General features: G+C 40.7%; 1 long non-coding RNA gene across 1 annotated transcript; it reads right to left on the bottom strand.

Annotated features, from left to right (window-relative positions):
- Positions 1-9,644: 9,644 nt before the first annotated feature.
- On the bottom strand, positions 9,645-103,068 carry LOC142827779 (uncharacterized). Its single transcript, XR_012902531.1, has 4 exons — positions 102,593-103,068; positions 17,700-17,885; positions 14,479-14,595; positions 9,645-13,111 (listed from the first exon to the last, which is right to left on the bottom strand). It is a non-coding gene; the product is annotated as an uncharacterized LOC142827779 (long non-coding RNA).
- Between the last annotated feature and the right edge of the window lie 41,111 nt (positions 103,069-144,179).

Below are 144,179 nucleotides of genomic sequence, written 5' to 3' on the forward strand. Positions count from 1 at the left end.
CATTTAAAAATGGTGGCGCCCGGCAACATGCAAATGAAGCCTGGGAAATTCAAATCCCGGGCTTCATTTGCAACTCCGGTTGCCTACATTACCACCCTAGTTTGAACGAGGGTGGTAGTGTAGACATATGAGTGAACTGTAGTTATACAACCACACCCAGGATTTCTTTCTCATTCCAGTGTGAACTGTATTTACATAACAACTGTTGAATACTTAGAAGATCTAAGCAAACTGCATGAACATAACCACACCCAAGATTCCTTTCCCATTCTAGCTGGCTGTAATGGAAGCATTGATTCAGACCCTACTTATACTGAAAAGCAGAAGAGTTCTTCAGTTGGGAAAATTTCTGTTCCATTCCACTGTGGTTCTCATCTGTAGGCTCTTTTATTTGTTTTCTTTTCTTTATATTTTAGTCAAAATAGATAATAAATTTTATTTTTGATTTATTATTTAATCCTGTGGCAAGTACTGAGACCTGTAGAGAAGTATTCCTTTAAATAAAATTAATAAATATTTGATTTAAATACAGCAGTCACATTCTCTAGCCTGAGAATCCTTTACAGCAGGGGTTTTCAAACTCTGGGTCATGGCTCGTAAGGGCAAACTGCTAGCTGGCCGAGAGATGCTTAGTTTATCTTCACCTCTGCAGGTATGGCAATCACAAGCTCCCATTGGCCGTGGATCACCATTCCCAGCCAATGGAAGCTGCAGGAAATGGTGTTCTTCTCATGTAGCTGCTCTTAAATGGCATTTTTGTAGTTAAAATGAACCTGTTTTCCTTACAAATTACCTATTTTTAATAATTCCAGGTATTTATTATGTGTCATGTTTTTGCAACATTAAATTCAAGCATAGCTGAGGTGGGAGAGGGTACAAGCTTTTGTAGTCAGGTTTGAATCTATGCTACCATGGATCAGCTATTGGTTAATTTTGTGCAGACTGTCTCTACTTGCTGCATCTCACAGTTTGGGCACAACAGGAGGTGACACTGTTAACTGTTACTCTTTTCACTTACTTTTTTCCCCCAGCTGAACATAAACATATTATTACACACTTACACTACACTATACTTAGAGTTCATTTTTAACTATCTATTATCTAGGAGACTAGAGCTTTGCTGAAATACCTGAAATGAACCTGGAAGAACTGTACTGCCTACTACATTTTACATGGGAGTAGATTATCTTAGATCTATAATGGAATTTATTTCTAATGCTAATTTCTCTCATTTGGTAAAATTGAAGCTGAACAAAAGGAAAAGCCTTCATCTAACATTTCCATGTTGACAATACTTAGAAAAATTTTCCACAGTAGTTGACTGTAAGTTTTGCAGTAGGTGGGAATCCAGTAGAGGTGGATATTTGCTACCAGAACCATCAAGGAACAGTATCAGAAAAAATAATACAGCTGTATAACACTATTTTACCTTTTTAAGTTGTTTGTAGGTAATTAAACTGTTTTCTGTGTCTTGCACTTTTATACTTCTAATAATTGTCTATATGAACAGACAGCAGGATTTTGTTCTGAGAATTGTTTTCTTATCTAAAGACTCTAGTGTCTTAATCACAGTCTAATTAGCTGAATTATGGTCATGTAATCAAACAGTTCTCCATTTAGACATAAGAAACATATTACAGAGTTTACTTTTAAGAAGCTGACATTTACTAACAATTACCACATAACTGAGAATATCACAAATTTCCCCTAGGTGGAGAGGAACTTTTGTGTCTTCAATCACTATATGATAACAATTGGCAAATGTTGATTATTCAGTGGCTTCCACTGTACTGCATTTTTTCTGTTTATCATCAAGGACATTTCCATTTACAAATGACACTATATATTAACATTGGTTCCTTCTTACAGTGCAAGGTATTCTATGTAACACTTGACTCCAATCAGCAAGTATATTGGTATATGCACTAAATTATTCTCCCATGTAAGTCCACTGAAGCAAAAGGAGTTATATCATGGATGAATTAACTCCATATTGCTGAGGTGATTCTGTATAGGTATTAGATTATAATTAGGTGACAGGAAAACTCCTAGGTATGTATATCTTTCATTTGTTTAGGTGAATATATTTGGAATCTTCTCCTCATGAAAGTCAGAGGCTAATGGTACAGGTAAGAGCCAACTTGGTTTAATGGGGCAGTTTATGAACTAATTTCTTCACATACTTCTGTTTTGCCAATATACTTCAGTTCTGACCTATTATGGCCTGAAAAATGGATGTTCAGTTCATTATCTAGTGTAGGTATTTACTTCTGCAAGCAGGGTCCGAATCAATGCTTCCATTACAGCCAGCTGGAATGGGAAAGGAATCCTGGGTGAAGTTATGTAAATACACTTCAATTAGGTTGCTCAGGCCTGCTAGATGTTCAACTGTTAGGGTATGTCTACACTACCCTCCTAATTCGAACTAGGAGGGTAATGTAGGCATACCGCACTTGCAAATGAAGCCCGGGATTTGAATTTTAAATCCTTTAAAGTAAAAGCTTTGTTATCCAGCATGTTAAGGAAATGCAGGATGCTGGTTAGTCAAACATTCTAGTTAACTAAGAATTAACCAAAATAAATGCAGGAGAGGATGAGAACTCCAGCTGGGGATGTAGGCTAGAGTTCCCTCTAATCTGTGTGCTTGCACACACGCAAAGAAAAAATTTCCACCCCAACCACCTCCTATGCAGAGCTGTGCAGCCATGAGACAGGTGGCAGGAGGCTGCTGCAGTAGCCAGGCTGGAGGAGCCACAAACCGCGTGCCATGTGTGTGTGTAATTTTGTTAGTAACTTGTGAGTGCCACAGTAGTACACATCAGAACAAGCTCACATGACATCAATATTAGTGCACAAGACAAAATTATTCCGGTCACTGATGGATAATCTTAGAGGAAACACTGATGCAGGCTCTGAGGTAGGTCTAAGGATGAGGGGGTTGGGATGTACAAAGGGGCTCCAGGATGGGGGCTTGGATATGGGAGGGGTTTTGGGGTACTTGATCCAGTTCCCAGACAATGGGAGCTGTGGACACACCACTTGGGGTAAGATGCAGTAGTGTTCCTCCACGTACGAGCAGCAGGGACATGTTGCCACTTCCAGAGAGCCACCCAGATCCAGGTAGGGAGCCTGCTGGCCATGTATCAACCAGTCTATAAACCAACCTCTTCAAGATCAGAAAGGCTGGTTTGTAGAGCTTTCCAGTTGGTGAATTGTCAGATAAAACAGTTTTTACTGTACTTCCACAATCAGGCCAAGTCAACACTGGTGGGGGGGAAAGGTCAGCTTAAGCTGAGCTAGGTGCTGTCTCCACAGAGGGAGGATGAAGGAGAAACGCTCCCATCAACTTCTCTTATTCCTCGCGACAACAGAGTGACGGGGGCACCCTCAGGGTTCAATGTAGCAGGTCTTTACTAGGTCCCACTAGGTCCCTTTGAATGTGAACTGCTACCTCAGTGCTCCACGTGGATTGCTGTAGCTTACGAGAGATGCATATTCCAGGTGTCATGCTGAACTTCTGAAAATGAATCATAATAAACTACTCAGTCAGAGTTATGCACTTTAAAAATATCTCTAGAAACATCCCCACTTCCCATGGATACAGTGGTTCTCAAACAGTGGGTTCATACAGGCCACAACCAGGGTTCCATCTAAGCTTCCCTGCAGCACAGCTTCACAGGTCATTAATCAGCCCCACTCAATCATTCAGATCCCTGCAGGGAGCCCTGAGCCTCTGACTGGGCGGGGCTGATTAATAGCCTGTGAAGCTGTGCTGCCATGCAGATTAGAGGGAACCCCAACTGCAATCCCTGTTTAATGGAATCACTGGGGCAGGGTCTGGGGCCCAGGGCTGAAACCCAATTCCCTCCAGCCGGGGCCAAACCAAAGTCCTAGTCCTACAGTCCAGGACCACAGCCGAAGCATAAGGACCTCAGCCCTGGGTGGCAAGACTCACATTAGCTCTTGGGCTTTGGCATCTCCTCATGGAGCAGTAAGTTCAGGCCTTGGCTTTGGCTTTCCCCCGGGGGGCCGTAGCACTCAGGAGGCCTCAGGCTTTGGTTCCCCTTCCTGGGGTTTGTAGTAACTTTTGTTCACAGAAGGAGGTCACAGTACAATGAAATTTGAGAACCCTTAGATTAGAATATCAGAGCTAGGGCCAAGGGCGCCATTTTAGGCACATAGGGGGAGCAGCAGCCGTGTGCTCCAGGACGCAGCTTGCTTTTCATCCCATTCCCTGAACACTAAGGGAGGGGAAAGTGCTTGTATTCCGTGCATTCATCTCACATCTGACTGGTGAAGGGGAGCTCACCAGCCGGGTGTGAGAGGAATGCATAGATTGCAAGCCCTTTCCCCTCACTCCCTTAGCATCCAGGAAACGGGATGAAAAGTAAGCGGCATCCTGGAGCACATGGCTGTTGCCCTTCCTATGTGCCCGAAATGGCACTCTTGGCTAGGGCACCTCCTTTCAGATCAGCCCGTATGAGGAAAGTAATGGGCTGGGGACAGTTCATTGGTGTGTAGGTGAATCACAGGAGTGGGTATCAGGCCAGAAGCACACTGCTATGTGGTAGGTGATGGCTGGGAAGAATAGAATGAGTCTGAGTCATTTCATCCTGGAGTAGAGGACCCTGAAGCTGGGAGGGTTGGTGCTGTTTGTTGTAAGGGGTCCTGCCCATGCTCAGGAAGCATCTGCAGTAGAATGTCTCTGATTATGTATGATAATGAATATAATATTTCTGAGTACTGTCCTGAAGTCAGGTGGGCTTTTAATTCTTGCAGAGCTTTAGCTAATATCGGGTCTTCTCTGCTTTTCTGTCTCCAGAAATCTTCAAATCCTCTGAAGCACTTGTACAGGCATCATGTGTGCATTCCTTTTGCTAAGGAAATTACTTGTTCAGTCTCATAAACCCCTCACAGCTCTATTGCCATTTTTATCCCCAGAGTTACACGCCCACCAGAAAATAGCAACAACAGACAACATGCAGGATTTAGTATTAAAAGAGTTGTGAAAGATCCCTGCTGTAGACAACATATTGCAGGAGATGTGACAACAGTACGACAATACATAATTCATCATTCAGCAGTGTAGCCATGTTGCTCTCCGAGAATAGTGCCAGTATGAAAAAAAGACAAAAAACAAAACAAAACAAAAAAGCTAGATTAATAGCATAAAAATTATAGTTATACATAGGCTCGTCATGCTGTGTAAATTGCTGAGACTTGCTCATTGGCGATTGCCTGTCAGATAATGGAATTCAGAAATAATATTAGGGGTGGGATGAAAATTCTATGGCCAATTTAGTCACTCAAGCAAGACCAGAAATCTCCTAGTTAAGGCTGCAGTGGGAGATAACTTGCCACAAGATGAGCTGATTGGAACTCTGCTAAGTATATGCTTCGGTGACTTCTGAAACTGGCAAATGCTGTGCATGCATTCATAGGGAATACAAGGCACTTGCCGAACATCAGAGATTTTTGGAATTTTTGGATTGCTCTCTTCCCTCACTTTTTCAAAGGTAGCTCTGGGAATCTGTGTTAAATGCCTAAAAGCCATGCACTTTGTTGTGGCATAAAGAGGAGCAGGACACGACTGATTCAAGACAGCCAGATGGCATCGTTCTCTCGCTGACTGCAGAGTTCAAAAAGTGTGAAATCTTCACCAATAAAAAGTAAAACCAGTCTGTGCTAGAAACCTTGGTACATTTTATATATAAAATCATGATTTCTAAAAGGTTTAATTGTAGAAAAGAGTTCTAACTAGCAGGGTGAGCAGACTAGCACACCTCTCTTTTTAACTGAATGATCAGGCAGCTCAAACTGAGTCTGCTCAGGCTTCTGTACAGCCTCCTCTGTTATCCAGTGAAAGAGACAACAAAGAAGCCACCTCAAGAGCTCAAGCCAGTTCTGTCTCTGATAGCACCTCCAAGTAGAGGTTTTCTCAGGGCTGGGCCTAAGCTTTAAAGTTCCAGACCAGGTCTGATCAGCCATACTGTTTAAAAATTGTGCAGGTCTGGGATTTAATTATATGCCATCTCTGCATCCACTCTGAAAAGGATTCACATAGGTATGAGACCAACCTCCCTGAAATGGAATAACTCTGCCATAACTACTTCACTTTGCTATAACTACCTCCTGAGAAATTCCTTTGTTTTTCTTTAATTATATCTGGTATTTTTTATACACAACTTAGTTTTGTTTCTTCCCTGGTGCAAAAGGTACATTGAAGTGTAGAGAGGCAGCGGGTTTGGGACAAAACTGAAGAAATAGCTTACAAAAAAGCCTCTTTCCATTTTTAAGAATTTCTTCAGATATAGTCAGGTTCATTGTCTGTGAATATGATGGAAAACAAATGTATTGGCCCAGTGCAGATGATGAACATACAGACTAGGTAACAATTAAATACCTCTTAAGCCTTATTAATGGGACCCTGGCTTTCTGCATCATCCATACTGCTGTAAATCAGATAATGCAAAGTGTGCCAATATATAGCACGGTGTGTATATACAGTACATAGTGACTATAATAAAACAGTTTGGCTACGTTTAGACTGGCATGATTTTCCGGAAATGCTTTTAACGGAAAAGTTTTCCATTAAAAGCATTTTCGGAAAAGAGCATCTAGATTGGCAGGACGCTTTTCCACAAAAGCACTTTTTGCTGAAAAGCGTCCATGGCGAATCTAGATGCGCTTTTGCGCAAAAAAGCCCCGATTGCCATTTTTGCGATCGGGGCTTTTTTGCGCAAAACAAATCTCAGCTGTCTACACTGACCCTTTTGCGCAAAAGTTTTGCGCAAAAGGGACTTTTGCCCGAACAGGAGCAGCATATTATTTCCGCATAAAGCACTGATTTCTTACAGTAGGAAGTCAGTGCTTTTGCAGAAATTCAAGCGGCCAGTGTAGACAGCTGGAAAGTTTTTCCGGAAAAGCGGCTGATTTTCTGGAAAAACTGGCCAGTCTAGACACAGCCTTTGTATATACACAATACAAGCAATCTTAATAATTTCTATTCTCTTCCTTACCTTTCTCCTCTGTATCTTTTTGGGATGTGTTTAGTTGCATTTGTTCATTTTTAAATGAATTTTGTTCAGGAAATTAAGGGCAAAATCAGATAAATATACATTTAAATCTGGAAGACCAAATTCACTTATCTTTAAGTAAAAGCAGTTCAGCTGCCCCAAAATAATGCAGTCAGTGTGCATAGCTGGTTGGTACATTCAGTTTACTACCTTATTTCCATCTGCCAAAACCTACCTGGAATTCAGGTGGAACATTTGCTCCCTGATGTAGAGATGAGCTTTGAGCTAATCCCCCTGCCATCCCCTTAACATTTTTGGGGGGAAATAAAAGAGGGGTGGGGAAGTGTTACAGTGTATGTTAGATCATGCTGAGTTAGTCTGAATTATGCATGAAGTGAATTGCCATCAAAAGAAATATGCCAGATAGTGTTTTCTTCATGTTAATGACCCCTGCAATGGATTAAAATGGAATATTTTATCCAGAGCCACAAGCTCTACACAATGGAGAAAGAATCAAATTTGTTTTCATTAGGTGCTTTTCACATTCAAGTTATTGCTAAGTGCCTCAGAGTTACTGAAGGAAGAATAGTACCCTACTTCAGCAACCATTGTAGATCTGCACAATTCCTCATGGATTGAAGTCGTATGGCTACTATGAACAAGATTCAGAACAGGTTGCATTCACAAGGGCTGCACTGAGATCTAGGTGAGTGTAGAACCAAAACTTTCAGACAGGCTCTTCTTACAGTGCCTTCCTCCCAACTCTAAGGGCTGGATGGTCCCCTGCCTCCTTTTCTGAGGCCATGATACAGAAAAGAATTTCTATTCAGGATGTGTTGAAGAGTAATTGAACTTAATAGGACTTTCATGATGAAAATTAAGTATTTTTCTGAATGGAAGCCTGAGTCTTCAAAAGGGTGAAAATGTCTATTCCTTCCATAGCTGATCTTTGGAATGCCACTCCTTGTTTCCCCCAGTTCTTATAGGGGAGGGGAGGATACACTCCCTTCTCTCCCCTCCCCTGCACTCCAAACAGTACATAAAGAGCAGCAGAGGCTGGGAGACAGACACCATCTTATTACTAATGGCATTTGCATTCTGCAGCAAGAGGGGTACCCCATAATTCTAAGCTTTCAGGCGCTTACATGTCATTTATGGATCTGCAACAGCCACCAGAGATAATGGCGTGTCTCTCCTACTGCATGTTGCAATAATTAATTTCTGGAGTTTTCCTGGTTAAGCAGCTCTGTTATTATCATTTGGTATGTCTACACTGCAAAGTTAATTCAGAATTACAGTTGTTATTCCAAATTAACTTCCATAGCATCTACACAAGCAAACCGCTATTTTGAATTAAATTTGAAATAGTGGGGCACTTAATTCAAGTTTGGTAAACCTCATTCTACGAGGAGTAACGCCAAACCTGACCAGGGCACGGAGGAGGAGGAGGAGGACAATGGCCAGGAGTCCCAGGAGCCTGGAGGGAGTGTGCCGCACACCCCGGAACCCAGAGCTGTGCCAGCAAGCCTGTCTCCTGTGTCAGCTGACGCTGGGAGGCCTTGACGTGTGAGTGCCATCATTGTCCCCTTAGGCGGGGTGGGGGGATGGGAGGAAGAGGGAGCCCAGGGACTGCACATGTGGGCCTTGCTGACCACGGATCACACAGGAACCTATGCATGTGCCGTGCCAGCCGGGGCTTATGGCCCCAGCTACCTGCCACACAGGGGCCCTGGCCTCTTACCCCACACGCATGTCTGTATGAAGGCACATGACATGCTCCTGACCCCAGGGAGAGACACTGCTCAATGCCCTCCCTTCAGAAGCCCCCTCTATGCAGAGGCAGGGCACATCTCCCCTTCCCCCCTCTCCTCCACACACCCACACTATATACAGCACAAGGGCATGGGTGCAGTCCCGGGCCAGCTCACACTCCCAGGGATAGCAGGACATGATGGTGCAGAGACCTGATGTCCTCGCCTTGCAGAGGGGGGCTGGGTTTCACCCACTGTATCCCCAGGGATAGCAGAGCATGTCTCTGGTTTCTCCACAGCTGCACCAGCTACGAGTGCAGGGCACACCACCCCGCCCAGGACAGCCTCCCATACCTGGGCCAGCAGGATGACCCACCACATGCTAGGCAGGTCCGCTGTCAGGAGCGCTGGGTGGAGGAAGACCTGCAGCTGTGGCGGGAGGGCTTGCAGGAGCTGCTTGCCCAGGGCTGTGCCATACGGGATCACCTGCAGACCCTGGTGCACAGATTGGTGCCTGCTGCCACTCCAGCCCCTGTGGCTGCCCCAGCTATCACTCTTCCTCCCACTCCTGCTCCTCTTCCCACTTTTTCCTCCCCTCCCACCTCCTGCTCTACCTGCCATACCTGCTCCCCCCCCGGGGACACTGACGGCCCCGCACATGCAGTGTTGCGAGACAGGAGGGCCAGCAAGACCCCCAACCCTGAGCTTCTCCTCCCCCTTCCTCCCCTTGCTTCCCTCTTCCAGGTCCCTCCTCCCAGGTGCCCCCTCCCCTCTCCCACTCTCTCTCTTCCCCTCTCCCGCCTTCTTTCCCAAGTCTCACCAGGGTTTCATTCCCCTCCCCCACAGTTTTGTGAAATAAACACAGTTTGCATTTATGAAAATACATTTATTTTATTTGACATTAGGAAGGGGGGGCTAGGGAGGGGTAAGTGGCAGGATGTGAGGGAGGAATGAGGCACAAATGCCTGGTGGGGCAGACCAGGGAGGCTCTGAATGCTCCTCAGGGAGGACTCTCTCCTACAGGGCTTCCTGGATACTGTCAGCCCCCAGATGGATGTCCTGGATGGTAGCCTGCAGCAGCTGCAGCCAGGCTAATGGCAACGCGTCCATGAAATGCCCCAGAGTGCCCAGGTCTATGTTGCAGAGTGCTATAGTGTCTCAAAGGAGGGCAACCAAAACACTCCGAGACACAAATGCTTTGCTGTCCCGCAGCAAGGCAGGCAAGCAAGCAAGGACACCTGAGAACCAGCTGGCCGGTGTGTGTGTGTGTCCCTTTAAGCCCAAGCCTCAGATAGCCTCGGGCAACAGCCACACACAGACACTCCTGACCTGATGCCCTGCCTGACCTGGTTCCGGCCAGCCTTAAATCCGATTCAGTGTCCACTCTACGTAGACGCGGTAGTTCGAATTAGCAAAATGCTAATTCGAACCGAATTTTGTGTGTAGACACGTTAATCTGAATTATCTTAATTCGGATTAACTAACTCGAATTAAGATAACTCAAATTAATGCTGTCATGTAGACATACCCATCATTATTTATTATTTAGCAGACTCTAGAGGCCTCGACTGAAGTCAAGGCCCCAGTGTCTAAAAACAGAGCAAGAACTATCCCTGTTCTGAAATACTTAGTATCTAGATGGAAGGGGAAACAGACTCTCAAAGAAACGAAGTGATCTCTTCAAGATCACACGTCAGATCAGTCTCCTGAGTCCTGTCCTGTGACCTATCCCAGGGACTACACTCGACTTGGTTATATGGTGTTACCCATGTCAACTAATTTGAGAGCTGCTGACAGAAGGATTAGTTTGATCCTTCTGATGCATGTGGTACACAGGACCTCCAGCAGAAATTGGATTTACTGAGAAGAATGTAGGCTTAGAGAGATAAAGACTCTACCTGACAGCTCTTTGAAGATCTCCAGGGGATGAAGCAGCTACCTGGCACCACTGTGAACACCCAATCAAAAAATCATGGGACTGCCAGACTTGTTTTATTATTGCCTAGAAATCTACCAGGGACAAATCAAAAGGAACATGCTTTATTGCTTCTCCTGAAGGTAGTGCTTCTCTGACAGTGCACTTGCTTCACAATATTGCATCCTGCTGCTTGTATTTGATGAGAGTCCAATTTGGCTCTGAGATCAGTAAGCGAAACCTATGGTTGCAGGCATAGGACTCCTACCATCAGAGTAATCCTGGCATGAGGATCTGATACCAGATTATAGGATGAACCTCTCAAATCCGGAACTCTGTGGTCTGGCAACATCCGTAGTCTAGAAGGAAGTACCATGGATGTTGCTGGACAAGAGAGTCATGTAGGCAAGAAGCATGAGTCAGTTGGGAACCCCGCAGGTGCTGGGGAGCCTCAGCTGGGCTGGCAGGGGCTGGTGCTGCTGTGGGTGGAGAGTCCAGCCCGGGGCTTCCCCTGGCTAGGGAGCCCCTGCATGGCTGAAAAGAATCCCCAGTCCTGGCTGGGAAACCAGGCAGTGGCTGAGCCAGCAGTGGGTGAGTGGAGTTCTCCGCTGGGAATCCTGGTGGAAGCAGGGCCAGTGGCTGGCAGGGGGATTCCCAGGGAGACTGAGGCCAGAGGGATCCCCAGGCTAACCCAGAACCCCAGTGGCAGTGGGAATCCCTGGCCCAGCCAGGAACCCCAGCAGAGAGAGGCTGGTGGGGGTTGAGTGGGAATCCCAGCTCTCCGAGTCTGATCCTGGGAGCCCCAGCAGGGGGCCAGCAGTGGGGAGGGAAGGCCAGGCTCCAGGGACACCCACAGCCCAGAGAAAAATCTTGACCTCCCCATGTCCAGCAAACTGTGGTTTGCTACCACACAAGTCCCCAGGATGCCAGACCAAGGAGGTCCAACCTGTAGAAGTGTTTGATACAAACCTTATGCAGGTGGGGGGAACTGATTCATCATATAGAAGAATCAGGCCTGTAACCATTTCCAAGGGGAAGACATTATCTTCAGGAACTCAATATTCTCTAATGGGTACAAAACTTTTACCACAGTTTAACTGTGGCACCCTGTGTGACTGTAAGTACCTAGGGAGCTAATAATTCCTCTCTATCTTAACTTCGTCCAGCTTTTTGTCTGTTAATCCCTAGGTAACATAACCACATTCATCGTGGAGATTTTCACTGGGCAGAAGACATGCAAAGGTTAGTGCTACACCACAGTGGGACAGGAACAGAACAGATTGCCACTTGCTTGATGATAGCTTGGTATGGGAACAAGATGGACACTGTGAGTGAGAGATAGACACTAAGGAGTAGTTGTGTCCAATTGGTCTGTAACCTGGTGTATCTTTTTGAAGCTGTAAGCACCTGTCTGACTATGCTCACACATAGTTGCCAGTATGTGAGTTACTCCCAGCTTTATCTGTGTGAGTTGTAGCCTACCAGACTCACATTGGCTTTTTTTATTGTAGTGTGACCTCCAAGAAATCCCAGTCCCAGCTTTTGCCCTCAAAATGTATATCTTCTACTACCCAGTCTACACTCTAGCTTAGATACAACAATAAAACAAGTTCATTAACTACAAAGATACTGATTTCAAGTGAGCATAAGTAATGAGGCAGAAAAGTTAGAATTGGTTACAGGAAAAATAAAAATAAGAGACTTGTGTCTCACTTAAGAAATTTGGGGAAATCCAAAGCAAACACTCTGACTATGTGTTTTAGCAATTTTACTGGCTGAATTTATTCAGTTAGGATCCTCTCCCCATCCAATCTGATATCTTTTATTCTTCAGCTATTGTGAATGCTGTGGCCAGAGAGGAAGGTAAGAATCCTTTTTGAGGGTCTGGCCTTCCATTTTGTAGTCTTCTCCCTTCTTTGAGCAACATCACTCACAGAGAACATGATGACAATCAGAATGTGTGGATGAGAACTTAATGTAGTTTCTTTTCTAAGAAGTAGATTGTTTTTAACTCATCACCAAGTAACTGATTTGGCCATTCCCTAGACTTGGAATATTTCTTAGAAACACCATACAAAAGAATCTTATAACATTACATGCAATATTAGCACACATATATTATCAGGACAATATTGACCTGCAAAATATGAATTTTCAAATGATACCTCACAAAGCATAGTTTATACAAAGATCATTATAACAGTGTGAAAGCGGTAAATGCAAGTGTACATCCTATCACAGATATTTGCAGTGAGACAGAGTGGTGAACGAAAGAACAGTCCATGCAGAAAAATGTCAGGCCTCTTCAATGAGTTGTCTCTTTTGTGGCCAGAAGTCCCACTGGCAACACAGAGGAGGAGCTTGTTCAGAACATAAAAATGACCACACTGGGTCAGACCAATTGTCCATCCATCCTAGTATCCTGTCTTCTGACAGTGGCCGGGTGCCGCCAGAGGGAATGAACAGAACAGGTAATCATCAAGTGATCCCTCCCCCATCACCCATTCCCAGCTTCTGACAAACAGAGGCTAGAGATATCATTCCTACCCATCCTTGCTAATAGCCACTGATGGACCTATCCTCCATGAATTTATCTAGCTCTTTTTTGAGTCCTGTTAAAGTCCAAGTCTTCACAACATCCTCTGGCAAGGAGTTCTACAGGTTGACTGTGCATTACATGAAGAAGTACTTCCTTTTATTTGTTTTAAACCTGCAACCTATTATTCAGCTGCAGTTGGATATAGGGGGAACATGTGGCAGCCTTAAGACTGTTAACAGAAGCTTGTCAGCTCCCTATAGTATTAAATCAGTCAATCATCCTTCCAAAACTCAAGAGACTCCACAGACCTGGGCTGCATGCATTGCAAAGTGTGTAGGGGGACCACAAACAACCCATGGCTTTTACATGTGGTCCCAGTAACCAACATTCAGCCCTAGTGCTCCTTTTGAAGGCTAACTCTGAAATTAATAATGCTGGAAACATAAATGAAGAGTGGGGAAAAGTACTGATATTGGGCTCTGTAGAGTCCAAAAACTATTTCTGTCAGTGGATCTATGAGCAGTTCCAACAGTGATCTGCATTTGACATCTGTAACGTAACTAATTTTTCAAATGTCCTGGAACATATCAGTTGTACACATATCCCTCTCTGTGCACCTGCACAGGATATGGGCACAAATCAAGGACAGGAATTCTTTCTCTTCCCTGAATACGCAGGTGTGGGCAATGACAAATGTCAGCTCTACATTTCCAGAAGTATTTCATGATGCACACATATTCAGACAGTCTGCCCTCTGCCAGATGTCTGAAATAATTTCCTTGCTGACAGAGGCATGGTAAGTACATTTAGTGCGCAGAGCTGATGGAGGATTACTCTATAGCCCTCTCAAAAATGTATAAACCATTTATTCTTTTATATCTTACAAAATGTGGCCATGAACCAGCTTGTACTGGATGGTGAGGATGGGACTTCTATTGAACCTAAATATGATGGAGGGAAAAGATATACATTTCACTTCTGAGATGTCAGATGCATAATGAACAGAAAGACAATGATTAGTGACTCAGAACTGTGCAGGTGAGTTCTCTTCAGTTGTTTATGGCACAGTGTAAACATGAACTTTACTCACTCACCAAAGTAAAGTGAGCACCATGGTGAGGCTACATTGGGTTAAAAAAAACAAATAGATTCCCACAAAACACCCTAAAACATAGGCCAACAAAGGTGAGCCATGGCAAATTAGCAATTATAAGACACACTCAAACAGACAAAAGGACACTCTTGTATTATTCTCACCTGATTCCATGTAATTGCTTTTAAGATTTGGCGTTTTGCTTTGGTCTAATCCCTCAAAACAGAAACATTAACCTATGTTGCTTGCTGACTAAGCAATCTCATGTGCACATGAGAGCCCTGAACGAGAGATGTAAAAATAGATGTATTTTATATTATAAATCAAAGTATGGTTAGATATAATTTTGAACAATTGGTGAATATTTCTCATTGCATTTGTATTTTTGTTAATCACAGAATCATAGCTAGTCCCATGCCCTCATGACAGGACCAAGCACCCCCTAGCTCATCTCCAGATGGAGATTCCACAAACTCCCTGGGCAAGTTTTTCCAGTGTTTAACTACCCTGACAGTTAGGAATTTTTCCTAATGTCCAACCTAAACCTCCCTTGTTGCAATTTAAGCCCATTGCTTCTTGTCCTATCATCAGAGGCCAAAGAGAACAATTTTTGTCTCTCCTCCTTGTAACTTGTAACTCCCTTTTAGATACTTGAAAACAGCTTTCATGTCCCCTTTCAGTCTTCCCTCATAGATCATGTTTTCTAGATCTCTAATAATAAATATGTCAAAATGTAAGTATAGGAATGGAAATGGCCCCTTTAAAAATAAGATGGACTGGATATTACAAGAGGGCTATGAGCAGAATGTGTTGTGTTGGAGAGATCTGCCTGAATGACTACAGCTCCAAATTAGGGAAAACCCAGCCTATAAGAAGCTCCCTAAAATGATCAGGACATTAGCAATACTTCAGGACAGCAAAGCACCATCATTCAGGATATAAAGACAGCAAAATGGTGATGTGATGCCAATGTCTTAACCCAGGGTTTTCCCACAAAACGTTTTTCATGCAGGTGGTGATAACTGCACCTGTGCTAAGGATGGGTTTGCTCCCAAAGAGTGGGGAGGGAGGATTCTGGAATGTATGCCTGTTTCCCATTATGACAAAAACATTGTCTTAGAACCATAGGCAAGCTAAAAGACTACACTTGGCTGAGCTTTCTGACTGCCCGTTTTAAGAAAAGATTTTACTTTGATCCTGAGATATATCCAGAGCTATTCATGTTTAGTCCCCTGTTTGCCTGTATGATTTGAACTGGAGGATGAAGGTGAAGACCCCAATGAAAACGTGATTGTAGCAAAGGCAGGAACACATATACTAGCTTTAAGTTAGCTAGTGTGGGTAACAATGATTGTGAGGACACAGCAACACTGACTTTAATATGAGCCAGATGCCCCAGTGTAAGACCAGGAGGGATTCTGTTTACATAGTGGTGTTGCTGGCCTGCAATGGGATGCTTGCCACAATATCTTCATTCCTATTGTTTCCTTTACAGGTCGTACCTCCGAAAACCAGCATTCTCTGGTTTGGTAACATCCATGATCTGGTAGGACCATGGATACTCATGGACCAGAGAGCCTAGAAGCCTAAGGGCAGGAGGGACAGCTGGAGCTAGGGAAATCAGGGGTCACCAGCTCAGTTGGAGGCAGGATGGTGTCAGAGCCCCACGCAGCCCACAACAGCACAGGACAGGGCCAGAGTCCCCTAGCAGCCTGCGAGGGCATGGGGCCAGAGCCCTTCAATAGTCCCTGGGAACGTGGAGCTCGGACGGGAGCCCCACAGCAGCATGGGTCAGGATTCTCCTGGAAATCTCCAGGAGTGCAGGGCCAGAGCCTTGAAGCAACTCCTCAGAGCATGGGGCCAGGTCAGAGCCCCACAGAAGCTCATGTTGGCAGGGGGCAGAAGCCCCGCAGCAGCCTCCAGAAGAGCAGGGCCATAGCCCTGGGGCATCCCTCTAGAGTATGGGGCTGTGACTGGAGCCTTGCAGCAGCCCCTGGGAACATGGGGACAGGCTGGAGCTCCGTGGCAGCCCACAGCAAGTGGGGCCGGAGCAGGAGTCAAGCCTGTGACACCCAGGGAGCTGCCAGCAGCTTAGGCAAGCATTCCAACCAAGTTGTGGGGGAAGGCGAGGCAAGGTGCCTGCTGGGCCAGCCTGCCAGTAACAGGCAATGAACTTGGTGGCTGGTAGCAGGAGACTTGCCCCAGTCTGGCAAATCTCATGGTGCCAGACCAGGGAGATCTACCTTGTATTAGCTTTATTACCGATTCTCAAACTGTGGGTGAGGACCCCAAATGTCTCGCAACCCTGTGTTAAGGGAGCTGCGAGGGATAGCATTACACATGCCCAAACCCCACTGCCTGGAGTCAAAGTTGAAGCTCAAACCCTGCTGCCTGGGATCAAAGCCCAAGCCTGCCCATCCAGGACTGAACTAAAATCTGAGACCTCCTTCCTAGGGCCAAAGCTCAAGGGCTTCATTTCTGGGTGGTGGGGCTCAGGCAACAATACACTCTCCCCCTCTTCACCTAGGGCTGAAAGCCCTTAGACTTCAGATTTGGGGCCCCTCCCCAACCCGGACAATGGGTCTCATACAGCCTCAGGTTTCAGTCCCTATATGGGGTCTTGTAGTAATTTTTGTTGTCAGAACAGGGCATGGCACAATGAAGTTTGAGAACCCTGGGCTAGACCAAATCTAGCATAGGTATGCCTACCCAAGTTGTGATCACACTTTCTTTTGTGGTGTAGATGTACCCACATTGGAGCCTCCCTCAGAAATATTTTTGAAAATAGTTGCCCCATTCTAACAGCAAGAATGGGTTCTTCAGAACCATATGGAGCCTTGAAGTGGTAACTTATCTCTAGAAGCAATTGTTTTGTTGCAGCTAGACAGAAGGTAATTGCTATCTGAGGCAGGAGATCATCCTCATTTTGCTTTTCAGTTTGGCATGGTTCCAAGGGGCTCTAAGCAGCCCCTCCATCACTTCACTGTAAGCAAGGTCCCATATTCTGTAGCTTTCCATCCCATTTATAGCTCTCTACAGATATATAGGCATCATGCTACAGCTCAAACTATGTAGCTGGAAAAGATAATTGGTAAATCAAATAGCAGCGTAAATCATTCCCTCAACTCTGATTCCAGTAAGTACGTTAACTTGAAATATTTTATTCTCCTTTTTACTCCATAGTTTCATATATCCCAGCATCACCCTCACTACATCACTACCTTCTCCTCAGCAGAGGAGCTGCCTCCCTGCCTGTAGCTTTAATTTCCTTGTGTAGTATTCCCTCCACCACATGACTGAAAAACTGCCTTCTTTTTCTTCCTTTTCCTACGTAACCATTTTGTGGTTTTCTCTTCTGTAAGCTCTGTTAAGGGACCATGCTCACCTTAGACTTTTGGACATCATCACATGCAGGGCTGTTAGTCCCTCAGCATATGGAATTCCTTTTCAGGATCTCCTGAAAGGATACTTTCTGGATGAAATGGATCTCTGGCCCTGAATGATCAAAGCTGTAGGTTGCTTTTATTTCTTCACCCTTTCATTAAGCTCCCAAGAGGATGTGTCAGCAGACCTTTTTAGAGACAGAAAAAAAATCAATATCCTATTAAACTAATAACACTTAGCAGTATTATCTACAAATGAATGCAAGCACAGACAAGTGACCAGTTTTTTACTAAGGTTCTGTGCCCAACAATCTTCCACGTTTCCTAACTTTAAAATATGTGTGCATAATACAATGAAGGACTGTGGTTACTTTCTTTACTGATAATTATTGTGATTAAGTTATGGCACTTCACTAACTGCTTTCTGAATTATAAAGGCTATCATTCAAGTCCATTTCCTGATTTTCTGGTATAGGACTTTGGTTACTCTCTATTCTTTTACATTGGTATTCTCAAGAATTTCCTGTAAAGGACATGCAATTTTTTTGTTTTGTTTTTGTTTGTTTGTTTGTTTGTTTTACAAAGCCAAAATCTGGCACCAAATTTGACCTAACAACATAGCATTACTAAATTAGTTTTCCTACACAGAATCCACCTCTTCCATTAACCAAAAGATGATTGCAGTTCTGGTCAGATCTAGCTTGATCTGCATGTGCTAAACTCATCATATTAGCCACATGAAGTCATTGTGTATTTGGCACTGCACAATTATTAATCACCCTGATCCCAAACTAGGGCTTATTAGGTTGTACTTTCATAAATTGCAATAGGAACAGTTCCTGGAAGGAATTTCTTAACTGTTAGCTGAGCTCTGATATACTTTATTGAACATACATCTATTATTTTTTAAGTCTTTATAGTTCCTTGGATGCACTGTATTTATTTTTATTTATTTGTTTATATGCTTATTTGTTTATTTATTACATCTAAAGGCCTCCATCATGTGTTTTTCTTACTGCCTCAGAGAGACTGGACTGGCCTCCACATGACACACGTATTTTTTCTTTTGTAGAAGATATACGAGTGCAGTTTTTTAGTCCTCAAAAGTTTGGCTTCAGGCCATAGCAGCTATTTCTTCAGGGCTATAAGGACAGGTCTACTGTCCCCTCTTTGGTATCAGTGTTTCCCATCTGCAGAGGGGTAACAAATGGCTGGGGCTTTCTGTTTGCCTTTTCATTGGAGGAGAAATCACTGGTACAAAATCTGGGGACACCGTAAGTGTACCTTTTTTTTTACATGACACCAGTTCTGAAATGAGATGGTCAAACAACATGCAGACAATCCTTTCTCCCAGGAATCTCCACCCAATTCCAGTGCCAGATTCTCAGGAAGAAATTCTTGTCTCAAGAATGCACTCTAATCAGAGACCAAGTGAGAGACATCCTCCTGCACCATTGCTCCTGAAAGCTGTCTCTGCACAAGATTTGTCATAATCCAAAGCTAACAACACAAGGACATCTCTTCCCAAGAGTCATAATATGCTTGCATGCTAAGAAAGACAAGATTATGTATTACAGCACCACCTGGTGGTTCCTGTTATATTTTTGAAAGTATATTGTGTTATTTAATATATTTCAACATTGCATCTTACTGTAAACAATTAGGTCCTCCATCTTTTGTGTTTTATGTATAATTATAGCCACCCAGTGAAAACTGCAAATAAAAACTGATATATTTTCAAGATCTACATTTACTGTTCTTTTGGCTTTTTTCAGTAGCTTATCATCTTGGTACACAAAATTCACCTGCAGATAAAAATACACCACGGCTCATATAATGGCATTTAAAAATCTTGCCAAAAGAAAGTGGCCCCAGATCGCCAAACCAGTGGAGGAGTACTCAGTGGAAGCCTAGGGAAGTGAGGGTCAGGTGAATAGGGGACAAAGGTGACTTTAAAATAATCAAATGTTCTTATTAACTACCTTGTATATTTTCATCCAGGGTGTGGCACATAATACAATATAGTTCTCATGGGCAACCTTCTGCTGACCTTAGTTAGGTAGCAAAAATCTATGTTCATGCTCCTAGATTCATAGATTACCAAATTAGAAGGCCTAACTGGGATCATGTAGTCTGACCTCATGTATAACATTGGTGAAAGGACTTAGAAAAAATAATGTCTAGAGCACATATTTTCGGAAAATACCCACTCTTGATGTAAGAATTGTCATTGTTGGAGACTCCATCATAATCATTGGTAAATTGTTTCAATGGTTAGTTACTATAAAGAAATTATGCCTCATTTCAAGTCTGATTTTGTCTAGCTTCCACTTCCAGATGATGTAATATGTCATGCTTTTCTCTGCTAGATTGAAGAGCCTATCATTAAATCTTTGTTCCCCATGCAGAAAGTTATAGACTATATAATCAAGTCATCCCTTAGTCTTGTCTTTGTTAAGATAAATAAACTGTGCTCTTTGTCCCTGGGGGTATGTCTACACTAGCCCCATAGTTCAAACTAGAAAGGCTAATGTAGGCATTCAAAATTGCAAATGAAGCCCGGGATTTAAATATCCCGGGCTTTATTTGCATGTTCCCATCGGGTCACCATTTTGAAATTCCACTAGCCCAAAGTAACTGCCTGCGGCTACAAACGGCAGTGAAACTATACTTCGAACTAAGTCCTTAGTTTGAATTAACTGTTAATCCTCCTGGAATGAGGTGTAACAGTTAATTCGAACTAAGGACTTAGTTCGAATTACCGTTTCACTGCCGCATGTAGCTGCGGGCAGTTACTTCGGGCTAGTGGAATTTTAAAATGGCGACCAGACGGGAACATGCAAATAAAGCCTGGGATATTTAAATCCCGGGCTTCATTTACAATTTCGAATGCCTACATTAGCCTCCCTAGTTTGAACTAGGGGGCTAGTGTAGACATACCCTATAAGGCATATTTTCTAATTGTTTAATAATTTTCGTGACTCTTTCTGAACCCTCTACAATTTATGAACATCCTTCCTGAATTGAGGACACCGAAACTGGACGTGGTGTTCCAGCAGCAGTTGCACAGTACCAAATACAGAGGGAAAATAAAATTTCGTTTCCTACTTGATATTCCCTGTTTATGCCTATTCAGATTGCATTAATGCTTTTTGGCCACAGAATTACAATTGGAGCTTATGTTCAACTGATAATCCACCATGACTCCCAAATCTTTTTTAAAATCATGCTTTCTTAGGATAGAGTCCCAAATTTTGTAAGTACATTCTTTGCTTTTAGGTATATACATTTATATTTATAAACATTATGAGGCATGTTTTTTGTTTTGGCCCAGTTTACCAAGCAATCCAGATTATCCTGAATCACTGATAATGATTTTATGTTTTCATCCACATCAGTGAAAAAAAGTTAAATAGACTAGAGCCAAGAACTTGTCCCTTCAAGCACTTATAGACAATGTATCTTCTTGATGACAATTCCCTATTTATGGTTACATTTTGAGACCTATAAATTAGCCAGTTTTGAATCCATTTACTATGCCATGCTAATTTTATACTATATGGGGGGAGGTTAATCAAAATGTCATGTGGTACTAAATCAAATGTCTTACTGAAGTCTGCATATATTATTTCAATTCTATTGCCTTTATCAACCAAATTTGTAATCTTACCAAAAAAGATATCTAGTTATTGTAAGCAGATCTCTTTTCCTAAACCCATATTGATTTGCCTTAATTACATTATCCTCCTTTAATTCTTTATTAATCAAGACCTGCATCAGCTACTCCATTATCTTGCCCAGAATTGATATAGGACTGATAGGTCTATAGCTATTTAGATGTAACAGGGTAGACTAGCTTTGGAGGTATTCTATTGGAGGCCTCATGACCCTGCCTTTCACCACTAAAAAGAGCAATGGACAGGTCCTCCAAGCTGCTTGGAACAACTATGTGGGATAAAATGAATAAGAAGGGCTGCAGAGATTAGCCAATCAAGACCCAGTAGGCTCATATAAAAAGAACTGCAGGGCCAGAATGAGTTCAGTCTGCTTTCAAGGAGCGGGGAAACAAGAGATGCTCCTGGATGGCTACCGGAGCTGATAAGCTGGACAGAGCAGCTGCTAGCAGGGCTGTCTGCGGGAGCTGAAAGGGTTTAAGCAGGTATTTACTGGAAGACTACGTCTACACTGGCATGATTTTCCGGAAATGCTTTTAACGGAAAAGTTTTTCGTTAAAAGCATTTTCGGAAAAGTGCATCTAGATTGGCAGGACGCTTTTCCGCAAAAGCACTTTTTGCGGAAAAGCGTCCGTGGCCAATCCAAATGCGCTTTTCCGCAAAAAAGCCCCGATTGCCATTTTTGCGATCGGGGCTTTTTTGCGGAAAACAAATCTCTGCTGTCTACACTGGCCCTTTTGCGCAAAAGTTTTTTGGAAAAAGACTTTTGCCCTAACGGGAGCAGCATAGTATTTCCGCAAAAACACTGACAATCTTACATGAGATCATCAGTGCTTTTGCGGAAATTCAAATGGCCAGCGTAGATAGCTGGCAAGTTTTTCCGGAAAAGCACCTGCTTTTCCAAAAAAAGTGGCCAGTCTAGACACGGCCGAAGTGACTCAGGCCTCATCTATACTTACCATGCTGGAGACTGATCTTCTGGTGTTTGATTTAGCAGATCTAGTAAAGAACTGCTAAATAGAATGCTGAGGTGCCTCCCCCCCCACTCCCAGTGGCACCGGTACTCCTTGAAGTCGTGAGGAGTAAGGGTAGCCAATGGGGGCGTTCGTTCCCATCAGCCCCACACTGTGAAGATGGTGCCAAGCTTGGCTAAAGGCAGGTCAACTCCAGCTACATTATTTATGTAGCTGGAGTTGTATATCTTAAGTCTACCTTCCAGGTCTAGTGTAGACCTGGCCTCAGAGTGGACTGTGGTTAGCGAACTGAGTCCAAGAGAGTTTTCTCAGCAGAAAGGCTGGGGTCACTGTGGGCTTAAGTAGAGGCAAGGAGTTCCCAGGGAAGAAACCTCAGTGAGCTGCTGAATTCCAGAATGGGAACCTTGCAACTTAGCTGGATCAAACAAGGATGCTATGATGGGCCCTGTTGAACTGTTTAGATTGTATATCCCAGGTGGGGATTGTTTGGCTAGTAGATAGGGAGGGTGACTTGGCCCAGAGACCAGCCTGACAAGTGCAGTGCTCAGCATGTGGCACCACAAGCAAATGAGAAAATGAGAAAAGCTGCACACACACACACACACACACGCACGCACGCACGCACTTGACCAGTGAGCACTCACAAGAGGTGAGTGCAACCCACTCTACTAGGTGAATCTGATTATCCTTTTACAAAAATTTGGAATTGAAAGAGTATTATCTTCATTATCTGATAAGAGTATATCACCTAGATTTTCTTCAAACAGAAATATTTATTGAACATTTTTGCCCTTTCTGCATTATTTTTAATACTTCTATTGTTTCCATCTAGTAATGGACTAATACCATTGCTAGGATTCTTTTTGTTTGTATTGTAGTTAAAAATGCCTCTTTATTTTCCTTAAATCTGCTGGCCATCGATTTCTCCTTTTGTTTCTTGCCTTCCCTTTACAGTTTACACAATTTCTTATTTTTTGTTTAAATTCATTACTTTCAGCTGCCCCATTCTTCCCGTGTTTATAACATCTATCTATTTATTTCCCCTGTAAACCAGGTGGGTTTTTTTTAACTAGCACATCCTTCTCAATTGTGAGTTTGTAGCTTTTGAGGCATCTAGTAAGGTCTAATTAAATTATTCCCAATTATCATTCACAGTTTTCTGATTAAATTCTTCCTCTCAGATAAGGCCTTTGACAGCATTAATCATACTGCACTTATTATTGTATTTTGTAGGAAATGAATGGTTCATTTTATTTATGAGCTTAGTGTATTGTGATGGGCATTAACTTCTTGTCAGCAAAATCTGTCATCATTCGAAGTCACAGAATTCCAACCTTCTTTTTCCTCTTTAATATCTACATGAAACGATTAAGAGAGATGAGATGGGGACTTATGCCACAAAACAATATCATTGCTAAGGATAACCCAATGCCAAGAAGAGATCAACAGTGGGAGGAGGGGTGTCTGGCCAGTAAACACTGGAGAGGAAAATCACTTTGAATAATTTGCTAGTTATTTTAACTCACAATCCCAGCACTTATGGTCAACTTCAAGATTTCAGCTGTTCTTCAAAGGTAGCTGTAAGTAGAATTGAGCAGATTGCCATAATCTAATCTGGATGAGAAGACGAGGATAGCTGTGGTGAAGTACACATAGGCTACGTCTAGACTGCTTTCCTCTTCTGAAAGAGGAAAGGCAGATGAAGCGCAGATTAGCATATTTTCATACTTCATTCGCATATCTTCTTCTGATCCTTTTCCCTGTAAACCTCATTTTTTGTGGAAGAAGGGTTCTTTCAAAAAAGTTTTTTTTTGTGTTAAAACTCCCGTCTAGACTGCTTTTTTTTAAAAAACACTCTTCTGAAAAAAGGATCAGAAGAGGATATGCAAGTGAAGTATGAGAATATGCTAATCTGTGCTTCATTTGAATTTCCTCTTTCCTCATTTGCATTTCCTCTTTCGGAAGAGGAAAGCAGTCTAGATGCAGCCATACTGTTGACTGACATAAAGCTTTCTTCAGAGGGTTGAGAAAGTGGCATCCACTACTTTCCCAGCCTTTTTTGACCTAGTGAATGAAACTAGCACTGAAGATCAAACTAGAGTCCCCTGCATGGCAATGCAAAACACCACCATTAAGCCAATCATAAGTCCCTTTCTGAAGCCCAAGCTTCAGTTGTTTTCTGTGAAATACAAGTTTTCACCACTGTGTTTCTGGGAATAGTGAAATCTATATGAGAAACATTTTGCCAGCTATATTTAGGTTTCTTGTGAAACTTCATCATGCATAGCCTGTGTGATTCATATTGTATGGAAGTAATAGAGTAAAACACCACGCATGCTTTATGTAATCATATCCCTTGAAAATATAGAGTAAACAGCAAGTGTTATGACCAGTGTTAAGTTTCACCAAAAGCATGATTCATCTGTATGCAGGTGATCTAGTCAAAACTACTATTGTTTCAGTAAATACTCTAGTAAAACATGTAATAAAGTATAAAACATGGCTCATTATTCATTTATTGCAGACATTTTTCATATAGAAAAGCGAATGAAAGATTATGAGAGTGGTTTAGCCATTAGTGTTGATTCATGACAAATTAGATTTTTAATCCTGGTATAAGACTATTATTATTAAAGTAAAACATTCTTCTCAAGTAAAATACTGCTTTGTCCAACTCCAAATTAGGTCCTGTACATACCAAATGACCAAGTTTGTACACCACTGTTTTAACAGGCACTCTTGGCACCATCCGCTTTTTTTGGAGTAGTGGGTTATTGTAGTTTGATTGGAATGGAAGAAAAATATATCATCTACAGTACTGTGATCTACTGCATGATATTTTGAATACAGTAGAAGTGTTGTGTAATGATACCAGGCAGTCCTGTCATAAAATGCCTCTCAGCTGCTGGGCCTTGAGTGTATCAATTTCCTCTATGGAAACAAAGGGAAACTATATAACTGAAATATGTTAAAACTCTCTTTCCCACCATATACTGTTTGGCTACGTCTAGACTACATCCCTTTTTCGTAAAAGGGATGTAATTTAGACGTATCGCAAGTGCTAATGAAGTGGGGATTTAAATCTCCCCTGCTTCTTTAGCATAAAAATGGCTGCCGCTTTTTTTCCGCATGGACCTTTGTCGGAAAAATGCACCAGTCTAGATGCTGATCTTGCGGAAAATAAAGCCTTTTTCAAAAGATCCCTTATCCCTCTATTTATGCAATAAGGGATAAGGGATCTTTCGGAAAAGGCTTTATTTTCTGCAAGATCAGCGTCTAGACTGGCGCTTTTTTCCGACAAAGGTCCGTGCGGAAAAAAAGCGGTAGCCATTTTTATGCTAATGAAGAGAGGGAGATTTAAATCCCCGCTTCATTATCAATTGCGATACGTCTAATTTACATCCCTTTTACGAAAAAGGGATGTAGTCTAGACGTAGCCTTTGAGTTCAACATCAGCTGTTTATAGGATGGATATCAGCAGTTGGCCTTATCATCCTTGCTATCATCATCTGAACTGCTGAGAAAATTCTGTAGTTGGTCACTATTTTATATTTTAAACCAGGGGAAGGGAACTTCTTGCACACCTGCTACAGGCGATTCATTAGAGTTAGCCACTGGCAGGCTGCAAGGCAGTTTACCTGAGTGTCTGCAGGCATGGAGTTCTGCAGCATCCAGTGGCTTCTGTATGCTATTCCTGGCCAATGGGAGCTGCAGGAAGTGATGATGTTCACCTGCACCACTTTCTGCAACTCCTATTGGCTAGGAATGGTGAACTGGGAACTGTAGGGTTCCATGCCTGTGAATGCTCAGGTAAACAAACCATTTGGTGGCCCATTGACAGCTAATCATGATGAACTGTGTGCAGGCCATGAGGTTTCCCACTCCTGTTTTTACACAGAAGATTTATTTTATTTGGTACAGCAGCTTACTTTACATGAGATGGACAAACCAGTTCAGATAAAGTAAGAAAGGTACCAAACTCAGCTCAATTGCCAGTTCAGATCCAGTTCTGACATCTGTTGATCATAAGCTTTAATAAAATCCAGCATGACTATCTTTGCAAGATACTGTAACCATGGGACTCCAAAGCATTTAATTAAATTCATCATAAATCTCTATCACCAACATTAAACCATGTTGCAACAGCAGTAGGGGACTGAGAGTGGTTTTCCACTGAGTGTGGACAAAGGTACATTTTATTCCCTCTAGCTTCTTTAACATATACATAGAATTTATTACAAGACAAACCTTGAAAGGTTTTGACAAAATGGAAGATGGATTCTCCATTAGTGAACACCTTTTAACTGATCTTAGATATCCTGATGACGTGATACTCTTTGGTACAACCATCAACATAATGCAACAAATTTTGGAGTATATAGAAACTGTTATTGAGGAATACAGACTTGTCCTTAATATGACAAATAAAAATACATGTACACTGGCACAACTAATAAATACAGGATGCAAGCAGATATCACAATTAATGGTCAAGCTGGAGAGGCAGTGGTCCAACGTTAATTATGTAGGATCAGACATATCCAACATACATTTCCAACGAATGAGGCTATTAAAAAAATCTGAATACTGAATTCTCTCCTCACAGACACCTGTTCTCAAAACAGTTCATTCAGCAGTGGACTGTTCAACAACTCACATCAATCCACTTCACTATTTTAAAATCTCAGAAGATCTGGATGACACAGGATATTTTGCACCATCTTGCATGTTATTATACGCCTAGGAAGATAGAAATTGCAATATTTCATCAGATGCATGATATATTTAGTACAGTATCTTGTCTTTGGCAGTGACCAGAAACAGGTACTTCAGAGGAAGATGCAAGAAACCCCACAATAGGCAGATGTAGGGTAATCTGCCCTCCATTGAATTCTCTTATTCTAACCTCTAATGGTAGAGATTGGTTTAAACCCTGATACATGAGGGATTTTCCCCATCACATCCAGTACTTTTTTTCTGTCATTCAATATTTTATAACTCTGAATATTCTTGATATTCATATAAATATGCTGCTTCCCCACTGAATCTTGTTAAGTTCTTGGCTTTAATGACATCACATCTCAATGAGTTCCACAGTTTAATTACTCATTGTGTGGAAAAAGTAGTTTCTTTTGTCAGTTTTTAATTTGCTACCTTTCAATATCATGTAGGGTGCATCTACACAGCAGGGCTTAACTCCAAGTAAGCTATACAAATTGAGCTACGTCAATTGTGCAGCTTATTTCAAAATAGCTTATTTTGAGTTTTGGTGCTGTCTACACAGCACTAATTTCTAAATAGAATGCTGTTCCTCTCACTTCCATTACTCCTCATAAAATGAGGGTTATGGGAATTGGAATAAGAAGTGCTCCAGCCTGACAGTATTTTGACATTATGCTGGCTGTGTAGATGTTTACTATCTTATTTTGAAATAACGCTAGTTATTTTGAAGTAATGTTGCAGTGTAGACATAGACCTAATGTCCTTATTCGTGAGTTATGAGGAAAGGACAAAAGCTCCATGTCTATCTACTTTATCCAGTTCATTAGTTATTATACTTTTATCATGAGCCTTATCATCTGTTTTCTTACATAAGCAATACTCGTTTTTTAAAAGTATCTTCATATGACTGTTCCATGCATGCGATTCTTGTCACTCTTCTCTGAACCTCTCTGCAATATCTTTTTTATGAGTGAGCACTAGTTCATGCAATTTCTTAGATGACACCACACCACTGTTTTATAGGACATTATATTTTACCCATATTATTCTCCACCCCAACCCTTAGAATCCTAACATCTTATTTGCTTTTTTGACTACAGCCACATATTGAGCTGAGATCTTCTTTGAACTGTCCATAGTGATGCCCAAGATATTGCTGATATTGTTCATTTAGAACCCAGTAAGGTAGTTCATTTAGAACCCAGTAAGGTATGAGTAGTTTAAATGTGCCTCCCTCCACCCCCCAACGTGCATTACCTTACATTTAGAAACATCAGACTTCATCAACCATTATTTTATCCATTCACCCCTGAAATTCCTCTCAGTAATGTCTGGATTTGAGTATCCTAATTTTGCTCATCTTTCCTGATAATAAATACATTCAGGCATACCAATCTAGTATTGAACCTTTCTGTATCTAATTGCTAATCTTTTCCATTCCTGTTCTGTTTTCTGTTCTCATCCAGATTTAATCCATGACAATACTTTGCCTCTTACAACATCTCCTCATTTTCTTTGAGTACTTTTGTATGGGACCTTCACATCAAATGCCTTTTGAAAAAATCTATGGAAATTTTGTCTACCATTTTTTGTTAGCCACTATTTTATTAACATGTCCAAGGAATTGTTAAGACTAGTGAAACATTATTTCCTTTGCAAACTCTAGGCTAGAGAGACCCTGTCATGTCATGATCTTCCTGGCATTTAATTATTTTGTTTTAAATTGTTCTTTTACCTTTTTACCAGGTATCCTGAGAGGCACAATTTGTCAAATGAGTTCTGCTATTGTTCCCAAATGCCGTCAAACCACTTCTCATGTTAGAGAGAGGGAACACACTTCACCTACAAATCATCCAGGGTATGTATACACTAGCTCGTTAATTAGAGCTAGGTAGGCAAATCAGGCAACTGGAGTTGCAAATGAAGCCCAGGATTTAAATATCCCAGGCTTTATTTTCATGTTCCCGTCTGGCCGCCATTTTTAAATCCCCCTTAGTTCAAACAAACTGCCCGCGGCTACAGAGTCCTTAGTTCGGATTAACTGTTACTCCTCGTGGAATGAGGTGTAACAGTTAATACGAACTAAGGATTTAGTTCAGATTAACTTTAAACGGCCGCGTGTAGCCGTGGGCAGTGTGTTCAAACTAAGAGGGATTTAAAAATGGCAGCCGGATGGGAACATGAAAATAAAGCCCGGGATATTTAAATCCCGGGCTTCATTTGCAACTCCGGTTGCCTGATTTGCCTACCTAGCTCGAATTAACGAGCTAGTGTAGACATACCCTCAGTGATTTAGGACATTGTGATCTAACTGGGCAGAATGGTGGAGAATTGTTGGCTCTTCCCAGCTGTAGATTCTAACTCTGTTATTTCCACATCCACTCCTTCCCCTTCCTAACCCCTCTAACCTCAGTGTTTACCTGTAAACAAATGTTGCTTAACTTTTTAGCATTAAAAGTAGGTTTTTCTATTGTATATTTTAAAAATTAGTCCCCTTGAATCATTTGAAAAGCTGGCTCCTTCTAGGTCTGTTTTTTCAGGTATCAACACTCAGCAAGCATAGGTATGAGGGCTTCCCAGCCCCTTTCACAAACATCTTTCAATAAAACAAAATGTAATTTAAAAAAAAAATCTATTGGTTTCTTTCTTCTGAATATTTGTGTGCACTTGCAGGCGCTTCATGCACCACTCCCAGCCTTGAGCCTCCTCCTTCCTCCTCCCTTTCCCCTCCAGGTTCTCAGCCCCCCTCTGCCCCAGTTACTTAGAATATAAAACACAAAATATAACGTTTTTGTTTAAATCTAAACTGGTGTCTTTACTTTTTGCACCAGGCCCGCATATACACCTGCATCGGGCAGTGCTGTCCATGGGAGCGAGTGTTGCCTCGCTCATGCAGGCATGGCCGTGTGCTATGTGTAGCACTCCTCAGTCGATGTGGGGTCATGCATGTGCCCTTGTGCCCAGCCTGCTTCCGGCAGTAGCTGGCGGGGGGAGGACATCCCTCCCAGTGGTCAGACGTGTGTGAGGCCTCCATCCTGGCTGTGAGCAGCATCCTGTGTGTGCTCTGGGGCTGGTTCCTGAGACCATGTGGTGCACACTGCTGCTGCACGTGCTTGCACATGCACCGTCAGTTTCATGCTGTCCAGGCCAAGCATGTTGAGCGAAGATCGCACCCCATCCCCTGTGCTCCCATCGCCCCCACCTTGTATGTGTGACAACCTGACTGCACGCACCTGATGATCTCTCCCCAGTGTCAGCTGATGCCTGGGAGATGTCCAAGACCTGGGGTATTGGCTCCAGGTTGAGGGTGACGACACTGCTGGTGTCCTCCTCCTCCTGCACATGATGTCCGTCATCGTCATCCTCCTCCTCCTCCAGGAGCTCCAGCCAGATGACCACGGGTGTCTCCAAGTCCACCAGTACATGTGGAAAAGGGCTTGCCCACCATCCAGTAACTGGTGGAGCTTGTAGTAGTATGGGCAGGAAAGTGTTCCTGCCCCGGAGCGAGAGCCGTGCTCCCTAGCCTGGCGTACTCTTGCTGGAGCTCCTTGACCTTCCTCTGGACTTGGTCAAGGGTTCGGGGGTAGTGTCTCCTGTGGGTCAGACCTTCAGCCATCTGGCCATAAATGTCCATGTTTTGGCACTTGGAGCTTAGATCCTTCAGGGCCTCCTCATCCCCACACATCTCCAGGAGGAACAGGATCTCTGGCCTGATCCAGGAAGGTGCCCAGCATTTGGTGCCTGTGGGTGGGTCCTGGGACCCCTGGGGCTGCTCCCTGGAAGGGCCAGGTGGATCTCAGGGGGCTTGTGGCTCTGCCATCTGTCAACAGACCTGTGGCAGTCAGAGCCATGTGGTCAAGGTCCTGCTGCAAGGATGGAGCACTTGTGCTTTTTCCTGGAGGCCTCTTTTTTCGAAAGAACTTCCTCTTCCACATCCACACATAACTTTTTCCAAAAGAGCTCTTTTGGAAAAGGAGATCTTCCTTGTAGAATGAGGTTTATCAATGTTGGAAAAATCACTGCATTCTTTCAATTTTCTTTCAAAAGAATGCAATTGCAGTGTGGACGTAAGTGAAGTTTTTTCAGAAAACAGAAATTTTTATGAAAAAACCCTGTAGTCTATGAATTAACCTTCAATATTTTTCATAAAGCAAGGAGGTGTTTTTATACTAACCAAGGAGAAGATTTAGACTCAGATTATTTTTTATTTAAAAAAATTAAAAACATTTATTTTATGTAAAACAGTGTAGACAATATTTCTTCCAGTAATACTATTTTCACCTTCAAAAGATTAACTCTTTTTTTCATTTTCTAGTGTTTTTCAAAATCATTATCTTTTAAAACAATTAATAAATAACCCTGGCAACTGAAATACATTTGTATTCCTTTTAACTCTTTGATTTGTTGAAGAATATTATTAAACAAAAGCTTATAAAGAACAACATGAAAACCCAGCAGGAACTGAAAAAGTAGCTGTTATCTAAAAGGCATTTTCCCCCTTCTTTAGCTTAAACTGCTTATACAAAACTTGTATTAATTTTGAATTATTAACATGAGAGACAAATATAATAAAATGTTTTGCTAATGCTCTATTATTCTTATGACTTCAACTGCAGCTCAAAAATGCAATTAATTCTGCAACTTGCACTCTGTGGTGGATGTCATTCAAGCTGCAGCAACTTATTGGATAGTTAAAAGGATAAAATCAAGTAGTCATTCTACTAATCCCTTTACAAGGAAACAGCTTTCTGCATAAAAAGTGGAACTTATGTGGTCATTAGCAGATGCTACATCAAGCAACCAAAAATATACACATTGAAATTCTTAAGCACAATCTATGAACACTACACAGATGGCTTCCAAGAAACTGTACCTAAATTGATTACGATAAAAATGATCTGCAGCAATTGTTTCTGTCAAAAGGGAGAGCAGAATTTGTCCCAATGTGTCTCTCTGCCCATTCATGCAGAGAACCCAGCTGCTAGGACAGATGTTGCTCTAAGCACTTTATTTTAGGGTCATTAAAATGGTTACAGGGGTTAGTCATTCATTGTTTTATAAATTGTGCTTACTAGCTGAGCTCAACAGACACTAGAAAACTTCTTTGTAGTTGATCAAAAAAAAAAGTTACATGTCAGATCCCATCTCCGTACTGTTGGTTGCAAAAATTAAAAGCAAATGGTGGCACACATTCACAGGACAGGGTGAAAAAATGTCATGTTTCTCATTTCTTTTTAAAAAGCATCTTTACTTAGCCATATTAATAATACTGGTGTCTATTCCTTCATCTATTTTGACTAGAAATACAAAACCTGCCTCAAAGGCCTTCTTGGTTTTTGTTTCACTAATCATTAAAGAATTGGGCTTTTGAACACAACACACTCCTATATGATCTTTCCTACAAAGGATTACTAGCAGGAATTGTCAGACAGCAAAGGTTTAAGATCACTTGATTAGACCAGTGCAGAATAGGTTCAGTTTACTTTCCCACTGGTTTTACAAATGCTGTTCTTTGGCAGGTTAAGTATAATCTCGGGCTTTATGAGGAAATATTCAGCTAAATCTTTTCTCTTCTGCAGATTCTGTGGTTTTCTATGGCTCATCTAGAACATAACATAAGAACATAAGAACAGCCGTACTAGGTCAGACCAAGGTCCATCTAGCCCAGTATCCTGTCTACTGACAGTGGCCAGCACCAGGTGCCCCAGAGAGGGTGGACCGAAGACAATGATCAAGCGATTTGTCTCCCGCCATCCCCCTCCAGCCTCTGACAGACAGAGGCCAAAGACACCATTTTATCCCCTGGCTAATAGCCTTTTATGAACCTAACCTCCATGAAATTATCTAGCTTCTCTTTAAACTCTATTATAGTCCTAGCCTTCACAGCCTCCTCTGGCAAGGAGTTCCACAGATTGACTACACGCTGTGTGAAGAAGAACTTTCTTTTATTAGTTTTAAACCTGCTCCCCATTCACTTCATTTGATGTCCTCTAGTTCTTCTATTTAGGGAACTAATAAATAACTTTTCTTTATCTGCCTTCTCGACACCACTCATGATTTTATATACGTCTATCATATCCTCCCTCAGTCTCCTCTTTTCTAAACTGAAAAGTCCCAGTTGCTTTAACCTCTCCTCATATGGGACCCATTCCAAACCCCTAATCATTTTGTTCTGAACCCTTTCCAAGGCCAAAATATCTTTTTTGAGGTGAGAAGACCACATCTGTACACAGTATTCAAGATGTGGGCATACCATAGTTTTATACAGGGGCAGTAAGATATTCTGGGTCTTATTTTCTATCCCTTTCCTAATAATACCTAGCATCCTATTTGCCTTTTTGACCGCCGCTGCACACTGTGTGGAAGTTTTCAGAGAACTTAGGATTTAGGATTGACTTTTCCTTGTTTATGTGATATAGTAATGTGGCAGCTAATATGTTGTTGAGAAACCGAACAGGAAAAGGATGAGGAACAGTGAAAAATTACAAATTTAGTAGATCTAGTTCGTTCTCAGATAATTTTGTCAACTTTTTGCAACCTGCACTTTAAAAGTGTAAAGGACAGCATATTTCCATAAAATAATGTCAACAATTTTACTTATCTTTTGTAAAAGAAAGTGGCAAATAAATTTTGACAAGGAGATCTGCTTAGGCAGAATGATTGTGTAGATAATCTAACTGGTCTTCTACTGTGTTTTCTTCTTTGCTTTACTCCTGTGCAAAGATTAGCCCAAAGACTTGCTTAAATCCCAGTTACAGCCACAAAATATTTAGGCCTCTATTTGGCCATGAAAAGAGATATTTTCACCCTGATAGTTAAACATGTTTTATTTGGCTATATCTGGACCAGCCAATCTTGGTTCCTCAAGATTCAATACGATGCTTTTAAAATTGGCCCTTCTTTAGACTATGCCAAAATTTTATTTTACAAAAATAAAATGAAATTGGGAAAAAAATCCATGGAAATTTTCAAAATTAAAAAAAATCAGTCCTTTTCAGAACCCAGGGGAATGAAGCTACCTTCAAATTTACTGATTGGCCTAAAGAAGAACTAAGATTGTCCTTGAGAAGTATCACTATCCCTAGAGACATGAAGATGAGAACCAGATAAAGAAAGGATAATCATAAAAAATATAGTAACAATCAAATATAGTAACAAGTATTGAGTTCAAAACAAACTGCAGGACTCAAAAGGAAATTCAGCCAAAATAGTCATCTTTTACATGTATGCAATGTACTTGTAGCTATGTTGGTCCCAGCATATTACTGAGACAAAATAGGTCAGAAAATATTTTTGTTAGACCAACTTCTGTTGGTGAGAGACACAAGCTCTTTTGAGCTACACAGAACTTGTCTTCAGATCTGGAAAAGGTATTTCCAGCATAACAACTAAATGCAAAAGCTTCAGAAGGGTAGCCGAGTTAGTCTGTAACAGGAAAAACTTTAAAAAACAACAAATAGTCTAGTAGCACTTTAAAGACTAACAAAACGTGGAGATGGTATCATGAACTTTCATGGGCACAACCCACTTCTTCAGATGACAGGATCTGAAGAAGTAGGTTGTGCCCACGAAAGCTCATGATATCATCTACATGTTTTGTTAGTCTTTAAGGTGCTACTAGACTATTTGTTGTAACTAAATGCAAGTTGGGAGAACAGATTGTTTAGTGTAAATAGTTAGCACATAAGGGATCATATAAGGTTAACACTGCTGCAGTGTTAGGACAAAAAGATGGGGTTAGCGGATTATAGATTGTTGTAATAAAACATATACCCAGTTTCTCTGTTTCAGTTCATGGTTTTTAGTGTTTATCAGAATAATGAATTTAAGCTCCCAGCCTTCTCTCTCAAAAATGTAGTGCAGGTTTCCTTTCAGGAGGAGGACTGATAGGTCAGACATAGAATGATCACTTTCTGAAAAGAGTCACCCATAGGTGATAGGTGTTTTTTTCTTTGATCATTTTCCTGTGTGAGTTCATTCCAGAGCATAGCAAGGTTTTACATAGTTTTATATTGAATCCATACATTCTTTTGAGCTCCCATGAAATTGAGCCAACTTTTGGTTAGCTGAATTTTGAACTTGGAACAAACCTCCCAAACAAGCAAGTTTTACGATATTCACAAATCTCTGCAAGATTTACACAAATAGATTAAGCAACATGTGTATCTGAATTTTTTATATAAAAGACATGTTTATTATAATCTTATGAAGAGGAGACTTTATATTATTATTATGTGGACAATTGTGTTAGGAACTGTTGAAATTGGCATGTGTGCTGTACTACAGAGCATTTTTTTAAACAATGAGAGGTAGTATGGTCCAGTGGCTAACGTGCTGGACTGATACATGGAAAATATGAGCGCTAGTCTCAGCTCCACCACTAATATGATGTCTTACTGTGGCTAGTCTTACTGTGGTAGTCTGTTTTCCACTCTGTCTTTGTCCATTCTATTTAGATTGTATGCTCTTCAGAATGAAGACTAACTCTTATTGTTTTTGCACAGTAATTTCTATAAAGGAGACCCAGCCTCAGTTGGGGCCTCCAGGGACTATTGTAACATGGAGTTCAATTTTTGCACTGTACTCAGTGTTTAGATGCAATTTTTGGTAGACACATACAAGACTATAATAGCATCGCTGTCACTTTTTCCAGTGGTAAGACAAATGTAGTTTTTAACATCTGTGGTTCCTGCATTGTTAACAGAAGAACACAAAGAGAAACATCCTGGTGATAAGCAAGCTAAAGAACTTAACAGAATTTTTGGTACTGTACACACCAGGCAAGAAAACATAAGGCTGTTCACAGCTCTATGTCACTCTAAATTCCATTATGCTTACATTACATTCTGTTTGTTCCTCCTGCAAATGCACTGACAGATTTCTGTAGCCCCATGCCTGGCTTTTTTTAGCATAGGAAAGCTTTGTAGTTTATTTTAGCCTCAGAGATGCTTAAGAAATTGTTAAAGAAAATCAAAATATGCTTCCATCTACTGTGAAGGAGAATAAACTACCCCATTCTTCTGTTTAGAGACAGAATAATAGAAATTGTAGACAAAGTCACTTATGTTTACACTGTCAGGATTGCAAAGGTGGCTGATGGTTTGATGAGTACACTATAGAACCTGGAAGAGTGGTATTCCTTGTATTGTGGTAGTAACTAGAGGTCTCTCAGGTGAGATGAGGGTCTCATTGGGCTCTGTGTTGTAGATACCCATACAAGGTTGTGCCTGCATTATAGACTGCTACAGGCATAGCTTTATCAGTGAAGGATCTGATCTCTGACTGGAAGATCAGAGCTGGGAGAAGCCCTTAAGGTAAATGCAGCTTATACTGGCAAAACTGCACTTTTACTGATATCACTTGTTTAGTTTGGGAGTGGTAGAATATGTAATGCCAGTAAAAATGTGGCTTTGCTGTACACTTTGATTCTAGAGGAATGAAAAGACTTCCCAATGGTATGGAACTACCACAAAATGTCAGCAATCACCAATCTATTACCATTGTACCTTTAAGTTCTTGAATAAAGAGGCTTAGTAGAGAGGAGGTATTTAAGGGCTGTGTGTATCTAGACATGGAAGCACGTGTATTCTATCTGGTCAAGCTAAAGCATATAGGCTTCTACTGCAATTGGCTCCTTAACATCATGCATATTTTACCATTGTACGTGTTCTGAGAAAAAAAAAAGAAAAAAAAAAAAAAAAAAAAAAAAACCCCACAGGTGTCGGCCCAAGTTAGCTCATTGTGCAGTAGTCAAGAAAGAATATTAATATATTTGGGCTGCCCGTTCATAGCAAGCAGGAGGATCTGAAAGCACCTGTGACTGCGTAGGTGTATTTTTCTGCTCTTGTTGGTTATCTTATCGAAAAGGTCTTTGATGGAAACCACATCCTCTAACTCAGAGTCAGGAAGGGTTTATTAAAGTAGTTCAGAGTACACAATGAACCCCCCTCCCAAATATCTGACTCAAATAAGATTCTCTCTATTCTTCTCCAATAAACTGAGATGTAAACATGACCTTTGCAAACCAACAGTACTTTCCAAACTGAAAAGGTAGTTCAGAGTTAAGCTCAGAAGAACATACTGCACTGTGATTTTGCAGGGCCTTGCACATCTTGTGGTTATTTACATCTGTTATTATTGATCATGTTTTTTATGTGAGTGCATAAGGGTCAATTGAGAACAGTCTTACTGTGCTAAGCATTGTACAAACACAGTCTTCGATGGTTCCTGCCCTGACAATCATACAGTCTAAGTAAATAAGACAGTCGCAAGGAGGGGGAAAGAGTAGACCAACAAGCAAAGTGAACAATGAGTTGGAAGCAGCTGCCATGTTAGTTCCACTGTTCTTGGGGAGAGGGTTAGTTAGGAAGGGATTAGCTCACAGGAAGGAAAATGGAAGAGGAGTGAGGAAGGCAGGGTAAAAGAGAGAAGGGTAGAAAATAGGTCTGGAAGGAAGTGAAGAAAGAAGACTCAGAGAGCTTGGGGAGGCAGAAGGCACTGACAGCCAAATAGGGCAGAGAGAATCTAATGAAACCTGAAGAAAGTACTTTAATTTCAAAAGTCACTGTGTTGACTACTTCTGTCCTAACTGCATTGGGTGGTGGGTGAAGGCCCAGCTGGAGAAGGCAAGTCCCAACCCTGCCCCTTCCTCCCAAGGCTCTGCTCTTTTAGCAATCCTCCTCCCCTCATGGAGCCAAGCTCCACCCAACCCCAGCCTAATCATTCCTGGCCACCTGGAGTGCCAGGGTTGCCATGTAATGGCCTCAGCCTTCTCCCCACCCTGAAGCCAGGCTGCCACAGCCCCAACCCCAAGTTACCCCAGCAGCCAGGGCATGTAGGCAGTTTTGGGAAGAAAATGTCTTCCCTTGCCTACATTACTCATTGCCCATGACTAACTGGTTAGAATCTCTGGTTGTCTCCTCTCCACAGTTCTCCCCAAAGAGGCACTACCTGGATCCTAGTCCCCCAGAGTGTGTTGGGCCTCCCCTGGGTCCGGCAGAGCCCCATTTTACCCCTGCCCTCAGTACAGCCATTTCTCTCTGATTTGTCTGCCTTCATCTATTGGCTGGAGTCTCTGGCTGTAAAGTAAGTGTTACCATTCTGTTTTGGTAACAAAACACCCACATTTTACAGGTGTGAATGATTCCACAACAGCCACAGTAGGAAACAATAACTTCAAATAGCAAAGCTATATTAAAATTTCTATATTCAAGAAGTGAAATTCTTGCTTGACTCAGAAGAATCAAGGAAATTGAGATACAAGGTGAGTAAAAGTTGGAGAAAATTTAATTCGGCTGACATTAAATCCATGTAACAGGGTGAAGAATCAAAATCTTTGGCTCTATATTTCCTTGCTTTTGTTTATTTCAATAGAATCTGAGTTAATTTTAGCCTCTACCAAAACCAAAGTTATCTGTTCTATTAAACTACAACATGTATAAAAATGCACTTTTCTTTGTATGTGGGACCTACAGTATGACTGTGTTATTTAACAAAATATATGTGGAAATTAATAGAAAGAAAGCAGAAGTAGGATATCTACTAAAGACCTAATCCACTTTGCACTAAAATTAATGCTATATTTCCATTGCCTCCATCGGGAGCTAGACAAAACCATTATCTTATAATAAAGTATTCAACTTTAAGTGTTTGTAAAACCTAAATTCTAAACTACTTAGTGGTGACCATTTAAAGTCACTGAAACAGATGGAGGTCAGGGTGGCAAAGCACAATTCATTTTTGGAATTTAAGAACTGGTTGCTGATACACAGTAGAAAAAACATCACACAGTTTTCTAGTCTGACTTGAGTCACAGTTTCAGTTACCACATTCAATAATTCTATGAGAGTGAAAATATACTCCCATCTAATCATGATGTCACCTGCCAGTAGTGGCTCACCACTAGCAGTACCTACCTCAGTATATACTGACAAAAACAGCGCAGACACGCAAACTGATGGTCTGTTATATCATTAGATTTCACCAAACTAGTGATAAATATGAACTCCTGGATCACTGTAACGTGCAGTCACAGACAGTCCCCTTAGGTTCTTCAGCCTGTCTGCCATGCAGGCAAGCTGAACTTAGTGATAATTTGTCACTTACACCAAAAGTCACAAAATATTCAGGTTGCTTCCAATCCCAAGAGACCAGTCACTTACCTCAGATCAAGTGGCTTCTTAATCACAGAACCATAGTATCATAGAATACTATAACTGGAAGGGACCCCAAGAGATCATTAAGTCCAGTGTGCTGCCCTTACAGAAAGACTAAACACCATCTAGATCATAGATGTTTATCCAACCCACTCTTAAATATATCCATAACCTCCCTAGGCAATTGATTCCAGTTTTTAACCACCCTGACAGTTAGGAAGTTTTTCCTAATGTCCAACCTAAACCTCCCTGCTGCAATTTAAGCCCATTGCTTCTTGTCCTAGCAACAGTGGTCAAGGAGAACATTTTTCTCTCTCCTCCTTAAATTGTTTTAATAGCTCTTCCTTTAAAAATAAATCATTGGAAGTCAGGCTGCATAATATATATGGTCTTCAGAAAGTGAGTAATTGATATGAGGCATTAGATGTATGCAGCTGAATCATTTATTTTCAGTATAGTGAGAAGGAAGATCAGTATCACATAGAAAGTTGTCTATATGGATAAATAAAAACTTAGGATGCAAGTAGTCTACAGCATGCCCTTGAATATTGAAAAACTACCAGCCCAATCCAGCTGGAATCACTAAAGTCAGTTGGAAAGACTTTATATTAGGGTGTTAGATTAGGCAAGGGTTGTCAATAAGCAGCCCACTGGCCACACATGGTTCACTCGGCTTAACCCCTTGCAGGTTGCCACATGCATTATTTACCTGAGTGTCCATGAGTATGGCTACCCATTGCTCTCATTGGCTGCAGTTCACCGTTACTAGCCAATGGGAGCTGCAGGAAGTGGTGGCACAGCCCTCACTCTATCTCGTAGTCTGACTGGCCAGGAATGCTGAACAGCACCAAAAGGATTTGCAAGTGGCAGTACTTGCAGATGCTCAGGTAAATAAAGTGTCTAGCAGCCTGCCAGTGGCTAACCCTGAAGAACCGAGTCCAGCTCATGGGCCTCTTATCCATCCCTGCATTACAACATTTTGAAATATTCAGCATCAGATTTTTGGTAACATTGTCCATGGCAATGGTTCAGCTTGTGAACATGGCAACTGTCTCCTGCAATATATGCAATTATTGGTTTATGGGGAAACCAATATAAATAATATCTATTGATCTGATCATCAGAGTGGCTTCACTGAATTCAATGGCCTTAAGGATTTATGGTGGTTTGCCTCATGTTGTGGGTTTTCTCAGTGATTTAGCTGGCAGAAAAAGTGAACACTTGTAGTAACAAGTTTATATAAAATATAGTCACCTTCAAGGTACTTTCACAGCAGGACTTTCAGGAAAAGAGTTCGAAAAGGAGTTATATGAGCTATATGTGCAAAAATCACATTAATTGAATTCATGGACTGAAAGTCAAATTATATGGAATTTACAGATGAAGTAAAAGCTTAGCAGCACAGAAATAAAAATGTAACTAAAGTGTAGTAAAACCATTAGAATGAATCTTACACAGAAAGTCGAGAGTTGGCAAGCTCAGCATTTCATATGCATTTCAGAGTAACTTTCCAAGGAATTGCATCATCACTTGCACTTAATAGATAGGTCTGTTGTTCTATCATAAGTAAATCATGCAATTTGAAATATTTTTTTCTAATATTCAACAACTTGTTTCCATGTAACAATTAAAAATATAGCTGCATTCTTGTCTAACTGGGAGATATAATATTCCCTGTTTACATTTCTTCCCAACAGGCTTCTATTAAAGCTTTGTGTGTGAGGGGGAAGTTTGCATAGGAGGAGGTAAACATGATTGTCTGAAGTTTCTTGTTCTAATGCTTTTTTTAGGAGGCGAGAGGACTCGTTTTTTAGGATTTGAGCTGATGGAATTTTGGCGAGGCCATGCAATTTGGCATTAGGCAGTTTGCCCCGTGGGCCTCCCTTGTAGGCTGAATGATTGACATTTGGCATTGAGGGAATGGGCACCTGGTTTCTATTGTGATGGTATGTGCTTCCAGCTGGAAAGAACTGGATAGATGGCAAAGAGCCACACAGATGAATTCCAAAGCAAACTTATCATTTTACAGCTGAGTGAGCAATGGGTGCTGTATTGGACACTCTGGGGTCTTTTCTGAGACTGCTAGATAGCACTTAAATCCAATGGTGATGGATGCTAGATGAACTCATTGGATATGTGGACAAGAGAACTAGAGATTAATAGCAATTTATACTGTCATACATGGAAGTCTTGTGTCTCACAGCTTGAAGCCATTTAGAGTATACACATTCCATGAGAGACATCACCAGGTATCCATGCTCATCAGTTATCCCTCTCATTAGCTATACTCCATCTCTAACAAGAAGAATCCAAAGCCATTTTCACCCTTCAACATCAGACAACATACATCAAAGAATCAGAGGTCAGATGTCAGGTGCCAGGCATCAAATAACAGGTGACAGGCAGAAGAAATCACTCATTAGGAATTAGGTGTCAATCAAAAGGTTTGCCTTGGACAGCTACAGTACAGGATTTTAGATGTTGTAGGAATTAATGGGTCCATTCTGTAGTCACGGAAGCTGATATGAATTAAACTCAATTGTTAAAAATAACAGAATTCAAAAAGAACATTATTCTTCTTTCCTTTCATGATGTTTGTCCCTTTGTTTTAAATCAACCTTTTAAAATGATACTCATATTACTGCTTTCTGAAACAGCCTCACTATTATCCCTGTACAATACATACAAACGTTATAGGTATTTGCAGGGGTATATTACCTTCACCTGAAATTATAGGGGTATAATTTTCACTATAGGGGTATATTACCTTCACCTGAAATAAAGAAAGAGAGCAATTCAGATATATAGCTGCTCCCCGAGTTATGAACAAGTTACGGACCAACACTTGGTCCATAACTCAAAATGTTCGAAACTCGGATCACACAGAGTTACATGGCGACCACGCTGTTCGTAAGCACGGATCGCCATTCGTAACTCGGATCTGCATTTATGACCGTTTTGGTCATAAGTGTGGATGGTCATAAGTGGAGGTGGTCGTAACTCGGGGAGCGGCTGTACATTCAGATATACATTGGAAAACAGTAAGTCTGAGACAATAGAAATCAAACTAAGTAGAGTCTGAATTTTGTTTCGCATATGGAAGGAAGGATACATATGATCTTTCATCCCAATTGTTTGATGCCTGATTCTTGATTGTAATATTTATGTAATATTGTAATTTTATACTAATGGGAAATTCCTACGTCTTCTTCCACTAATTTAATTTCTCTATTTCATCTTATATCTTGTTAATATGTACACAAACAATATCACATGCAGTTTACAACGTGCATATACCACATACATTCTAAGGAATATATAAAGTCATTAAACTCAGACTTCAGTGGATAATTTTACATCATTATGTTAAGTCAGATCAGCATCCAAGTCTTAATGTCTAAACTCTCCTGCTCAATATCTGACTCCCGTTCCTGGGAGTTGACTTCTGTTCCTGATATATCTGACACCTGTTGCTTCTTCATATAGCTTGTTCTAGTGTGAAAAGGATATGTGAATGGATTGGATTCCTTTTCTTGTGGTAGAGTTTATCAAGAAGAAAATGGATACCTGACTGGAAGAGGACTGACACTGTACTATGAGATAGTATTTCAGTACTGCGCCATTTAGAAAAATGTGCAGAAAAGATCATTAATGAGTAAGAAATTGAACACACAATTATCTAGCATATATGCCCATCTGTAATGTTTTGAATTTATATTTTGGCACATATTTAGCCCTGTAACTGTAGAATGGTGGATGGCCAACCACGTGTCTGATTTTTAATTGTAACAACATTTATCAGACATAGTTCTGTTTGAGCTTGTTTTGTAGACTTGCACAGGACTTGATTTTCTTTTTACAGTGAATGATTTCATAACTGCCAATTGAATCTTGGTATCCTTCTCACTATATTTATATATCTATAATGAATCACTGTCCTCTCTTTAGTGGAATATCACAAGTATTCAAGTTTGTGTTATCAAGTTACCCTCCAGTGGCTAAATACTGCTCCACAAGCTGCAGTGCTGACCAAACTGTGTGTGATTCTACTACTCTCTATTGAATGTGGCTTATAGAAGATAAAAGCCTTAACAATACTATCATCCTATATTATTTATTATTAGAGATGGTCAGAAATTGTAAGTTTTCCATCTGAAAACACCGTTTTGATAAAACTGAATTTTATAAAATTGTATCCATGATGAAATTTGTTTTAAAAAATGTAAAAATACCTATAAAATGTCCTGTTTTATATTTTCAGAATTAAAAGTTTCAAATTTTAATTTCAAAATGCAAAGTCATTTTGAATTTTAGTTTTTCAATTTAACCAATTTGGGAAAGAAATGAGAATTTCATTTTGTGAAAAAAATTCAATAAATTTTGTCCCATTTCTATATTGTTTTTCAAGTATATTTTTCCAGTTTAATTTTGTGTACTGTTTAAATGGATTTTCTGGGGAATTCGTACTTGATGCTTTTGCAGTAAATTCATCCATATCTTCAAAGTGCCACTTTTTAAAAAATGGTATCAGTGGATCTGGAAGCAAAAACAAAGATGATCCACAAATGATCATAGAAGACTTATTTCAGTGTTTGTGCACACAGCTAATAAATTATTATTAGTATTATCTTTCAGGTAGAAGGAGTTAATTCACATTTTCACTCTTGTTCCTCTGAACCCATAGAGAGAAAATCCTGGAGAATCAAATGACAGTCACTTTCCTACAAATTTTCTTTCTTCTTTCTTGACACTTACAGATTTTTATATTTATTTTTCAGCTATATAAACAGGCAAATTATTATTAAGTTTCAATTATCCTCTGAGTTTAAAGAACCATTTTGCTGGGGACAATAGTAGCACATAAAGAACAATGACAAGAAAAAGAAGGGTCTGAAAAAGGGACTAGTGTGTGTGTGTGATATTAGCTGATGAGGAACAGAAAGTTAAAGTAATTTGTCCAGACAATCACAAGAAGCCTAATGTAAATCTTGGAATGCAAGCCAATTATTCAATGACCCAGTCTAGTTCCTGAACCACTGGATCATCCTTCATTTTTACATTGTTCACTTATATTGAAATTGGCTTCAGTACAGCCTTCAGGCTTTCATCTACCTATATGTAAAATATCAAGTGTACACCAGCATAAGCCATAAGAATTTGACAAATATTGGGCCAAATTAATTGCAGGTATAAATTCATGGACTGCAAATGAGATAGAATTCACAGGTACAGTTGAGGCAGTCAAAGAAAATGACTTACCAATGAGAGATGGAATTTGATCCCTTATCATAGGGTATGTCTAGCCTACATGGCTCCATCGACGGAGCCACGTAAACTAGTTTACCCGGCATAGGCAAAGAAGCGGGGATTTAAATAATCCCCACTTCATTAAAATAAACATGGCTGCTGCGCTGTGCCGACGATCAGCTGATTCGGCACAGTGCGGCAGTCTACACGTGGATCTGTCGTCTGGGGAAGCCTTTGCGGACCGATCCTGTAAGCCTCGTTTCATGAGGCGTAAGGGATCAGTCAGCAAAGGCTTCCTCAGCTGACAGTTCCACAACTAGATTGCTGCGCTGTGCTGTATCAGCTGATCATTGGCACAGCACGGCGGCCATGTTTATTTTAATGAAGCGGGGATTATTTAAATCCCTGCTTCTTTACCTATGCCAGGTAAACTAGTTTACATGGCTCCGTCAACAGAGACATGTAGTCTATACCTACCCACAGTGGTAAAGCAAGCTTTTTATACAAAAATCTGATTTATAGTCTTGCTTTCAAATTGGCATTTAGCTATTTTAGGGTGAATTCTGCTTTCTAATATGCTTTTTAAAAAAAAAAAAAAAAAAAGCCTAAATTTGAGGTGCAACATGACATAAAAATGTACTTTGATATTGCAAAAGTCTTGTTCGATAAATGTAGCATTTTAAATGATTACCCATTCCTTTTTTGGTCTGTGACAATTATCTAAAGATTATACATGCTCATTCTCTGTTTTCTATAACAGTGGGGTGCACATATACTGCACCATAGATCAAAATAAGATATTTTGAAATAGCTTATTTCATCATTTGGTACTGTCTACATAGTGCCAAATTTTGAAATAAAGAGCTATTCCGAAACGCCACTTACTCATCGTGAAATGAGGTTTACAGGGATGTCGGAATAGCAAGGTCTAAATAACAGGCTTGCTGTAAAGATGTGAGATAGCTATTTTGGGATACTGTGGTATCCTAAAATAGTTTTGCTGTGTAGATGTAGCCTAGGATAGCCTATCGGATGGGAAATTGCAAAGAAAATATCTGCTTTTTTATAATTTTTTTTCATTCCTCAGCTGTATTGTTATTTCTATTGAATGCTCAACACAATTTTCAATTGTCTATAAATTCCTTTACTTCTATCAAGCAAATGAAAGGATGAGCCTTGTTGGACAAAAGTAATGTTCAAGTTTGAAAAATGAAATGAAATCAAATGTTTCTTTCTCCACATAAGCTACAATTATAAAAATAAACTGTATGCAATAATGGCTTAGGGCATTTCAATAACTGTGGGCCAGCTCCTGCAGTCCCTTACACAGGGCAATCTTGTAGCATTTGGCCACTGCCCTCAATAGGGGACAGTACAAAGCTACACCATCCTCCAGTAGTAAAAGAGGATTGCACCTCAGGGATACACAGTTCCTCCTTAAATTACCTTATGTGCAGATGGGGGGAATGTATAGGAAACCCCTCCCTGAGGATGGAGCAAACTGCTTACAGCTGTATTCCTAGCCTTCTCTGCATGCTGGGGAGGAGCTGTTGTCTCACCTCCTCATTGTATTTTGGGTCATCTGAACACCTAATAGAGTTCAAGGGAGAAGCAGTCCATGTTCTCATTTTAAAGTGGCTGTAGCATGAGCTTTAAACTGCTATATGTTTCTGATTAATTTTTTTCTGTTGCTGGTGTCTGGGGCTACATCTAGACTGCAGGCTTCTTTCAGAAGAAACTTTTCCAGAAGAGATCTTCCGAAAAAACTTCTTCCGAAAGAGAGTGTCTACACAGCAAAAGCTGGATGCTATCTCACATTAAAGCTGTGATTACTATGGACGGAGTGGCCACCAGGACACTTGTGCTTTTTCCTCTTTATTCTTCTTGAGAAAGGACTCCCTCTTCCCCATCCACATACACCTTTTTCCGAAAGAGCTCTTTCGGAAAAAGTCTTCTTCCTCACAGAAAGAGGTTTACCGATGTTGGAAACCCTCCTCTGTTCTTTCGATTTTTTTTTCAAAAGAATGTGATTGCAGTATCGACATAAGTGAAGGGTTTTTTTGAAAAATGGCCATTTTTCAAAAAAAAAACCTCAACCCTCTGTAGTGTAGCCATATCCTGGTTGAATGATAAATTAAGAAGCTGAAAGAGAATAAAAAGGAAGATGCAAGTCTAAGAATTGAGTAAAATAGGATGACCAGACAGATAAAAATGGAAAGTGAAGAGAGACAGAAACAAGTGGATAAATGAACAGTATAAAGAAACTGAAAACATAACGATAAATGTAACATAGGAATTGTCTCACAAGATACGAGAATTGAGTGAGACATAAGCTGAACTTATCAGTGGTGAGGAAATAACTGAGGATGAATAAGCAAAGAATAAGCAATGGAAAGACTATTTTGAAGAACTGTACAACATGCCGAACAATGTAGATGCTTCCCAGTACAAATTAAGGAGAGCACATAGTAGAATTCTAAGAACAAAAAATAAAGGCCTCAACAGAGAGTTTGAAAAAAGGAAAAGGCACCAGGAAATGACAACATAACCACAGACCTGTTGCAAGCAGGCAAGGACCACACAGTAAAGGCAATGCAAAAGCTATTCGACAAGATTTGCAAGTGAAAGCAAATGCCAAAATGGGAAAATAGAGGGAAAGTTATAATAGTACCAATCTGTAAAAAAGGAGATGAATGAATGCTAGCATTTACAGAGAAATGAGTTTAGTGAGTGTTCTGGGAACCAAGATGCTGCAAAAAGAGAATTAGAAACAGGCCCGACTGAGACCAGCATGTAGTTCAGCACAATAACTAATTATCAGATATCAGTGAAATAAATAGAATATAACCAAACCTTTTATAACCAGTTCATAAATTTGACAGTCTTTGGTAGAAAAGAGTATGGTATCCTCAAGACATTGATCAAACAGATAGAAAACATCTATAGCAAGTCAATGAGTGCTGTGAGAAAGGACAAGTAGCTCACAAAGGGCATGGCTACACTGGTGGGTTATTTCAAAATAATTCCTCTTATTTCGAAATAACAAGGTGAATGTCCACACAGCAAGCCCATTATTTCCTGCTTATCATGAGGAATACCATTTATTTTGAAATTGTTATTTTGAAATAGCGTTAGCATGGATGCTCAGCTGCTGCTATTTCAAAATAATTGGCCTCCAGAGGCCTCTCACAGCTGACCTTGTGGCCACTCTGGCCACACACCTGACAACTCCACTGCTCCCCTTCTCCTGTAGGCTTTAAAGCTGCTGGCAGAAGGGTAAGGGATTGTGGTACCACACAAGCCCTGCCAGCCCTGTGCCTGCTTGTCCCCAGGATGTAGGCATAGTGAGGCTCCCCTGGGACAGCTATGCCCCTGCAGGAAAGTACCCACTGTCTAGGCAACAGATGGCCTTGCTCGAAGCACATCACCATTGTCTGAACCGAGATCTTCTGTGTCAGCTCAGAAATGAGGGCTAGGCTTCAAGCATAGTGTTGCCTGGGATGACTGCCCTCAGGAGCAGCTTGAGGAGAGCTGCCAGCAACTGGCACCCTAGGTGGAATGCATGATTGGTGTCCCCGCCTCCATAGCCCTCAATAGTGTGATGTCATCATCAGGCGCCACATTAAACACGGCGGCCTAGGCAACTGCTGAGGTTGCCTACATCCACGGGCCTCCCCTGACTGCCCTTGTCACTTTTCTTCATAGCTGGGCCAGCTATGAGTGTGGTGTGTCCACCAACTCACGTGTGATCTTCCCAACCTCGTGAGAGCCTGTTGCTGGCAAGAGTGAGTCTCAGGTCCGACACTAGGTTCTCAAAGGACAAAAAACACTACACAAGTATCTGTCAAACACAAGCAGTTTATTTCCTGACAGCTATCAGCTGTGCCCCTTAATGAAAAGAACAACATGATAGGAAAAGTGACATTTATTACATCCCTTCTGCTTGCCAGGGAACCTGTTTCAGCTGCGGATGAAGTGGGAGACTGTCTCAGCTTCTGAGGCGCCGGTACCCAAAGCCATCGGTGAGGTCCAAATTGCTGTGCTCTGGTGCAGCTTTAAATACTGTGTCTCTACCTTGTTTGTGGCAGGCTGGAAATTTCTGGGGGTTATTCATTGCTTGTTACAGTATGGCTCAACTGTACTGCTTGTCCTTTGACTTTGTTTACATGATCAGTACATTTAAGTAAACAAGATTGTTATGTTCCCGCCCTACAATTCATTCTTGCTACAATGGCGTATGTTCCTAGAGTCTTGCTTCTGGCTCATCAGTAGTAGGGAAGGGGGGGAATGGTAAAAGGGGTGGAGTGCAGGCCTCACCACCCCTATACTTCACATGTACAGAGTTCTTCTGCAATTGACCCCTACAGAGCCATAGGCAAAGGTGACCCCGGGAGAACTTGCATCGGGAACATCTTGACTATCTCCATTCCCTCAGCTGGAACCTTGAGGGGTGCTGGGCTGACTGGGAGCTGAGGAGGAGGATGTGGGAGCAGCTGTTGTGTCAGCACAAGGCCATGTGCTCCCCAGTAACATCAATCATGGAGTGCATGGTTGCAGTTATTGAGTGGTTCACAAGCCACCTCCCAGCCCCTCCCCCGCAATTCCATGCCCAATTCTCCGCCTCTAGCTCCCAGCACCCCCACCCTCCTGGATTATCTTCCTAATCCCCCCAGGGGCTTCAGGGACCCTGTGAACATGTGGCAGTGGGACTTCTCAGACAGCTGAAGCCTCACAATGTACTTGAGACAGGTACCATTCCGAGCCCCATCTCTGAATCCCTTACCCATCTTCTCCCTCTGCCCCCTCCCTGGTTCTTTCCCCAGTCCCTCCCCTGTTGTATATTCCCCAAATAAAAATATCAGAGTTGTGTTTTCCAAACAAAAACTTATCTTCAGGGGAGGGGCAGAAGTTGGGAAGAGAAGATTGGGGAAGGGAAGGGTGGGGGAAGATCGGCACACAGGGGCAATGAAGAGGCCCCTATGGGGAAGTCCAGGGGAAAATCTCACAGGTGGCCTTTTCTGAAACTCTTCCTCAAGGCCTCCTGGTGAGCACCACTCCCTGATGTTCTCACCAAATGGCAGAGATGTCCGGCGGCTCATAAGCCCGGGCCAGACACTCTGCCTCTTCCCCCCACCCTGACGGGAAAGTCTCCCTGTAGTCATCACAAAGGTTGTGGAGCACACAACAGGTTGTGGAGCACACAACAGGGGGAGACTCTGGAACCTCCCCTTGAGGCAGCTGAAGGCACATCGACCACCATGCAGCACCTGCTGAACCTGGTGTTGAAGTGTTCTTTGGTGGGGTCCAGGCTGCCAATGTAAAGCTACATAAGGCAAGGGAACAAGAGGTAGACTGCATCACATAGGATGCACATGGGCATGTCAATGTTCCCAACCCTGATGGTGCAATCGGGGAAAAAAGTGCTTGTGTGCACCTGTGGAAGAGGCTCAAGTTCCGGAAAACACAAGCATCATATGCCTTCCCTGACCACATGACATAAATGTCTGTGAACCATCCCTTGTGCTTCACGAGTGCCTTCAGCATGATGGAAAAGTACTCCATCCTACTGATGTATTTGGAGGCACGGTGGTTGGGGGTCAAGATAGGGATGTGGGTGCCAGCTGCAGTTGGGGAAGCCCATGGCGGCAAAACCAGTGACAATTGGGTCCACATTGCCCAGGGTGGTGACCTTCCACAACAGGATGGCATTGTTGGCCCTTACCACCTATAGAATCATAGAAATATAGAATCATAAGGTTGCAAGAGACCTCGGGAGATCACTATGTCCAACCCCCTTCCAAAACCAGAACCAACCCCAACTATTCTATCCCAGCCAGGACTGAAAAACCTCTAGGGATGGAGATTCCATCACCTTTTTAGGGAACCCCTTCCAGTGCTTCACCACCCTCCGAATAAATTATTAAAAGAGTGAAACCTGTATGCGCATGGCCCTGACCATGAATCTCCCAGTGCCAAACTGGTTTCCAACAGAGCTTTAGCTGTCCGGCATGGTGACCCACTTCTGCAGGGGAATGGTGGGTCTCATCTAGGTGTCACATTGCCTGAGGGCAGGGGCAAGCCAGTTGCAGCTCTGCAGGAAGGCAGCCTTTCACATGCAGAAGTTTTGGAGCCACTACTGGTTGTCTCACTGCTGCATGATGATGCGGCCCCACCAGTGGTGTTGCACGATGGGCAGGGGAGGATAGAAGGGAATTTGGTACATGAAAAGCACCAGGGCCTGGATCAAGAGGGGCCCCCAGCCTGAGCTGGTTGTCGTCCTCCTGCAGCACCATGTGGGCAGTCTGGATGAGTTGGATAGATAAAGTGACAAATGACAGAAATTGTCTATCCTGTAAGCTTTGCAGAATTTCTCAGGTGTAGCTGTATCAAAAATACCAGAAAAAAAGACCTCATCTCAGAGAATCTTGGTACTTCTGCTTCTAATCCAGACAAAAATTAAGAACAAACATGACAACAATAATAACTTATTTAACCTCATGAATAGTAACATTTGCTAGTCTTTCAGACAGATTGTATAGGAGGATAATCTATGATTCATCAATAAAAAGATATTTGTACTCACCAGGAGAGGAACAGAACTATTACAACCTCACCTCCCTACCCTAGACGAATTTAACTCAAGTCTAGTCTCATTTTTGGAAAGAATTTTAATGGAAGTTTTATTTTATGCAAGTCAGCTCCTCCCACATTTAGTCATTGGTCCCGACTCCCTGGTCAAATCTTGCAGTTTTGTACCACTTTAGCAATGCTGTAAACCTGCTTTAAGTGGCAGATCAACCAGGTTTATGCTGGCATTATATAGAGTGATTAAAATCAGCTGAAACATACTGAAAAATGTGGCTTAACATCTCTATAGTATTTTCTTGTATTAATTGTATTTTTCCAGCTTAGGCTTTAGAAAGAGAAGTCTGTATTTTAAGCAAATGATCTTTCTAAATAAAAAGACTAAAATCAGTTTCTTAAGAGGTTGTCCAAAGCATAACTGAGGCCAGTGTAAACTTAAAAAAAATAACAAACTGTGCAATGTGTCAGTAGGGCCCCTTTATAGTATAAATATGATGCTGATTTGAGTATTAGCAACATCTAGAATTTCATATAACACAAGACTAATTTGGTAAATAACTAAGTTGTGTTTCTATTTTTCCCTCGCTATATCTTTGTGGAGTTTTGTTTCTCATTTTAGGTTGTTTCTATACTTTTTCCAGTCACTGGATATTTCTCTTGATCACCTTTGTCAATTAGACTTGATGGTTAATAGGTTTTTTAATGGATGTCTCTTTTATTCACCCACATTTTCACATTGTCCAGGTAATATATTTGCAGACACTGTTTCCTAACCCTCTACATATTGATTTGTAAAGTGGTGATGGTAGTTCAAGAACAGAACTGCTGTGATAGTTAGTTTCCATATAACTCATCATCTTAAGTGACTCATCATCTTTCTGACTTTTAGGCCTTGTCCAAACAAATACATTTGTTGGGAGACATTTTTGATGCACACATATCTCTTCGATGGTGTAATCTTTTGTTCTCTTTTATTTAACTAAAGTAGCCTAAAGTTATGTTGAAAAATAAGAATTGTGTTTTTGCCCTTTCAAGACAATTCAACTCCTGATACAGACAAGTCTATGGCTTATATGTAATTTTCATGTTTTGTCCTGGGTATATCTATCTATCTATCTATCTATCTATCTATCTATCTATCTATCTATCTATCTAAAGACTGATATCCCTGTCCTGAAAAGCTTGAGCATTAGTGAGAGTGGAATTGAAGGAGGCTGGACTGGCTTATTTTATGTCAGTTTGCTATCTGAAACCTCTAGGTTCAAGTCACAGGTTTGATTTTTCACACTTGCAATGCAAGTGTTTTCTATCCATAGATAGGATTTCATGTGAAGCAGGCCAGAACCTGCTGCTCAATACAAACATAGTCCATTCCGCTGTCTTTCATTCTACTCTTTTATTAGTAGTTGAAGGAGAAGTCAGAGTACATGTTAAAAATTAGCTACATCTTGTTGGCCCTTCCTGCGCTGGACTTTGGCTATTTCTTCACTGATGCAAGCAGATTTGAAATCATTCTCTGGAGCTGGGCTGAATAAGTTTTCAATCACATAATTTTGAGAATGGCATTTTAAAAAAATCTTATCACTAATATATTGTGTTTTATACTGTTCGTGATATATGCACTTTGCCATTTTTATTGTGGTAAGCCTATTTCCATGGGGCTAAGCCCTCTATGGATTCAAGATGTGATTAAAAAATTGGAACCAGAAAGCACAACTTGGTTATAAAAGGTCTCGGTCACATCTCTGCACCAGCAGATCTTGTTCTTAGCTATATTCTAACTAGCTAATGACATCTTGGTTACTGTAAGATCGGTTTTGCTCCCTAATTTCCATTTTGGGGCGGTGACGATCATTGATTATATCCACTCTTTCCACAGAAGTAATCCAAAATTCTGTTTCTGATTAAAGTATGTAACTGTATCACAGCTATTTGTTCTGTATGCTGCTCTTCATGTTATGTTTTAAATGAAAAATTATATGTTTTCTATATTAGAAGTTAGTATAATGGAAAAGTCATGTTGTTCTTGGATCTCCTGTTGGATCTGTGGGAGCTGGTTTTGATCTACATTTGCTGGGTTTGGAAAGTTGATCCCTCACCTTTTCTCAGAAATAGCTCTTCGCACACTTGGGGTGAAATCCTGGACCCACTGAAATCAATAGGAAAATCCTATTGACTTCCATGGGACAGGATTTTACTCTTACTATATTTTTAGTAAACTGAAAAAACAACAAATAGATTAGTAGCACTTTATAGACTAACAAAACAAGTAGATGGTATCATGAGCTTTTGTGGACACAGCCTGCTTTTAGTGTTCTATTTATCTTGTGAACAGTTGGTCTAGTACTGTAAATGTATAATATGTTTTAGGAGAAGCTTGAATATAATGGCAGATTTTTAGCTGATATAAATTATCATAGCTCCATTGATTTCAGAGGAGAAATGACATCTTAAAAATCTGTCTGCTCCATAATGAATTATTTTTTCATTATTGCAGTTTAAACAATCAGATTAACATAACTGATTCAAAATTATATAACCGGTGACAAACTAACACAATCCAAATCTAGGCTAACTGCTGCAAAATGCTACTAGTCAACCTATAATACAAACATATTAGCCAGAAGAGTACATATGACTTCTCAATGGCAGTACCAGAATTGTTAGCTCAGTGATACAGTAACTGTGTCATTTTCTTCCTAGTTGATGACAGAAATATGAATAATTAAATACAGAGAGCAAGAATACAGGTCTCTTAGAAATATTATTATTCATTATTTGTATGATCTTAGTACCTAGGAGCCCTAATCATGGACACAACCGTGCTAGCCACTGTACAGATACAGAACAAAAAGACAGTTCTTATCCCAAAGGTCCCACAATGCAAATACAAGAAAAGAGGCAACATATTGATACAGACAAAAGGAGTGTAAGAAAAAAAATGAGACCATATTGGTCATCTTAGCACACCAGCAGCCTAACTGTTGTCAAGTAATTGAGATATAAGGTGACAAGGTCCAGGACGAGAGTTTTGCAGTGTGGATGGTTAAGAGAGGCCACATCTTAGGGATGTTATGTAAAAAGACTCTGCAAGATTTAGACATAGCTTAAATGTGAGGATCTAGTGAGAATTCTAAGTTGAAGATAATGCCCAGCTTATAGGCACGAAAGATAATCAGGCCAGTGGGGTTGTATACAGTGATCATGAAAGGAGGACATCAAGGCCGCGCAATGACTTTCGTGGGCCCTAGGCACTTTTGCCTTCGTGGGCCCCTTCCTCCATAAAAAAAATATTAACAATTATTTTTTATATAACTTTAAATACTTCAACATTTTTTTTTCTGTTTTAGGCAAAATTTAATAGATTTTTGTGGGCCCTAAAAGTTTCATTTTTTTCTGATGGGAGAAAAAAATTAAAACATTTTCTTCAACCCTAAAAGTTCATTTTTTCCTTCTGATTTTAAAAGAAATTAAAACATTTTCATGGGCCCCTAAAAGTATCGTGGGTCCTAGGCACTGTGCCTACTGTGCCTAATGGATAAGTCAGCCCTGGAGGAAAGGGGACTAGAGGAGGGGAAGATTAAGAGCTCTATTTTAGCTGGGTTGAGCTTGAGCTAATGGCTAGACATTCATAACATGTCAAAGAGATAGCCTAAGCTTTTAGTTTGGATTGAAAAAGAGAAAGAAGTCTAGGGCAGAGAGGTAGATCTTATGAGTTGATGGTAGTTGAATTCGTGTTTGTTGATTAGATTTCCTGGTGATAAGGTGAAAAGGGAGAATCAAGGGGGCCAAGGACAGAGCCCTGTGGAATCCCTACAGAAAGTTGGAGAGGGGGAGTATCCTCTGACAGATATGGCTGAATGAGTTATTAGAGAGGCAAGGGAACCATGGAAGCTAAGGGAGAATAAGCTTGCAACAAGAAGAACATAGTTGACAACGCTGAAGGCAATGATAGGTCTAGGATGATAAGAATAGAGCACTGAGTATGAGTTTTTGCTAAGAAGACATAATTAGAGAGTTTGTCTATAGCCGTTTCAGAGAAGTGAGAGAGTAGAGGTAGATGGGAGAGAATCTAGGATGGAACCGAAGGAGAGGAATTGCAGATAAGATGGTAAACAACACATTCAGTGAGTTTAGAGATGGAAGGGATATGTGGCAGTAATTTGAAAGGTAAGTGGGATCAAGGTTTTTTTTTTTTTTAATGGGACAATCTAAAGCATGCTTGTATTTGAGGGAAAAGAGCTATAGGAGAGTGAGAAGTTAAGGGGTAGAGAAAGGTAAAAGATAAGAGTGTGTGTGAGGGAGATTGGAAGACGAGATTTGGTGACTGGGTCAAATGGAGGGTGTTACAAGAGGACCTGTGTCAGAGAGAAGGAGACGAAAATTTTAAGGAAAGAAGGAAAAATGAGTAGGAGGAAAGGGAAGACAACATCTTATTTTGTCAATTTTCTTTTAGATGAAATTATCAAGATCTGGTGAACAGATAGACATAGAGGTGGGTGATGGGGGTGGGCTGAGGATTAATTTGAAAAGTGGCAAAATAATCTCAAAGAAGTTATTTGCACATTTCACTGATAGGATATCCATTTAATTACAAATGTTAATGCACCTACAGTGCATTATTTCATTTTGCTACACAGTTAATGAGAACTTTTTTCTATAAAAGAACAACAATCATTTCCTTTGGCACTCAATTTAATAACATTAATCATGGTGAGCCCTTTTGGTATCAATGTGAACATAATATAACCCTGTAGGAATTTCACTGTAATTAAGCTAATTTCATCCATATTTTAACTTTCCATTGCCATTTCTTTTCTGTGTTTGTTTCTGTTTTCCAAGTAACATGAATTATATAAATATTTTTAGAAGTGATAACCTCCCCAATAACACCATCCTTGCCACCATGGATGTAGAAGCACTATACACCAACATCCCACATGAAGACGGATTACAAGCTATTAGAAACACTATCCCAGAGGACACCACTGCCAACCTGATAGCAGACCTATGTAACTTTGTTCTCACCCACAATTATTTCCAGTTTGAGAACAACTTATACCTCCAGATCAGCGGCACAGCCATGGGTACACGCATGGCCCCACAGTATGCTAATATCTTTATGGCTGACCTAGAACAACGTTTCCTCAACTCCCGCCCCCTTTCACCTCTTCTCTACTTATGCTACATCAATGACATCTTTATGATCTGGACGCATGGCCAAGAAACACTGGAGACATTCCACAGAGATTTCAACAACCCCACCATTAACCTCAGCCTGGACCATTCCACACAAGAGATCCATTTCCTGGACACCACAGTACAAATCAACAATGGAAAATTAGACACCACCCTCTACAGAAAACCCACTTACTCATACAGTTACCTACATGCTTCCAGCTCCCATCCAGCACACACCATACGACCCATCATCTATAGCCAAGCCCTTCGATACAACCGCATCTGCTCTAATCCCACTGACAGAGACCAGAAACTTCAGGATCTCTACCAAGCATTTATAAACCTCAACTACCCACCCGGAGAAATAAAAAAGCAAATTGAAAGAGCCAAACTAATACCTAGAAACCGTCTACTACAAGACAGACCCAAGAAAACCAACAATAGAACACCACTTGTCATCACCTACAGCTCCTAACTTAAACCTGTCCAACACATTATCAATAAATTACAGCCTATACTGGAACAGGACACTCAACTCCAAGAAGCTCTGGGAGACAGACCCATAGTCTCCTATAGACAACCACCTAACCTCAGGATGATTCTTACCAACAACCACAGGACATACCACACTAATACCAACCCTGGTACTTTCCCTTGCAACAAACCCCATTGCCAGCTTTGTCCACATATTCACTCTGCTGACACCATTACTTGGCCTAACCAAGTGAGTTATAAGATCAAGAATACATATTCCTGAGCATCCAGAAATATAATCTATGCTATCATGTGCCGAAAGTGTCCGTCTGCTATGTACATTGGACAAACGTCTCAGACACTTCGCCAAAGAATCAATGCCCACAAAACAGACATTAGACAGGATCACAAAGAAAAAACAGTTTCTTGCCATTTCAACCAGAAAGGACACTGTCTCAATGACCTAATCACATGCATCTTCAGAAGACTTTCACATCTGCACTTGAAAGGGAATCCTCTGAACTGGCATTCATGGTAAAATTCAACACTCTCCGCGGGGGGCTGAACAAAGACCCCAACTACCTTACCCATTACAAAGATAGCTTCCCCAATTATCACCTCTAATACCATTAACTCTCAGACATCTACCCTTCCTCACCTCTAATATCATTAACTCACAGGCATTTACCTTCCTTCCCCCCCCCCCCCGCCCCCTCATCCTCCTTCTGTTCTGAAAAGTGATTTGTCCTTTTCATATGTGTTCATTTTTTTTAATTGTATCCTTTGGTATATATGGTTGTGACTATTTTCTTCCACTATTTGATCTGAAGAAGTGAGTCTGGCGCACAAAAGCTCATCATCTAATAAACCATCTTGTTAGTCTTTAAAGTGCTACATAGTCCTGTATTTTGTTTCAGCTACACCGGACTAACACGGCTACATTTCTATCACTAGTTGACACCAATGTATTTGGTACAAAACCTGATATGAGCACCCAGAGGGAGGAAGAACATTGTCTGCTAAAGTTACATTGGCTATGAAGGACTTACTCAGCTTGACCATACTGACTGTTTTTAGGCAGCACAGTGCCGTTCTCATCGCTAGAGAGACTTTGTTTTGCTATCCAGATGACTTTAGCTACTAAAATAGAATGACTCATTTATATTTGAACACATTATGAGATCATTATTCCTGAGGAGATTACACTGGGGCAGACAGCACTGAAGAACGAGTAACATCCACTGAAAAAGTTGACCTGGTACTAAATCCACATTGACCATGGAGCACCATTTTGAGGGTATGAACACCTATATCCCAGGCCAGTGAAGAGCCCTATTACTGGTGCTGTTATTAACTGGAAGTTCATTCCCTCACATTATAGCAATGTGATTTTTAAATTAATTGAGTAGAATGGAAAATATGGGGTCATATTATGTGTTATGTTATATGGTGTACATTCATGTTATTTAATGGAACCCATACAAAGTGAGTAAACTGAGTAGGAAAAATGACTAAGTGTCTAAGGCACTCAAGAAAACTGCCTTCAATTTTCAGCTCAGTCACAGATTCCTTATGTGATCACAGGCAAATTATATAATCTCTATGTGCTGCATGTCCCATATATCAGTGTGCTGGTGGAAGAAAAGTGGTGAGTGACACAGGGGAAAAGTGTGGTGAAATCAAGTAAAGAAAATGGTAATGGGCACATCCATGCTTTGAGCTATGGGTACAGATGTATCCAGTGTATGGGGAGGTAACAGCAGTCAGTGATGATGGCAAGGACAAACAATCAGCTACTCTAGACAAAACAATAGAGCCAAATGGGTGGATTAGTGGATGAACAAGCTGTGCAAAACAATCAAAGAAACAAGAGCATTTAAACAAGTTGTGCATGCCATGAGAAATGGGTCAGGTGGTGCCTGGCAGTGAATTTTCAGTGTCTCTGTGCTTCCATGGGCTCACAACTGGTTCATACCTCATCCTTCCTTTCCCCTCTCTTGGCCAGAATTAACTCCTAACTTTTAAGTAATTTAGATCCACAGTTTGTAATCCCATCAGAACATATTCAGCCATCAGCTCCACAAATACTTATATATGGGCAATGCCAGATATAGCTGTCCCTACTTGGTAAATTAGCTTTTGGGTTTATGTGTCTAAAAATAAAGTGATTTGTTGGCTAAAGAACCTCGTAAAGAGGAAGAATCTTTACATTAGCACAAAATTTCAATGAAGTGAGTCTAAGGGTCTCAAATGTGTTATAACATTTAAAAGAAGCTCTTAAGTCAGTTCGCATTTTAGCTTCAGAATTATGGATAAATTGTAACTTGTAAAGTTTTTGAAAGGCCTGTGAACAAAGAAATGCAGTTTTTCAGGAGAGAGACAAGAAAGCCCAGAATTAACAATGCGGTGTCCTTTTGAGACAGAGTTTTGTAGGTTCCAGAGATGATCAAATGATATTTTTTTGTAATCTAATGTTAATGAAAAAATACTTGTGAATCAAAGGGTATGTCTAGACTACATGGCTCAGTCAAGGAGCCATGTAAAACAGTTTACTCAGCACAGTCAAAGAAGCGGGGATTTAAATAATTCCTGCTTCATTAAAATAAAAATGGCCGCCATGCTGTGCCGAAGATCAGCTGATCTGGCACAGCGTGGCAGTCTAGACATGGCGCGGTTGACAAGGGAAGCCTTTGTTGACTGCTCCCGTAAACTTCGTTTCACAAGGCATACTGGAGCGTCAACAAAGGCTTCCCTTGTCGACCACACCACGTCTAGACTGCCATGCTGTGCCGGATCAGCTGATCGTTGGAACAATTCAGTGGCCATTTTTATTTTAATGAAGCGGGGATTATTTAATGAAGCAGGGATTATTCTTTGATTATGCCGAGTAAACTATTTTATATGGCTCTGTCGACAGAGCCATGTAGTCTAGATGTACCCAAAGTGACCACAATGTTAAAAGCCTTTGTAGCACGCCTATCAAAAGGCAGAATAGCTTTGCTTAAGTGATGTTAGCCAAAATGGAAAAGTACTACACTTGGTAAAAGAAGTTTAAAAGCTGAATCTTGGCACCTAATTGAAGCATCAACTAACAAGAAGTTATTACTTCGAGACCTTTGTCATTCAGTCACATTAAGGTACCACATGTACTGAGGGCATGTCTACACTAGGAAATTATTTTGAAATAACTAAGTTTGAAATAATAACTCCCAAAATAGCTATTTTGAAATAAGCTTCTTCCCCAAGGAAAGCAGGAATACCGATTTTGAAATAACCAGCCTGTTATAATAATGGGCTTGGCAATGTGGATGCTCTGCTTATTATTTTGAAAATAAGGGGGGTTATTTTGAAATAACTCTCTAGTGTAGGCCAGGGCTTAGTGTATTAGGCTTAGCTGGCATGTTTTCCTTTATTTTGCTTAGTAACTTAGGGTATGTCTACTCTTGCACCCTCTTTCAAGAGAGGGATGCAAATGAAGACATTCGAAATTGCAAATGAAGCTGGGATTTAAATATCCCGTGCTTCATTTGCAAATTCACATTATGGTGCTATTTCGAAATAGTGCTATTTCGAAAAAACAGATGCTGTTAAGTCACGGTTATTTCGAGAGAATAACCTTTATTCTTCATACAATGAGGTTTACCTCCTTCAGGGGACAGTCCACGATGTGGTGGGGTAACCCGGACTCCACCACATGCAGTGGAGTCTGGGCTTCCCCACCGCCTAGGCTCTGCTCCAACTCCTGATAATAAGGGCAGCTCTGTGGGGCTTCCCCGGAGTGGGAGCTCTGGTCCCGGGCCTTGACATATCCCTGCCTCAGTTCTTTGACCTGGGCCCTCGCTTGTGCCATGGTGCAGGGGTGATGCCCTTTGGTAGCCAGTCCCTGGGCCAGGCGCTCATAAATGTCAGCATTCCTGCGGCATGTTTGCAGGACTTGAAGGATTTCTTCCTGGGACCAGAGCTCCAGCAGGTTTTTTATTTCTGGCCATAACCAGGCTGGTGCCCGCTTTTTGGTGCCCCGGGGTGGGTCCTCGTCTCTGTCCCACGAAGGGCCAGGGGTGCCTTGAGGCTGGGACATGGCTGGCATGGGTGCTTTGGCTAGCTGTGGACAGCAATGCCTATCTGGGTATCTGTGTCTTTAAGATGCTGCGGCCAGGAACCACAGAGGTGCTGCATATGTAAACGCTAGACACGTAAAGGCCCTGAGAGTAAGGCTAGACTGTCTACCAGGGCTTCTTCCTGGAGGCCTTTTTTAATCGACAGAACTGGCTCCCGGCATCGACACACACTCTTTTGTCGACAGATCTCTGTCGACAAAGGTGTTCTTCCTTGTAAAACAAGGTTTACCGCGGTCGACAAAACTGCTGCGTTCTGTCGACTTACTGTCAACAGAATGCAGTGGCAGTGTAGACGGAGATATAGTTTTTTTGACAAAAGCCAACTTTTGTAGAAAAAACCCTGTAGTCTAGACACACCCATAATGTCTCTGTAATAATTAGAAATTGAAAAGTCCTGAAGGACCAGGTTCAATATTCCTTCCTACATTTTAATGATTAATTTTTGAATTCTGGTCAGTCTTAATATCCACATAAATAACAGATCCCTTTCTGAATCTTTTCAAGTTCTTAATCTCAATTTCATCCCATGGGAAAGAGCACCACAGTTTAATTATACATTGTATGAAGTATTCTTTTAGGGTACGTCTACACTGCATGCTTATTTTGAAATAAAATATTCCAAAATAGTTATTGAGAAATAGTTTATTTCAAAATAGCAAATCTACACTGCAGGAAAGCCTCAAAATTAGTCAGAGGCCGGCTTCCCTAATGTAGAAATGCTATCTCAATTTAGAGCCCCAGGAGGGACTGGGAAAGAATAACTCAAACTACTCAACACCTTTTAGAGCTGATACTGTTAATTCAAAACTCTGAAAGCTGATCAGTAGTTTGATTTTTAACCTCCAATGTGGACACTGAAATTCATATGCTATGATATTGCCATTCACCAGGATTGTTTCAGGATTGCTGAAGTTTTGCAATCCTATCTGGTCCTGACAAAACTGAAAAAAAAAAGTTATGTATTTTGTAAATGTGGCAACTGAACTACATTTCTGTTAACCTTTGTAAATTATTAATAAACATAGAATCACAAAATCGTAGAACACTAGAACTGGAAGGGACCTCGAGAAGTCATTGAGTCCAGTCCCCTGCCCTCACGGCAGGACCAAGCACCTTCTAGACCATCCCAGGTCTATTCAAGCTGCTCTTAAATATCTTCAGAGATGGAGATTCCACAACCTCCCTAGGCAATTTATTCCAGTGTTTAACCACACTGACAGGAAGTTTTGCTTAACGTCCAAACTAAACTTTCCTTGCTGAAGTTTAATCCCATTTGACTTGTGGAATTGGCCTGAAACAACACAGTGACTAGGAGCCCATTGCTTCATGTCCATATTAAGCTATACAGATCCTGCTGGGGAGAATCCCAAGACTGCACTTTTAAACTTTTGCAATGTTGAAAATTAATCATTTAATCTTATTCTTTGCTTTGTCTCCCGTAAGTTGTTGATCTGTGACAATACTTCACCTTTCAACCCAAGGCTACTTAGCTTCTTTAGTAGCTTCTTGAACATCATCTTTTTGATTATACATTTTGTGTTCGTTATTGAAATTGCTCATGAATATGCATAATTAGAAGATGCTTTATGCAAAATACTCTTTGTAAGGTACCATTTGAAAAGTTATCTGCTGAATGTATATATTCTATTTCTGTGCATATATTATTCCTGTATTTGAAGTTAGAAAGATGAAGTATTAAAAACAACGAGTAGTTCTGTGGGGCCTTAGGGAATGTCTACACTAGAAAATTATTTCTAAATTACTAAATTCGACTTAATATCTGCTGATTTAACAAAATCAAAATAACATATCCCCAGTAGGAGGAAGCATCTAAATTAGTTAGAACTAGTCCAAAATAGTATGCCCACATTGATTGGAGCCTGCCTTGGATTTAGAGCCCTGGGAAGCATTCTGGAGAGGGCACCAGGAGGGCAGATACTTCCTGTGGCTGCTTGGTCAGGAAAGCTGCAACACATGCTTTCAGGGCCCCCTCTCTACAACTGCGTCTCACAAGCCGCTCTTCCACTGCCTCCCCCCTCATGGGACACAAAAGGGACCCAGTGGGTATGTGCCTTCTTGTGCTCTGGTTGCCCTTGAGACACCACAGCACTCACGGCATGGAGCCAGAGTTGCTGCAAAGCAGTTCCAGGCTCAAAGGCCTCGTGCTGTCCCTCATGGCGCAGTCCTTCCAGACTTCCCACATGTTGTTCCAACAGAACAAGGACCAGGACTTGTAGACAATCTCCCGCATGGACTGCAGGCCTTGCTCACCCTGGTCCTGAAACACCCTTTTGTTGCACGTGCCCCTCAATCCTCTGGATACTGTGAAATGCCTCTTCTGGCGGTGGGAGATGAGCTTGGACTGGTGGGACCGCATCATCTTGCAGCTATGGGATAACCAGCAGTGGTTGCAGAACTTCTGCATGAGGAAGGCCACTTTCCTCGAGCTCTACACGTGGTTCGCCCTTGCCCTTAGGCAACAGGACACCCGCATATAGCACGCCATCCCCATGTGGACGCATGTGCCATTTCCCTGTGGAAGCTCACCATGCTAGACCAATCTATCAGGAACCAGTCTGGCATGGGAAAATCCACAGTCAGGGTCATGCTCATACAAGTAGCAAAGGCCAAGTGCTGACATGGAGGGTTGTCACTCTGGGAAACGTGAACTGCATTATGGATGGCTTTGCTACCATGGGATTCCCCAACTGCAGGGAGACCACAGATGGCACAAACATCCCCATCCTGACTCCTGTCCACCATGCCTTGGACTTCATCACCAGAAAGGGGTACTTCTCTATAGAGCCATAGGTCCTCATGTATCTCAAGGGTCATTTCACTGACATCAGCGTCGACTGGTTGGGAAAAGTGCAAAATGTCCACATCTTCCAGAACTCCTACATGTTCCCAAACATGCCATGCTAGCACTTTTTCCCCTTACTGCACCATCAGAGTTGGGGAGGTGGGCATGCCCATCGTCATCCTGGGCGACACAGCCTACCCCTTATTCCCCTGCCTCATGAAGCCCTACACAGGCATCCTGGACTCCACCAAGGAGTATTTCAAAGTCAGGCTGAGCAGGTATTGCATGGTCATCGAATGCATGTTCAGCTGTTTAAGGGGAGGTCCAGGGAAGGTTCAAATTCACTTTACTCGCCTGGACCTTAGCAAGTGCAACATCCCATTCGTGATGGTTGCCTGTTGTGTGCTCCATAACCTTTGTGAAAGCCAGGAGGAGACTTTTCTGACAGGGTTGGAGGCTGAGGCTGCATGTCTGGCCCAGGAATTCAAGCATCCAGACACCAGTGCCACTCAGAGAGTACATCAGAGAGGCTGTGTTCATCAGAGAGGCCTTGAGGGAGAATTTCATGCAAGGCCCGTAGTGAGATTCTCTCCTGTGCCTCAACCCATTTCTTCCCTTAATACACAGAAACCTGTTGGAGAAGACTTTAACCTGCCTGGGCACTCATTAATGGATCCCCAAGTCACCCTGTTGTTGTTTCAGACCAATTCCACAAGCCAAATACAGAGAGGAAAGGGTTGGAACTTAACTTCATCCACAAGTTTAATTCTTATGCAAATAATATGAACTGGGATATTGGCTGACTCGCACACTACCTTCCACAGCATAATGACTTAACCAACCAAACAAACAATGGAGGTGCTAATTGTTCCTATCAGCCTCTCATAATTATTTGAACAATCTACTCACTGTCTCTTTTTTTCCTCCTTCCCCTCCTCCTTCCCTTATTTATTCTTGGATCTGGAATTCTAATACTCCAGTCATCTGAAGAAGTGGGTTGTGCCCATGAAAGCTCATGATACCATCTATGTGTTTTGTTAGTCTTGCTACTAGACTTTTTGTTGTTTTTTAAGTTTTTCCTGTAAACGGTTTATTTTTCCTATGGAGCAGTCCATAGAAGAGGTTGAGAGTACCCACAAGAAAAGGCGTTTAAGTCACCTAATGCTGGAACTCATCTTGGATGTTGTAATTTTTTGTTGAAAGTGAAAAAAAGTTTAAACTGAACTCAAAGGATTCCTGCCTTTGGCAAAATGTATATGAAGGTAGGAAGCCAAACAACAGTAGTTGCTTCCAGATGTCAGGACTCTCCAAGATGACTGCTGGAAACATCTAAGATTTAACAGGGTGATGTATCAAGCCCAGACTGGGAGGCTTTCCAGTCTGTGAAAGGTTATTAGAACTACTGTTAGGGTAAGGTACTTTATCACAGTGTCTACAGTATTTTGCATAGGGCTGTAACCCCATTTCTGTGTCAGTGTTGGAGGAGGTCAAAGGGCTTGGCTTAGCAAAACAGAGGAAAGGTAGTGTACAGGAAGGCAGGAAGGTTGGCTCTGTACTATTTCAGGACATCAAGTGAGAATCACAAGGGGATCTCTGTGACTGAACCTGTCACAACCTTGTCAAAGTTTTTTTCAAAAAGTCTAAATTTTGTCAACTGATTCTCCTTAATCTACTATTGTATCTACATATTGTGTACCTGTTTTGTCTACACAAATAGTTTACAGCAAACTGTGTTGCAAATCTAATCTGCTTTTTGACACTCAGGCCTGGTCTACACTAGATCAGGAAAGTCGGCTTACCCGTACACTATCCAGCTATGCAAAATGAGTAGCTGGAGTCAGCTTAGCTTAAGCAAAGCCTTGGCAGCATCTACACTGCAGAAAGCTGATGGAAGCACATCCTTCTGTCAGCTTCCCTTACTTCTCACAGAATGAGGAGTATTGAACACCGGTGGGGGCTGCTCTCAGCATTCAGTTTGGAGGGGGCTACACTAGACACACTAAATCAAATGGTAGAAGAGGGTTGATCTTCTCCATAGTGTAGACATGTCCTAAGTGTTCATGTGGATCTTGGTGCCACATACAGATTCCTTAGTGCACTTTGATCTACCCCCTTTTTAAACAGCAGTGTATTACAAGCTCAGTAGGGAACTTTTAGTGTGTGGCAGCATGATACATTTAAACTGCAGCACAGTAGTGCGGGTGGATTTACATCCCAGCTTGCCACAAACAAAGTGTTAAAGTAGATAAGCCCTATGATATTAATGAGACATAATTTTCTTTAGAGAAATCATGCTGATTATATCCTATTGTATCACAGTCTTCCAAGTATTTTGTCATTCTGTTTTTAATTATCTTTACTTATTGTTCAATTATCACATCAAATATCATGAAGTGATTTCAGTCTGTTGCACCCAGCAGAAAGGATGCAGTGGTATGTAACACACCATTAAAACAAATCAATTATAGTAATTATAGGAGGCCAGTTCAGATATTTTAGAGGAGTTTCAGAAGTTTCCTGAACTGCAACATCTTCTGGATGGTTGAAAGTTTAAAGGTAGGAGTAAATCTTGACTGTCACCAGATTTACATTAAATTTTATCCTGAGGAGAAAAAAAAAGTAGTAAAAATAATGTGAATCCTTTAGTCATAAGATTAGACATGTTATGGCTACATAAATAATATAGAAGGGGAATGACTAATGGTGAAAAATGGAAAATGTTTTTCCTGATTTTTTTTTAATTGAAAACATTTTTCTGCATTTTTTGGAAAATTTTCATTCAAAAGGTTTCCAGCCAGCACTAATTATCAGAGTTAGTGAAACATATTGAAGTCTTAAAGAAGACATAGATTTTTCACTTGTTTTGCTTTACTTTATTTTACAGCTATGTAAGCATGAACTACAATAAATGAAGAAAACGTTTTGGTGGCAAAGTCTATTTTTCTAGGAAGGCAACCAAGCCTAATCATTAATTTGTGCTGTGGTGGCAACTTAGATCCCTAATCATGAACCAAAACCCCATTGTGCTGGGTGAAGAATAAAGAGACTGGCCCGATTCCAAAGAGCCTGCAGTCTAAGTAATATTCAGTGATTGAACTATTTCAGCGCTAGATTTGAAGTTGAAATTTTGATTTGAAGTCCAGTGAATACAGAGAAATAACACAAAGGGACATAAAAATGTTAGAAACACGAACAGGAAACAACAACATGAGATTCATACTGGTAAAATTTAAGATAATATGATTGTCATAAAATAACCCGATATATAGTCATTGCAAGGGAAGTGTCTCCCCATTAGGAAAGAGGATAAGAGAAAGCAGTAAGGTCAATAGAGACCTATGCATGACAATGCACAGCATACATATGATTTTGCCTGTGACACAGTACTCCAGCTATAAGTCAATCTGTTTTTAGGCAGCATACCAAGAGCCATCTCTTCACGGGCCAGGGAAGAATTAATTTCTCTTGATGATGCTGGTGAAAATTGGGTAAAATACTGTATTCTACCACACTTAGGAACAGAAAATGTTGTCAAAGTGGAGGAAATTCAGAACATAGAAATACAATTAAAGACTAGAGGGAAAGATGTATGAGGAAAAAATTAAAATTATTAATTATATGTAGCCTGCTCAAACAATGACATGGGGGGACATGATAATCATTTTCGTCTGTGAGAAGTATGCAAAAACCAGAGGCAGAATAAGCCTTTATGATGTACACAGAGATGCAGGAAAGGAACAAGCAGACAGTCTTTACCATTACTAATTTCTATGTTGCAGTAGTATCAGCTGGAATGTAGAATTTCAAGTACAATAACATTCATAGGTTAATAATTTAGCTGACTGGGAGATTTAACGTAAAAGTATTTGTTCAGAGGGTGTAAGATTTTTTTCCCATTCATTTTTAGATAGAAAATCTGAAAGAGGAACATCAAAGCTTTTATAATGTTAAAAATACTGCACATGCTCACACAACCTGTTATTGCTCAGGGAGGGGCTAGGGCAAAGGCAACATTAAGCTACTTTTATAATACCCTGGGGCTGGTTCTTTGCCAATCCAGTCCTTAGGGCTGCTCTACATTATACCAACTGCCAATGGCCTGTAAGGTCTCTGCCCCCATAAAAAAGCTGAAAAGCCATTGGATCACCTCATCCATGTATTTCCAGAGTGCTCCAGTTTGGGGAAGTTCACAGCTGTTATGCAGTAAGTGTAGCTAGCTCCTAAGATACAACATCCCACGCTTGGGACATGTATGAGGCAGGTGGGAGCATTGCCAAAGCAGCACTGCTGTGCTTCAGCAATCCCAAATTGGCAGTCAGCCACATAAGACAGATAGCCAGACTGCAAAACTTCAGAGAAATCCTTAGGCTCCTTGGAAACACATTAAGGCTGAGCTGGCATAGAACAGGCCTCAAAAATTAAGGAGGTACAGCCAGCTCCTTTTCATTCCTCAGCATTGCCTCCTGGACCTCAGGGAGCCACTAAGGCCATGTCTAAACTAGGAAACTATTTCAAAGTTAGTAAATTCGACTTAATAACTCATGATTTAACAAATTTGAAATAGTGTGTCCACGCTACAGGGAAGTCTCAAATTTAGTCCAAAGCAGGTTCTGTTAATGTGGATGCGCTACCTTGAACTTAGAGCTCTAGCAATCACTGGGGAGTAATCAGTTCGAATTACTCTAGGGAGTAGTTATTTCTAGATAGCGGCACTGGAGCGTCCACACTACCATTATTTCAAAATAACTATTTTGGAATTAGAGTTACTCTTGATGAAAAGCAGGATTACAAGATTTTAAATTAAGAAGCCGGTTATTAAGCAGCTGGTACTGTGGATACTCTGCTTATAAATTTTACCTTGGGGGGGTTATTTCAAAATAAATCCCAAGTGTAGACCAGGGCTAATAATGCCCCTTATTTTGAAATAACAAATGGAACATCCAGACTACCAACCCCATTATTTTGAAATAACAGGCTCGTTATTTTGAAATAATAATTTCAGCTTTCCATGAGGAATAACACTTATTTCAAAATATTTATTTCAGGAGTTATTATTTCAAAATAATTTCGTAGTGTAGACATGCCCAAAGAGTATTCCCCCTTCTATATCTCCAACTGACTAGCTGTGTGATCTTGGGATATGTCCCCATCTCTAAAATGAGAGATTAGTATTTCCTCCTTCACAGGGTCTCTCCAAGGCTTAATTAACTCAACTCTGTGAGGTTCTGGTAGTGATAAAATGCTTACAAATAAAAGCAAAGTAAACCCTGCCTTTCATGTAATATTACAGGCATTGTACTGAAGTACATTCCCACAAATAGCGTGTGCCTCTCAGCATGTGTTATAAGTTCTGAAGCAGAGAAGATGTGACATTGCTGCTGGCACGCTATGCATGATGTAATAGTACTCACTCATCATAAAGTGAAAAGTCATAAACAAAATGTGTTCCATTCAGCACAATATACACTTTTATCAGTTACCCAACAGATTTTTCCAGTTAAACTCTGGTTCTATAATTGACAACAGCAGGTACTTGACTATCTGCACATGTTTTCTGGAAAGACTTGTGAAGTTATTAGAAATGGTGGGAAATATTCTACGCATAACATGGCGCTTCTCCATCAGGTTAATATGATCTAGAAAAATCAGTCTTTTGTCTAACAGCAACAAAAGAGCTGGTTAGGAAGAGGCATCTTGGGATTACATCATTAAATTGTAATCATGCTAGTATAAAGCTGCAAGCATATAAAGTTAAATGTTGAGCTTATTTTTTCACTTTGAACAAAAAAATCACAGTATAGTATAGACTTCTATTGAAGTGACTGCTCCCTCAGTCACTGAAAAATAGAATATTTTTGCACAGTTAAAACATTTAGTTAGAAATATAAACCTATATAAACATATCTAACATTCTAGTTAATACAAGGAGGAAACAAATCACTAGAGTCTTCAAAAGGCTACTATATATAATTACATCACATATGCCTTAAAATGTATCATGTATTGTCTTTTTATAGTGCAAAACAGTTTTTGATTAATTTACTTGCAATAAATGAATACTTAAGATTTAAGCTGTGTGCTTTGAAACTCAGCTCCTGAATGTCCTAACTAGCAAATTAGCACCCATTATGCATTCTTAAAATGAAAACCCATAATTCCTTGTAGAGGTATCTTTGACCTGTCAAACTGAACATCCTTTCTTTGAGGATGATTAGGTGGAAAATGCATTGTCCAGGTGCTGGGTTCTGCTAGCTGAAAAAAAATTAAAGCAAATCACTAAGCTTCTGCTGCTATTGTGATCTAATCATTGGTTTTCTACAGTAAATGACAAGCTTGCTTTCCTGTAAGTGGCATTCTTTCTTCCTTTGTGCTTCCACAAAGCTTTATTGTTCTCATATTCTGACAATAGTAAGAACCTCATGCAACCTAAGTTGAACTGAATGATGCAGGATCCCATAAGCTATGACTTTTATATAGTGACATGATTTGCAATAAAATGTATAGAGAATAGATAAGCCTGAATTTCAAGTCACTTCCACATTTACAGAAAAATATTTTTGTTTATAACAAGTGCATTTTGTTTAGGGCTTGGTGCAGTGCAGTGGTTCTCAAAGTGGGAGTCGACACCCCAAAGCAAGCTGCAACTCCACTGTAATGGAGTGTCCAGGGTTGGCGTTGTACTTGTTGGGACCAAGGTCTGAAATCAAAGTCTGAGTCCTACCGACTGGAGCCAAATTTGAAACCAGAGGAGTTAACTCTGTGTGGCAGTCACCTCTGGGTCTGAAGCCATCGGGCTTGGGCTTTAGCCCCTGCTCAGGGTAGCAGGATGTGGGCAGGTTCAGGCTTTGGTTCCCCTCTCCTTTGGTCATGTAGTAATTTTTCTTTTTCTGAATGCAGGTTTGGTGCAATGAAGTTTGAGAATGCTGGGTTTTGTGGATGGAGAAAAATGGAGTCAAATTGGAGAATCAAATATTGAATACTAATGACTCCATGCCCCCAGGACTTTCTGGTTGCCAGTGAGTAGCACATAACAGTCACTCAGAAATACCTTGCTGCAGAGGGACTATAACTATAAAATATATGGTCTATGAATCATTTTCAGGAAATTCTATGGTTGTTTTATATGGGAGTCCAGACTAGATCACAATGGTTCCTTCTGGCCTTGGTTCATGAATGTTATGAACTCAGATCCTTCTATCTCAAAAGCACACATCCCTATCAAGAGGCACATTTCAATTAGCTGTCAATTTTAGAAGGTCTATAATTCAAAGATGAAGAGTTCTTAGTTTATTCAGTTGAATGTGGCAATGCATGTACAATAGTAGTAATAGTGTATGGGCACAATATTAGTAGTGGTGTATTTAGACACAACAAAACTAGACACAGTCAATAATGTTAAAAATCTATGTCACAGGGACCATCAGTCCTCTTACAGTGGTTCCACCACTAGCACTAATTTGAACATCTTCCACACCTGCAAATAATCTAGACATGATTAAATATAAGCTAGGAGGAGGAGGAACCAACTACAGCTATAATGCAGTTTATCCAAATACCCCAGAAAAGTATGATCTTTGCATTGGTAAGAATGAGTACAAAATCATAGCACAGGTATTCAAGGACAAAATTGTAAGGCGAAGGCACAATATGAGTTACACCTAACAAGTGACATAAAATATAAGAAAACTCTGAATAAATACATTTGAAACAAGAGAAAGAGATAAGAAATTGTAAGTTCTCTACTTTGCAGGAAATGAGAACTAATAATGGACAACATCATGAAGATTAAGGAATTCAATACTTACCATGCATCTGTCTTCACTAAAAAGGTAAGTTGTGACCAAGGAGCACAAGCCAAAATAGGCAACAGGAGTTTAAAGAAAAATTAGATACACAGAGCTTGATGAAATTCACCCTGTGGTACTTAAGGAGCTAGTTGAAGCAATGTTGGAACTGTTAGTGAATATTTCTAAGAACTTATGGAGGATGAGTGAGGTCCCAGAGGACTGGAGAAGGGCACACATCATATCTCTCTTTAAAATGGGGAACAAGAGAATCCAGAAAATTATTGACTAATCAGTCCAACTTCAAAACCTTACAGATACCAGAATTATTTATTTATTTATTGGTTTAATTAATCCTAGATACAATATAATTATATAAGAAATAGCCAGCATGAATTTGTCAATAGCAAATCGTGCCAAACCAACCTAATTTCCTTCTTTGACAGGATTTCAGGCCTAGTGGATATGAAACAGTAGTAGGCATGATATATCTTGATTTTAGTATATTTTTTTAAACAGTCCCACATGACATTCTCTTAAGCACACTTGGGAAAAGTGGTCTACTCTAGATTAAACTGATATAAGACAGGTGTAAAACAGGTCAAAAAGACCAGGGAGTAGACCAGACCAAAGAGTAGCTATTGATGTCAAACAGAGGGACAGCTCTAGTGAAGTTCTGCAAATGTCAGGTCTGGGTCCTGTACTAATCACTATTTTTCATTAATGGCTTGGATAATAGCGTGGAGAGCATTCTTATAAATTTTGCAGATGACATGAGGTTGAGAGGGGGTGGTGAGTACTCTAGAAGTCAGGATTTGAATTCAAAATGACCTTTATGAAATTTATAATTTTTCTGAAATCAACAAGATGAAATTAATTAAAGATAGATGCAAAGTATTAAGGAATTAAAAATCAGATGCAAAGCTACAATATGCAGAAAAGTGATTGAGCAGTAGTACTTTTGAAAGGTTATTGGGTTATAGTGAATATGAATCAATTATGCGATGCAGGTATGAAAAAATGCTAATGTCATTATGGAGTATATTAACAGGACTGTTGTATTTAAGGCATGGGAGGTAACTGTCCACCCTACTTGGAACTGGGGCCTTAGCTGGAGTATTATGTCTATTTTACGGCTCTTTTAAGAAAGATATGGACTAACTAAAGAGAGTCCAGAGGTGAGCAACAAAAAAGGATAAAAAGTATAAATAACCTGACATATGAAGGAAGGTAAAAAAAAAACTGGGCATGTTCAGAAACTTAAGTTAATAAACTAGTTCCCAGAAATGCTGAGCAGCCACAAACCTTACTGCAGCCAACAGGGATTCTCAATGAATTCACAACATGGATTTTAGGTACCTAAGGGTATGATTAGACTGCGGGGGGGGTTTCAGGATACCTCTGCTGCATCCACGGAATGCGTTTGCTCTTCTGCTTTTTTTTACGGAAGAGCAAACACACTCTTTCAGAAGCCCCTGTATTCCTTGTTCCACGAGGAAGGAGGAGGCTTTTAAAGGAGGGTTTTTTTTTCTGAAATTTGGCCCAGTCTAGATAAGTCAAATTTCAGAAAAGTCTCTGCCGACAAAAGCATCGGCATTTTGCGTATCTTTTTCCGATAGATCCTCACAGTCTAAATGTACCCTAACTCAAGGCACTAAATTTTGAATGTGTTAAGCTCAATCTCTATGTCCCTTTCCTAGCTCTGAAATTGTGAATAATGATTCTTATATCTGTGGATTACATATGTAATTAAATAAATGGTGATTTCAATAGGGAACAAACTAATTTTCAGTAAAAATATTTCACAATTATGTGATAAAATGGTAAATAAATGGTGCTGAATGTTACATTATTGAATATATCACAAAATGTAACAGAGCACAAGAAATAATGTTGAAACCTCACTAAAAAAAGTCCTTGATTGCACATTGCGAACAGACTGGCTCAAATCCATCCTTTCTAGATAATCTCATGGTTCAAAAGACACATATGTTTTCATATTCAGGATTTAATATTATTGTATGCATAAAGATGTGTTCAGTGTTTAAAAAGAAGGAAACTTTCCAAGATCTCTGAGACAATGAACAAATAATATATCCAACTGTATCAGAATGATCCAGTAAAAATAATAAGACTGGATATATATAAATGTTTATCACGTCTTGAAAGTGTTTAGTACTGCAGAACATTTTGGATGAGATATTTTAATATATGGAACTCTAAGCCAATTTGCCATTCAGGTGGCTGGTATAGGGTTTCATTAACCACAGCATGAGGGGTAGGCCATGTCCCCCACGATGCACAGTGGCATCTGCATGTCCCCAACAGCAAAGTCACAGCGGGGGCAGAATGTGCCTGCCTCCAACTTGCCATAAAGGCTCAAGTTGCCTGCCAGACCATCTGACAGAAACGTCCGTGAACTGTCCACGGTGGTTGACCAGGGCCTGCAGCTCCATAAAAAAATAGGCCTTGCAGTTGATATACTGGGCCGCTCGACGTTCAGGTGCACCCTCCCAGCCTCCCCTTTCCTGAGGGTCCCCCTTTTCCAGGACTCTCTCCCCATTCTCCCCCATGCAGGGACTGCAGCCTGTGAGTGCCTTACCTCCATCAGAAGAGCCCCAATGTGGACTTCTCCATGCCGAACTGGTTGCTCAACGACCAGTAACTGTCAGGGGTGGCAAGTTTCCAGGTGGCAATTGTGACCCACTTCTCCAAGGGGATTTCAACAACTTTGACCCCACCACCAATCTTAGTCTGGACCAGGTCACACAAGAGATCTACTTCCTTGACACTACAGTACTATTAAATGATGGCCACATCTCCACCACCTTATATTGGAAATCTACCGACTGTTATACTTACCTACATGCCTCTAGCTTTCATCCAGGACACATAACCTGATCCATTGTTTATGGTCAGGCCCTAAGATACAACCAGATTTGCTCCAATCCCATAGACAGAGACAAACTCCTATGGGATCCCTATCAGACATTTTTTTAAAATTAAATACCCACATGGGGAAGTGAAAAAAACAGATTGACACAGCCAGATAAGTACCCAGGCATTTGCTTCTTCAAGATAGGCCCAAGAAACAAAATAACAGAACATCAGCAGTCATCACCTACAGCCCCCCAATTTAAACCCCTTCAGCGCATCATTAACAATCTACAACTTATCCTGGAAAACGATTCCTCACTCTCATAGGGCTTGAGGAACACGCCATTCCTTGCTTGCAGACAACCACCTAACCTAAAGCAAATTATTTCCAGCAACCATGCAACACTCCTCAAACATACTCACCCAGGAACCCACCCCTCCAATAAACCCCGGTGCTGACTCTGTCCACACGTCTACACAAGCCACACCATCACACATAAACCACCACATCAGAGGCTCATCCACTAATGTGATATATGCCATCGGGTGCCAGCAATGCTCCTCTGCCATGTATATTGGCCAGTCTCTACAACAAAGAATTCATAGAATCATAGAATCATAGAATAATAGGACTGGAAGGGACCTCGAGAGGTCATCGAGTCCAGCCCCCCGCCCTCAAGGCAGGATCAAGCTCCGTCTACACCATCCCTGACAGATGTCTATCTAACCTGTTCTTAAATATCTCCAGACAGGGAGATTCCACCACCTCCCTTGGCAATTTATTCCAATATTTGACCACCCTGACAGTTAGGAATTTTTTCCTAATGTCCAATCTAAACTTCCCCTGCTGCACTTTAAGCCCATTACTCCTTGTCCTGTCCTCAGAAACCAAGAGGAACAAATTTTCGCCTTCCTCCTTGTGACACCCTTTTAGATATTTGAAAACCGCTATCATGTCCCCCCTTAATCTTCTTTTTTCCAAACTAAACAAGCCCAGTTCATGAAGCCTGGCTTCATAGGTCATGTTCTCTAAACCTTTAATCATTCTTGTCGCTCTTCTCTGTACCCTTTCCAATTTCTCCACATCTTTCTTGAAATGTGGCGCCCAGAACTGGACACAGTACTCCAGCTGAGGCCTAACTAGTGCAGAATAGAGCGGCAGAATGACTTCACGAGTTTTGCTTACAACACACCTGTTGATACAACCTAGAATCATATTTGCTTTTTTTGCAACAGCATCACACTGTTGACTCATATTCAACTTGTGGTCCACTATGACCCCTAGATCCCTTTCCGCCATGCTCCTTCCTAGACAGTCGCTTCCCATCTTGTATGTATGGAACTGATTGTTCCTTCCTAAGTGGAGCACTTTGCATTTCTCTTTATTAAACCTCATCCTGTTTACCTCTGACCATTTCTCTAACTTGCTAAGGTCATTTTGAATTATGTCTCTATCCTCCAAAGAAGTCGCAACCCCACCCAGTTTGGTATCATCTGCAAACTTAATAAGAGTACTCTCTATCCCAATATCTACATCATTGATGAAGATATTGAATAGTACGGGTCCCAAAACAGACCCTTGAGGAACTCCACTTGTTATCCCTTTCCAGCAGGATTTAGAACCGTTAACAACAACTTTCTGACTACGGTTATCCAGCCAATTATGCACCCACCTTATCGTGGCCCTATCTAAGTTATATTTGCCTAGTTTATCAATAAGAATATCATGCGAGACCGTATCAAATGCCTTACTAAAGTCTAGGTATATGACATCCACCGCTTCTCCCTTATCCACAAGGCTCGTTATCTTTTCAAAGAAAGCTATCAGATTAGTTTGGCATGACTTGTTCTTCACAAACCCATGCTGGCTATTCCCTATCACTTTATTACTTTCCAAGTGTTTGCATACTATTTCCTTAATTACCTGCTCCATTATCTTCCCTGGGACAGACGTTAAACTGACCGGTCTATAATTTCCTGGGTTGTTCTTATTCCCCTTTTTATAGATGGGCACAATATTTGCCCTTTTCCAGTCTTCTGGAATCTCCCCTGTCTGCCATGATTTTTCAAAGATCATAGCTAAAGGCTCAGATACCTCCTCTATCAGCTCCTTGAGTATCCTGGGATGCATTTCATCAGGACCTGGTGACTTGCTGACATCTAACTTTCCTAAGTGATTTTTAACTTGTTCTTTGTGTATCCTATCTTCTAAACTTACCCTCTCTCTGCTTGTATTCACTACGTTAGGCACACCTCCAGACTTCTCGGTGAAGACCGAAACAAAGAAGTCATTGAGCATCTCCGCCATTTCCAAGTTCCCTGTTACTGCTTCTCCCTCCTCGCTAAGCAGTGGGCCTACCCTGTCCTTGGTCTTCCTCTTGCTTTTAATGTATTTATAAAAGGTCTTCTTGTTTCCCTTTAAAATTAATGGACACTAATCAGATATTTTAAGTGGTAACACACAAACACCTCTTGGAAAACATTTTAACTTGCCCAGATTTAAATGGATTTAAAGGAGGCTAATCTGTTACAAAATAATTTCAGGAATCAACTATAGAGAGAATCTGCGGAACTAGCCTACATATGCAAATTTGATACTATCGTGCATGGCTTGAATTTAGGGTTCATGAACTGGATGGGCCCTTAAGTTCAACACCCAAATTACTTCAAAAGCTAAGTATCAGGCACTTAAAGCCTACTCTATTACCTAACCTCATTTAGCACAGACACTTTAATTGATGTTTTCCCCTTCTTCCCCCCTTTTTTTAAGCCCCTTTCTTTCTCCTCCCCTCTCTGCTCTTTTTCTGCTTTATATTTTAAACTCTGGGTCCCTTGCTCCATATTTGTTACCTGAAGAAGTGTGTTGTGCCCACGAAAGCTCATGATGCTAATTATGTATTATTTTAGTCCCTAAGGGTGCGTCTACACAGCAGGGCTTAACTTGAAATAAGGTACACAAATTGAGCCTCGTCAATTGCGTAGTTTATTTCAAAATAGCTTATTTCAAAGTTGAGAGCATCTACACAGCACTTATTTTGAAATAGAACACTCTTCCTCCAACTTCCTTTACTGCTCGTACAATGAGGGTTACAGGAGATAGAAGGAGAAGTCCTCCAGCTTGACAGTATTTTGACATTATTTCAAAATAATTGCCTACTGTGTAGACGTGGACTAAGTTATTTTGAAATAATGTTGCACTGTAGACGTACCCTTAAGTGCTACAGGACCATTGTTGCTTTTTAAGTTTTTTTAGTGTTGCAGACTACCCCTCTGAGACTTTTTTACAGATAAGTTGATCACCTAGATCCTGTTAAAGAAATCCACACAGCAGGATTCACTATAAATGGGTGATTTTTTTTCAAAGCTATTACTAGGACAAAGTCCTCAGCTGGAAAACCAAGGTCAAAGGTAAAATAGGGATTCTGATGTCATTCAGGAGACAAAACCCTCATAGTATTCAATGAAGAAAAAAGTAGGAAATAAAATATTTTGTGCCATAATAAGAAATGCTGTTTATAAAACCACTTAGATTCTAATATGATAGTGTTTTCAAAAATCAATAGTGTATCCCATTTACCCGATGCAATTATGTTTCTTTCCATTAGAGAATCCACTGGTACTTGGACTCATAAAAACCTCAGAGTCTCTTTCCACACATTCTAGCTTCCAAAGAGCTCTATCTGTTGTAACGATCAAAGGATCATTACTTCCCATGGCTATGGGGTTGAAATACTCTATATTGAGTTCAGACTTTTAAGTTAAACCTTGATCTGCTTTCATCTTACATCTCTGCTAGAAGCAATCTTCAGAAAAACAATCATTTGAGGCATTAGCTATTGTAGATTGAAAATAAGTAGTGGGTATAAAAGTAACATTGAACCAAACTGCATATAAAATTGATAGACTGATATCTGTTTATGTATGTAACTAGACCATTCAGAGCTATATTCCTACAAAATATATTTCTGTCTGTTGTGCTTAGGATTTTCTGATACACTACCAGAATATATGTGTTTCCCAAATACACTCAATGTTATTGAGTTTTCTGCCTTTTTTCCTTATCCCCAGGTCAAGAAGAGCTTTTTGAAAAAAAATTCCTTAAAAAATCATGCTTGTCTGATTGAAAGGTTTTGTCACAGAGGAGGGTTTTGTTTTGTGCTGGTCTTTGGAAACTGCACTACAGCTGAGCAGTGCAGCTCTCCAGAGATGTCACAGATAGGGACACTATCACTGAGGGCTCCTAACCCTTGATAGATTTTACATTCAGAATCAAAGCTCTGAAATAATAATGGACACAGACTTGAAATCAGTGGTGGGATTGGAATATAAGAATGAAGTGTTTACAATAATCCACAGGACAACTCGTCAAGGACGTGGGAAGATGTATTAAGCATACACTGGAGCCACCGAACAACACGTGTACTCAGTTTCAGATACTGTGAGTTTCAGTAATCCAATGTAGGAGTAACAAATATTTCGTGTCTCTCAATGGAAAGATGATGATAAGTTTCCTTGGAAATCCCAAGGGGATGAAGGTTTCTTCATCATTTATTCTACATCTAAACTTAAGTTACGAATTGAGCAGGATGCTAAGGCTTCACACTACTTAGATTGGGGCAAGGGAGGCAGACAAAAAAAGATTTTCCAGAGGAAGAGACGGATAAGTCCCAGTGATTTTTGTCCCTTTTTGATTGCAGGATTATACTACTCTTATCTTGCTTTAATTTGAGTTGTTTTCAGCCAGGTGTCACTCTTGTAAGCCTAGTGACATAACTGTGATAGTGGTGGTTGCATTTGTGTAAAGTACATCTCAACCACCTCTCCATGTGGTCTCATGTAGATGTTGATGATGGGGAGTTATAAAATTAGAGGTCCTGGAAAATTATACATTTTAAAATTATTGTCTCCAAATATTTTTTCCAAAAGTTATTTTTATATATAGAATTTTATTTGGGTTCAAAGGATGACATTTGCCAAGTGAACAGAGAGAAGCCTGATGTTAAAACCATGAACAACACTCCAAAATTAGACAAAATTTCCAATGGAGCCTTTTGTCATTTATTTTGCATGTTGTAAATCTACCAATTAAACATTTCAGAAATAAAAAGAGTGTGGACTGTAAACTGTGTCAGAGTAAAATGTTTGAATAGCTGGGTTCCATAAATCCACCTATGTAATATAAGACACCAGTCCTATTTTACCTACCCTTTTAAAGGATTAACAGGGAACTGGCAAGATGAATAGTAATGTTGATATGAGCTTCCAGCTGGGACTGATTACAGACTACAGCCTAATGCAGTAATGTTTTGTGCTAGTACAACAGTTTAACTAGAGAGTGCTCACAATACATACCCCCCACCTTCTGCCTACTAAGCCCTGACAAAGAAACCAGCTAATTTTGTTGTGATCTTGACCTTTGATCTTATAAATCCCAAAATGAATTATCAAACTGATACATGGTCTTGTCTGTTTCAATGTGGGTACATCTGTAAAATTCTTCTTCTGTATTTTGAATGCTCACAGTCAACTCTCTTGCCTTGCTCCCTTCCTGAGCCTAATCCAGCAAACAATATGAAATGCACTGAGTGGGCATGAAAGAGTTGTATCACATCAGATGCCATTTCCTGAACACAAAAACAAGGGATAAAACAGAGATTTAAGAATGACTACTGTGAAAAGTTATCTGGTTAATGATCTTTCATACAGATTGTACAAGAAAATGCAATGTGACATGTGGTAGCATCTTTTGAGTTTTATACAGTAAGTTGAAATATACGGAAATTGTTTTTTTTGTAAAGCTGGGAAAGAACCACTAGGCAGGAAGCGTATTGTGAGATGTGTCAACAGATACTACAATCTCAGACAATAATGATTAACTGTTCTTCTCTAGTTATTAATATTTCTCAAGAAAGCTTTTTACAGATTTTTTTAGGCCTCTGAGCCTGAAATGTTTCACTTCTGACCATTTTAGACATGGAAGCTTTGGATTCTGGCCAGCATGTCTCAGAGTTCAGGCCCCTGTATTTAGGTGCATGAGAGTAAAAGAGGAAATCAAGATATAAGTGATGAATTGTGCAGCAATGGTCATAATGTCTTGTGTGGGAGCTGGGATTGTTGGCTAAGATGCAAACTTGTAGTCACCTCTTGTCCAGGCAACATGCCACTTGACATAAGGCCCAGGAGTGAAAATAGTGCCAAAATGGGAAAGCTGTGTTGGCAAAGAGCAAAGGGAAATATCCTTCAACTCTATGGGGAGAATAGGCAGGAGACCAGCAGAATTAAAAAAATTTGTGGCACCTAGCGGGGAGAGATTATCACCTGGTCAGACAGGGTAAATGATGATAATGTGTTTCCCATAGCTTATCTCAACTAGTGGAGCTTCGGGCACATAATAAAGCTGCCTTCTTTCTACCAAAGAAGGGAGTAGCGGTAGAATGCCTCTCTATTCCCCTCACTTGGGGTAAGTAATTCCTGCTGGGTCACATGGAGACCATATAATTTACATCTTCCAGTGGCAAACCAGAGAAATGTAATTCCTTAGTTGTATGAATGCAATCAGAAAATGGAAGCCTGGATGCGTGACTAATATTTAAAATAACATCAAACACATGCAAAAAAAAAAAGCTAGTAAATTCTCCTTCACTTGCATTCTCAATCAAGATTTAAAAAATATATATATACTGGAAGCAGGAACTGATGGATAAGGTTCTGTGGCTATGGTTTTGGAGGTCACTTGATCACACCTTCTGGCCTATGAATAAAATGCCTATGAATAAACTGCCTGTGATTAAGATGAAGTCCAAGAATTAGTCACAGAGAGGATGACAAATGAGTCTGACTTTCATCAAGTATAGTCTTCCTATATAAAATGAGTAGATGTGAGTGACCCACAAGTTTCATCCCTGGATTTAGAATTACCAAAAGTTCTGAGCTATTCAGGTCTGCGTTTCTGCTTGGTCCATTGCAGTGGAAAATCACATCCAAGTTTAGATTCTTGTATGTATCTGCATTTCCTCCCCCTCTCACCTGTGGTGTGTTTGTATCTAATGTAATTTTTTTTCACATGCCTCTGCATTTTCAGGTGCCTGCTACGAATGACAAAGTAGGGGCTAAAATCCGAGAAGATTCACTGATCTTCTGCTGTTTCTGGCAGGGATAGTTCAGCCACTTCACACCACTTCACACACTTTATTATTGTGATAATAATTTGAGCCCCTAGAGAAACTAGGAGGTCTCTGCCATTAGCCCATCCTTGGCTAGGGAACCATCACAGATTCCTCCTTCTGCTTAACATGAAACCTCCCTTCACTATACAACTGATTTGCTCTACATACCAATCTGAACATTTTTCCTGGCATGAGGGAAGAGAAGGACAAGCTACACATGAAGTTTGAGGCCTTAGAGTTCAATGGTGCAGTTCAATAGCTTGCACTTTTGAGTTGGTACAGCAGTAGCACAACAGACTCAGTTTGGGATTTCCTCAGCTCCCATCCCCTAATACCTCTCCTCTACCTCTGCTACACTGAGGACATCTTTATCATCTGGACCCAAGGAAAGGAGGCCTTTGAAGAATTCCACTAGGATTTCAACCATTACATTCCCACTATCAATGTCAGCCTAGACCAGTCAACACAAGAGATCCACTTCCTGGACACTACAGTATGGATAAATGATGTTCACATAAACACCCCTCAATACTGGAAACCAACTGACCATCATTACCTGTACGCCTCTAGCTTCCATCCAGAACACATCACACAATCCATCATCTACAGCCAAGCCATAAGATACAATTGTATCTTCCCCAATTCTTCCAACAGAGACAAACCCCTACAAGCTCTTTATCAAACATTCTTAAAAATTAAACGCTCACCTGGAGAAATTAAGAAATAGATTGACAGAGCCAGACAAGTACCCAGCAGTGACCAACTTCAGGACAGACCCAACAAGGAAAATAACAGAACAGCAGTGATTATCACCTACAGCCCCACAGCTAAAACTCCTCCAGCGCATCATTGACAATCTACAAATTATCCTAGAAAATGATCCCTCACTCTCTCAGACCTTGGGAGACAGGCCAGTCTTCGCCTACAGACAACCCTCGAACCTGGAACAAATACTCAACAGCAGTCACATGACATACCACAGAAAATTTTCTATACCACAAACCCTATTACCTACACTGTCCACATATCTGTACAAGTGACACCATCACAGCTAACCACATAAATCACACCCTCAGGGTCTCATCCACCTGCATATCCACTAATGTGATATGTGCTGCCAAAGTTCCTCTGCCATGTATATTGGCCAAACTGAACAGTCTATGCATCAAAGAATAAATGGACACCAATCAGACATCAGAAAGTTAGTATAAATAAACCTTTAGGGAACACTTTAACCTCCCTAGACATTCTGTGATGGTTTTGAAAGTGGCCATCCTTCTACAAAGGAATTTCAAAATTTGATTACAAAGGGAGGCAGCTGAGTTGCAATGCATTTGCATATTCAATACACTCCAATTAGGCCTCAATAAAGATTTAAATTGGTTAGTATGCTACAAAGGCAACTTCCCCTCTCTTAATATTCACAGCTCCCCATCAGCTGTAGTGAATGAGCCACATTCACCCTGACTTAATTAACCTCATTAACTCTTGATAACTTCTTTCTTTGTTGTAGTTTTATATATATTCCCCTGCCTCTGTAATTTCTGCTCCAATGTTATGCTTAAAAGAAGCACATGGGATCTTTTCAGGAGGATAAGATAACACGCCACATTCACTGATAATATAACTAAGCAGCATATGCATTCTCATTCTCTCTCTCTCTCTCTCTCACACACACACACACACACACACACACACACACACACACACACACACACATACTGCTGATGAAATAGTTACCAGTCTGTTGCTCAGCCCAACCTATTGGTCAGATAGGTTGCATGTGAGGAAGGTGCTGGGTTCTTGTCAGTCTGGACTGATGCTCCACAGTCTTAGCAGGACAGAACATGAAGAACCATACAGGACACCCGTACTTTATGGGATTTTCCTTCTTTGCAAATCTAATGCATTTTGCCTTGTCAGGTCTTTATCAGTCACTCAGCATCACAATCAGTTTTTCTGTGATGTATGTTTATGTGGAGGTTGTTCTTGCAGTCGTCTGATATTAGTATGCTGTCGATCCCTCCTGGGTGTTGTCTTCTGGCAAAACTTGTGATTGGTTCCCTATCAAGTGATGCTTGCCACTAACTTCAGGGCTCGTCAATCTGCCTTGGTCCAGTTTGCGTCTTCAGCGTGCTTTAGCTTAGTTGATAATTATTTGGTGCGTCTGAGTTTCCGGCCCCTTGTCTGACCACTTGGGCACGCAGTGGCCTTCAGACTTGTCTATCCTAAAACACTCTCTCTCTCATTCACACAAACAATACATTTACACAATTACAGCAAAGAACTTCTAGTCACTTTAACAAAGTTACAGAGTCTTTCAAACATTAAACTTCTTTCTATCTATTACAAGGCTTGGTCTAATACTAATATCTCTATGCATTACAGTATTGCATCCCTTCATTTTAACATCAGAAAATGCTAACATCAAACAGAGCAGGAGCTAAGTTAACAAAGCTTCCTGGTCTGCCCGAGACCTACATCTCATGTTTAAATTTAATCCAAACCTTATGCTATAACATACATTCATTATAACTAACTTATTACCTTCAAAATTACAAGGCTACACCAATTCATCTGAGGAAGTGGTTTTTACCCACAAAAGCTTATGCCCTGATAAAATTGTTAGTCTCTAAAGTGCCACAGGATTCCTCATTGAATTTACTGGGAGTTCACCTACAATTAGGGAAAGTTAGCTATGAACACTTCAACAAGTCATTGAAATCTTTATATTTCTTGCTTGTGAACACTGATACATTCTCTAGCAATGGTGCTTGAGATCTTATTAGATTTTAATGTAAGGATATTTACTTTATATATTTAGCTCTGTGATATGTTTTAATGTCTCATATTTCTTGGAAGGGTCCATCAATGGCATCTAGACAAGATGGTCAGGGGTGCTATGGCATGATCTGAGTGTCTCTAGCCTCTGTTTGCCAAAAGATGGGAATGGATGACTAGGTCATCTGTTCTTTTCAGTCCCACTGTAGCATGGGGCACTATGAGAAGATAAGATACTGGACTAGACAGACCATTGGTCTGATCCTGTGTGTCTGTTCTTGTGTTCATTTATAGGGATGTTCATGGGAGCTGATTTGGGATAAAGAGAGAGGAAGTGCAGAAAAGACAGAGAAGATAATGGATCATGAAATGTGTGTGGTAACATCTGGACAACTGTATCAATAAATATTGGGGTGCTCCCACTCCTCACTAGCCCAGATCCACTTAACAAGTTGAAAAGGTTTGACACGTGCAATCTCTTTGAGAATCAGGTAAGCAGAAGTGTCCAGAAGGATATTTTATCCAATTCAGGTCTAAAATACTGCATAAATGTGGGCTTGAAAGGATTAGATAGGCTATTTGGAACAATGGGGCTGACTGGATTATTTTGCTAAATTCCTACAGGCATTTCAGTAAAATGTTCCTGCTCTAGAAGTTTAACATAAACAATCAGCAAATGTTGCTTCCATTCCTTTAGGTTTTTTCCTCCTGTGTCACTAAGGAATGCAGGCATCTTTAAATCTAGGTTCCATCTAAGTAGACAAATATTGCTCTTTTTTGTGCAAAAACAGAAAGGAAAAGATTTATAATGCCCTAAAACTCTTAGAGTTTCAAACCCCTGCTTCACTTCACTCCTTAATGCATTCCTACCTCCCTCTCAAGAGAATCAATCACCTAATCTGGACCCCCTTTGTTTAGAAAGACTGTCTCATCCAATCAGGAAAAAGAATCCTGGACTGTATGCCTTAGCTGAAAAATCTCTGCTCATAAACTATAAACAGTTTCAGCAAACAGTTCAGGAATGAACTGCATTTACATTTATTTACATACAGCATTAGTTAATCAATGTTGAACAGTAAACAAACTGGAAAAAATGGCTGCCTCATCATGGATAATTAGGAAATAGACAAAAAGGCTAAGTTAACAGAATGAACCTTTCCTTGCAAATGGTTTACATAGCTTAATTAGGAGAAAGGATGGCCTTCTACTTGAATTGAAGGTCGAATAGTCAAAACGTCTGCTCTTGGGGCCCATTTCTAAAATGTGAGGGTATGTTTTTCATAAAAATAGAAGCTGAAAGTTAAACTTTCAAATACTTATCTGGCCTGATTTTAAAGAATGCTGAGTACTCACTAATTTTCATTGACATTAGTGGAAGCTGTTAGTTGCTCAGTACTTCTGAAAACCAGACCACTGATTAAGGGATTTCTAAATATTTGTCTGTTTTTGAAAGTATTGACCTTTGCACATGTTCCTATTTGCAAATATTCCCCAAAACGGGGTACTAATACTATTGTTATACTATACTAAGTCTTGGCTTGACAAAGCCCTGGCTGGGAATATTTAGTTGATCCTGCTTTATGCAGGGGGCTGGACTTGATAACCTCCTGAAGTCTCTTCCAGCCCTGGGATTCTATGATTCTATGAAGTTGCATAGCTTAAATTGACTTTTGTTCTGTTGTGTAGATGTACCCTAACTTAGCTTCCTTAACTCATCACTAGCTTCCACAAAATGAATATTAATTACCTCTTAAAAACTGTAGTCTTTAAACAGCTGGGAAGACAAAACAGGCTAATTTACTACTGAAACTTATCCATCAGCAGACAGCCCAATGCTTATGCTCCTTTGGATATCTTTTGCTTTTTCTTTCTTCTTGTTGGCAAGAAAATATTTCCCAAATATCTTACTCTGCTCAGTAGTTGTTGGGGTTTTGCTTGTTGTTTGTTTGGTCCATATCTCATAAAAGTGATTAAGGTAGATATGGAGAGTGATTAAACACCCTCTTTACCTGACCTTTGATTTGTAAACATTATGGTATACTATGGCTGCTTCTAGATTGGCATGATTTTGTGCAAATACTTTTAACGGAAAAGAGAGAGTCTATACTGGCATGTGCCTTTGCGCAAAAGATTTGCTTTTGCGCAAAAGCATCCATGCCAGTGTAGACGCTCTCTTGCGCAAGAAAGCTCCGATGGCCATTTTAAAGACATGGAATAGCTATTTTGGGATATTTCCGGTATCCCAAAATAGTGCCGCTGTCTAGATGTAGCCTCAGATAGTCATTTTACAAATGTATATGCTTCATCACTATTAAATTCTGCAGATTTTTTCTTCCACAAGAAAGGCCTTTAAAGCTGCCTTCTCATTCTATGTAATCCATATTTTCACAGCAACAACTTCAATATATATGGAAATAATTGAATATCTGACATTCTATGGAACACAGAAAACAGCTGTTCCAATGCATCTTTCCTATTGTCCGACCTTTCCTCTACAGCTAATATGCTTCATATTATCAGGGTCAGATGACTTTCTCCTCTTTCAGTTTCATCTGCAGAACTCAGTATGGCATATGGTGATCCTGCAAAGTGCTGATCACCCATAGGTCTCAGCTGATTTCAGTGGGAGTTTATATCAATGGGGAGATGAGAGGATGATAGTACTTTGCATGTTTGTGCCCATCACACCAGTGATTCATATTTATATTAGCACTGATTCTATGTATTAGACAGTAGTTCCTTGTGGTTCCAGTCAAGATCAGGGCTCCATAGTGCTGTATAATTCTTGCCCCCAAAAACTTCACAGTCTAAAGCTGTCTCGTTCAATGACCTCTGCACATGTGGATCTCTGCACTGAAGGAACACCATGGACTCCAGTGGGCTCCATTTGAGGACATAAAAATGCCCTTGCAGTTAGGACCTTCAAAAGCCACCATACTGACTTGTGAATCTTCTCCTCAATGTTAACAAAGTCTGTCTATTTGTCAGAATTTTCTCTGTGTGACGCCTCTTTTGGCAGCCTTTAGAACTTTTTTTCGTAAGGAGTTGCTGATAAATAGGAATCATGACATTTTGTGATGCCAATTACATTGCTATTATTCTATAGTCAATAATAATTATATTAATAGTAAACTAGAATGAGTAATATGGTGGCTTGGTCACTTGGAACTCCTGTCAAAGAAGAGGTCCACAGTGCTAGAAGCTGCACACATAGATAAAGTTGATACCATCCTTACCTCAGATATCTTAAAGCTAGATGTCAATTTGTGACAAAACGGATGGACAAAACAAATAACAATACTTAAAGTCTACATGCAAACATGTTCTCAAAATGGACAGTGCATACATTATAATAAAACCACATAGCAAGCAAGAAACACCAAAGCAAGCTTCCTGCTGAACAAGTCATTTTAAGTACAGGACACCCTTGCCATTCACAGTGGATGTGTTCCTGGCATCACTTTGCATGGCAATATTAATGAGTACTGGGAGTTGCAGCTCCTGAGCCCAATGGGAGAACTGCAGTGAGCTTACTCACTCAGTGTTTCCCAACCAGGGTTCCGTGGAACCCTGTGGTTCCGCAGACCATCGTCAGGGGTTCCGCGAGAAATCGTGGAATAAATAATTTTTTTTCTTACAATGTAAGCTGACATATATATAACAGCTCTTTACAAATATATTTTCTTGACAATAATTTAGCAGTAATTGAATTGCACTCCCTGCTGTCTAATTTTTCTGGCCAAGCAAACATTTTCATAGGTAGGGGTTCCTCGAGATATGGAAAATTATTTTAGAGGTTCCTCCATGGGAAAAAGGTTGGGAATCACTGCCCTAACTCCTGGCAGCCACAGGGAACTCACCGGGGAACAGGGAGATGCTGGACACTCATCATAGCTCTCAAGAACTTCAATGAGTTCCCTAAGCTCCTAGTCCCTATAGTGAGCTCCCCAAAGTTCCTAAACTCACCACGACTCCCAGCCGCTGCAGGGAACACATCCTGGGGGACCAGGAGCTATGGGGAACACATCACAGCTGCCAGGAACTATGGTGAGTTTTCTTCAGTTTCAGGCCCCCGTGGTGAGCTCTCTGTGGCTCCTGAACTCACTGTGGCTCCAAATAGCACCGAGGAACTCAGGATCCAGGTTTAGTTCCCTGTGGTCCCCCGCTCCTGCAATCCCCCCAAGCCTGGAGACACCCACGAATATGCGGAACTGTGACTAGGAATTCTGCAAATTGCAAGGGTTTCCTGAAATGTGGTGGTGGCTGGTAGCCTATTGGAAAAATAAATGTTTTTTGTCAGCACTGCAGCTTTTTACAAGTTTTTCAGCATAGCACAGTGAAGCTCTTAATAGAAAAAGACTAGAAATACTTTTGGATTCATGGTACAGCATCAAAATGAAGCTCTTCCCAGATATGCTCTTTCTCTGAAACTGCCTCAGTCATTCAAAAATAGTTTCACTCAATTTAACTTCCTACTGAACCTTCTAAATTACTGATATTAAGCACTTGGTTTCACAACAAACTTAATGAACAGTTCTGACAATCTCTAAGCAAGGCCAGTGGAAATGCATGGGCCAGATGGAATCACAGATTATAATACTTTCCCTTTGGCCTACAATTTTCTGGCACCTGGCAGTTCATTGCCTGGATATGTATTATGGTTGATGCCACAACCCTTTTTCTGAGAGCTGAATGTGAAAAGAAATTTCAGAATATAAAGCTCCCCAAAGGACTGATTCTTATTTCCCCAGGGACAGTGGATCTGAGGAGGCCAGGATAGCACAAAATACGGGCAATCAGGATAATTCCTTTAGGTTGTTTTATCTCCTGAAGTAGGGTGCTTTGAAGAAAAAAGAAGAAGAAGAAGAAAATTGAAATAAGGAGAGAATGTAAGGGGACAAAGGAAGAGAAAAAATGAACCAGGCAGATGGAGGCAGGAACAAATTGGAAAAAAAAAAGAAGAATATAAGATGAATGAGTAACAGTTGCGGATAAAGTACCTTTGCAATGTTCACAGTGAGATTACAGAATCTGTAAGTTTTTTATTATGCTAAAAATGTGTATGATTAAATGGAGGGATCCAGCTAAGCCATTGCATATTTCCTCTTCACACTGGGCTGCAAGAGGCAAAAGGAACAGTGTTTGAAATTGAATTGCTTCATTTGTGGAGAGAAGAGGGCCTGAGACAAAGAAAAAGCTTGAAACATAGGCCCTGGATTCAGAGACCTGTTATGAGGCAAGATCTAATCATAGAATCTTGCAAGAACGGGGTTGATATTACAGAAATCCATGAAAGATGTGCTAGTTACAGAGTATTTACACAAACATCTCGATATGAAGTGGTATGCGAACATAGTATCATGGTGGTACAAAAAGCAAAAAAACATTCCCCAAGGATAAGACGTGCAAAAACATTCCAAAAACACAGTGAGCCAAGGTGGCATTCAAAGAGGCAGCGCCACACAGCTGAGCTCAGGCTCTGTGTGGCGCTGCCCCTTTGAAATGCCACCATAATGGTTCAAAGGGGCAGTACTGGATGGAGCTCGGGGACAGCTCTGTGTTGCGCTGCTTTGAAATGCTGCCATGGCATTTCAAAGCAGCAGAGCCGCGTGGAGCCCAAGGTCAGCTGGGGACTGATTCCAGGAGCTGTGCAGCATTTCTGCAGAACCCAGGATCAGCTGAGGACTCCCCAGCTGACCCCGGGTTCTGGGGAAATGCCGCATGGAATCCAGGGTCAGCTGGGGAGACCCCAGGTGATCCTGGGTTCTGCGGAAATACCACGTGGCATTTCAAAGCTGCAGTGCAGCATGAAGCCCAAGCTCCATGAGGGCGCTTCCGCTTTGAAATGCACTTGAGCCTCCACTGTGGGACTCTTGTACATTTCAAAGATGGCACTCCCACTTGCAGCCTGGAGTCACCAGGACTTCCCTCTGGCCCTGGGCTGCACGTGGAGTTCTACATTCCTCCTTTGAAATATACAAGAGCCCCAGTGGGGGCTCTTGCACATTTCAAAGGAGGAATGCGCAAGTGCATCGACTACTCGACTAGTAAATTAATCGTTAGTTAACATCCTTAATTCTGCTAGAAACTAAAAATCATGGACTGAACAGAGACACTGGACTTATGGTTTATTACAAAAATCTGTAACTCACAACCCTCTCTCTATTTTTCCTATAACTGAAGAGGAGTTAATGGGCCACTCTACCATGAATGGTCCCTTATACTATGTGCTAACTACCTGTGCTAAATGATCTGTTCTATCTTGCATTTACCTGTGATGCTGGGCATAACCTTCTGAGACCTGAAGAAAAGCTCTGTGTGGCTACAAAGATTCTCTCTTTCACCAACTGAAGTTGGTCCAATGACTGTCCTGAGTCCACTCTCGAAGGATTTATATCAGATTGACACAGGTGTAATTGAGATAACAAGCTGGTTTAAAGGCTGATAGAAAGGTGAGAACAAGAATGGAGTTTAGAAATAAAATATTTAGTCTTTGCTTGCTTCCTTAATACCTATGAGAGGGAGCAAAGAGCAGAACTTCATGGAATCTATCATTAATCCAATGCACCATTAGAGTGGGTATGTGCACAACCCTAAAACATTAGCAGCAGCCATTTTTAAGAGACATAACGGCACATCCTTATTGTATATTTCTTGGAATCACAGACTTAGACAAAATACAGTTGTGGGTTAGAGTCTGACATCCTGACTCGCTGCTCAACAGTACCTTACTCCAGCTAAGTCAATGGCACAACTCATGGAACAAAGTGCTACTTAACTAGATATAAACTGGACTTCTCCTGGAGGAAGTAAGTATTCGTCATTCATTAGGGAACTGGAAACTGGCACATTAGGAACCACCTACAACATACCTGTCCTTTCAGAGATCAATTGTCAGAGCATACAGTGAGTTGACAGTGACACTTGCTATTTCCACAAGCTGCAGCAGTAGGACTCAAAACCATCTATTATTTTGAAATAGCAGGTGCACCAAAAAACAACTAGAGAATATCCAGCATACTTACTGCTTTTCATGTACTTTTTGGGTAAAGAACAGATTGCCTTTATTACTCCTGACCTTACATTTCTTTGTCAAACATATCAATCACTCCCCCTTAACCTTTAATAGGAAAGGCTAAAGTTGTTTATTGCAGCAGTTCCTGTGCACCACAAGGACACCACCTCCATTCTAAACTAGATAAATTTGCATACATTTCACTGATTATCCAAAAAGATTGCTTCTTCTCCTAAAATATCTGTTCATTTTATTTTTTGTTCCCAAGGAGGTCATGCACTGCCAGAGAGGTTAAATTTAAAAGTCAGCAGTATTTGGCAGAGATTTATGTGGGAATGGATATGGGTCTGCACAGCTCTCAGACTGATTAAATAAAGGATGTCATGGGAGTAGTATGATAGTATATGCATACTCCAGTAAATGAAAGTAATGCATTAGAATGCAGCTTTAGGGTCTAATTTAAAAACATAATTCAGACACAAGCAGAAGCCTTTAAAATATTGGCAGATGTCTTTATACTGCATTTCATATAGAGGACAAAGTGGATTAAAGATAATCCAAATAATGGCGCTGTTTCATTTATTTTCACTTGTGTTTTATTTCCTTTAAAGAAATTTAATTTGAAGAGGATTGGTTTCCATTTTTCATATTTTTATGTAGACCTGCTTCAAAATGTAAGCAAAAACATCAGCACAAATGGTTGTTGCTGCTCTAAAGCAGCAATGGTAGGTCCCAGCTTCTTTACTCAGCCTTGGTGCAATAAATATTGTTACAAAAGGACATTAAAATAATTCTGAACTTTATTTTTTCCTCTTGATTTTATTCTTTGTCAAGGTGATTAGTGATTAATTCGTACTTAGAATTTTTAACTTCTATTGTAGCCCACTGTTGAAGGGCAGAATGACTATTACTGCCTCTGCTCCACATTTTATTTCCCCCCATGGTACTCTATCAGGTTGGTGCTTTTTTTGCATTGTTCTTTCCCACCTTCCCATGCTGATTTAGAATCCGGGAGGGGGTGAGTTTAAGAAACAGAGTTCAAATATAGTTTTACAACATTAGCAAACTGAACAAAAGTTGGGGGAAACGTAACCTTGCAGGAGTCAGTGAGTCCTGTGACACAATAATATCTTCATAGGCCCTCACACTCTAATTGGATCCACGTGGATGGACATCAGCCCCCATGTAAAGATTTACTGACCTCAGCATCCAGCCCCACACCTCTGACAGTCTTAAACTGAAAGAGCTTACTGTGTGGCTTTTTTTTCAGTTGGAATCTCTCTCTTGACTAAAAGAAGAATTATTAAAAACAAAAACTTAAAATGACTCAGCTAAAAATGTACTGAATCATATGATCAGAGAATGAGAACTGGAAGGGACCTCAAGAAGTCATCAAGTCTAGTCTCCTGCACTCATGGTAGGACCAAGCACCATCTAGATTATCCCTGATAGAAGTTTGTCAATCTTGCTCCTTAAAGTCTCCAGTGATAAAGATTCTACAACCTCTATAGGATATTTACTCCTGTGCTTAACCCCCCTGAGAGTTAGAAAGTTTTTTCCAATGTCCAATCTAAACTTCCCTTGCTTCAATTTAAATTTTTTGTTCCTTATCCTATCATCAGAGGCTAAGGGGAATAATTTTTCTCCTTGAAAACAACCTTTTAGGTACTTGAAAGCTTTCATCATGCCCTCTCTCGGTCTTTTCCTTTTCAAATTCAACAAACCAAATTCTTTCAATCTTTCCTCACAGGTCATGTTTTCTAGATCTTTTATCACTTTTGTTGCTGTTCTCTGGACTTTTTCCGATTTGTCCACATCTTTCCTGAAATTTTGTGATCCAAACAGATCACAATACTCTAGTTGAGGCCTAATCAGTGTGGGATAGAGTGGAAGAATTACCGGTATTTCTCATGTTGTGCTTCCAATACTCCTATTAATTCACCCCAGATTGTTTATTACACCATTAGCTGAAAAAGAAAATATTCTATTCAAACATCATGCAAAAAAGCATACATCAATCTCATGATGCTAAACATAATAGTATTTAGAAGGTGAAATACTTAAGGCATAAGTTGTCATGCTATCAGAGATCTTGGAACTCATCATCAACATTAATTAGTCAAAGATCAAAACACTTCTGTGAGATGGGGCAGTATTATCATCCTGATTTTACACCCACAAACACAAAAACACAGGCCCAGGAGGCCAAGCTAGCTTCAATATCTATGTATCTATGCTTTAAATGGTCATTCCTTCCATACAAGATTAAAGTGAGAAGAATAAATTGGATGGTGAGTTATATATATCCCCCAGTCTTCACTTCCAACCACCCACTATATCCCCAGCTGATCTGCCTCCATGTTGGTCTCTAGTTAAGAGAAGAGTCTTCCTTAGTGATTGGGGGGAAAGAGAGTGAGTGCCATAGAGGTGGCTGACTCACCCCTTTTATATCAGAGAAAGAATGTCTAGGTGGACTGGATCCACTGTGTGTGAAGATATGAAACAGTACAATCCCCACCTAAGGACATAATACAAGCACGTGGCAACTGATTAAACACCTATGACCTGACAAAATTGTAGTCAATATTCATATTTTAAGTACACTGTAGAATGCTTCAGATAGTATATTTTCAAACTCTATGAAGTTACCCCTCAAAAATTTCTCCTCTAGGCTATGTCTACACTGCCCCTCTCTTGCGGAAAAACATATGCAAATGAGGCTAAGCGTGGAATATCGCCGGGCCTCGTTTGCATTATTAATGAGGCTCTGTTTTTGTGCAAGGGGCTTTTGCACAAAAAGGAGCCATCTACACAGCGCCTTTTTACCCCCCAAAAACCCCCTCTTGCGCAAGAGCCATTCTTCCGGAAAAAAATGTGGAAGAACGGCTCTTGCACAAGAGGGGGATTTTGTGCAAAAAGGAGCTGTGTAGATGGCTCCTTTTTGCGCAAAAGACTCTTGCGCAAAAATGGAGCCTAATTAATTTTGCAAATAAGGCATGTCGATATTCCATGCTTAGCCTCATTTGAATATGTTTTTCCACAAGAGAGGGTCAGTGTAGACATAGCTCTACCTACTTAACATGTTGTCTTTGTGTACTGATAAAAAGAGAAAAACAGATACTAAAAAGGATGCTGAAAAATGGGAGATGTTGCAGAAAAGAGCCACAAATCATATCTGAGGGCTAGACATATCAGAGGGCAACCAAAGACTTAAGATGATTAACTTGTTCATTTTGTCATAAAGAAGATTGAGAGGTGACTTGGTTATGGCATATAAGTATCATTATGGTTTAATATTCCAGGCATTTAAAGGGTGTTTTAATCTAGCACAGAAAGGCCTAACAAGAACCAATGGCTGCAGGTTAAATCAGGTAAATTCAAATGAGAAGTAAAGCATGAATTTGTAACACTGCCAAGCAAAGTGTCAGACTCTCCATCTTTTGATGTCTTCTAATTGAGACTGAATGCTTTTCTGGAAGGTATGCTTTAGTCAAAACAAGTTATTGAACTCAACTGAGGAGGAGCTTGATGAAATTCTATAGACTAGCTGATCTAATTGTAACTCTTTGCCTTAAAAAAACCCAACCTATTAACCTAAGGCTGTGTCTACACTGGGCCACTTATTCCGGAAAATCAGCCACTTTTCCGGAATAAGCTGCGAGCTGTCTACACTGGCCCTTGAATTTCCGGAAAAGCAACGACGCTCTACTGTACAAAATCAGCCACTATTCCGGAAAAACTATTCTGTTCTCGCTCGGGCATAAGTCTTTATTCCGGAACACTGTTCCGGAAAAGGGCCAGTGTAGACAGCCCAGTAGTCTTTTCCAAAAAAAAGCCCCGATCGCGAAAATGGCGATCGGGGCTCTTTTCCGGAAAAGCGTGTCTACATTGGCCACAGACGCTTTACCGGAAAAAGGGCTTTTCTGGAAAAGCAGCCTGCCAATGTAGACGCTCCTTTTCCGGAAAAACTGAAAACGGAATAGTATTCCGTTTTAAGCAGTTCCGGAAATTCATGCCAGTGTAGACACAGCCTAAAGGTATGCACTATTTTTGGATACTGGAGGTATCCTGAAATAGAAATTCTGTGCCTTTTAAACCAGTCCATTATTTTGAAATAGATTTTGAAATAACTGGCTCATCGTTCCAACATCCCTGTAATCCTCATTGCACAAGGGTTAAGGGACATTTTGGAATGGCAGTTTATTTCAAAATTTGACACTGTGTAGACAGCACCAAATTTTGAAATAAGCTATTTTGAAATTAGATTGAAATAAGGTACGCAATTTGCCTAGCTCAAATTGTGTATGTTATTTCGATCTACGTGTGCAGTGTAGATGCACCCTAAATGATTGTGTCACACTAGGTCAAAAAGATAATTTCCAGAAGTTCCAAGATGTATTTGTGTATTATATACCACAATAGTGTCTTTGATGCCATGGCAGTCTGCTGAGGAAAATGCCACTGGGTAAAGAAAACATGTTTTAAATAATTCTCAAAATATGCCCTATCTAATACAGATGAAATTTTGCTCAACAACCTGGCAGGAACTTTGGTAAAATCAGTAGTCCTATCTCAGCTCAGAAGGAGGGCACGCTGGAGTGAGAACTTTACATCAACTCTGAAAGGACACAGTATTCTCTTCCCCAGAGCTAATGTAAGTTAATAGTGCAAATGGCTGTCATCTCTCCACTTCCTTTAAGGTATCTATCACCTTGAGCATATGATGCTCAAGGATGAAATTGACCTCATAAGAGTGGGAGCCTTCATACCAGTTTTATCCTAGAGAGAAGCTCTGTAGCTGGACCAATAATGGAAAAATAAGAAGCATGCCTTTAAAAGGTGTAGCACTGGTTTACAGATAAAGCTGTGTCACATAGCATCAGTAGCAAAGTATTACCAAAAGAAAAATGACCTTGGAATTTAGAACCCCCTGCACTGAATCTGAACCTAATAAGACTCTGAAGGCTTTAGAATAAGTCTTTATTATATGACAATTTAAATTCCCCTGAATAATTATACTGCCAAAGCCAGGCCTGGTTCTCAGATACTTCCCAGGCTGACAATAATCAAGTGTGAAACATTGTTTCCAGAAGGAGACAGGCCTTTTTCTGTGCTTATTGCCCTTCCAAGCTGGTGGGAATCTTCCCACTATTAGGAACATTCAACACTGAAAGCAGAAGTGATGCACTGTGGGGTCATGCAAAGTTGTGTGCCCCTCAGATTTATGCAAGGGTGCAAGCACATCTGGAGACATGGAAAAGGCACAGGACCTAGCGCTACCACTGAGTCCCATTAGGAAATACCTGGAGCAGGGAAAAGAGATGGGGCTGGCAGCATAGCTCCATGTCAGGGGATTTATGGATGCCTGCTGAGTCCCATCCCTTCTGTTCCCACAGCTACAGTTAGCTGCCTGTCAGTAGGTACCTGAAGCCCACTCTGCACCTGCAGAGGAGGTGTGATAGGAGAAGTCTGTAGGGAAGGAGCTGTGAGGGGAGGAGGGTAAGCTGGTGTTGGCTCAGAGAAGCTGTGTAAGGTGCAGGGAGAGTGAAAAAAGGCCCAAAGGCATCACTATCATAGAATCACAGAATCATAGGACTGGAAGGGATCTTTGGAGCTCATCTAGTCCCCTCTTCTCATGGCAGGGTTAAGTATAATCTAGACCATTCTTGATAGGCGTCTGTCTAACTTACTCTTAAAAATGTCTAGTGATGGAGATTCCACATCCTCTTTGGCAATTTACTTCAGGGCTAAATTTAAGTTTATCCTTACATCCAACTTAAACCATGTTTGCCACAATTTAAGCCCATTGCTTCTTGTCCTATCAACTCCTTGCTTCTTGTGCTATCAAGAGTGGTGGGTCATCTCTGACTGACAGCACATTAGTAGAGTTACAGACTGGAGGCAGAGAACTTCTTTCCCATTAAAACAAAAAGAAGACAGGAGCAATTGAAAAAAAATCAACATTTTTAGCTTGTTAATCTCCATGAAGGTTAAACTTCTGAAGTTGAGCTAATGGAAAAATTATAAGTCTCCCTAACCTACAAGTCTCCCTCTTATCATTAAAATGGTTTAGAAACTTTTGTTGTTGTTTGTTTTATCTGACTATTGCCAACATCAAAGTGTTTAAAGTTTTCGATTTTAAAATGTGGAAGTCCCAAAATTTAGCACCATATGTCATACTAAAATTGTGGTAAGCAAAGCAAATTAAGAATGTGTGTGTCTGTTTGTTTGTGTGTGTGTATGCATGTGTGTGCGTGCACACAAACTGAAAGAGTGAAAAACAGAGAGCATCTAACTGACAAACCTAGCAAAAAAACTGCAATGTGGCTGAATGGAAAACTAATGAAAACAATTTGGAAATGTCTAAATGATGAAAACATGTTTTTGTCTTGTAAAATTAGATTTAAAAATCAAAATGGTAACAGGTATTGATTTAATGAAGAGATAAAGGAAACAATAATCAAATACAAACTATACAAGATATTTTAAATGGTAGATTTTTATAACCTTACTAGCCAATTAGCCCGTTATAAGATGGGATTTTCAGGTCTCTCCTCCATGTTGGTTTTCTCTCCTGAGTCTCTCGCTCCATCCGTCTCTCTCTCTCTCCTTCTCCTCCTGCCTCCCCCCCCCTCTCTCTCCTCCGCCTTCTGCCTCTCTCTCTGTCTCTCTCTTTCTCTTCTCCTCCCTCTCCTGCCTCTCACTCGGGGGACCACGGAGCCCAAATAACCATTTGGGCACCTCATTCCCCGTGCTGCATGGCCGCTTGCACCACTTGCTCCCACGTGGCGACCCGGCTGAATGGCAGAGAAGTCAGCCGAGCGCCACGGTGGGAGGCGAAGGGGGGCGGTGCGGTGACGTTCACGGCCAGGGGGTGGGGCCTGGAGCCGCTGTCATGCTGCACGTCACCACCCCACCCCCCTTTGCCTCCATCCGTGGAGCTCGGCTGACTTCTGTGCCACAGGGGAGCAAGCGGCCATTTGGGCCCCGCACTCCCCATGCAGCATGGGCTGCCCAAAGGGAACAGCCAGCATTTCAGCAACAGCGCCACCCAGAGGGAACAGCTAGCATTTCGGGCAACAGCACCGCCCAGAGGGAACAGCCAGCATTTCGGCATTACAGACTCTCAGACACTGGGCTACTATATATATGATTAGGCATTTTCATCCTAATTAGGGAAGATGAAAAGGCATACGGATGAACACACACCAATACAGGCAATTCATTCTTGCTATGGTTTATATTTCATCCCCAGTGTTAAAAACTATTTATATTGATGCTTCTTTCTCCATTGTGATAGGTCAGCTCTTTTCATGCTAGTCTTTCCACTGATTACAGAGAACTTTGGGTCAGACCCATTAAAGTAAATGGCAAAATTCCAAATGATACAAGCCCCAATTCTGCAAACATACAGACGGTTAATATTTTTAATGAGAATAGGTCTCCTTGACTTCATTGGAATTATTCACAGACAACAAGTTAAGCATGTGGGTAAGCATTTGCAGGTTTGGGGCTTTACATCTGAAGAAGATTGTTCCTCATAATGGATTTCTTTTCTTCTATGTCTAGATTGTTTTGGGAGGAACTCTGGGGATATTGTACCTTAAGTAATCATGATCTCTCCTGGGGCTATTTGCTGTGCAATATGCAATTTCCAGTGGCTCCTTCTTACTCCCAGAAGACCAGACATATATGCCAATATATTTAAGGTACTTATATGTCCTCCAGCACTGTGATATCTTTGAACCTAGCAATGTTAATATATTTATTCTCAAAACATCTATGGCTATGTCTAGACTGGCATGATTTTCCGCAAATGCTTTTAACAGAAAAGTTTTTCTGTTAAAAGCATTTGCGGAAAAGAGCGTCTAGATTGGCATGGATGCTTTTCCGCAAAAGCACTTTTTGCAGAAGAGCGTTCGTGGCAATTTAGACGTGGTTTTGCGCAAGAAAGCCCCGATCACCATTTTCGTGAACGGGCCTTTTTTGTGCAAAACAATACCGCGTTGTCTACATTGGCCCTCTTACGCAGAAGCATTTGTGCAAAAGGGCTTTTTCCCGAATGGGAGAGTCATTGTATTTGCGGAAGAACACTGACAATCCTACATGAGATCGTCAGTGTTCTTGCGGAAATTCAAGCGGCCTGTGTAGACAGCTGGCAAGTCTTTCCGCAAAAGCAGCTGCTTTTGCGGAAAAACTTGCCAGTCTAGACACAGCCCTATCAGTGAGAGAAACACTATTACCATCATTTCACAGATGAGAAACTAAGGCCCATATCCTTAATGGTATTATACTTGTAACTTACATTGCTTTTTGAGATTCTGTGCCTAAATGACTTGCCCAATGTCAAACAAAAATGCCATGGCAGTGCAGGCAATTCACTTAGATCTCCTCAGTGCCAATCTACCACCATAACAATTGGACGATTCTTCCTCTAACTGACGAGGAAGTCAATAACTATGACATGGCTCATATGATTCCCACTTTAACTTTAGTCAGGTAGCACAATTAGTGGTATAAATTACCTCAGTGGTCAATAATATATTTGAAGATACAGAAATCTGAATTACCACATTTCTAAATTTAGAACTAATAATCCATTCTAGCGTGAGATGTTTGACACCTCTTACAAATGTTTTGCACTTCCTTGTCTATGGAAACAGGTAGGGTATGTCTACACTACCCCGCTAGTTCGAACTAGCGGGGTAATGTATGCATACCGAACTTGCTAATGAAGCCTGGGATTTGAATTTCCCGGGCTTCATTAGCATAAAGCCGGCTCCGCCATTTTTAAAAGCCGGCTAGTGCGAACCCCGTGCCGCGCGGCTACACGCAGCACGGGCTAGATAGTTCGAACTTCGTAGTTATTCCGAACTATCTGTATGCCTTGTGTGACTGGAAAAATCTTTTAATCTCTCTGCACCTCTGTTTCTTGATCAGTATGCTTGGAATACACTATTCTTCAATTCTCCCTTTTAGTTTTTAAATTCTTTGGGGCTGGACTAACTCTGTGTGTATAAACTATGCCTAACACAATGGTGTACCATTCTTGGATGGCATCTCTAGACATTACTGTAGTGCTAGCAATAAAGCTAAGCAAAAAATGAAATCCTCATCGTTGATCATTTGCATATGATGCTGAATGCTTCTATCTACAATAGCCATCTCTGAAAGAAAAAAAACTTCCGAATTTCTCCTGTGAAGAGAATGCAAATTATCAAAATGTATTGACATTTAATTTCAAATATATATTATTTCAGTATGATAATGCACAGTGAACCTGTGGAACTCTTTGTCAGAGGATGTTGTGAAGACCAAGACTTTAACAGGGTTCAAAAAAGAGCTAGATAGATTCATTGAGGTTAAGTCCATCAATGGCTACTACCCAGAATCGGTAGGAATTGTGTCCCTAGCCTCTGTTTGTCACAGGCAGGAAATGGATGACAGGAGAGGGATCACTTGATGATTGCTTGTTCTGTTCACACCATTTGGGGACTCTGACATTGGCCACTGTTGGAGGATGGGATACTGGGCTGGATGACCTTTGGTCTGACCCGATATGGCCATTCTTATGTTCTTTACTAGAGGATCCTGTGAACTACAAAATGCTCCCTTTAGGGAATGTTTTAACAACATGTTGACAGAACAAGACACTCCATGATAGATAGACAGAGAGCTAAACCAAATTACAAGTATTATAAAAGTAGGAGGGAGTCAATCTAGCAACAAACTAACTGAACATAATATAGTTTGGCATTAACCTAATACAAAAATGTCTTCATAAATTAAACAGCTTCCATTTCTCTCCCTCTAGGATAGAAAAATAAAAATAATTAGGTAGCATTTTAATGTGCAAGAACATCAATTACTCTAAGCTACAAGTGAAATGTTACTTTATGAAGATAAGGAGTTAATCTGCTTTATGAGTAAATGTGTCACCCCTGCATAAGTTAACTATATAATTATACAGTTCCATTATAGTAAACATAGTGAGCTTCAAAATTCATCCATATAGGAGTTTTAGAGTTGTAGTGTACTAGGTGTATTTAATGTCTGGAATTTTATCTCTACTTTCTGCAGTGTTTTTTTCCTGCAATTTAAAGGGCAATCTGAGCTAGTAAATATAAGACCAACAAAACTGAAGAATATACATTTAAAAAAAAAAAAGAGTCAGCTGCTGGGAATCAGGACTCCAGATTCTGTCACTGAGTAGATAGATGTGTGATTTTATGATAACTATTTAGGGCACTTTTCAGGCTTCAGTGCCTAAAGTTAGTTAAGCACCTCATTCTATATCCAAACATTTATCTATATGCCTTGATTTGGTAGGGAAGCTGAGTGCCTGCAGTTCTTATTCACTTTTATTTAAGAGACTAAATATGGTTTTGGTATTTAATGTCAACTGGCCATATTAAAAAATGCTAATCTCTCTGTGCTTCAGCTGCCACACCTTTAAAATGGAAACAAAAATAATACTAATGGTTATACTAATTAATATTTGAAACATACCTTGAAGAGTCATACATTCATAGATTTTTTTTTAGTCCAGAAGGGGCCATTAGATCTTCAAATCTGCTTTCCTGTATAACACGGGCTGTAGAACTTCTCACTGTTACCCCTCTACTGAGTCAAAAAACGTGTGTCTGGCTAAAGCTATCCTTCAGAAAGTTATCTAGATATGGTCTGAAGAGGTGGAAAATACTCAACTTCCCTTGATTGTTTGTTCTGGTGGTTAATCACCCTCACTATCTGTGCAGCTGACAGACTCCACCAGGCCCTGGGCAAACTGAGGGGAGGGGAGGGGAGGGCAGCTAAGGGATCCCAAAAGAGGTGAGGCCTCAGGAACTGCAGGCCCTTTTAAATTGCTGGGCCCCAGGGCAGCTGCCCTCTTTGTCCCTCTGGTCAGCAGACCTGCTCACTGCAAAATATGCTTGCCTTATTTGTAGTCAAATTTTGCCTGCTCTCAGCTTGCAGCCCTTGGTTTTTGATTATACCTTTCTCTGTTTTATTAAAAAAGCCTTTTAACACCCAATATTTTCTCCTTATGAAGGTATTCCTACATCATAATCAAGTCACCTCTTTATTTTCTTTTGGATTAGATAAAAAGATTGAAATGCTTAAGTTTCTCACACTGTAAGGCATTTTCTCCATCTGTTGGGTCATTTTTGTGGCTATATTATGTACCCTTCCAAATATTCAATATCTTTTAAAAAATATGGACATCACAACTGTATGAAGCACTACAGTGTTGGTCTCACCAATGCCATATGCAGACATAAAATCACCTTCCAGTTCTTACTCATTACTCTCCTATATATAAAGCCAAGAATCACACTTACCCTCTTGGTCATAGCGGTCAAGTTCAGTTTCTTGTCCAGTGTAACTCTTGAGTCCTTTCCAGTGTCACTGCTTTCCAGGACAGTACCTTGTTCTATAAGTAGATGCATATTTTTTCATTTGACAAAGTTCTTAAGGAGCCCAAAATTTAGTTTGAACAAGCCCAGGTCACCAAGTGATCCAGATTGCTTTACATGGCTGTCGAAACCTCGCTCTGTCAATCCTTGTGATAGCAGCAATGCTCTAATATTTTACTTCCAGACTCCGCCATTGACAAAAATATTCAACAATGTTGGGTCTTATTCTAATCCCTGTGAAATACTACCAGCAGCATCTCCCTTCAATGATGATTCCTCAGCTACTTGTTGAAATTTGTCATGCAAGTGTAAAGAATTCTATTTATAAAACAAAATAAAACAATGTCTTCAAGAAAGAGCTTAATGTACACATACTATATGTTTTTAAGGTTTGTTTTGAAAAATCATTGCTCCATAGCCAGAATGACTTATTATTGTAAATTCTATAGAAGGTGTTTGTGTGTGGGTGTTCAGCAAAACCACACAGAGAGCTTTTTTTGCCGTAGTAGGTCACATTGAATACAATGTGCCATGTTTCTTCTGGGAAAAAAAAAGCCAAAGAATAAACCTCCAATATTTGCTACATTCTAAAAGGCAATTAGGCTCCTACAAATTAAATAAACAACATAACCAAAAAGGCCCAGTTTTCCCCTTTCAGCATCAGGCATTTGTGAGATGGAGGGCTAAGTGCAGTCCATTTTGTTATTTTGCAGCTGAGTTTGCTATAATGAAATATCCATTGATCCACTCCATTTTGTTGGCTTTAAATGAGTTCTAACCAATATGCCAGGGGAATGTCTCTTGTGGTATCCAATCTAATCATTGTATTGGTATATATATATATACTTGGTAGTGTTTGTCCTTGATATTATCCACAAGTTTAGAAGGCTGAACAACTGGGACTGTAAAAATATTTAGGAATCACATTTTTTTAAGCAATTACTTTTGATTATGGTGCACCATCTAAAAGAAAAATCACTTATTTACATGTCAGGGTGTGTATGATTGTCTTTAAAAAGTCTTCTAGACACTAGTGTAGGCTGCTACTTGTTTGCATTTGGAAAAAAAAGAAGTGCCATACTAAAGAATGAAAGCAGAAAAACCTGTGTAAGATCAAGAATTTTTTTTAAATGTAACATGGGGAAGGAGGTGGTCTCAAAGGCAGAAGGGCTCCAGAGCAGTTAGGATTTTCTAGGTATAAAGCAGCAGCTGTATACTGTATAGGACAACTGCATCTGTTTATCCTTGACAAACCGTAACTTGAAGCGCTTCAAAGACAGAAATTCATGGAATCTGTACAAAACTTCCTATCGTGCAGTTTTTTAAATTATAAGTCTGTCTTTTTTTTTTTTAAGGTTGGTACAATTCCCTTTAAGTTATTTTAGGAAATGAAGAATAAGATGTTGCATCAGAATACTGCTATTGCTGCTTTCAGCTAATGCTTCTATTGCTTTCAATTTAATATTGTACAAAGGGTGCTTAAAATGTTTTACAGAGGTGGCATCTGAATCTGATTCAGAGACTGGCACTTGATAAATAGTGTATCGTACAGTGAGCACATGATACCTGTGCTCTGGCACCTGCACCTATCTGAGAACCTCCAGAGGCTGCTGCTTTATACCTAGAAAATCCTAACTGCTCTGAAGCCCTTCTGCCTTTGAGACCTCCTCCTTCCCCATGAGAGTCTGGCACAGTGCAGACAGTGATGTGAGATCTGCCTTTATATGACTGAGAGGGGGTGCTGACAGGACATACTCCATTAGAGCCCTGGGACTCCAAAATGCCCTCCTGGTCCAAACTCACCTGAATTTGTCAATTCTCAGGGCACTCTGCAAAGCTTGTTTGTTTCACCAGGTCTGTCAGCAGAGGTAGGAGAGATTGGCCAACATATCAGGGGTTTAGGGCTGCTGCTTAGAAGAAGGTGTGAGATTACTGAAGTGTATATTTAGTTTGTAACTGTAAAACAAATAGCAGGGCATTGCATGTAGGCAATGTTATTTTTCTACACTGAGGGCAAAAAATTGATTGTCATTTCTAGTATGTCCACTCAGCCCATATCTTCACTTAGCAAGGCAAATGTTTTTGGTGAATCTTCATCACATTTTGGGCATTTTTTAAAATCCCAAACTAGGCCCAAGGAGAGACATGTGTGTGGACCCTGGCATTTGTGCTGAGCTTCATTAACTTCAGGTGGACTCTGCACAGGCTCAGGGATTCTTCTGCACTGATCTGACTGTGGATTAGGGTCAAGGTGGATCTGAGCTGAGGTAGTTTGAGATTTCTTAACTCTATATTTACCAGACAGAAATGAGCTACTTCAGGAATAGGTGGAAGAAAAGGGACTGAACAGTTTATACAGTTATTGACACAGGAGGAAAAGAATAGAGCGTTTACATTTGTATATCAGCAGATCCTTCACCAATGATAATGACAGTGCCTGGGTAACAAAGCTTCTTCTAACTAGCCTGCACATGGCCTTTCAAGCTATATTACTCTGGGTAGGCAATGTGCTCCAGACACTAGCCTGAGACTCAGGAGATATTTGCTGTTTACGGTTCTACCCTGAGCTGCTATGTGACCTTGGGTATGTTATTATCATTCTCTATGACTTGGTTCCCCTTTTCACAGGTGAGACAATAGTATTCCATTTCTCCCAACTTTTGCCTTCCTTTTCTATTTAGATCATATGATCTTCAGGACAGGGATTCTTCCTAGTATGTGTTTGTACAGCACCTAGCATCAAGGGGGGCTTAATCTTGGTTGGGTTCTGCAGGAGCTACTGCAGTACAAATTATTACTAATCATGAAATACTACTTTCCTTTCTCAGTAGCTTCAGTAGCTTCATCAGTTGTAAACAGTAGAGCAGATGGAAAAATGCCAATGACCTTTTTTCAGGGAAAATGGTTTATTTTATTTTATTTTATTTTTTTTCTTTCCCGGAGATGCTTTTCGGGGTGGGGAGATTCAATTAAAACCCAGCAACTAAACAGTTGTAACTTCAAAAAACTAGTTTTTAGTTAAAAAAACCACTTTGTTTTAAAAAACAAATGTTATTGAAAATCCGAAACTGTGGAAAATGTAATGAGGGAGAAACATATTTTTGTCAAAATTGTTTTAGTGAAAAGATTCTGAACAGCTCAACTAGAAAGCTAGTTAGATGAAAATCATAATGAAACAGGCCCATGTACAGACATGCAACGAACCATACAGAAGTACTTGATGCAACTTTGACTGAATGGTCCAAGTGTGGAGGCTTTTTAGTCTCAGACTACTCTCTACAGGCCTGGAGGAGATACAGAACAAAACATTAATGGATGCAGTCCAATGAGCACTCTAGGGCAGGCAGCACTAAATCATGCTGGTGACTTTGAGTCATCCAATCAAGATTTCATAGTCACAAGATTTCATATTCATCAATGTCAAAGTAAAGAAGTTGTTATTTGAATTGGACTTAAGTTCTAACTGAAAGTCTTACAAGCTGTGGCACAGGATTTTTAATTTATTTTAAAGTGTGGACAAAATCAAAACCTTTAAAATCAAATGAGAATTAGACATGCTAATCAATCCCTTCCGTTCCTTCTCCTCCACCACCCAGCCAACCAAGCAAACAAAAAGGAACTCTAGCACAGTAAGAGAAGGAACACCACATACCGTGCAGAGAAATAGAGATGATGATATTTAATTTTAATCTACTTAAAAGAATGAGGCCACCACCCAAACTTTAAAATTATATTTTCTTTGTCAGAGACCAAATTTTAGAGTCTTAGGTGACTTTAGAAAAATGTCAGCATAGCTATCTTTCTCCACGCCTGTGAACTAGAAAATATGCTGTAGGGAACACCCCTGAGGTGGCCTAGAACAGATAATCTAGGAGATCTTCCCAATCTCTAATTGCTATCATTCTTGTATTTGATTTGTGACCATTTGCATTGCATTTATTCACTTGTATTTGATAATTGCAAAGCTTGGGACATATTGAAAAATGACACCAATGACACTGATATTAAAGATGTCTTAAGACATACAGTACAGACAGTAACTTCAAATTAGCATAGCATACATACATTGCTTTGTGTGCTCCCTGGAGGGGGTCCAAGGATTACTGACTAACCCATGGGATGCTTTCTTTTCACAGCATTTACACTAAGTCACCACCTGCAGTGATGTAAGCCCATGACTCACCTGCCTGAATGGAGGTCTCTTTAGGAGCAACGGTTGTGTGCAGAATACATCTGCAACGTCCAAATAAATGAGCCCTTCTAAAGTAAGTCAGCACTACCACTGTTTAGAATGCAGAGCCCTTGTGAAGGCTGAGGTGAAGCAGCTGGCTAGCAGCTTTTGTGAGTCATTTTAAAAAGCCACTCTCACAGCTGGAGAGAAAAAGCCCTGGCAGCACTGGCACTCCATTATGAAATCTAAAAAGTCCTTCTCTGGGCGGAAGGAAAACCATCACCAGCTGTCAAGTATTTGAAATGTTAAAAAAATAAATAAATAAAGCACAAAACCCCTCACTTGCGATACAGAGGCCACATGAGAGGAAATTAGAGTTCCTCTGAGGACTGAGGAAAGCGTGGGCTGATGATATCAGGAAATCTTTCGGTGAATGGGAATACTCAGCAGCTTTCTATAGTCCAAGAAATAATTCCTGCTAAAGTCTTTTCTGAGTTAAGCACTTTTCTCCAAGTCACCTGAAAGAATTGTGTGGCTAAAAAAGCACTTGACCTCTATTAAGGTTGTTGTCCAGAAGTATCGATCTGAAAGGCTAAATGTGGCAGAGAGAAAAAAATGTAAGCCTCAGAAAAATCAGTCCCAAATCTTAATGGTTTTCTTCAGTTTACATATGTAAAATGTGATAATTGAATGGTTTCTAAGGTAAATCAGTCTAAGGCTATTACTGTGTACTTGCTGTATAACAAAGGAAGACTGATTTGAAAGAAAAATTGACATAATGATACAGTTCAAGCAGGAAGATGTGGAGTCACATTACTTGCATAGCTATGGTGCCTTCAGGGATTCTATCTGAACATGTTTCAGGGACCAAACAGACAGGAAATCATTAGAGATCACTCCCCAAACTGACTTTTCTGATCTTCTTTCTTTGAAGACTACCTTATTTACAGCCACACAAAATGCATTCACAAGTGTATTTTCATGGAACAATTGTGACATCTACTGGTCAATTTTACCAATACCAAATGTATTGTCCCTCTAGTAATCTTAAAAAAACGGAACAACTGTTCTAGCTTTCAAAATCAATTTTTGTCCTTCTCTGTCCTGTCAGCACTGATTCTTTAGACATCTCACTGGGGTTTAGGTCAGTTGTAACTAAAAAAGTCATGGGAAAAAAAACCCCTCTCTTAAAAGTAGTTGAAACTTTTCTGAAAAGGGCTATTGCTCTGTTACCATATGTGTGCATGCATGTATGGAGAGGAGTACAATGTTACTACAGGTTGAACTGCTCTTGTCTGGGACACTCAGCTCCGGCAATGTCTGTGGTCCAGAAGTACCACGAATGTTGCTAAACCAGAGAGCTCCAGCTGCAGTTGTTGAGACTGTCTGGGAGCGTAGCCAGTCTGTTCTGTGGCAGCCTGCAGGACAAGTGATCTGAGGGTAAAGAGCCCTGGGAACAGATGCTGCCGTGTGTGGGATGAGAATCTTGGGAACAGCTGCCACTGTGCATAGGGTTGGAGAACTGGGTCTGGGTTTGGGAACCCGAGGAGCAGCTGCTGCTATGCATGGGCAGGTCTGTGGTACTCTGGGATCAGCTGCCACTGTGTGTGGGACTGGAGAAGCCCAGGAGCAGCTGCTATCTCGCATGGGCCTGGGGGAAGGAGGAGAGTCTTGAGAGCAGGCTGGAAGCAGCAGAGCCAGGCAGGTGGGCCAGAGGAGGTCAGGCCTGCAGGTTCTTCAGGGGCAGCACCCCAGGAGAGCCTGGATGCCTGACCTCCTCAGGTCTAGCACTCCAATCCCAAGGGTATCATACCAGGGAGGTTCAACCTGTACTCCTTTCCTGCTTTGTAGATACTAGAAGGAGAGTCAGTCCTAACTGGCTGGCTCTTGCGCACCCTTCCTCTTACACACATACAGCACAGCTCTCCATAATCCAGACATAAGTTCAGCCTTCAGACTGTAGGGCCTACTAGAGTAGATGTATCTGAAAATGAAATAACAGAATTTAGAAAAGTGTTCAGGAATGGATCAAATTCAGGCCATTCCATTTTAAAGAACGTGTATGTGGGGGAAGATTAGCAGAACATGAGAGAACAGCACGAGACTTCAGCCAAAACGCCTAATGTGATCCTCGTATGTATAAAAAGGGGAATTTCAAGTAGGAGTTTAGAGGTTATATTACCTCTGTCTTTGGCACTGATGCAACTGCAAGTGGAATGCTGTGTCTACTTCTGGGGTCCATTATTCAAGAAGGATGTTAACAAATTGCAGTGAGTTCCAAGAAGAACCTCATGAATGACTAAAGGATTAACAAGTCTTTACGGAGAAAGATTTTAGGCACTCTGTCTAATTAGTTTATTAAAGAGGTTAAGGGGTAATTTGATCACAATCTATAAGTACCTATGTGGGAAACTAGCATTCAATAATATTAGGTATTTAATATAGTAGACAAAAGTATAACAAGATCCAATGGCTAGACCCTGAAGCTAGACATATGGTGACTAGAAATAAGGCACACATTTTAAAATGTGGGTAATGAACCACTGGAACAATTTACTGAAGGCTATGATTGATTCCTCACCCCTGGGAATCACCAGAAATCTTTAAATCAAGGCTAAGTATTTTTCCTAAAAGAGATGAACAGGAATTAAATCAGGAAAATCCTATGGCCTAGGTTGTAAAGGGCAGACCAGAAGATCACTGTGGTCTTTACTGGCTTTATAATCTAAGAATCCATGATCACTTCATCACAGTCAGCAGCATACCTTTATAGAAATCATACAGATTTGCAGTGACTGTTTTTCCAGGCAGTGTTCTGAATTAAATGGATATTATTCAAAGACACAAATACACAATCCTGTAATTTTCTACTGTATAAATTAGGTCTGCGAGAAATGGCCAGCACAATGGAATAGTGGATTCCCTGTTTTCTGATACCTGGCACTTCAAAGGAAAAGGAAACTTCTGAAGGGTTTTTATAAACTGCAGGAGGGGTAGAAATAGCCACTAGAGCCACTGAAAAGAAGAAAGATGATGGATAAAACTACAAGTAGGAAAGATCATGAACAGGAGGCTCCACATGGGCCAGTTAACCAAAAGAAGAAAAGAATGAATGTGAGACCAAATGCATTGACTCAATGGGTGCTTTGGGGATGGAGCACCCATACAAAAAATATATAGGTGCTCAATGTGTATTAGCAACTCAGCAGATTAGCTCCTTCCCTTTCCCCTCCAGTTCACCAGCATGCCCTGTAAATCAGCTTCTCCTCCTCCTTTCTGCCTCTCTTGCCCTCCTGATAAGCTGTTCAGCAGCATGAGGATGTGCTGGGGAGAGGAAGGAGCAGAGACCAGGGAGGGGGTAGGCCATGTGGGGGAAAAGGCAGAGTGGGGTGGAACAGGGTGGGAAGAGGCGATACAGAGTGGAGATTTGCGGAAAGGAGTGAAGTAGGGGAGGGGCCTGGAGCAGATCAGGGGTCAAGAACCCCTCACCCCCCCCCCCCCAAACTTAGGAAGTCAGTGTCTCTGTGTGACACCAAATCAAAAAGGGAGAGAAAAGAAGAAATATTTGAAAGCATGGGGGGAGAGGGAAATGAATGTCTGTCAAACAGAGCAGTGGTATATTGAGTGGGGGAGATGGAGGAATACGGGGTAGTGAAAAGACAGACACATTTTGTTTGTTTGTTTTTCACTTTGCATATTACATACCATAGTAGAGCTGGTTGAATTCCAGAAGGATATATTCAAGCACACACACAAATTCAAATACTAAGGCTGCCATTCAATTCGGCTGCATTTGTATTCTTTAGGACTTGCCAAGACACAAAATTTTGGTGTGTGGATGATTTAACAAATACATGCATTCCCATTGGGCTTATATATTTGACTCATCAATACTCTATAAATCTTTCATCATCCAGTTAGGGACCAGAAAGTAAAGCATCTGCATTGAAAGAGTAATTAACAACATTGGCTATGTTGGGAATGCCCCATAGATGGATATCACAGGTGAGTAATAAAACATAGTTTTGAATACCAAAAACTCCCATTTTGTGTAAAGGCAGTGTGCAGCTATATCCCCAGCCTGCTTTTCCCCATATTGCTGGAGCAATCTCTAGCCCCGAACCAGTTAAACCTAACATTTGACCGGTTAACTGATGCAATTTTATTTTACATCCATAGTGCTGAGAGTGCCTCAGTTGCTGTATAAAGAATGAAAAGGATGATTGATATTCCCTACACTATTATGAAATGCCAATCCTGAAATGGTGCTGAGGATGAATTATGAACCAATGGACTAAACATTAAACAGAAGTGCTAATTATAAGTGCTTGGTAGCTGTTGTACCCACCTACTACTGTTCTAGGTGACATTAGAAGAGCATGGTACAGATCAGAACTAGTATATCCATGTCGCCGTGACTGCTTTTTAGCTTAAAACCACAATTTCCTGTTGTACTATGGCAATAAAAAAAACCCTATCAAATCACTGCTTCACCCAAGTATCCATTTCCTGTTGCTATGATACGTTCTGCATCAGGAGTGAGTCCCTGCTATGTTTTCTACTTTCTCAGATTAATGTCTAGAGAGCAGGAAAATAAAAATTGCCATACTGTGTCACAGCAGTAATTCATTTAAGAATGTAAGAATGTCCAAACTAGGTCAAACCAATGGTACATCTAGCCCAGTATCCTGTCTTCCGACAGTGGCCTGTGCCAGCTGCTTCAGAGAGAATGAACAAAACAGGATAATTCATCAAGTGTTCTATCTCCTGTCATCCAGTCGAAGTTTATGGAAGTCAGACATTTAGGGACACCTGGAGCATGGGGTTGTGTCCCTGACCACCTTGGCTAACAGCAATTGATGAACCTGTCCTCCATGAATTTATCCAATTCTTTTTTTCAACCAAATTATACTTTTGGCCTTCACAACATCTCCTGGCAATGAGCTATGCAGGTTGACTGAGTGTTGTGTGAAGAAGTACTTCCTTATGTTTGCTTTAAACCTGCTGTTCATTAATGTCATTGGGCCAGCTCTGGCTTTTGTGTTATGTGAATGGGTAAATAACATTTCTTTATTCTCTTTCTCCATCCCATTCATGATTTTATACACCTCTCTCATATCCTTCTTTAGTCATCAAAACTAAACAGTCCCAATTTTTTAAATCTCTCCTCAATTGGAAGCTGTTTCACACCCATCATCGTTTTTCTGGACTGTTTCTCTCAATTCTAACCTTGTGATTCTGGCCATGGTGCAAAGCTGAGCAGCACCTGCTCAGCTCATCTCTCCCCCAGCAAAGCAGGGAGGGAATAAAGAGGGATAAGGAATGGAAAAAGCCTTGACTCTCATGGGCAGTGGGTATTAGAAGCAAGGGGAGGCAATGGCTTCCCTGGGTCTCATTGCTCAACTTCTCACCTCTTACTTCCATAGCAGGTTCTTGCAGCTTGGTGAAAGTCTTCCCCCCAGAGTAGATCTATTATCTTAAAAGTGAAAAGCCTTACCAGACTTCTTAGTATAACATAGATCTTATCAAAAATGATTTAAGTGGTAATGAAACCATTTAAGAGGCATGTGCCAACCTGACTATATATACTGTCAGCATCTGAATTTACTGACAAAAGCCGTTGTGCATTAGTCTAAAATGTCTATATGACCTTAGCTTAAAATCTGCTTTAAACATTTCACTAGGTTGTTGCTGAAGATTATAAAATCACAACTCTAAAAACTCCTTGCATGATTTTTAGATGCACAATCTGAGTACTCAGCTTTAGCCTTAAATACTTTGATCATCAGACATATTTTAAATAAATTCTTCAAATACCATATTTATGTAAAATGCACATTTTATTTTAATTACTATTGTACAAATATTTGTTTTCAAAGTCTTCCTGCTCTTTTGTTCCATCCTTACTCTCCTTTTTTTATCCCCTTGTTGAAGAGAGCCCTTAAAGGGACATGTTCCCTTTTATTCCAGATAGCTGGACAAATGAGATTCCCTTTCTTTATTTATAACTATTTGATGAACTAGTTTTAAGAGAACCCTCCACCAAAATCAGTACCTTAGTAAGATATGAAATTCTTTGTAATGCCTAAAATCTTTAGAAAAATATTTTAACAAGCATACGTTAAAAATATAGCATTTCAATAACATATATATTCTTATGGAGAATAAATTAGTGTTCCCTTTTTCTAAAAGCAATGAACTTTGTTACGAATACACTACATCCACTCTGATTAATTTAAAATAATGTCTTTGTTTCAGTGTGTTAAATACAGTAGACTTCTGATAATCCGGAACCTATGGGACCTAGGCGGTGCCGGATTATCAGATAAACCGGACTATCAGGAGTTACTATAAACTGGTTATATATATACTGTATACATTATATACTATATATAAAGTGTTCTTAACCCTTTTTATTGTACATACTGTATACAGTATACTGTAATGTTTTAGTTTTTTTAAGCCTTTTTTACCCTTTTTGCTCAGTTGAGCTGCCGCCGCTGTTACCTTGTGACTAATTTTTTGCCGAAGCTCACTCACTAGGCTCTTGCCATTTTGATGCCGGACTATCAGGAGTGCCGGACTATTGGATGCTGGACTATTGGAGTTTTACTGTATGTAGTAAGCTGGAATGATTACCTCATGAAGGCTTAAGACTACATTTAAAATATAAAATCAGCTTAGAAATACAGATTAAGAAAATGTAAAACAGTGAAAATGTAAAACATGAGGAGTAATGGTAGTTCGAACTAGGAAGCCTAGTCCGAACTACCTAGTTCGTGCCACGTGTAGCCGCGTGGCACAGGGTTCGAACGAGCGGGGATTTAAAAATGGCGGAGCCCCGCTTATGCAAATGAAGCCCGGGAAATTCAAATCCCGGGCTTCATTTGCAAGTGCGGTATGCCTACATTACCCTCCTAGTTGAAACTAGGAGGGTAGTGTAGACATACCCTAACAGATTAGTAAGACTTTCCTAACAGATTAGTAAGGATTTCCCTTTACAGAAACTATGTTGACTTTTGTCCAACAAATTATGTTCTTCTACATGCTTCACAATTTTATTCTTTACTATTGTTTTGACTAATTTGCCCGGTACTGAAGTTAGACTTACCGGTCTGTAATTGCCAGGATCGCCTCTAGAGCCCTTTTTAAATATTGGTGTCACGTTGGCTACCTTCCAGTCATTAGGTACGGAAGCCGATTTAAAGGATAGGTTACAAACCACAGATAATAGCTCAGCAATTTCCCATTTTAGTTCTTTTAGAACCCTTGGATGAATGTCATCCGGTCCCGGAGATTTGTTAACATTAAGTTTTTCTATTTGTTCCAAAATCTCCTCTAATGACACTTCAATCCGGGACAGTTCCTCAGATTCATCACCCACAAAGGACGGTGCAGATTCAGGAATCTCCCCAACGTCCTCAGCCGTGAAGACTGAAGCAAAGAAATCATTTAGTTTCTCCGCAATGGCTTTATCATCCTTGATTGCTCCTTTTATAGCTCGATCATCTAGGGGACCCACAGGTTTTTTAGCAGGCTTCCTGCTTCTAATGTACTTAAAAAACATTTTGTTATTTCTTTCTGAATAATTTAATGTTGTATTCACCAGGGCTACGTCTAGACTGGCATGATTTTCTGCAAATGCTTTTAATGGAAAAGTTTTTCCGTTAAAAGCATTTGCAGAAAAGAGCATCTAGATTGGCATGGACGCTTTTCTGCAAAAGCACTTTTTGTGGAAAAGTGTCCATGCCAATCTAGACGTGGTTTTGCACACGAAAGCCCCGATCGCCATTTACACGATCGGGGCTTTTTTGCGCAAAGCAATACCGCGTTGTCTACACTGGCCCTCTTGCGCAAAAGCATTTGGGCAAGAGGGCTTTTGCCTGAATGGGAGCAGCATAGTATTTCCACAAGAACACTAACAATCTTACATGAGATCATCGGTGTTCTTGTAGAAATTCAAGCGGCCAGTGTAGACAGCTGGCAAGTTTTTCCACAAAAGCAGGTGCTTTTGTGGAAAAACTTGCCCATCTAGATGCAGCCCAGGACAGCTGACTTACTTACCCTTAATACAAAGTTTTTGCAAATAAATCTCTGACCAACTTCAGGGTATATCAAAAAACTCTGTGACTGACTTTTTTTATTCCCAAATTTAGTGCTTTTAATTAGGAATATTCTGCATGTCAGAATAGAAAGAAAGACAGCAGGGAGAGGGTGGGGTTTGAGCAGAGTGGGAACAGGACCTAGGTGGAGCACTCTGTCCCTATCCTCCCTTAAGTAGTAGCTGGCTGGGGGTTCAAGAGGGAGTAAGTTACTCCACCAAAAGGGGGAGGTAACATCTCCCCCAAAGCAAACTGGGGACATGGGGAAGAATTGTAACTCTGAGTCACAATTTATTCTCTGGTGGTGAAGCTACATGCTGAGCCATTCTCACAGAAGTTTGTGAAGATATAGCATAGTTCACAGAGAATTCTCTCTGTGTACAGATGAATTAAACACTGGTTATTGTTATTTTTGTATTAATTAGAAGTTATTATTTTTCTACATTGCATTTGGATACTTAATATTATTATTTTAAACACAAGAGAAAGGAAAGACAGTTCCTGGAAATACAAAGGGCAGAATACTCCAGAATTGCACAGCAGTCAGTGAGAACTGAGGGAAGGCAGCACTATGCAAGACTGAGCCTAAGGAAAAAAGATGGAGGGAAAAAAGCAGACAGGAAAAAACAGAGTTACATCTGGCGGGGGAGGATATAGGCAATAGAGGACAAGAGAGAGAGATTGTTCTCCCAAGATGAAAGAGAGGGAGGATTGCTATAGGCATTTGAAAAGGGACTGAAAGAAAATTAAAAATAAAATGCCTTGAAATATTTGAATCTCTCTATATGGAAAGACTGAAAAACACAAGCAGAAAAAATATTAAAGCCACTGTATTTGCCATATAATTTTATGTTTATAACTATTAGATTTCAGAAATGAAATAATCCAAAGAAAATATATTGCTAAATTATTTCTTATTGTTTTATAGCAACAGAAAGAACATGAATGATTCCAAAAGCTTATATAACTGTTTTGTTTTATTCATTTACATAAATCACATTTACTGTAGGTGTTTTATTCAAAATAAAGTTTTGGGAAAATAAATTGAACAGATGAACCTAAGCAAACCTGGTGATTTTTTTCATGAGTAGTGTTTGATGATAAAAGCATAAAAGCATAATGTGGTATCATTTCACCAAGGCACAATATGGATTATCCATATGGAGCAGAAGTTGATAATGCTGCAAAGAAGCAAAAATAAACAGAACAGATGTACTTGTAAAATCAAGTCTGCACCCACCCTGACTACCTGCTTGTCAGTGGAGAAACTTCTACCAGATTTTTACACTGGCTCTGTCCCATAATGTGTTTGAAACAGGAGATAGCGCATATCTGGTTTTATATGTGTTAGGCTTTATCCTCTGATGCACTGAGTAGATGGATCTATTATAAGCCCCAGCTCAGAGTCTGGCTTTCTAGCTGAAATTATGAAGATCTATGTTTACACCTCTGGAAGCCCCCATTTCACTCCTCTGTGTGTTGGCCAATATGGTAGGCATCATGGTAATTGGGGTCTTGACTAGGATTCCAGCTGGTATGGATTTCAGAGGTTTTAGAGGAGATTCCAGAAGTATGTAACTCTGTGCCTTACATGTCCCTGTCTGTGCTAGAAGATATGAGTCTGGTACAGACCCTGGCTCTCTGATTCAGGAGGTAAAGATTATTTGTTTCAGATCTCCAGGTCCCTGTGTGTTGTTCAAGATGGTGAACATCACATATTCCAAACCGTAAACACTTTTAAATTTGAGGAAATGGAAAGAATATGTGAGGGAAAAGGTGTGGGGGTAGAGGGAAATTCCAGGCTAATATTGTTACATTATATTTTATAACTCTCTTTTAGCACTAGGGACCTAATCCAACACCTGCAGAAGTCCACGGGAAGAGTCACATTCATTGTAATGGGATTTGGATCAGGCCTCAATATACTGAATGTGTAGACAGAAGCAGGGATCTTTGGATTATCCAGTAATGACAAGGCTTTATTTGTGATGAAGTCATTCAGCTGATTTCAAAAGGCCAGGCAAGGTCTTCCTCATATGGCCTCAGTGTATCCTCTGCACATTATGCCCATAAGCAGATGGAATGGGTATGTTGGGAGCTGGTTTAAAATAGTCATGTGTAGAAGTGGCCGTTTGTGGCAGGCCAAGTAAGAGCATTGGATTTATGTTTAAGGAGCTCTAGTGTGCAGCACCTTCACTCAGAGGGCAGATCTAGATTTAATTTCCATGTTCCTAGCTCAGTTCTCCTAAAAAATGCTGTTGACACTGGTTCTGTTTAGGGAAGGCTGAATAATGCCCTCCCCTGTTGCCTCTGTCTACTCTCTTTGGCATTGCTTTAAAGTTCTGATATATTGCAAATGTTCTGTGCCTGGTTATGCCTTTAAAGTGTACATAGCATTACTAGAATAGAGGTGACTGTAAGCTGCTACAAGAGTAAATGCAAAGATAAGGCTTAGAAATTATATGAAAAGCATTTGTATTTCTTTTTTAAAGCACACATTTCCTTTTCCAACAGTAAAACAAGACAGATGTGAATCTGCAGCTTAGCAATAGTGTTTTTGGGAGCAACCAACATTTTGAAATGTGGGCATACAGGCACAAACTATTTTTGCCCATAGTAGAATTGATCATGTGGGTAACAGCTGGAAGATACCATACATGGACTCTGATATAATAGAGTAGCCACCCATCTGCTGCATTCCCAGAGTGGAGGAGAAAAAATAGCATGCCACATCCCACACACTCCAGCTGTCCCTGACATCCAGTGCTCTGCTCGTCTTCTAAAAATAAATAAGAAACTTTGCTCTTTTCAACAAAAAAGTGCTAGTTAAAAAAGAATCAACTGGATATGTGGAAAACTGAATTGTTTAAAAGTAGCAGTGAGTTTTCAAAATGAGAAAGTCACTCTTAATCTTGCTTTCCTTTCATGCAGTGTTGTATAGCTTGCCAAAATTTAAATCACACACTGGTGAGAGTATTTGTTCCGGAAAGTACTCTTATTCTGAATATTAGTGCTATTTTGCTCTTATGAAGGGGTAAATATTGTATCATTGTAATGAATTTACTATGATTCAGTAGTATAGCTATAGCCTCTTTATGCAGTGTATCCATCCTATGCTACCCTGTAATTGTTGCAGTGCGTTTTGGGTGTTGTGTAAAGTAGGAATTGCTTCTTCAGCAAGCTGGATAGTTGATCCACTGAAATAAGAAGGGTGTTCCTTGTGTATGGAGGAGAATGGAAAAGGCCAAAAGACTTGAGTGAAAGATACCAATGGGGGAAACAAAAATATCATTGAGCATCATAAACTAGGTATTATAATAATTCATACCTCCTCTCAAGGTTGAATTCTGAGCTCTTTATCTCCCTGCTTTCTAACAACTGCATAAAAGTTTCTGAGAATTGTATTTTGGGGACAGCTATCCACACCTAAAGATCCTCATTGGATGAGAGTAATGCTGATCCACCTTGGCTACCCTGTGCACTGAAGAATGAGTGAGAAGGGGTGTAGTCTGGCTCTGTGTCAATACCCTCACCACCACTCCACCTGGGACATAAGAACAATGCTGGGGGGCATGCCTTGAATGGAGAGGGCATGGCTGGAATGTTAATGCAATCTGGTAAATTCTGAATGAGAGAGTAATCCCTCGAGAGCTGTTACCAACCAGTGTAAATTGGAGAAGCTATTGAGAGAGCAAATGTACCATGTAGCTACTGTCATGATTCTACTTTGTATCCTGTGCAAAATCTAGCATAGCTGTATGCAAATACCCATAAGGTCTCGGGGTATGTTTCTGTTCTCTAGCTGGATGAGTGTAAGAGATAGTTAGGTTTCGAGAGCATTTTTAATTTGATTTTGTCTGTTACACTTCTTTTATTTCAAAATTCCTTCCAGAAACCTGGTTTGGAAAGTGAACTGAAAGGGGTGTGTATGCAAAAACAGTCTAAATTAATTTATTTAAAGTATTTAATGAATAGCCACAGAGACATTCTTGCAGTATTTATCAAGCTTTATTTAGGTTCAGGACCTAGTGTCCTCCATGATACATCCACATCAGAGCCCAGGGTCAGGAATGGGCTTATACTATTCCACCACAAGTAAATGAGAATTGCACCTACTTACTTCTGAACTAACTGGTGCTTTGATTTATGATTTTTCCATGATAAATTCAAATTGAGCCTCCGATTCACATCTATTTTGAGTCTAAAATTCTTAGTGAAAAGGGGAGGGGGAAAACATTCTTTAACATTCAGCAGGCTGCAACATAGATGTAAAGCAATACGGGATGTAGCAGTAGATTGTTACAATGATGTATGGAATATAGCATGGTATAATTCAAGGCATTAAGTCATTTACAGGAAAATATTTTTCCCCCCTGGGAAAACAGTGACTAAATTATTGACAGATGTTAAGAGGATTCTGTCTTGTACAAACAGGTTATTATTGACATTATCTAAATCTAGTCACATGCCACCCTTCTAGTATGAACACCCGGGCTGGAGTTAATAATGTGTTTCCTCAGAGGGAAAAATGTGAGGACAATTAAGGGGCCTCACCAGTGGCAACATCTTTTTTTCCTCACCCTTGAACCTTTCTTACTAGGTCATTCACCATTAGTTCCAGTTCTATTTAACATCAGACACATAAAAATATCAAATCATATGAACCTTGTACATTCTCTGTCTTCAAGGATTTCTTCTTGCAGCAAAGATATTTGCCATCTGGTGAACCTCCATACGCATGAAATTATAATTAAATTGCCCCTGGTCCCATGCATTCTGTTTGTCAGAATGTTCTCTGAAACAACCATTGAGTGAGATATAAAATTGGATTTTATAAAATGGTTGGCTTGTTTGTTTTCTACTCCTTCACTAAAAAATTAACACAGCGAAAGACAATGTAATATCATTGTAAGTTCACATAAAGAATGTTACACCGATAAGCAAATAATTAATAAGTATGAAATTACTTCATGATGGTAGCACTTCTTTTTTCCATTCTCCATTTGGACCTTTCTCCAAGTTTCCTTAACGCCATAGAAGCACTTTCTTACAATAATAATTCACAATAAATAATATATTCAACTAGGAGATTTACCTGGCATTGCATGAATCCTTTACTTCTTAATTACTTAACTGTTAATTTTTGTTTTTTGAAAATAAAATGAAAATGTACATGCTTCATTTAAATCATTGCTCTGGGGTGGGGCTGGAGATGAGGGGTTGAGTATGCAGGCTGCCCCAGGGAGAGAGGACAACCGCAACCCTTTCTCACTACAGCACCTTGGGGCCATGTGAGAAGCTCCCCTCCATGGCCACTGCATCTCCAGCCATAGAGGGATGCATGTCCCATGTCTGGGGCAGGTCCAAGTTTGTCTGACTTCTGCACTTCAAAACCAGAGTGAGGAATGCAGCAAACTATCCACTTCCCCCTTGTTCCTTAACACAGGGAAACAGGCAGCAATATTCCCATGTAAACTGAGGAGAGAAAGCTTCAGTCCCCTAACCTCCCTAACAAGTGCCTGAGGAGTGGGAGGCTCAGGGCTGGGGCAGTCTCAGACTGGGCAGAGGAGTGTACCCTCAGTCAGCCCCTTTCTTCAGCCTGGTCATTCTGTCTCTTTTCTGTATGGTTTTATGAAAACCAATCCCATTCCAGGTAAATCCCATTTTTCTGGCACAACCAAACCCTGACCTTGCTTTAAGTTATGTTAAGAGGAAGCTGTATAATGAATGTGGTGGTCCTAGCTCTTGCTGTTTAGGAGGGTTTCTTGAAAAAAATAGACTCACAGACGAACAAACTCTCCCAAATATATAGTAGATTACATGAGTTTCTGTGTGTTCTCTTCAAATATTGACATAATATCTACAAGCAGGCAGGTAGTGCTTTTTTCTTTGTGGTAATTCTAATAATCTATTCTGGAGGGTAGCTTAAGAGACACTTATGTCTCTGCAGAAAAAACTGGTTTAGGGAATTTTAGACAAATTCTACACATTTTCCTTTCAGGACCACAAAAAAAAAATTCTGCTGTGTCTTTCCTAGCAACACTAAAAGACTGTAAAATGTACTGGCTGGGAGAAGAATTTACATTTGATTTTCTCTGTGTGCGTGATCGTAGCTGTAACTGGTCCTTGCTCTGTAGCAGGGCTCTGAAGAAAGGCTTTGGTTTCCTTGCTATGGTAAGTACTGTCTTCTATATAATGTACTTACAGCCTTACAGCCTTTATGTATCATGGCCACATGCTGAAGGGAAATGGTTATAGTAGCAGCAGATGGAGACATTTTTCTGCCAAGCAGACTTCTGAGCCCCAGGTGATGCAAGGGACCAGCCCTAACAATGACACCAGCATAGCTTCCTCATTACAGCCAGGCACTTCTGAGAGTCTTAAACCAAAGCCAGCTGCCACAGAGAAATATAATAGTTTGCTGACTTTGACTGGGACAAGGAGGCACCCATTAAACCAGTAGGAAGTGGTGCAGGTTCTCCATAAGCAAAAGAGTGTCACTGAACATGCTAAGAGAAGGCTACTCAACTTTGGAAGCCCTGGGGGCCACAATGATACTCACAGCACATGCCGAGGGCTGCAACTTAAATGTGGTTGCATATACATGCAAATACATGCAAAAAACTTCTTTCACACTGACGGGCATGAATACAAAGATTAAGGCAAGACTACACAACACACAGGCACTATTTAAATCAGTTCTGCTGATATTAATAAAACACAATATTTACTCAATTTCCACTCATATGACAGCACTTCTAATGAGCAATAACAGTCCAGGAATTTAACTACTAAAACGCATATCAACAGAAGACCATTATATTGACTACTTTTTTGTTTTGGATCCCACCCGTGGGCCATGACTTGAGCACCACATAAACCTAAACTGCACCACAAGCCACAAACTATGGACCGCAAAAAGGGCTGCGTATTGAGCAGCCCTGGGCTGAGACAGCGGCAAGCTTCCTTCAGATAGCTTCTCTTTTGAGCACTTAGTGTTGCCTCTGCCCATATGAGGTCAAATCAAACATGTGAGAGGAAGTCATTATCAAAGGATGATGGCTACTCTCAGTTCTGTAATGAAGTTGCTACAACTGATGTTTCACAATCCAGCACCCTATTTCAAGCTCTGACACTGACTTCTTCTATGCCCTGGGTCATGTCATGTGGATCTTTCTATGTTGTAAAATGAGGATACTAATATTTACCTGTTGTCTCATAAGGGCATTGTCATGTAAAGCTCCCAGTTCTGTGCCTGCTAGGATATACAACATTCACTATCAGGCACAAAAGTCCGTAGTGACTCAGGCTCATTTTCTGAAAGGTACTAGGGAGCCTAATTCCTCCTGGTTTCAAATGGAGTTTGATATCAACTTTCTGAAGGGAGGTTCCAAAGAGGATGGAGAAAGGCTGTTACAGTAGTGATGGATGGCAGAACAAGAAACAATGGTCTCAAGTTGTGGTGGGAGAGATCCAGGTTGGATATTAGAAAAAACTATTTCATTAGGAGGGTGGTGAAGCACTGGAATGGGTTACCTAGGGAAGTAGTGGAGTCTCCATCCCTAGAGTGTTTAAGTCCCAGCTTGACAAAGCCCTGGCTGGATTGATTTAATTGGGATTGGTCCTGCCTTGGGCAGGGGGCTGGACTTGATGGCCTTCTAAGGTCTCTTCCAGCTCTATGGTTCTATGATCAAATACCTTTGGGGATATGGGCCTCAGAAACTATAGACAAGCTGGTACATGGACACTGAGAGTGCATCTACAAAGCACCCTAAACTCAAAATAAGATACACAATTTGTTCTATGCAAATTTGGATTGAATTTTAAAATAGGCTACTTCAAAATTTGACATGTCTACATAGCACTGAATTTCGAAATAATGCACTATTTCGAGTCATCCCGTAAACCTCATGGACCAAGGGTTACTGGGATGCCAAAATAGCATGCCAGTTATTTAAAAAAATATTTCAAAATAAATGGTGGCTTATGAAAACATGGGGTTGCTATTTTGGAATACGCCCTCTATCCCCAAATAGTGGTGTAGTATGAACATACCTTGAGTGTCCAAAATGTAGGAGATATTCATGCAAAAGATGTTTATTCAGAATATATTAAACCTATTTTTGTCTAAGCTTACCAAATGTGCCTGAAATATATTGCTAATTTATCACATGGAGTCCAGTAACAATGCAATAGATGCATTCATGTCCTCCACTTCTTTGAAAACACTTTTTTTTTTCAGAACAGGTAATAATGCATAAGACCACACATAAGCAGCTGGCTCAGCTTCCTCTGCCATAAGGGAATTCAAAAGAAATTGAAATCTTCACATTCACAGTACTATGTTGGCTGTTTTTACAACAGCACTATAAACAGAAAGGCCTCTGACACCACCTGAAAAAAAACCTGTCCTTGCCCTGTTTTCCTCACTTCCATTAATGCATCTATTGCATTGTTAGTGGGTTTGTTGTGATAAATTAGCAATATATTTCAGGCACATTTGGCAAGCTTAGACAAAAATAGGTTTCATATGTATTGAATAAACATATTTTGCATGAATATTTCCTACACTTCAGCTGCTTTAATACAGTAGAGGTTTATTGACTTACTGCAAGCTACATTTGAATGATAGCTTCATACATAATGATATGCTACCTTACATTCTGTATCTTTTCTATGTCTATAGCCCAAAGACTTATTGGAATCATTGTGTCTCAGATTCATAAAATTTACATGGCTTCGAAAACAGATTGTTCTACAAAAATCCCTCAACTCAGAGAAACTGAAGAGATTTTTTTTTCCTTTTTGTTTTTTGTTCTCCTGAAATATGTTTTAGTTTTCTAATGCTACTTCTGTATATATTCAGGTTTCTTCAGTATACATGTACAAATCTGGCAATTTTTAATAAGGAGGTGTGGAGAGTTTTCAAACTGTATACTGGTAAAAATGAAAGTAATAATCTTCAGATCTGGTGGGAAAGATTTTCAAATGAATAAACTCCATGTCACAAAAGACTCTGCTACTTAGTCCATAAAAGCTGAGTAAATTTTCTCCCATGAGTGGTCCCACACAGCATTTCTATATATGATTGTTGAGTGCTGCAGACTGAAACAGATTGGGAGCAGAATTTCTGACAGGGAAATATTGTCACTAAGTCAAGGCTAAAACAGAATTGAATAGCCATTGGGATATCTGCTGTTCTCTAGCAATGGAAATGGAGTAGCTTTATTCCTGAAAGCTAATGTCCTCCTTTGCTCTGAATTTATATATGGCTTTTGCATGTAAAGAAAAGAGGAGCAATGAGTTGTAAACAAAAATGTGCTCATTTATTTCTCTGGGTGAATATACATTTGTTGTAAAAATATCAATTAGTATTTGGGACTCAGTGTCCAAAAATAACACTGTCCCACCAAAGTAAAGCTTCTCTCAATCTGTCTATTCATTTTGTCCTTACACAGCCTGGGAGAATGTCAGGCTTTCAGTGGAACCGAAAGCTCATTACACTTGAGTTTTGAAAAACCAAAGCAAGGAAGTCAATTCCATAGATGATGTTCCTTCCTCTGTTAAGCCATAGAATGTTGGAAACAAATGTTGCTTAAAAATTCTCTATAAAAACCAAAGACCACTGCTCCTGAAGCCTATGGCTCAAACTGGATGTTTGCATCTGAAGATGCAGCTGTCAATTTAAAATCAAAAAATGAATGCAGACCTAATTTGTTGCATCACAGCATTTTCAGGCTCTAGTGTAATGTAAGGCCCTGAGAGAAGTATGGATGATAAACTATTGCAAGCGTCTAATTAAATTGTTCCACTCAATTTGACTAATAATCATGTACAGGCAGGTGGCAAGATGTGACTACTGCTTACCATGCTAAACGTGTTACCTCCTCTTTCTCTTTTTTACCATCTCTGTTTGTTTTGTCCAAGAGTTGCATACATTTTTGGGGGAAGAGACTATCATTTTATTTTCAGTCCACAGCCAGTCTAGTACAATGGAGCCCGATGGAAGTATCTAGGAGATACATTAGTATTAATAAATAAGAAGAACATTGAAGAGGACTAAAAATGAAATAAATGCTATTTATTGGGGCTACTGCAAAGTTATAATATGCAAGAAAATAAATCTTATGATTCTTCAGGAAAGCTGATGTTTATTATTAATTATTATTATTATTATTATTATTATTATTATTTTATTTTGCTGACAAAGTGTTTTTTGATGAAAAATGCCAGTTTATATGCACTGAAGCATTTCTCCAAATGGAATCAGTTTTGATGAATTTCTCAGTTCTTTTTTAATATAAGTTTTAAAATGGTCAAAATAAGTTATTGTGATATTTGCAAAATAATAAATCCCAATTTTTCTATTTGAATAAAATGTTTGTTTTTAAATTTAAGCTAATTAGAATTAAAAAGAAATATCAAGAAAATATTATAAACATAGAAATAAAGTGTTTGATCAAATTGAGGCATCAGATTGACCCAAACTGAATTGGGGAGAGGGGAGAGTTCCAGAACCCAAAAATATTTTTGGTTTTTAAAACTAATTCAGGACAGGGATTGTTTTTTTAATCTCAAAAAGTTTCATAGGACAAAAAAATTACTTCCCACCCAACTCTATTATTCTCAGCTGTCTTACACTCTGGCTTTGTCTACATTGGCATCCCTTTCCGGAAAAGGGATGCTAATGAGACACTTCGGATCCAGACACTTCGAACTAAGCTAATTCGAACTAACGGATCCAGACTAAAAAACTAGTTCGAATTAGCGTTTTGCTAATTTGAACTAGCATGTCCACATTACGTGGACCCTGAACCAGGGTTAAGGATGGCCGGAAGCAGTGCCGGCAGGGCATCAGAGGAGGACTTAGAGCGTAGAGATGTTGTCTCAGGCTAGCCAAGGGCTGTGCGTACAGGGTCCTTACCCCCACCCCGGACAGACAGTTCTCAGGGGTGCCCCGCTTGCAAAGCAGCCCTGGCTTGGATTGCCCGGACTACCCACACTGGGCACATCACACCACTCGGCCATCAGCGCGGCTGCACTTGCCGCAGGCTGCCATCTGGGGCGAGGGGACAATTGGGGGGGTGCAGGAGAGCTTCCACCCCCAGAAGCCCGCAGAGCCAGCCCAGTCCTTCCCATCGGGGGCTCGTGCCCCATTCCTCCCTCACCTCCTGCCACTTACCCTTCCCTAGCCCCTCTTCTTGATGTACAAAATAAAGATAACGTGTCTTCCAAAATGGAATCTGTCTTTATTGAACAAAACTGGGGGAGACTGGGAAAAGGAGGTGGGAGAGGGGAAAAGGGAGGCTAGGAGAGGGGAGGGCAACTAAAATGATCAGGGGTTGGGAACAGGTCCCATATGAAGAGAGGCTAAAGAGACTGGGACTTTTCAGCTTAGAAAAGAGGAGACGGAGGGGGGACAGGATAGAGGTCTCTAAAAGCAGGAGTTGGGTGGAGACAGTGCATACAGAAAAGTTCTTCATTAGTTCCCATAAAGAAGGACTAGAGGACACCAAAGGAAAGGAATGGGTAGCAGGCTTCAAACTAGTAACAGAAAGTTGTTCTTCACAAAGCAAAGAGTCAATCTGTGGAACTCCTTGCTGCAGGAGGCTGTGAAGGCTAGAACTAGAACAGAGTTTAAAGGGAAGTGAGATCAAGTCATGGAGGTTGGGTCCATGGAGTGGTATTAGCCAGGGGGTACGAGTGGTGTCCCTGCCCAAGGTTTGTGGAAGGCTGGAGATGGATGGCATGAGACAAATGGCTTGGTCACTATCTTCGGTCCATCCCCTCCAGGGTCCCTAGGGTTGGCCGCTGTCGGCAGACAGGCTACTGGGCTAGATGGACCTTTGGTCTGACCCAGGACGGCCATTTTAAGCTCAGGGCTCAGGGTCGGGGGTCTCAGTGGACCCCCTTGATTCTCTTGCATACCTGCTCCTGGGTGGCCAGGCTGGCAGCTCTCCTGCCCTAGCCGGCCACTTTCCTGTGCCTAGTGCGGAGATCGTGGACAAGGTCCACGATGCCCGCACTAACCCAGGCGAGTGCCCGCCTCTTGCGGTCCTGGGCAAGCTCCCGGGAGCCGCAGCCTGGTCCCGGGAAGAGGGGGAGGGCTGGGGAGCATCGGGTGGGTGGCTCGATCCGTGCCAGGTGCAGGGTCTGCTGGCTGGGTGCTGGCAGGCTTGCACCTGGCATGGGCACCATAGCCAGCCCGTGCCCCTTTAAGGGGTCCGGGGCCGGGAGGGGGGCAGATGAGTTTCCCTGGTGCTGCCCAGAGTGGCCACCAGGGAAACCTGGGGAGGGCTAGCCTCCCACTAGTTCGAATTAAGGGTCTACACAGCCCTTAATTTGAACTAGTAAGTTCGAACTAGGCTTAATCCTCGTAGAATGAGGATTACCTAGTTTGAACTAAGTGCTCCGTTAGTTTGAATTAAATTCGAACTAACGGAGCACTAGTGTAGCGCCTATGAAAGTTAGTTCGAACTAACTTTGTAGTGTAGACATACCCAAACAGACTGCAAAGAGTTATAAAGGAAACTAAAAAAATCCGGATAACTGGGCAAAAAATGGCAGATGAAATTCAATGTTAATAAATGCAAAATAATGCATATTGCAAAACATAATCCCAACTATACATATCAAATGATGGGTCTAAATTAACAGTTGCCCACTCAAAAGAGATAATGGAGTCACTGTGGCTAGTTCTCTGAAAACATCCACTTAATGTGTAGCAGCAGGGAAAAAAGAGTGAACAGAATGTTGGAAATCATTAAGAAATGGGATATCACATAGCCTCTGTATAAATCCATGTTATATCTACATCTTGTATACTGCATATACCTGTGGTTACCTGGAATGGCTTCCATATGAGGAGAGATTAATAAAGATTAGCACTTTTCAACCTCAAAAAGAGACAACTAGAGGAATATAAAATCAAGACTGGTATGGAAAAAATAAATAAGGAAGTGTTATATACTCCCTGATAACACAAAAACTAGTGGTCTCAAACAGGGTTCTTTGTTTCAGTTCTGCCCACCTCCTCAATAGAGCTGCGGGGCTGCTGCCCAGTACTCCTGGGGCCAGGGTCATGTGGTAGGTGACTGCCCTGCTCCAGGAACAACTGGACAGCCATCACATGGCAGCTGGGAACTGGAGCCTGGGCTGTGGTACTAAAAATAGCACCATGACCCCAGTTGCGTTCCTGGCCCTAGTAGCCATGGCCACAGCTGCTCCTGGGGGTATGGTACTAAAAATAGTACTGTGGTCCTGCCACAGCTACCTGGTACATGGCCTAACCCCCAGGAGCACCTGGGGCGGCAGCTGCATGCTAGCTGCTAGGGCCCAGAAGGCAGTACTAAAAATAGCACTGTAGTCCCAGCCCCAGCAACTGCCATGCAGCCAAAGCCCCAGCTGCTCCCACAAGCTGGGCTGCATGGCGGATGGCTGCCCTCTGTTCCGGGACTGCTGCTAGGGCAACAGTGCAGCTGCTCCTGAGCTATGGCAGTGGTCCTAAAAATAGCACCACGGCCCCACACCGATGCAGCCATCACACATCCCTGGTGGAGCATGGGAGTCCCAGACTGCAGTGGGTCTGCTGGGGAAAGTCCCTGGCAGCAGTGGGAGTCACTGTGTTGGGAGTGGTCGTCCAGTGGCTAGCAGCCTTGGCCGTGGGTAGGGGGGTGTCCCATGTGCCACAGCTGGAGCTGGGCCACAGTGAGGCTGTACACCCTGCACACATGCTGTCAATATTGGTGCACAAGACAAAACTCACTCCACTCATGGATGGAAAATCGTAGAGGGAAGACTGATCACCAAATGTAATTAATAGGCATCAGATTTAAAACAATAACAAAATATTTTTCCCCACAGCCCATGGTCAATCTGTGGAACTCCTTGCCAGAAGACTTTGTGATGGCCAAGATTATAACAGTGTTAATAAAAGAACTAGATAAGTTAATGGAGGATAGCATCATCAATGGTTATTACAGAATGGGCTGGGATGGTGTCCCTAGATTCTGTTTGCCAGAAGTTGGGAATGGGCGAGATGGGATGGATGATTACTTATCTGTTCATTCCCTTGAGGCACTTGACATTGATCAATGTCAGAACACAGGACATTGGGTTAGATGGACCTTTGGCTCTTATGTTCCCATTCTGATTTCTTTCATTCAGTACGAAAAATTAATCATTCCCCTACAAAGTTTACTAAGCTATGCATGCATAGACACACTAGAACACTGACAGTCTCTTGATGGAATATATTATATATTGTAGTATGTTCACAAGGAATACATTTTTAAACTCCTATGAATTTGACAAGCTACAGCCAATCTTCACCAGACAATCAAGGGGAACATATGTGATGTAGAAATTCTCACAGCCAAATTTCAAGTCTCTGCCACCAACTGTTGAGGTGCTAGAACTTCTTAAAATATCTAACAATAGTTTTACCAGACAAAAATTGCATTATAGCGATGTTATAGCTATCCCCAAATGCACTGTTAGAGACCTAGGGCATTCAGAGATGCGATTCATTTTAAAATCAATCAAAATACGTTGAGGTATAGAAATGCACATGTAGGGCACCTAAATAACCTTAACTGTGTCCAGTAATAACAGGACATGTAATAACCATATAGTTATGATTAAGGAATTGTAATGGTCCCAGATTCAACTGATTTTTAATGACACGTTATATTTTCCCCTTTCATTATGTCACTTTAACACAGAGTTAAGGTTGTTTGGTGGGGCACCCAACAGACCTGTCAGGCCTCTGGGCAAGGTGGAGGGAGCTGGCTCCATGCTCCCAGCAGCAGTGGGGCCTCGAGTGGAAAGAATGGGACTGTATTGCCCCTCCAGGCAGCCATCAGAACCAACTGTAGTGTTCCAGCAGTGATTTTAAAGGCCCAGAGCTTATGCCATTGCTGATCCTGTAGTAGCGGCAATGATGGCTGAGACCCACCAGGACCTTTTGTATTGACAGGTCCCTAGGGCAACTTCCCCCATTTCCCCCCAACCATCGACAGGCCTGGCATTTGATCCTGATTCTGCCAATCCCCCTTGTACACTCTTAGGCTACGTCTAGACTGGCATGATTTTCCGCAAATGCTCTTAACGGAAACGTTTTCCATTAAAAGCATTTTTGGAACAGAGCATCTAGATTGGCATGGACGCTTTTCCACAAAAGCACTTTTTGCAGAAAAGCATCCATGCCAATCTAGACGCGCTTTTCTGCAAAAAAGCCCCTATCTCCATTTTTGCGATCGGGGCTTTTTTGCGCAAAACAAATCTGAGCTTTCTACACTGGCCCTTTTGCACAAAAGTTTTGCGCAAAAAGACTTTTGTCCGAACGGGAGCAGCATAGTATTTCCGCAAAAAGCACTGATTTCTTACAGTAGGAAGTCAGTGCTTTTGTGGAAATTCAAGCGGCAAGTGTAGACAGCTGGCAAGTTTTTCTGGAAAAGCAGCTGATTTTCCGGAAAAACTGGCCAGTCTAGACACAGTCTTAGGATACATCTTCACTGCAAGCTTATTTCAGAAGAAGCTATTCCGGAAGATATCTTCCAGACTATCTTATTTTGAAATAGAACATCCACACTTCAGGGAAGCCTCAAAGTTAGTCCAAGGAAGGCTCCCCTAAGTGGATCCGCTATCTTGATTTAGAGCCCCAGGAGGTATTGGAAAGGAATAACTTTAGAATGGCCCTGGTGAGGAGCTATTTCAACATTGCAGCAGTGGACCATCCTCACACCACCCTCTTCTGAAAGAGCTTTTTCAGAAGAGGCATTATTCCTCATGGAATAAGGTTTACTAACTTTGGAAAAAGCCCTCCATTATTTCGATTTTCTTTCAAAATCATCTGCACAGCACGCTAAACTCAAAATAAGATACCCAATTTGCACTATGCAAATTGTGCATCTTATTTCAATTCTATTTCGAAATAGCTTATTTTGAAATTTGGAGTGTCTACACAGCACCAAAATTTCGAAATAACGCACTATTTCAAGACACCTCTTAACCGCTGGAACAAAGGTTACAGGGATGCCAAAACAGCGCACCAGGAAAAATATTTCGAAATAACAGAAAGCTTGTTAAGATGTGGGGTATCTATTTTGGGATACCTCTGGTATCCCAAAATAGCTGTGCAGTGTAGACATACCCTTACTGAATAGAATGGGGCTCTTTGTGAATCAGGGTGATCTTCAGCATGAGTAAGAGAAGCAGAATCTGGACAAAGGAATGAGATAGAGTATTAACACGAAGAGAATGGAAAGATGAAAGTTAAATAATCAAAATTTATTGTCCTTATAGTGCAAGAAAATTTTATAGTTTTTGATATATTCAGATAGAGATTGAGGGAGGGTAAGTTGTGAGAAATGAACATCAGCTATAGATAACAAGGGAAAAGAAATGGGTTCTTCAGAAAGGATTTGAAATAGGAAAGTGAGAATTTTTTGGATAAACAAATAGCAATTTTTTGTCCATTTAGATGATAGATCCTAAGGCTATAATCAATTTCTATACATAATTCCCATCCATTTCTATTTGAGTCCAGTGCAGAGAACAGAATGTTGCTGTGTACTTAAACTTGGGCTTCCTTGATTTATTCTCTAGGGGTGTATCTACACAGCACCCTAAACTCAAAATAAGATATGCAATTTGCATTACACAAATTGTGTATCTTACTGAGATTGAATTTTGAAATAGGCTATTTTGAAATTTGGCATGTCTATGCAGTGCCAAATTTCAAAATAACGTGCTATTTCAAGACATCACTTAACCTTGATGGAAAGAGGGTTACCGGGATGCCAAAATAGCGCACCCATTATTTTGAAAATATTTCAAAATAATGGGCGGCTTGTTAAGATGTGGGGTTGCTATTTCGGGATACCTCTGGTATCCTGAAATATCCATGCAGTGTAAACGTACCTTAGTAAAACATACTTTCTTGAAGACCCACAAAACATGCAATGTAAGAATTGAGAATACATTTTATTGCAGTCTCTCAGATTTTGTGTGTGTAAATGCATTTTGTGAAAGTTTGAACATTTAAGAAAAAGTCACCAAAATTTACTTCATTTTCCTCCCAAAAAATCCACTAAAACTCAAATATACTGCTTAAGTCGCAAGTACCTTTTCTTGATTGAGTTGTTGTTTATGCCTCCAGTAAGATGCTTACAGTTTGAACATTTTTATTAAGCAAAAAAACCCAAACAAACAAAAAAAACCCACAATGTCAGAGACTCCAGCAGCTGAGAGTCAAAACTAAATATCATATGTTTGTGATTGTCATGGAAACTAACTCATATGCACTGGACAAATTAGAAAGGAGTATGAAATATTTCCTCCTTGTCCACTCTTCCAATTTATTTTTTATCCCAAGGGTGTACGATGGCTGCTTGCTAAAACTAAAACCAGATAATGGGGCTGTGGGTCCAAATTACATCTTTTGATAAGTATTTGATCTCCAGTCAGCATTAATGGGGTTGCACTGAGTGCAGAATCAGACCTTGTTCTTGTCTTTGTATTCAAAGAGTTAAAAAGAAGTGCCACCAAAATCCAAATTTAGTCCTGAAATGAGTTGCCTAAATTACTGTAGTTCCTTACAGGATCAGGCCAGCCAATCATAAAAAATAAAAAAAAAAAAAAAAAAAAAAAAAGATAGCAAATGACAATGGTTAGAAACACCCACTCAAGAAACCATTATGGGAGGAGTTGGGAGGAACACTTCATTCTATATATCTGTAGTAAATGCCCATAGTATATGGAATACATCCATTTCAGTCTGAGATATGATACATTCCTCTACTGTGTACTGTGCTTATGCCATAGGAATGGGCAATAGAGGTGCAGGGGGAGCTTCAGCACTCCTTGGCTTTGGACTTATTGTAGCCCTGTGCCAGGCTCGGCTGCCAGCTCCAGGGTGCTGGTCCCCAGCTTCTTGCCCAGAGTCCCAGCCATTGGCCTGACTGCCACTGCCCAGGGTCCTGGCCTCTGGCCATCAAGCTATGTTCCTGGCCATGGGTGACAGCTCTGCAGCTGTGGCCCCAGTCTGGGGTGATGAAGGGAACGTACAGAGGTAGTGAGGACACTGCTCAGCACCCTCTACTCTAAAAATTGTCCCTGTGCCATTGGCACATGGCTACTTTATATTTTGTAACACCAAGGTGCAGAAATTTGCTGGCAGCAAATTAATGTCATTGATAGTGACAGCAAAATCCCCCTACCCATCCATACAGGTTACTTATGCCTGGATAAAACAGGCAGGTAAGAATGTTAAGATGAAATATATGTGCTAAAAAGGTCTACTAGCTACTAAGATACATATTGGAAAATATCATCATGGCTCTATATGGTTCCACACTGGACCACTGGATTTTTTGTGATGCCGGAAAAGTACTCATGGGTCAAGAGACAAGAACATAGGTGGATGGCTGTATATCTTAGTTCACCCTCAAACCTCAGGAGAAGAACAATTGGCCAACCTGTCTGAAACTAAAAGCAAAAATACTGAATTCATTGATAACACAGGCTTATAAATATATTTTGGCATGCACTGATCACAGTATAACTGGGGTGTGCTGTGATACCTTAGCACAAGAGCAGGAGTTAACATGAGACTGGCAGTGTGGATTTTAATTCCAAATTCATTGTTTGTGCTGTATCTAGATTTTTGAAGGTAACTAGGGTTTTAAAATTTGATTTCTTCATTTGTTTTTTACATTTTTATTTTAAATGCACAGGGATCACAACAAAGAATGAATCAACAGACCACAAAATTGCCAGGTACTCCTTGACCCCCAAAAGTATGGAAGTAATTCCAGTATGTGAGCCAGAATGACATTCTAAAAACAGTGACACCAAGACAATTGAAGGCAAGCACGTACATAAGTGCGTCAACGCAGCTGAAGCAGCATCATTTTAAAAGCATGTGTAGGAGATCAGGGAACAATTGTACAATGTATCAAGAGTCAAACCAAATGGCACAGACTATAAAGGTTCAAGAGGGATAAAAAAACAAAACAAAACGCAGCAGCCTCCCCAGCATGGAAAACCTCAATTGGATCAGTAAGACAGGCAGGAAGCCAATGAAAAGAGTAAATATGCTCTCTATATGTGCATCTAAACTGGACAGGTTGTGGTTCCAGATGGCCAAAAAAAAAATCTCATAACCAGTCTGAGCATTTTAAAAGTTTAATTTTATTAAAATGTCCTTACAGGGCCTGCCTGTGCAAGAAATGGAGTGGATGCCATTCTGTGCAGCTGCAGGTGGGAACGTGTTATTTGCTTTAGTTTTTATTCTGAGTTTAGTTTTTCTCTGCTTTCAAGCTGCAGTGTCCATAGGCTTACTGAAAAGTGGCAGTCCAACAGGACTTCTAAAATAGAAAACTGGAGCATCTCAAGGGGCTCATTTAACTGAAGATGCACAGACAGCTGGGGAAGCTCTGTTCCCATGTCAGTCACTAGCACGCAGAGTGCCAGCTTGGAGGCCAGGCTGTCAGAATTTCAAAGAGCCACCACAAAAGATACAAACTTTGAACATGAGGCGAGTAAGTAGCCTGCGAGGGATACCATGGGGATGCATTCCAAAATGATCTTAGGCAACAAAAGGTGTTTTTGTTGGAAACATGGAAATGACCAATGCACCAACAATCCATGGTGCCTCTATTTCTACCCCCCACTCCTGAAACAAGCTTTACTCAATGCTAATTTTAGGCTAGTATAGTACAGCTCTTAATAACGCTCTGACAGTCATTTGCAGTGGAGAAAAATAGCTTAGATTACATTAAAATAGCTGTGAATGTACATCCCACCACCTCTTCTCTTCTAGTGTGATGGCTTTTCCCTTGGGCTTTGTTGTCCATGGCTACGTCTACACTGGCCCCTCTTCCGGAAGGGGCATGTAAATTTCACGAGTCGTCGTAGGGAAATCCGCGGGGGATTTAAATATCCCCCGCGGCATTTAAATAAAAATGTCCACCGCTTTTAAAAAAGCCGGAAAAGAGCGTCTAGACTGGCCCCGATCCTCCGGAAAAAGTGCCCTTTTCCAGAGGGTCTTATTCCTTTGAAGTAGGAATAAGACCCTCCGGAAAAGGGCACTTTTTCCGGAGGATCGGGGCCAGTCTAGACGCTCTTTTCCGGCTTTTTTAAAAGCCGGAAAAAAGCGGCGGACATTTTTATTTAAATGCCGCGGGGGATATTTAAATCCCCCCGGATTTCCCTACGACGACTCATGAAATTTACATGCCCCTTCCGGAAGAGGGGCCAGTGTAGACGTAGCCCATATGTTTAAATGCTCTGAATTCTGAAGATTCCATGCATTGCACATTGAGTGTCACTAATATGGAAAAACTTAAACAACGAATAGTCTAGAAGCTCCTTAAAGACTAACAAAACATGTAGATGGTATCATGAGCTTTTGTGAGCGAAACACACTTCTTCAGATGACTATAGTAATAAAAGTCCAGATCTAAGAATAAATAAAGGAAGGGGGGGAGGGGAAAGGAAGGAAAAAAAGAAGAAAAAAGACAGTGAATAGATTGTTCAGGTTACAAGAGGCTGGTAAGAACAATTAGCACCTCCATTGTTTGTTTGTTTGTTTGTTTGTTTGTTTGGTTGGTTGGTTGGTTGGTTGGTTGGTTGGTTGGTTGGTTGGTTAAGACATTAGGATGTGTACATTCCATTCTGATAAGAATTAAACTTGTAAATGAAGTTATGTTCCAACTCTTCCCTGTGTATTTGGCTTGTGAAACTGGCCTGAAACAACACAGTAACTTGGAGATGCATTAATGAGTGCCCGGGCAGGTTAAAATGTTCTCCAACAGGTTTCTGTGTGTTGCCTTTTCAGATATCTGATTTGTGTCCATTAATTCTTTCCCGTAGAGACTGTCCAGTTTGGCCAATATACATGGCAGTGGGGCGTTGTTGGCATTTGATGCCGTAGATCTCATTAGTGGATGTGCAGTAAAATGAGCCCCTGATGTAGTGGCTGATGTGGTTGGATCCAGTGAAGAAATCATTTGTGTAGATGCATGGACAGAGTTGGCACCAGGACTGATTGCAGAGGTGGGTTCCTGGGTGATTATGATGGAGGTGCATTGCCTGATTACTGAAAAGAATTTGTTTGAGGTTAGGGGGTTGTTTGTAGGTGAGGATGGCCTTTCCCCCAAGGCCTGTGAGAGTGAAGGGTCATTTTCCAGGATAGGCTATAGATTGTTGATAATGTGTTGGAGGGGTTTTAGTTGTGGGCTGTGGGTGATGACAAGTGGAATTCTATTCTTTTTGGCCTGTCTTGAAGTAGTTCATGTCTGGGTACTGTTTTGTCTCTGCCAATCTGTTTTTTTCACTTCTCTTGGGGGAGGGCTTATTTCAGAAGTGGGTTTTGCCCATGAAATCTCATGATACCGTCTTCATGTTTTGTTAGTCTTTAAGGTGCTACTAGACTATTGATTGATTTTTTAAGTTTTTACAATTACAGAATAACTTGCTTCCCCTCTGAAACTAATAGGAAAGACATACTGGTCAGTAGTTTTAAACACAGTGGGACAAAGAAGACTAAGCATAAGACTGCTAGGTGCACCTACATATCTACCACTACTGCTGCTGCTGCTAACTGCTGCATGGGGAGCGCTTTCAAGGGAGAAGAGGAAGCATATGGAACTTAAAATCTTCAAAATGAAAAAAGTCTGGGAATGGTGGAGTGAGCACACAAAGACTACCACAAACATATTTCCTGCCTGTAGAAAAGCTTGGAGCCTTCTTTTGAAGAGGTTGCTGCTATGTGCTGTAAACTTGATGGTAAACAGGTTGTGGTAACAAGGAAGCTTAGCTTTCTTTGAGGTCATTCATAAAGGGTTTCTCTAACTTTGTACCAGTCTCCCCTAAAATAGACCCTAGGGATGTAACTGAATGCATGTATATCTTTTGAAAGAGCACAAGGGACAGTTCTCAGTGCAAATGGGAAAGAAATAAAGAAGATGTCACCTTATGAGCTCTCCAGTAAATACGCGTTCAGGGGAAGGTTTGAGACCCTATGAAAAGATCTTTGTGTCTCCCAAATTCATTTGGGAGAAGATATGATTAGGCATGAAGTTTGGGCTTTGACTCCTGCTCATCCAAGACTTGTTTTGAGTGTACGATTCATTCAGCCATGTTTGATATGCTGACTTGAAGAGGTAATAGATGGTTCACCCACATCACATTCTGCTAAGTGAAAATGCACCAAAACAACCTCGGCTACGTCTAGACTGGCATGATTTTCCGCAAATGCTTTTAACGAAAAAGTTTTCCGTTATAAGCATTTGCGGAAAAGAGTGTCTAGATTGGCACGGACGCTTTTCCGCAAAAGCACTTTTTGCGGAAAAGCATCCTTGCCAATCTAGACGCGTCTTTGCGCAAAAAAGCCCCGATTGCCATTTTCACGATCGGGGCTTTTTTGCGCAAAACAAATCTGAGCTGTCTACACTGGCCCTTTCACGCAAAAGCTTTGCGCAAAAGGGACTTTTGCCCAAAAGGGACTTTTGCCCAAATGGGAGCAGCATAGTATTTCCGCAAGAAGCACTGATTTCAGACAGTAGGAAGTTAGTGTTCTTGCGGAAATTCAAGCGGCCAGTGTAGACAGCTGGCAAGTTTTTCCGCAAAAGCAGATGCTTTTGCGGAAAAACTTGCCAGTCTAGACACAGCCCTTTAGTATAAGCTAAGTGGATACAATTTAACTTCTAAATTACTCAGTAGATCATTACAACATGGAAGTTTGTATAAAAAGGGTTGACTGAGAGGTTTTTTCAAAAACATTTTTAAAGTTATGAATACCATTGTTAGTAAGATTAAGCCAAGTGACACTGAACAATAAAATATATTAGGGTCCAGTTAGTATCGGTCAGTTCAGGTCTGTTGCCAAGGGCAATCTTGGTGTAACTCATTTTAAATTCTATTTAGCAAATTAATGTATAATTTCCTTATCATGAACACTGGCTGATGTAAAGGTGTTTCAAGAGGTAAAGAGTGCTAATGGATCTTGGAATTGGATCTTAGCCATGGCATTGAGCCAAGACCTGAGCCACACCCATAATGGAGGACCCATGTGTGTAGAAAGAAGAAAGGTACATTGGCACTGATCATAAGCCTATTGTTACGTTGTATTTCCTATAATAACAATTTTGTCTATATAGCAACCCTGTCCATTTCTGACTACATTCAGGACCCTTTTTGACAGCAACAGTGCTGCTTATTTTCATTTCATATTTGTAGTTTTAAAATCTGTTCCACTTTTGGTTTCATTATTTTTAATGGAACCAAAATTCATTCTGAGCATTTCAGAAATAGTTCAGACCAACTATGTGGCAGCAGCAATCACCACTGTAATCTATGACCAAACGTTTATGTATATGCATACAGACACACGCCACCTGCCTACTTAATGCTACGTCGGCTTACAGCTTACTCTACCATATGTGTATGAAGGAAAGCATACGTGAGTGAAGGAAAGCAGTGAAAAGAAGATATTGCTAAGTAGCCTGACTTGTCACAAAAATAAAAGACTCAGTTCTGTCTTTTTTTGTATAAATAACAGAAAACAAAATTAATGGGGCAGCAGAAAGGATAACTGTAATCCACGTTTGCCTCGATTAGCTAGATACTGTTACCTAGCTTGCAGTTGTTTAAGAGGGCCAGTTTACATCGACTGAAAACAATTTTTTCCCAAGCTTGTTTACTCTCACAGCCAAACTTACAGTTAGTGCTTTTTTATTAACTATTCAAAACAGGAAAGCTTCCATGCAATTGATAGAGCTTAATGCTAGTATCAGATAAATCAGTTCACAGGAGCAATGAAACAAAGTCAACATTTATGGGGGGAGGGATAGCTCAGTGGTTTGATCATTGGCCTGCTAAACCCAGGGTTGTGAGCGCAATCCTTGAGGGGGCAAATCTGTCAGGGATGGTACTTGGTCCTCCTATAAGGGCAGGGGTCTGGACTTGATGACCTCTCAAGGTCCCTTCCAGTTCTATGAGATAGGTATATCTCCATATATTATTATTTTCATAAAGACTGACTTACGTAGCACATTTGCTCAATATTGCTATAGTAGGTTTTCCCCCATTAGTTAGGTGACAAGATTTGATGGAGTAACATTTTTGGCCTGTGTGAGATACATTTCCAATTATTTCCATTGCAGAGAAGGCTTCACTTCCCTAACCAATAGAAAAGGCACTCTCACCTCAGAGCCCAGCAGATTCCTAGAACCCAACATAAAACTCAAGGAATTTGCTAGATATATAAAGCTTTCTCTACAGAGTACAACCTATAGGGTACATCTAGACTGCAGAGCTTTTCTGGGATGCCTCCTGGAATCCCAGAAAAGCTCTGCCATGTCCAAGGAATGTGTCTGCTTTTCTGACAAAATATGTTGTTTTACGAGGAAGAAGGGATGTTCTGAAAGAGGTTTTTTTTCCCTATCTGTGGCTCCATGTAGATGGGCCAAATTTTGGAAAAGCCTCTTTTGGAAGTAAATCAGAAAAGGTATGTTTATGTTTCTGATTGTTCTTTGTAGTCTAGACATAGCCATAGAGAGGAAACCAAGAATTGCTGGGAGGGAAAGCCTCAGAGGGATAACTTGTTAGTCTGTAACTTTAAAAAAAATGAGTATTCCCATGGCACCGGAGGGTATATCTACACTAGGAAATTATTTCAAAATAATTAAATTTGAAATAATAACTCCCAAAATAACTATTTCAAAACAAGCTTATTCCCGGAGGAAAACAGAAGTACAGATTTCAAAATAACCAGCCTGGTATTTCGAAATAATGGGCTTGGTAGTGTGGACACTCCCTTTTATTATTTTTAAATAAGTGGGGTTGTTTCAAAATAACTCCCTAATGTAGACCAGAGCCTAGAGACTAACCAAAATATAAAGAATCATGAGCTTTCGTGGGTAAAACCCACTTCATCAGATAAATTGGAGTGGAAATAACAGAAACCAAGATATATATATATAACAGCAGAAGAAGTACCTGTCAATTGTAAGACCCATGTTAATGAGGCTAATTAAATGGGCTGGATGTGTCCCATTTATAGCTTTTGATGTGGAAATGCAGATGTTAAAGGCAGGAGAAATTGGGCAGGAGAGTGCCACTCAAGAGAAGGGGGGGAAATCACAACAAAAGATTGAAGAGAAAGACCAAGAGAGAACAGGGAAAGGCAGAGAAACACACATACATACTCACACACAAAGATGGGAATAAAAGAGAGAAGGAAGAATGGGAAATGGGTGAAAAAGAAAAACAAAGGGAAGACATAGGGTTGCTTCTAAAGATTAGCTTAATCATATTTTCCTCAACATGTTACTGAAATGTTAGCTTTACTAACTGGGTTTCATTTCTTTTTGAGAATCACATCCTATCCTGTCTTGTAAGCAAAATTGCAATGACATTAATGAGATTTCTACTGTGTATTGAGAGTGCTTTATGGTGTTAATATCAAGACTGACCCACATGCCCTAATGAAACATGAAATTTGCCCTTCTCTATACAGTTAACCCTTGCTATTACATAGTTTTTGTCATGTTGCACAGGCCACATGCAAAACACAAAGGATATGGCTAGCCTCTCATTTACATGACTGTTACATTATTGGAACTCATTTATTTCAATGGTGAGAAATGAGTGAAAGATTTACAAACTGGTGTAAATGAGAGAAGGATCCAGCCTTTAATTTCTTCCCTAACTTACAATAGCTGTCCTTTTTTGCATCTTCTATAAACACAGCTTACAATCATAAGTCACTCCAGTGTAATAATTTCCATGTAGATAAGCCAAAATGTACAAAGGAAACTCCCCACAACCAAAAATAACCAGGCTTATTTTATCTATTAGTATTTCCGCTTGCTCTGATACTTGCCCTGTACAAACATTCCCTATATCCATGTTCCTTTATCTGCTACTTCCTCCAATAATTATTTCTTAAACTTTCTCTTCTGGACCTTCTTTTCTGCTGTCTCATCTTCCAGTTCTGGCAGGAGCTTTGTTTCATTAATAAACCATTCATACTCATTTATCTTCCTGACTACCTCCTTCCTACAGCTCATATTCTCTAACCCTCAGCTGTTGTAAAGATTGCTTACTGTTACACATCTAAATTGTACCAAATTGAATTCTCTATAGGCCTCTGATTGTTCTCAATGAATAAAAGTTATAGTTCTGGCAACATACTGTCTGGCTGATTGCAGTGAAATACACTTTGTTTTTCAGTCAAAGGATCCCACATGGTAGAAGCTAAACTTGTAACATGGCAAGACAAATATACACTGCTAACAGGAATGGGCTACCCTTACAAGTAAGCACACCACACGGATGCATATTTAGGACAATTGACAGGCTGCAAACCTATGGGGAAAAAGAGGAGCCCACTTAAGATGTGATGGGGGGCATGGACTGGGGTAAAGTTTCGTGCAGGTTTTTTTCTCTGGCTATGACTTCCATGGGTTTGTACTCCAAGGCTACGTCTACACTGGCATGATTTTCCGCAAATGCTTTTAACGGAAAAGTTTTCCGTTAAAAGCATTTTCGGAACAGAGCATCTAGATTGGCACAGACGCTTTTCCGCAAAAACACTTTTTGCGGAAAAGCATCGGTGCCAATCTAGACGCGCTTTTCCGCAAAAGAGCCCCGATCACCATTTTTGCGATCTGGGCTTTTTTGCGGAAAAAAAATCTGGGCTTTATACACTTGCCCTTTTGCACAAAAGTTTTGTGCAAAAGGACTTTTGCCTAAACGGGAGCAGCATAGTATTTCCGCAAAAAGCACTGTTTTCTTACAGTAGGAAGTCAGTGCTTTTGCGGAAATTCAAGTGGCCAGTGTAGACAGCTGGCAAGTTTTTCTGGAAAAGCAGCTGATTTTCCGGAAAAACTGGCTAGTCTAGGCACAGCCCAAGAGTTTCTTCCTGAGGTTTACCTTCACATGTCTTCAATTCAAAATCATGAATCAACCCCTAATGCTCTTGATCGGGACAAAGATTGTGCCAAATTTAAAGGACCAAATTTACAAGTCTGTAACAAAAACTGAAATCAGGAGAAAGTCACATGGTTTGGGGCTTCATAATAAAAGTTCCATCAACTCTAAAAACATCCTAGCATACAAACAACTCACTAGAAAAATATAGTGTGATGAATGAACCATTTCCCCACATCATTGACTGAACCCATGCAAATTTTCCTAACCATTCACAAACATTTCCACTGATATTTACTACAAAAATATTTTCCTCATGACTAGATGGCAGAATGTCTACTGCCTTTCATATCTCTTTTATTTGAGGGAAGAGTTTGTACATCTATAATTGTCCAAAAGACTGCAATGGTTAAAAGTTGGACACACACAATTTCATAATTATCAGAGAACAAAGATGTCCCAGGATGGGCACCCACACTGTTGGACCACTGAATAGCTGTGCTCCTCACTAATGATCTTTGTTGAAATGTCTGCTGAGCTTGTCTGCCAGCAAATTCACGGCTTCTCTGGAAGATGTACTGAAGAGACAGTGGTGTTTAATCCAGTGCATAGTCATACCACTTCTCTACCTAGAGGTGTGGACTTTGCTTCTCCCTGTTGATTTGTAAAGCAGTGTTGTTGCCAAATCTGATCATGGATCTGAGTGGATTGAATAATGGGTTTGAAGCATCTGCCCATCATAGATAATCCATAGTTCTAGCAAGTGAATATGAAATGTGGACTCCTTGAGAGTCCAGAAACTTTTCAGTGTGCTCTTGGTTAAATCCTAAGCTGCTCCAATAAACTCTGTGGTCTATGTGTGTGTTAAAGTTGGATTTTCTTGGATTTACTTGATGAACTGGAACAGATCCAGTGGAGTGGTCATTGCTGACTGTACTTTCTGGGGGGTCTGACCCTTGAGAAGCCATCTAAGAAGTGAAATCTGTGATAGTGGAATCTGCTGAAGTGGGCTGCTACCACTGACATGAATTTTATGAACACCCTTGGGGCAGCTGACAGCACAAAGAGTATTTTGAAAAGGAAGTGGTACATGTCCATTCTAAAGTATAGAAAACTCTAGGGGGGATGGGTGTATGTCACTGTGGAAATATGTATCCTTGAGATCAAGAACCATAAGCAGTCGTGTTCATTCAGTGATGAGACAGTGGTGGCCTATGTAACCATCCTGAATTCCTATGATGGATGAAGATGTTTAGCTGTCTGAGGTCCAGGATTGACCTTCAACCCCATCTTCTTGAGAGGTATAGGCTCTATAACTCTTAGCTGGATCAAGGATTCCATTTCCTGTGTGATAAATCTCTCGTAAAGGAGTCCAAAAGAAGACTGGGGAGGCGGTTTGGAAGATTGAGTAAAGTAGAACTCAGTGGAAATAATGTCAAGAAGCTATCTGTCTGAGGAAAAGGTCTTCCATCATGGGGAAAAAAGCAAGTAAGGACAACTGTCAAATGTGGAGGAAAGGGGTGATAGAAGAACTGATTGGGTGCTTTTGAGGGATCAATCTAAATGCCTTTTTGAGGGAGTGATGAGTGTAGAATGCAAATGATGATGGAGCCATGCTGCTGCCTTTTTCCAGTCTTTGGTGCTTATTTGATGACTGTTGGTGGTAAAATGCCTGTGGCAGACGGAAAGCATTATGCCATTTGGCACTACTGGCAGTTCCAGGCAATGAACTGGAAAAAGGTCTCCTGACTAGCTCCATAAGGTATCAGCAGATTTGGAATTCTTGAGATTGCCTGGCATAAGGAGGAAAAAACTTCAAATCCCACATGTGGATGGGATGTGTGATTCCCCTAGGAAGCAGAGGCAAGTGTCAGGAGGGTCACCTATCAGGAAGATCAGAAGGCAAGTGAAACAGGTTTTGAAGCCCAAAACACTAGGCCAAAGGCCATGGTGTTGGTGAGAGAGAGAAAGGGGAATGGATCCCTCCTTCCCCACGTCTACTAAGAATCTAAACTAGATTAAAGTTAACTGTGTAAAAGAAAGAATAAATAACTATGTACAACTATTTACAGGTAAAAGTCAAGTGAAAGAAGAGAATAGGAACTCAGAAAGTCTGTCTCAGACCCAAAGTGGTAGGTGAGGAACTGAAGAGGCAATTGATTTGTGTAACCGCTTAAGCTCTCCATTTGCAGCATGATGAGGTATCACACATGGGAACAGATCAACAAACAGTGCTGTTGAAGAATTTCAGGTCCTGAGTACATATGCACCCCCCACAGTGAGCGCCCAGAGGGCCAGC

The sequence above is a fragment of the Pelodiscus sinensis genome, chromosome 3 (assembly GCF_049634645.1).
Source record: "Pelodiscus sinensis isolate JC-2024 chromosome 3, ASM4963464v1, whole genome shotgun sequence".
Lineage (NCBI taxonomy): Eukaryota > Metazoa > Chordata > Testudines > Trionychidae > Pelodiscus > Pelodiscus sinensis.